This window comes from Ornithodoros turicata, chromosome 1 (genome assembly GCF_037126465.1).
Source record: "Ornithodoros turicata isolate Travis chromosome 1, ASM3712646v1, whole genome shotgun sequence".
NCBI classification, from domain to species: Eukaryota; Metazoa; Arthropoda; class Arachnida; order Ixodida; family Argasidae; genus Ornithodoros; species Ornithodoros turicata.
The window spans coordinates 41,749,950-41,874,210 of NC_088201.1; the positions used below are offsets into that span (position 1 = coordinate 41,749,950).

The 124,261-nt window shown below is 45.5% G+C and overlaps 3 protein-coding genes and 2 long non-coding RNA genes across 5 annotated transcripts; 2 read left to right on the plus strand and 3 right to left on the minus strand.

Moving 5' to 3' along the window:
- Positions 1-3,977: 3,977 nt before the first annotated feature.
- LOC135398517 (uncharacterized) lies at positions 3,978-5,336 on the plus strand. The gene is made up of 2 exons (XR_010424107.1): positions 3,978-4,121; positions 4,895-5,336. It is a non-coding gene; the product is annotated as an uncharacterized LOC135398517 (long non-coding RNA).
- Positions 5,337-8,214: 2,878 nt separating this feature from the next.
- On the minus strand, positions 8,215-37,502 carry LOC135378092 (protein big brother-like). Its single transcript, XM_064610959.1, has 6 exons — positions 37,261-37,502; positions 36,720-36,806; positions 32,878-32,973; positions 16,883-16,999; positions 14,432-14,551; positions 8,215-9,851 (listed from the first exon to the last, which is right to left on the minus strand). Exons 1-6 carry the CDS (start codon positions 37,393-37,395, stop codon positions 9,795-9,797), a joined length of 612 nt encoding a protein of 203 aa, XP_064467029.1. The 5' UTR covers positions 37,396-37,502; the 3' UTR covers positions 8,215-9,794.
- Positions 24,070-43,939, plus strand: LOC135378093 (uncharacterized). The gene is made up of 2 exons (XR_010418266.1): positions 24,070-24,283; positions 43,394-43,939. It is a non-coding gene; the product is annotated as an uncharacterized LOC135378093 (long non-coding RNA).
- Positions 43,940-59,739: 15,800 nt separating this feature from the next.
- Positions 59,740-60,654, minus strand: LOC135387556 (uncharacterized). The gene has a single exon (XM_064616716.1). It carries the CDS (start codon positions 60,652-60,654, stop codon positions 59,740-59,742), a length of 915 nt encoding a protein of 304 aa, XP_064472786.1.
- Positions 60,655-98,157: 37,503 nt separating this feature from the next.
- LOC135378091 (F-box only protein 31-like) lies at positions 98,158-111,283 on the minus strand. Its single transcript, XM_064610958.1, has 9 exons — positions 111,102-111,283; positions 110,358-110,417; positions 106,763-106,839; positions 104,301-104,477; positions 102,660-102,731; positions 102,485-102,594; positions 101,246-101,405; positions 99,756-99,976; positions 98,158-98,485 (listed from the first exon to the last, which is right to left on the minus strand). Exons 1-9 carry the CDS (start codon positions 111,256-111,258, stop codon positions 98,329-98,331), a joined length of 1,191 nt encoding a protein of 396 aa, XP_064467028.1. The 5' UTR covers positions 111,259-111,283; the 3' UTR covers positions 98,158-98,328.
- Between the last annotated feature and the right edge of the window lie 12,978 nt (positions 111,284-124,261).

Here is a 124,261-nt window from a genome sequence, read left to right on the forward strand (position 1 = left end):
TGCTGCTGCATTTATTGTGATGCCACCCATTTCATGTGGAGCCCAACTGTTTGAGTCGGGGATAGAAAGAACGTACAAAACAGCACAAGAGCGCGTTCACCAACATTTTAAACAACAAAATACCACAGACATTTATACCGAACATGTCACAGATCATGAGTGTGTATGGAGCACTTGTCAGTTCAAGCCCCGATGATAAGTAAGAAGTGAACAACATGCGTGGGCGCCGCCAGGATTTTTTTCCAGGAAGGGGGGCCAGGGCAGAATGTTTCGGGTGGTGGTGCGTTAACTGCGCCCGCAACTACGTTGTCTTGGTTCAGAAACCCTACGTTTCTGGAAGCCGGGGGGGGGGGCAACGGCCCCCATTGCCCTCCCCTCGTGACCGCGCCCGTGACTGCCCCCCCCCCCCCATGACGAGCGCCCCTAACAACATGTACAGGTGCAGTGATCGTCAATGTGATCTGGCTACATCCAGTAGTCATGGTTCCAAGATTTGGTGTGTATGGCTTTTATTGCGGTCTTTTGCGGTCTGCGCTTGTTGTACTTTGATTTTCGTTAAAAGTGCCCTCAAAATTTTTGTAACCATGTATTTACTAAACTTGAGACACACACCTTGCCTAGATGGAAATTTCATTCCCGTCTGATACTTCTTCCACGTCAAATAATTTCAAACATTAATTGGCCCTTCGTAGTATTTGATTTCCCAAGAAGTCGTTTAGGGACTCGAACTTCTCACAGCCGGAGAAAACGCGATACATTTCCACACTGCGACACGCTGTATCTGGCCGTATCGGACTGACGATTCATACCTTGAGTTTGACGAGGACCGAAAGGGGGACACAGAGCCGTGTCGTCCTTTCAGTCTTCCTCAAACTCAAGGTATGAACCTTCAGTCCGCGTCACATCAGCTGACTTGCCTTATACTTCTTTCAACTCTACTGTATTGGACGTTGTAAAGGAACCAGTTGTTTCAATTTCTCCCGCACGCGGCGCTGACTCCCACCGACTGCAGCGCCTCCTGGTCCTGGCCGAGAGCTACAGGCCTGCGCCGGTACACGTCACGAGTCACATGCCAAGGGCTAGGCTACGTCACGACGTTCCCTCATTCTCCGATCTTTCCAAGAGTGGAGGATTTTTGAAACTTCCAAAAATCACCGGGTGTGCGGAACAGAGGCCTCGCGCTGCAAGTCACCTGCGGCCGTCGTTGTTTCTCAGGAGCTCATTTTATTCATTACAAAATACGTTGCAGTCAAAAAGATAAAAAAAGGAGGGAGGTCACCTCAGTGCGCCTTCAAACGTGGGGTTTGGCGAGCGCCACAAGACCTCTGCGTCCGAGCCCAAAGCTTTGCATCCAGCGGGGGAAATAGCCAGTCATGCAAGAATGTTAGATTAGCGTTCGGTTGTGCCAATTTTGCAACTCTGAAGATGGCGACTTGCGGGACCACTCGTATTCAGAATGAGAAGCATCACAGTAGAAGCTGAAAAAGGTAAATCCTTGTGGGACGCATATCCTCTGGGACGCAGCAGTTCTGCACAGGGTGTCGAACCGCAAAAAATATGGGTTCGGTTTGGGTTCGGGTTCGCGTTGTTTTGATTTCGTTCCGGTTCGGTTCCGGTTCGGCCACACCAAGAATCGAACCGGTTCGCGAACCGGTTCGCAGCCCCGAACCGGTTCGCGAACCGGTTCAACGCTTCCGTTTTATATGTTTCATAAAACTGCTTTTATCAGGAAATGCGTGGCTAATAGCTTACTGCTGTTGTCTGCATTGACGTCTCTAGCGGTGAGGTAGCCCTTTAGCGAGAGAAATGAGGAATGGATGAACACTTATTGCAAATAGAGTCCACGCTGTTGAAGCGGTGTAGTCCTGCTACTTTCTGTTCCCAAAATCTCTTTTTTCACACGCACAGTGCCAGCAAGATACACTTAAAGGAAGCCTAATAAGATGGACAGCGTAATATAGACGACAGTACTAGCCGGCACACTGCCTTCGCAACGTGAATCGATCTGAAACCGTACTGAAGCATGTCGAAAATAAGCCTGCCAGCCTTACTCTGTCCGAGCTCACAGCAGTGTACTAGTTAATCCACAACACAAAGGCAATATGTCACGACACAACTGCACTACCAATAAGCAGAACTACATTTACTTTTCAAGCCACGACCAATCAAACAGGCACCGTTCTGCGTACGCTCCTTCTCCACTTCTCATGTTTCTGACTTGTTTAATTTGTACTGCTCACGTGTAAAGGGAAATCTTGGGCGCTTATTTGAGCGCATATTCGTCCTGTAGAGCTACATAACTGGCGTACTCCATTCCTGTTTCCTTCGTCCGCGTGGCAGCTCGTCTCTGAAGAGTAGATGCCGCACCGCGTGCGTGGGGCGCTAGCCGCGGCGCTCACGAGGACAACTGCGCTTCAACATGTTAAAAAGACGCTGAAAGTATACTTACTATACGTCGTCATCTCACTGCTAGGTGAAAATTTCTGAAATCCATGATATAGGCGCGTGATGATGATACGAATGTGTCTTCGTTCGGGGATAGAGAGGAACTCTTATGCTGACTTCTTTTATGTCCGAACCGTTTTGTTGCGAACCGGTTACCGCTATTATTTTTTATGGTTCTGTTCCGGTTCGGGTTCAACAGTATCATGAAAATTTCGGTTCGGGTTCGGTTCCGGCAAAAATAACGGTTCGGGTACGGTTTTCGGTTCGGGTTCGGTTCGACACCCTGGTTCTGCATGTAAAAAAGAAAAAAAAGTGAATATAGACAAAATTCAAAAACGCCGTCAAGTCCACGAAGGAGGTAGTCAGAATAAAATTCCAACGGTTAGGAGCATCTAGGTTTAATGGCGAGCTTTGGTGCAGAATCTGCACGTCACCTGAGGAAGTGTAGATTCTGAAGGCTCGTGAAGGCACGAAGGCTCGTCATTAAACCTAGATGCTCCTAACCCTTTGAATTAAAAAAAAGCACTAATTCAATGGTGCAGCATTGCAAACGATCGACGAGAACGTCAGCTTGAGCGGTGCGTTCGCTCCGTGTAATGTGTACTTCATGAAGTCCAATAACGGAACGACATCATAATAAGTCGTGTCGTATGAGAACCCATGCTGTAGTGTGTCGTGCTTGGCTATCAATACGTTGCCATTTACAGTACGCATAGAAAGACTGTAGGATTGGTGAAAACTATACTGACGGCAGGTCGTCCACCCCCACTGTGGAAATTCGACTCGCAGTCGGCCATGGCGTTTTTCAGCAGCGGTGCGGAATGCCAGAGTGGGAAATTTCGAGTGTGAGAAGCTTGGCAGAACGGATTTCCAGATGAGAAGCAGATCGGAAGCCAGCCGTTGGGGAAACCTGCTTTGACCCAAAAGCCGATTGGATTCGAACTTTGCGTACTTCCTCTATTTTCCTCGTCCAGTGGTATCCAACGGAGCCATAAATTTTGGGGTCATCCCGTAGTGGGAATAGTGACACCACAAAGGTGTCATCCGAGGGGTTGGAAAGGTGGTCAGAGCCAAAGAAACTGCCTGTTCTTCTGGAAGTCCATTACTCTCAGCTGATTATGTCATTAATCTCAGGTAGTGAATAGTGATTGTGAGGTGCAGAAAGGAGCATTGGGGGAATCTGTCACCTCAGCGGGCGACAGGGGGCGGGTGCATGTCCCAGCTGCGAGCCCAAGAGCACAATAGGAAGAAGCCTGGAATTAAGCCGCAGGAGGCCCCTCCACACAAAGAGCTGAAGCGGACTATTGTGATCCCCATCACTGGGGCTGGATTCACTCACGGGGACCGTCATCAATGCCTCTAAGGACGAAGTAACCTTTTCAATATATTGCAGACTGAACAAATTTCACGATTTACCGATGGAATGTGCAATGCTCATTCTATTAAGTAAAGAAGTTGACGAAAGGTAAACCCTTGTGATGTGATGTGATAGAACAAGGAGAAGAAGAAGAAAAAAGGGGGGAGGGGTAAGTGCGGTGATCAGAATCTGTTTTTCTTTACGGTCTTATTATGCTAAGGCCTGTGCCCGTCTGAAATGTGACATCCGTGGAAACGAATAGGCGGTTCAGGCAGCCCGAGACGCGCACCAGAAAAGGCCTTTTCGTAAAATCTACTTGGTAAGTTCAGTTCGAGACCGGCTTGCTCAGACCATGTGTGTGGCTGAGACATGCAATACTCGTTCTTTGCAAGAATCTACCCCAACTGCACTTGTCTACCCTGTAAGGTGCCACGGTCCAAGAGTCCGCAACTCATCTTCTGAGGCTCAATGTTCTGTTAGTAGCAGCATCCCTGTTCAAGATCGCGGAGTCACTGGAACACGGAATTGTCTAACTTGTAGAACACCGGAGGGCGCGAAGCACCTGCTGGTGCACTGCAGACACTTCACGTGTAGCCGTCAGTCTCTGAAGCCCTGGCTAGGCTGGGCCGTCGACCACTGAGTATGGAGAAGGTGCTGAGGAACTCGTCAGATCAGAAAAGACAACCCGTACTCTGCGCCCTGCACTCTAAAAACAGACCTTCACTGCAGAACACGTTCCTAGCCAACCATAATTCCGAATAACATCGTTCTCTCCCCCGATTTGTTGAAAACGGGAGGTATACGCATTTTTGTGACACTTATGGCGTATGACCGGCACTCTCCTGAAATCAGAAGCCATAACTATCATTTGGCGCAATGGTTGACGCAGACCCTGTTGTGTGTGTGTGTGCGCGTGTGTGTGTGCGTGCGTGTGTGCGTGCGTGCGTGTGTGTGCGTGCGCGTGCGGGTGTGCGTGTGTGTGTGTGTGTGTACACGGTGTGTAACGCGCGCGCGCGTTCCACAGTTCTGTCAGAGCGGCTATCTAATACACGTACCTAATGGTCTTTACCTTTTACCTTTACCGGTCTTCAGTCGCTGCTGGAACCAGAGTTGCGTGTGAAGGTGCTGAAGGTCTTCAATTTCTGGACAACCGGGCATTGCCAATGCTGTGGCAGTACTTCAGAGAGGCCTCATATGTGTGTCAGTAGGTCGACGATCCATGCCAGAAGTCTCATGTGACGGAGGAGTAGTTTGGTGAGGTGAGCATACGGCACCTTCACTGTCCGACTCAAAGTACTCACCTCAATCCAATCGAGTACCCTCTGGGATGAACTAGGCCATCAAGCACGTGAAAAAAAAAAAAAAAAAAAAAATAAAACACCCGAAACAAGGCTGTTCTAGCAGCCGGTACAAGCAAGGTACAACCGGAACTTTACAGCAAGTTACTGGTGAGAATTCCACGAAGACTGGGTGCCGCCACCAAAGCCGAACAGCAGACAGTACTAGCTATCTTGAAAATAAAGGCTATGTAGTATGTTGTGAGAAAGGTGTCCGGATAATTGCGATGGGACCCTCTACTTCGCTGTTCGACATATAGGTTCCCCACCGGCGGTTGCCCGACACCGCGCGAAGCATCTAGACGGAGAGACACAGTTCTGTTAGCGCCAACTGCCATTTTTACTTTCGGCATCGGAGCGATCTGTCATTGAGAAAAAAGTGCACGTAACTTTACCAAAGCGCATCATTCGGCCGTCATCAATACCCTTCCTCACCAGTGGTGTAGCTTATTAAGTTGGTCGTATCCGTTTGTCGAATACCGTTTATCGTCTTTACCGCACTTCATTGCTCCTATATCAGCGCCTGTTTTATGATCAAACATCTCGCCCTAACGGACTACGTTCCACAGTTCTATCAGAGCGGCTATCTAAAACACCTAACGTAAACAACTGTTGTCTTTACCAGTCTCCAGTCGCTACTGGAACCGGAGCCTAACTATTCGGCTACCGAGTTTGAGTGCACCGCCCTCACGTGGTCTGTAAAAGAAATTTCGTCCCACATTTATGCACGTATTTCGTTGTACTCCTACTCACGATACCTTATGCTGCTTGATAGAGATTAACAACATTTCCGCCCCCTGAGGGCGCTGGGTCTCCGTCTTCAAGAGTTCGACTTTACTATTGCAATCCCGGACGCAAACACCGCGACGCTGACGTCCCTTCCGACCCTGGCCTGCCCCCTACCGGAAATAGCGAGCAACCCTTGCGACGCCGTTATCCTCATTGATATCGGTTTCCATCTACTTGTCTTTGGGAACAACAGCTTAACGGTCCTCTTCTGGTTAGTAATTTGGACACAACACGGACTACACAAGATCCGTGTTCCGTCCCCTGCTCGATTCCCCTTCACGCTGCCCGCATACACCAACTCGCTTGCGTATTGCTTTTATGTTCGACATGCGTTATATGTTCTTGGATCAACTCCCTGGGTTATGTCGCCTTCCATGAATTTGGAAGTACCTTTCGTGTGGAGTCCTTGGAGAAGATGGCGGCGCACTCGAAATAGAAAAAAAGGGCAAGGGAGGGAGGGAGGGAGGGAGGGAGTGAAAGAGAAAAAAATTGAGAAAATTGGCACCATCAACGTGGAAACGGATACCACGTAAGGAACTCTGAACGTATGAACGTATATAGACACTTGGAGTGCAAACACTCAGATACGAAGAGTCACACAAAGTCACAACAGTCAAAAAAGAAAAGGAAAGAAACGCAAACAGAGGTCCAAAAGCCACAACTTATCGTCGGCACCAATTTCACACAGGAGCGAGACCAAGGCACGCAGCGCAAACTGACTTTCATGCGGGGGTCGGGCCCGGGACCCAGAACCGTACATAACCCAAGAGGGCGACTGTCTAGGGCCGCGAGCGAGCGCTGAAGTTTAGACCAGGCATCAGAGTATCGCGTGCACCACACCAGTATATGCTCTGACTCTTCGAGGACACCACAGTCAGAGCAGTTGGGCGAGTCCGCATTCCCTATCTTGTGAAGCAGCCGAGCAGTGTAGGGAACATTCAGGCTGGGCCGGTGGATAATAATGCACTCCATGGAAAGCGGAAGAGACTGAGGGGCGCGGAAACTTAACTCAGGGTCGATGGTAAACAGGCGAAAGGACCGTGCACTGCCAGAAGGCTGTCGAAGGGAACGTAGCATGCATTTCGCATCCGATCGCGAAAAGAACACCTTCCGTGTGGACGCAAGCTGGTGTGCCCGACACGCTGCAGCGTCAGCTGTGTCATTTCCTTGAATTGACTAGGAACCCACTGCAACAAGGTGCCATTCCGGAGGGACTCCATATCATACTCCATAAGCAGGGTAGTGCACCGGATCAAGAGAAAGCGGCACATGGCACAATTTAAGCTCATTCTACAAATCACACGACGGTACAGAGTGGAATGAAGAAGCTTCAAAATTCCCGATTGCAGCACTGACGACAGGAGAATGTAGAGTGGTTGCCACCCTTTCATATTAGCGGTTAGCGCTAGCATGTAAGCATTCTGTTGCACGCCAGAGAAAAGTGCGAAAATAATATGCCAAATACAGCGGGTTTACGAAGGGGCGCATTTAGAAATCAAGAGCTCCGCGAGGAAAATATGAGTCTGAAATATTTATGAACTACCGAATGGCCCCAAAAATCATCTTCTCTACAACCCCTCCACCCTCATCTTTCTTATTATCATCATCCCCACCTTCGCGCGAGCCATGACATTGCACTTGCACGCTAACGTGAGGGGAACTATGGCATGTGCGCAGACGTCGCTATACGGTAGCGATGAAGCCATTATTTTCTTCCTGGTCAATGCCTTGGCTACCAAGAGCAAAAGTACACTCTGTTCCTTGCAGAAACTTGCACTTTGGTTGCTTCCTATACAGAAACACCATCTTGGGATGAAAACATCACCTCCTGAACTAGCAAGTACGGATGGAACTGCTACTCGCACAACGCTGATTTTAAATTATTTTTTTATCACAGAAACTGGGTGTTTTTTAGTGGCCACGTTAATAATCCGCGAAGGTTTTCGAACCAGCTTCGAAGAAAAAGTTTGCTAACCACAGCACTGTTCAGCGTTCGATACTGTGTACAGAAATGTATCTACTTACTACTGGTTCCAAGAGATACAAATATATACGAAGTTTTCTTGTGCTTTTCTCCGCCGTGTGTGATCAAAATTCATATTCAGGCTGGGTCTTTTAGTCATCCCACTGTCATCTTGCACTTTCGTATATGCTACCGCCTTCAACGAACAGACGCCGTACCATTTTTCTTGAGTCGTCATATTGTTTGTTTCTTCTTCATACCGTATGCGTATTTTACTGCGTTCTTATGCGCCCACGAACTCACCAAAAACACAAGAGTCAACGACGTTTTGAAATACCTTTATACAATACGTCTCGTGTACAATCAGGAAATACACGTAGTACCCAGACTAGACTGTGTTCTTCATTGCTTCTCGCTTTTGCACTGTACAGACAAAATCCAACATCCTTTCAAAAAGCAAAAACCGCAAGCAGTTATAATATTCTCTGGCTATAAGAAATAAACCTGCATTGAAATACGTATGAAGCACATCCACCCGCTTTCATGCGGAACGTATGCAGCAAGAAGTAACATATGGAAGCGGGAAACAAATGTAAGGCAGGATTAACCAAAGGTCCAACCTCTCGTTTGCTCGACGTAAGCCGTAAGCTATATTAACAATATCTACATGAGACTTGGATGAGCACATTTGTAATGACGACAGCAGCATATAGGTACAGGGTTGCACCGTCTGATAAATCCCTGACACCACTGAAATTCTTCCTTAACGGAGCGCACGAATGCGGGCTTTCCTTGAACCTACAGGTAAATATCAGTTTGATGCAGAAAATGACAGAAATAATAAATAAGGGTAACACCCGCGTGATTATGTTTCTTACTGAACACTTCCAAGGTGAATAAGGTAAAGAAGTAAACCGAGAGAAAATTCAACCCAATAATGCGATCACCAAGTCCTGAGGGTCAATATAAAGCAGTAGTGGGAGGCGCCCCCACGCACCGAATTAATTCTGTGCAAACAGGCCGTATTGATCCATGGTGAGTGATTAGGTTTTACACACTTGCTCCCGATCGCTAACATGACAGATGCACTCGTGCAACTGAAAAGTTCAGAGAACCTTTTTGTTCTAGAAAAGTTCAGAACAGAAGGACGGCATTTTTAAACGAGAAGAACTGCCACTACATAAATACAGTATGGTACATACACGCCAGCACATTTTCTGCACTGCCCTATCACATCACTGCCGTTTTCAAACTCTTCACATATGCAAAGTAGCCGTCAGCATGTACAACCTTTCTTGAAAATGGTAGAACCTGCAAGCCATGGTAATGTCAAATGGTAATGATTTCTCCCGTGACTTTTTCCTTTCTATCTTTTCTTTTTCTTTTCAGCACGCGTAAACAAAGTTCTCTGGTTATATGTGAGCTTAATGCCAAAAATGCTAACGGTTAAAATGATACATGGGTTTGTAACATGCACGCATAGCACATACAAAATGCCCACATCCGTTCCAAGGTGAAACAAGATCGGCAAACTATAGGTCCGTTGCCGTACATAGGAAAGGCAGGGATGCACGGTGATCATTACCACGCGTTCCAGAGTGATAGAATGTAAGGGAAGATGGTGAATGACTTTAGAATCTGGATAATTATCACAAAAACGTCCGATTCGACAGCAGCAGTATCAAAGGACGAAGTGGGTTCGGACGCCGTCCTCAACATGAGCAGCAGAAGTTGGTGAGCAGTGAGTTCATGCGTCAGCGACGAGGAACCCATTGCGCAGTGATCGAGACAGTAGGTTTGCTGTCGTACTTCTGTCTCCAGCCAGAAAATGGCAGCCCCCACGTGGTAGCGGCACACGGTCACCGATGCTGAAAGATAGGCGGGCTGCGGCGATGGCTCGTGCTCAATTGCTGGCGGATCCAGCGCGGTCCGGACTCAGTTCCTGGTGCTTTCTTCGTGCCTGGAAGGAAGAGAGAAAAAGCCGTGAGCATTAATCTGGAGTACTAATTAGCAACGGAATGAGTGAGCGTAAGTGGTTCTCACTTAGTCAGCGCTATTTCTATAGCATGACATTTCAAATGTTTATCGTAGCTCACGCCTAATGGCATCGGGGAAAAAAAAGGATCCCATGCGTCGCTGGCGGCAGCCATATGGGAGCAGCTATACACAAAAAATGAGAATGTCAGGATTACGCGGCCAATGATCACAATAGGAAGCGGCGGTGACGGCGAATGACAGCGACGGTTGCACGGCTACCCTCCCGGGTTAATCTTATAGGCAACGCTTCGACGCTGCCTGGAACTAACGGGCTTACAGTGCTGGGAAGCCCCGTGTTTGACCCCCTACTCTTTACAAACACCTTTTGCGTGCACTGTAACAAAATATATGTGTCTGAGCTTTGTCGGCCACTGGTATGATTATAAAGGGAAGCGGGGTGAAGACCCGGCGAGTGCCCACTAACAATTCCGTCTACCTCTACACAGCCGTCCATACGTCAGCTCGCTAGGAATGGCAAGTCGGTTCCAACGTGAATAACCGGTGAGCGACATCCGCACTTCTTCATATTATATAGTTCATGTTCGTATCATCCCTGGCAGTATTACTGCGAGTGCGATCGACTTGTTGCTACAGTTACAACGAGACCAGGTTATCTGACGAGGCCTGAAGTATTGTTTTTCCATTTTGTTTCACTGCATCCCATATTAGAGCACCACAAGGCTCTTGGTTCCCACTTGTGCACGCTGTCCTTCTAAATTGCTGTCACAGCTGCTCTACGAAGGGCCACAGGGGTCCCTGACAATGTGGCGAACAGTTAATTGATATTCGCACAACAATAATCTGAAGCAAAAAGTGCTACATATGTTATTCTAGTCTATTACCCCGGATGATATACATATCCACTGCGTATTTACTGTTTACACAAGAAGAAGAAAAAAAAGCGGTCCTCTACTCTCAAAATGGGCTCTGAAATGTGCGTGCTGGTCGAAATTTGAGGAGTTTCGAAAGGGAACCAAATAAGCTGCCACTTTTGTTTACGTGTTTATATTAGCGAAGAGAAGCCGCCCTGGCATCTCTTGTCAGCACACACGTGCCGCACAGACGCCAAGCGAGTCCGAACGGGCGGCCGCGCTCTTCAGAACAACTATCATTCGGGCTTTTCCTGCAATAGAATCGAAACTGGCCTTGAGCCAACGCTCGTGTGAAATGCACGAGTGGGACACGATGTGAAATGCCGAGCAGAAGGGGAGGAAAAAGCTTCGTGAATGGAGAAAAAAGGACGGACCGACGGCATTGTTGCGTGGGTGGCGCTGTTCGGGCTAAATGAGTGGACGTTGGCCATATCAGCTATGTCCAGCACATAACGCAGCACCAATATAATGCACGGGCACAGGACCGGGCAGAGAATAGTACAGGTCCTATAGGAGCAAGTGCCGTGGGAAACTGCATGTGCACCACTATGTCTGACCAACGGCGGCAATTGACTCAGTGGTGTGCACAAAACACTATTATCTTACATTGTGCAAGAAACGCAGGACAATTCACGTCCTGTAATTCCGCTCCATGGACTATATGGACTATGGGCCATATCCTATATGGACTAACCATGGATTTATGGACTATATAGCACTGCTGTAGCGGCATACGCTTCTAGTCGCAGTGGTTATGATGTATGGCACACAAATAACACAATATCTGGCACGGAAGCACGATGTTTTAGCGAGAAGTCCCGTCAGCATTCATCCACAGACAAATTAGACCTTGCTTGCACTCGTATTTTGGTTCCGGATGCGCGCAATAAATCGGCTTCATACGCAAAAAACGCCGGATTATCGCGCAGATAGATACGTTAATCCGACTTTTGTGCAACTTGCCCGGCAACATATGCATCTAACGCCGCCAGGTGGGAAGTGACGGCACACAATAAGGAAACCCTGGGGATCGACGCACGAGCTGGTCCTGTATAGTCCTCGTAGCAACGCTCCCTATATATGTGTTTATGTGGCTTATGCATACGAACATGTAACAGCGCAATATTACAATTAATGCATATGTTGCGCAAATTTGTACTTGAGCAGAAACACGAATGTGCTTCTAAATATAACCGCTGTTTGGATTTGAAGCCCATACACTAATAGAGCAAGGAATGAAAACAATTAAAAGTAGTATACTTATTTGTCAACACGTGCAGTTTAGCCTGCAGAAGCACATTGTGCATCGCTCAACTTCATGTAAGCGTGTTCATAGAAGAAATATGGTAATTTTTATCGCTTTCCGTCATTTCGTTTTGCGTCAGACGTTTTCTCGCATAGCTTTTCGAAGTGAACGGAAGGCAACTTGACGGGTACCTTGTGCAGGTGTTCCGCACGATAATTGTTCAATATGTTCGATCTATTAGAGGAGCTTCGCAGAGGGGCTTCCTGAATAGAAAAGTGCTTTTACCGGATGCGCCGTCCTTTGGCGTGGGGGATATGCGCGAGCAAGTAGTAGACCTTTGGAAAAGGGTCCTCTTAACCTACTTGGAAAAGCTGCGGAATATACTACCTGAAAATCGAAAATGAACGTTCGTATCGGGAACGCTTTAACGTTAAAGGGGCTACGGATTAAAAATCATATTCCTCAGCCGCTCGTGCGGAAGGGATCGGGAGTCGTCGAGATACAAAGGGAACCTTTCAACGAGGCGGTCATATATTTGCCTAGAATCCATCTGCCAAAAATTGAAGCACTTCCGCGGTAATCTCGCAAAACGTAATTCGCATGGTACGAACACGGTGCTTCTACTCGGCAGGGCAAAGTTTCGATCACCGGGACTTATTCCTACTTGTTATGTTAGACTGGCCCCCATCAGTCTTCCTTCTCTTTACATCACACTAGTCCACGTTAACAACAGGCGAATTTCCAGGGCTCTTCTATTCTGTTATCGCGATGTGAGATGAATGTTACGCGGCAGTTTTAATCCGGATCGCCTGTTGCGAGGCATCTGGCGACACAGCCGTTACGTGTCAAAGGGTTCGGATTAGCCATCGAAGATATGGAGATGAGAACGCACGAACATGCGGGGGTGTCTTCTGCCGAAAACGGATCACACGCTGCAGCTGGGAACTGCACGGAACCCTTTTTAGAATGCTGTGGCCAAGTTGTCTCCTGCTGAGGGCTCCACGCTATTCCATCACCGCTATTCGCTCCAATCTCTTACCCTCTTTCATAAAATTAGGACAGAAAAAGAAAGAAAAGAATCTCGAGAAATTTATAGATTTTATGGCTCACTTTGATGCTGGAAAAGAACGGTCCGACGTTACTGGAAATTGTCAGAGACGTCTTTGAATGTGCTCCACTGTCCTAGATTCACTCATGGTATTTCCTTTACGCTGGATAAAGACATCAGTTAGCTCCCAACCTACTAAGGAGGTAACCAGCCCCGACGGAACCACGATGAAGACCTCGAAGGAGGTTTGCATTTTGCTCCGTGTACTTTATTCCGCTTCTGGTGCGTCAAGTGAATAAATAACGCAAATATTCCATTCGAGTATCTCTATTTTCTTAATGATCCCAGTTATGTGCCTATATCCGTTCTGATCGTAGCCCCAGTGCACCTCTTTTGTTGCTCCACCTCAATATACCTCCAATATGGGCGAGTAATATACTGACAGCAGCACATGTCCCAGTAGAACACGATCCGAGCAGAAAACGACAAAAAAGGAGGCCCAGAAGAGCTAGACAAACAAAAGGGGACGTACGTCATCCCCTTTGGATTCGTGCTCGTGCGGAAACAACGAGACCGGGATTTTTGCATGTTTGCTCCGGAATATGGCGCAAGACAGCTGAGAATCCGTCGGGCAGCTGCCATGAAAGAGTGCGATGCCGCGTGAAGCCTCCCCTTTTTTGGATTCGGAAAAAGCGACCCAAAATCGAGCGCATACAAAACACTTTTGCGTGGGGAGCCCAAGGGGTTGGTGAGACGATCAGGTGCGGCCCGAGTGGTCGAACGACAGATGCAAATGCAGCGATGGGTGCCCTGGTCACGTGGCTCGCTCAAAGGGTTGCCATTTCACGCATTTTTTTCCCCAACCACGCAGCATATTTTTTGCTCTCATCGACACACGATTCACGCCGTGCGTTGAATCAGATGGGAAAATTGGAAAAGGATGGCACGCGTTCCTCTGTCGGCGGTGGAAGCTGTTGTTGTTTGCAAGAAGGGTTGGAGAGCCGCGATCCGCACTCGTGAACCAATATGCTGACGACATCACCCTTGTTCGTAATTTGTGATCCGTGTATCCCGAAACCGGGAATCGCTCGATTTGATTGCTGCAGTTACGCATGCCCCCATGCATCGAGCAAGGGCCTTCGCTCTGCAGCATTCAGCATGTGGGTCGATCCCTCAAGAACCTCGATAGGACCACGATAGGTCCTAGGTCACGATAGAACCTCGATAGGTCAACGTGGACCGAAGGCGGTTCGGGACATTTCAATAGCGGCGCACTTGAAAGATTCTTAAGGTTAGGTGCCCCCACCCAAGACGAGTGGTACAACAAAGACACTCACCTCAAGCTCTGCTTCGGCCTGCCGCTCATGACGTGCCCGGAATGCGCGTTGCTTCTCTTCGAAATCTCGAAGCCTCTGATTGTAGCATTCGATCTGGTCTCTAAGCACAGCGTCTTCCAGCTAGAATGAAAATAACCAGACTGTTACGCACGGATATGTTTTATATATTGTGGCTAATTAATCCTAGCCTTGCCCATATAGTAACATGCGAGGCACATCTATTTGTATTGCACGAAATACCGAGGTTAAGAACCAGGTGCGTTGGTTACTACAGGGACAGCATTGAAACTTTTCCGTCACTATTTATTCGCTTCTTGATGAACAAAACAGTTCTAATCAGCTTAGCGAAGTCTGGGTCCCATTTTCCGTAGTTTTTACCGGGATTCGGAAGCCTCAATTCGTCAGGCTCTTCATGCTATATACCTATGGTCCCGAAGTGCATGAGCTCGCATTTCATATCGGGAGGCTCTACATAAAAAAAAGCGAACACAATGGAGGTACCGCTGAAAACCTGCCAGGTATATTCATGAACGATTGAGAACTCTTGGGAACCGTGTCGCATTTGCTTATTTTTGTTATTTCACAGCTGCACTCTAGGATGAGTCCGGCACCCTGTAATTAAGACGGGGACCTGCGTAAGGGTTTGCTGCAGCGCATACTTGACAGCCCTCTCACCATTTTTCCGAATGCCTACCTACGGCGATGTCGGATACAGAGATACGTTCAGACCATAATTAGCAGAACCGGTATGGATATGGAGCTGTGTGGATGCCTATCCTCTTGAATGTGGTTGGAGCGTGTCGTGTACAGATGTGCCGACCACAACTTGAATCATACTTTATGCGATGCGTCAATTTGCTTTTTGTTTTCGTTGTCACTCCATGCGGGTCTTGAAAAGGAGTTATGCGACGATGGGAAAAATACGAGATGGGAAAAGGCGAGGAGGTGCGCTTACTCCGAGATGTTACCGGGCAAATGTATAGCTATAGCCTGGAAAAGACTTCACGTGAGGGTGGTCTATAGACGCAAGAGGAGCAATAGCAAGTGGACATGTTGCACATCCTACACGGCGTTATTTTTTATTGTTATTATTATTATTTCTTTTAGCGTCATTTGCGTCGTTGCGGTCGCCAGCTGATAATCTTTGGTGCACATGCGACTGCACCGCACTGGTAAGCCGTTTCCACAAAAGTGAATCCTGGGCCATATGGACGTGCAGGTGTTGGTGCGGTATACGGATGGAACGGAGCCGTTGACGGACATTCCAGAGCGAAATGAAAAAGTGCACGTCCAGAGCTTCACCGTGTGATTATGGGTATACGTTGAGCTATCCTAGGGGAGGGCGGTACAGCCGATCGCCGTGCCGCCCCTCGTCAATCGAGCGAACAATTAGCCGATTAGTCATATTGCGCAGGTAACAATTAGCCGGCTTGAGCATGAGCTGTGGGAGCTTCGTGGTGCATGGAAGCAACTCGGTATTTCGTGGGATAACGCAGGTTATTATTTTGGTTTTCCTCGAGGTGGATCGTCGTCATTAGAGCACAGGCGCTAAGCAGGGCATCTTTGCGGCGGCCTTAAAAGTAGTGATCGAAAAGGATGGTCTGCCAGGTAGCTGGTAGTTGACGATGGATATTTTTTTTTAATTATTATTTTGTGCTTTGGTGTGCCTCTCCATCGTGTTTTGAGGTGGACGAAATTACTCTTATAGAACGACGGTGATGGCTGCTATTTGAGCCCTTTTGCGGTTTCCCGGTTTACGATAATGACAGTAATCGTATTATTTCTTCCCGTTTTCCGGGCATTAATTGCTTCCTCGAAATCTGCGGAGGTTTTCACCACGCGTTGCTTTTCGCCTTTTCTACAGGAACATTATTGGCGGCCCTCCTTCTACATATTTTTTCTTCGTTATATCTCTCTTTCTTGTATTGTTACCTGGATGATGGGACAAGTCGCAATGCTTGCAAGCGTGCACTGATTTAGAAATAATAGTAATTAATAATTAGGGCTTTACGTCGCGAGACAATTGAGCAATTTAGAAAGTGTAAAGCATTTTGTCCACTGACACGCGACATAGACTGCCGAAATGTAATAACTTTATACATATTATAATGTGTGCATATTATATGAAATATTCAACGAGCTGTACGAATTTATTTTTGTAGTATTTGATATTATTTGGTGCTTCAAGCAATTGTCATCGCCTGGACCATTTTCGTACCTGATGGTCCTGCGTCGCCGCTATGTTTAATCTCGAACGAGCCGAAATCCTGCGAACTGCTCCCGCAAGTGCTTAGCGTACGCGCACGATTCCTGAAGAATAGCGCGCTCGCAAGGCGTCCTTACCAACGCTACCGCTGTGCATACGCAACGGTGGCGAAGCTATAGCGTACGTAAAGCGATAGCGTACGATCCACTAAAATTCTGAAATGTCTTATAAGTGGCATGACTTACGCGTCCTCGCTCTTCGTCGTACTCGAGGCAGCCAACACCGTCAAGCCGATCCAAGTCGATCCAGCCACGGTATCGGACACACACGCCATTCATGATAAAGCTGGACTTGATATGTACCTGCGGAAGAGACAAACACATACCATTATAGCTCGGCATTGCGTCAGTTGTGTATCCTGCACTTTACATCACTTTAACGGAATGTGCTCGAGGTTCTAAGAGGATCGAAGTTCTGAAGTCAACGTACATTTATTGGGTGTCGTTGGTTGTCGGCTATGCTTGTCGAGCATAATACTTTTGTTGGAAGAGTCGAACGCTTACTATACACGCATTGTGTGCGGTTAGCGCAATGCTGACCCCTCGTTATAAAGTTCACTTGCGTTAACTGTTCTCTATTATTTTGACCACTTTTGACCGACACTGTGTGGGCGGAGATTTCCTACGACGACAGGGCCGATAAATCAAAAGCTCGGCTCTGTGCAGGTCGATGGAGCCAGCGAAGATCGCATAACTTTCGGCCGAAATGAGCAAAGGGATCGCCCACACCCTCAGCGGCGAACGGTTTCCCGAAACTGTGCTCGCCCCGATTTTGATGAATGATTTGTCCGGCCTTCGCAGCGGCTCACAACAATGAATGCAGCCACATGGGAGGCTCGGGGTGTCCCAGGACGCGTGTGCAGAGGTAGCAATTTACTCGCACCGGAGGAGGTGTGGTGGGCGCCGGCAAAGGAATGAATCCCTCAGCATGAAGTCGCCGGAAATGGAGCTCTACCTGAGCGTTGTCGGTGGCGCTGGTTGCGATGTCCCCGTGTGTTTATTGTGTGACTTATGTTAGCACGACAGCGCCGGTGTGAGAAGGGCGGGGGTGGGAGTGGCTGGGACAGACCTCTCGCTTACAACTGGAAAATATGCGGTGCACTGAACCATAGCCTCAGGACGCTGCATCATCGTCCGAGCATTGTCCCTGGCAGCGAGAGATTTTTTCCCCGCAGAACGAGAATGTGTCGGAGTCCCATACAATGGAGCCGTCGGCAGGCCAGTTGCGGACGATGTTGACACAGTGGAATTGAGAAAGGCCACGCGTGCTTTTAACATTACACGACACAGTAGTCAAAACGAGCCCCTGCTTCTGACTTAACTTTCCGGTATATTGTGTGGCCGGAATGCCTCTGCGTCGGAGAAATATCTCCACAGTCGCGTTACGCGGGACATTAGAGTTTCTCTATACCTGAATTCACCGGAAAGGTATTAGTGTCAATCATTATCGACAGCGTGTGCTCACAAGTTCATAATGCATACGCGAACCTTCTCCATGTGAGTAAGGCTTTCTACGGGGATCTTGTTCACAAAGGAGCACATATCAATATAAAATAGAGATATTCGAATAATGGATGGCTACTTTTATAACACTTAATGGATGCCATAATCAATGGCTACATGGAAGTTTCTATCCTGGGCGCGTTTCCAAGTTATACGAACGACTAAGTACAATTCAAATGGCAGCAATATATGCTTTAAAGAGATTAAGGTACACGAGGCTTATGTGATCATTTGGACTCCTTTCCGTGTCCACCTTACTCAATGTTATTTAGAAACATCTTCGCTTTAAAAACTTCTCATTTTTCGATTTCTTGAACGACGTTATAAATGAGGACTATGCTAGTGCGGGGCCTATTCAGACGCACTTCTGTGAAGGCGACTGGGAAAGACGTCCGCCATAGTGACGCGGAGGACGCCGACAAGGATCGATAAGAGGCGCCATATTGGATCGATGACTGCTCCATTTGAAAGCCCTCCTTTGTAGTGCAGACGCTCGACGCCCATTGGCCAGAACTCATGAGCAACGAGGGGCTGAGGGCCAATTGGGGAGGCCAAAAATGCACAAAGGAAAACGAGACTCGATATCAGGACAAGTGAACAGCGTGACTAATCCCGCCATTGAACTGCCCTGCTTTTCCCAACATGTCCCTGCCGTCGAATGGGCTTTCTTAATGGCAAAGCGTTACATCACAACCATGTCGAGCATCGACTGAGGCTCTACTTATCAAAGAGAGCACGTTAGCCATCTTACTTTCTCGATCCTTCAGAAGAGCGGAGTTTATGCGGCGTTTTAAATACCATCACGCAACTGGTGCTGACTACCTCGTGTGTGGCAGCCGTCAAAATAATACGAAATGAACAGCCCACACTCGAACTGTCAATCATACGAAGCAAGCATGCGTGCATGCTTCGCTTAGAGGGCCCAATTTTCTTAAAACAATCGAGCATTTAGTGTCGTTGGCAGCGGGCAGCTCGCACTTGGACGTTATCGATGCAGGCTGTCATTGCACTCTCAAGTGCTTCATCCAACGCCTTGCACGTGTGAGCTTATGCGAGCACGAACTGTGGGGGGTCTTAAGCACCAGTTCTTGGGCTTCTCATGAGGGTTCTAAATATTCATACGGAAGGTGTCATCAATCTGTTAGGTCCCACATTTGGCCCGAGGCCTTTCTTCATCGATCACGGGACAGCTTACACACAGCATCACGTTTCAGATAAAAACTACGCTTTAGCTGCACGCACAGAAGTCGAACATGCACTGCTCCAAGGGGAAAGCAGTCACGGTTAATGAGCCTATATCGCTGCATGAATGAAAAATGTCACTTGAAAGCGAATCATCCATCTCGCGTGAGGAGCTCGTTGAGCTATCGCCCGAACTGTTTTTCGTGATACCGTTTAAGGTAAGTACTTCCGAAAACAACACGAAACCTTCGCTCCTACCATTCGGTGTGTATAGTGATGGCGCTTATCGTGATGATGTGACGTCTGCTGTGGAGCTGATGGTGGCTACAGCCAGCTAAACGCTAAAACATGTATGTTCCATCTGGTGAGCTGAAATCGCTATACCAACCAGCATTCTTGCAGTTCCGAGAATCTCTGACCGGTAATCAGAGGGAGCGGGTTCGAACCCCACTGCCGATGCCTCTTCTTCAACTGCCATCATTCATATTTGAATTTTTTTTGTCGACTTGTTTAGCGGCATGAGAAATGCACAGCTGTACTATTGCGAACATTTTTTCGTATCGCTATCCTGCTTCGTGCCTATACCTTTGAAGAATGCAGCGCAGGAATAAAATTTACGTCTATATTTCATTCTTCCGCAAGATGTGTTTCGTCGCATTATAAGGTTTCAGGTGACGAAAACCCGCACTGAGTGGATCGCTGTCGATCGCAAGGCCAAAGTTCTGAATTCATGCTCGCGGATCCTTCTTCGCGCATTTCCGAACTTGGATGATTCGAACTGACGAACTTCCTATATAACTGTATCGTTCGAGTTCTCCGGCAGCGCGCTTTGCAATACGTTGTTGCCCCACAGAGTAAACTACACAGCTTATATAGTGACTGTAGAGTAAACAAGAAAAGAAATCAGGTCAAGATGCGTGTGTCTGCCTTTTCACTTTACTCTGAGCAGCAATGTTGAACCAGTAAGTGCGGCTGTTGGGCTGAACAACGTACATATCCACAAAAACAGAGCCTATCATTAGCCGCCGCACCTCAGGTCCGCTCCCCCGTGGAAATGGCGACCTGTACATTTGGGCTTTCCTCCAGCGTCCACCTCCCGTTTAGAAACATATCGGCCAGCTTCGATGTATATGAAAGATAACAGCGTGTGTGTGTGTGGGTGTTCACCAGACACTCCCTGGATGCTAGAGACGATGTGCAGCCGCTCCGTTGCCTTTTCTTAGAATCGGTAGCTGGCCACAAGCTGCGGGAGCCACCATGAGAGTGTTTGCACCTGTGACGTGACTGCTGTAGCACTGTATACCGTACGGGTGTAAGCTCATCATGTGTCGCTATGGGCAGATGCTTGTCAACAACGGACATTCACGCCATAGATTTGGCTATGACTGTGGTGGTTGTGAGGCAGGGTGTGTAAGTTACTGGAACGTTTGAGTGCTGAAACTTGTACACACCTATCTCAAGCTTCGTACACATGCGACTAAACGTCTGTGGCGTATACGCTGCGCGAACTCTAAGAGACGTGGCTCAGAGAAAATATGTCATTAGAAAAAAAAAAAAAAAAACTTTTGGTGCTCGGTATAGGCCCCAGCGTCTGCGACATCATCAATTTGGCAGAGCTTTGCGATCAACTTCGCATTTCGGAGAGTTTCTTCATCTTGGCGACAGCACGTGCAGAACTACTATATACTCAAAATATCTGCGAAAGTTCTTCGAAATGTCTGCCAGAATACAGGTGCCGCAGAACACAGTTATCATTATCCTGCGGTTCAGAGGGCTCTGTCCTGCATTAGTTGCGAACGATTTCTTTTGAGTTTTGTTTTTTCGTAATCGAGATTCTAACGATTTGCGCCACTGATGCCGCTGACATCCATGCCAGGCATGTGGCGCATTTGAAATGTACAGAATTTTCGCGCCCCGTGGATTGCAGTTTTGCCCTCATATGGTCCCGGCGTAAAGTCGGAAGATTCCTCGCACAGGATCAGCTATTATTTTCCAAAGTCAGGAGAATTTACCGAAAGAACGACTCCGCAATGCAGGCAAACGGTACACTGGTCTGCACAGGCTCGCAAAGACCGTATAGATGCGAATGGCGGTCCTTAATTTGGCCTTGGCCTGGAGCGATGGCCCCACCCTTCGCGAAGACCAACAAGGGCCCCTGACAACATTTACTGCCATCTCTATATGGCAGTTGTGGAATGCTGTTCTGTCCCGTGGGATGGTCCCATAGTGCTCGTCATGTCGCGATGAGAGCATGAATAAAACATGAAAGGAGACGCCCCGAGCGGTTGTCTTTGCATTTGGGGCATCGGAGGCCGTCGGTGGCCAGATGCCCTCAGCAGCCAAGGTTGTACACAACACTGGATGCGCTGCACCTGTGGGGATGTTCCAGCCTCATGTAAGGGCTGGATTCTCTGCATACCGGATCTTGTAGATGTCTATCGTGTACGGTATATACATATATATGCTCCATGTGAACGATCGCCGAGGGATGTTAGCATAATATTCTACCATACGTATAGTAGTTGAAAAAAAGAAGGTTCACGCGAGCTGCATCAGTGTGAAGAAAAATGAAAGGAAAGGGGAAAGGTCAGCCAAACGGAGTGTCGGCTTCCTATTCGGTGAGTAAATCATCAGAAAATAAATTTAAAAAAAAAAGGGGGGGGGGCTCATTCGGCTCATTCTTATTGAGCCGGACAAAAAATATTGTCGTGTTTCAAGTTTCAGTAGCCTTACCACCAGCCCCCGTGGCATAGTGGTTAGGGTGGCCGCTTTCCACGCAGAGACTGGGACGTGACGCGGGTTCGAATCCATACACCGGCTGTGCTGTCTGGGGTTTTCCCTGGGTTTTCCTGTAGACCTTCTAGGCTAATGTCGGCAGAGTTCCCATTAAAGTTGGCCCCGGAAGCACACTAACGCCCCTGTCCCCCCCACTCCTTCCTGCTGTCCTCTCTCCATCTGTACGCCGCTCATACCTTCGCGGTGCTAACACGGAATTTAAAAAATTAATAACCTTACTCGTGCTTGTGCGAAGTTTGATTATTGCGATGTTAAGAGAAAGAGAGAGAAAGAAAATCTAGCCTAAGCTCCATTAGCCACGTGGAGAAAAAATACGAAGCGCATACGATTGTGAGTAAACAAGAAAGAAACTTACTTTTTTACTTAAAGTCGATAACAAAAACCCAGTGCTGGGATAAAGAGAAATGTGAAATAACGGCACACAGACGCTGGCACTGAACTTCAACCAAAATGTTATTACAGAATGCATGCGTTATTATACCCTTTGAAATTTTTACCGGCCCCATGCAGAAATGTAAAGGGTAAAGGAAAAATTTCAAAGTGTATAATAAGACGTGCTTTCTGCAATACGAATCTTGGTTGAAGCTTATAGTGCAAGAGTCTGTGTTTCACCCTTCCATATTTCTTCCACCTTTCCACATTGGGTTTTCTTTATCGATTTTAAGGAAAACGTTCTACCAACCAGTCCAGATTTTACCCTTAATTCAGCAAGCTGTTGATGTAAGGCTACGTAGTTTTTCTTTTTTCTACGAGTGAATGAGTTCGGCTTTAATGTACGCTTGTCATTGAAGCTAAATACTAGGCAATAGTTCTGGTACAATTCATTTGTGAATGGCTAACTTTATAACGCGTACAGTCCCTACGTCCTCAAAACTAAAAAGGAATGAAAACTAAAAACAAAAAATAAAAATAACCCTTGTTAAGGCGAGAAATATGCGTCGGTAGCTAGGGTATATGACTCTGATCTGTATGCACCTTGATGCCTAGGGTAATGGCTATCTAGCTGCACTTCGAATTTTCCGAATCAGATGGTTGCAGAATAGAAATATGAGGTATAAAATAAGCCTGAAAAATGCGACATGTCGATCATTCTTGGCCTCGACGGTGACGCCGACCAACGTTAGGCGCGATAGAACTTTGGGAGGAAGACACGGAGCGTTTCCATAGCAACCGGAGACCGCAGCCCCGACCGTGGATCATGGCGGTTCTCCAGACCCGGCTCTTCGACCCGCGGCAAGATGGCGGCACGCCGCCTCCAGACATCCGCACACCCGCTGACCATGTTATGGGAAGCATTTCTTGTACTGCCTAAATACGACTTTCGTCTTCAACCAGATTATGGAACGTTTGTACACTGAATATTTACACAGAATAAAGGACATACTGAACCCCTGATACGTACTTCTCCTCTACTTCGCCGGCTGAGCTTTTAGGACAGGAACAACAAAGGAATAAACACCACGGCATAGAGATGAGCCAGACCTTCTATACACCGGGAGCACAATAAAATATTGCGTACCAGTTAATAGCGAGTTTTAGTACATCGAAAAACAATACAATAAATGTAGTTACCAAATCCAAGCTTAGCAATGTGACGTCACCAGATTTTTAAAAAAAAAAGGCGATTGGTTTATTATGCTTTCGGAACTGTTATCGTGAAAACATTCCGATCTATTAAACTCGCTAGTAGAGTGTGTTCGTATAGACAATTGATAACGTGGCTTCCGAAGTACCGTATCTACCGCACCCAGCTAACGGATAAGACTGAGTCATGCACGCTGCCATTGGTTCCGGTATGTACGATAACCTCACGGTGATGTTATCAACGAACTCTGTTTTTTCCGGGAGAAACGTGATACACGTGGGGTGGGTAATGTGAGTATGTTCCACGACGCATTCATAACATTGTAACCCGTGCTGTCAGGGCCACAACCCTTTGCAGAGCCCACCTGTGGCGACCTGTCACAACCACCGGTCCGAAGGAAACATTCGCTTCTCGGGGAAACGACGCTCTCTCCGAGGTCCCTTTGTCGCGAATGTAACAGCATCATTTGCAACTTGGACACCAAGAAAGGAACCGACAGGCGCAGCACGGAAAGACAATTCGTGAGTGTTGAATGGGTTTAGGCGACTACAGAATGACTCGCTCCTTCGCTATGAAATGGAAGTCCATGTTCACGCCGCTAACGTGTACAAGCCATGCCTCATGCACGCACGCACCGCACGCGGGATTTTCCTTATTTTCGCAGCTTGCTTCCGATTTCTATTGAACGCGCATTTTACGCGGTACTTTTCTTTGTTATGTTCCTTTACTTTTCGCGGAATGGCGTTTTCCGAAGAGTTTTATATTGGTCGGTGTCAGGTTGAAACGAACAGCCTTTTGACGTGGAAAAGTCGTCATTTCGTTGAACTTGAGGAAGAAGTCCGTACTGTCCACTTCGTCCTATTGTGCTTCCTCAAACTCAAGGAAATGATGGCACGTATTTACCAACTACCCAAGCAGCACAACATGTTGGCCCAATATGGCCAATATCCAGTCAATATTGGGCCAATATGTTGTGCTGCTTTAGCTTGCCCCATTTATAGGTATCTTGCTAAGCGGTCCCAGGAAACGCATATCGCCGTTTGAAGCACACGGACATCTGGATGTCTGCGCAATTGTAGCGTAACATCAACAGGGATTGGACTTGGATTTCCAACAGTCTATATTCTGTTCCTCTTCGAATACAGAGCCTTCGCTCAATATACGAAGTCATTTTCCAAGACTAACGGGCTTTGAGCGCGGCTGACGAACATACTCGAAAAGAAGTGGCCTGTTTTCTGAACTCGTTATTTCGACAATGACTTTTGGATCAGCCCAACGGTACCGCCTGCGAGGCACATATATACGGGGAACGCTTTTGGCCGGCGTTCCGCAACGTCAGTTCTACTGGCTAGGTTGCACTTAACTGCTGGCCGCTATTAGCTCGTCGTTTCCGCCGAGCGCCTCATTTTCGTCTCGCAGCTAACTGCTAATTGCTTCCTTCGCTCCAAGAAGTTCAGGAATACGTGGCTGGTGTGTCGTCGGCCCAGAAAGCTGCGGGGGCGCAATTTACCTGACGCTTCGACTCAGTCGCTGCATCACTTTCCGGGTCTGATGCAATACGTTGGATCATTCTCTACGCCCCGTGAGACACCTGTTCATTGGTATAGTTTTGCCATATTACGTACGTACATGAACATGAAGCCTGTTCTGTGTGTAAGCGTCCTGGGGTAGCCAGTTCGGCTTCGTCGCGACTCACATCCCCATTTTTTTTCTTTATCGTCACCTGTTCCATTTACATGATGCTACCTGCGCAGTTTGCGCGAAGCTTAGCGATACTCACGTTGAGTACACCATAACAGTCAGCATTTACCTTATCTAGTATAACCTATGCGATAGAAACGGATAATTGAAAATGTCACCGTAACTAAAATAGTATATAGTCGTAAGTCGACTGCCTGAGGGTAATGCTATACTATAATAGAGTGTCCAAATTTTGTGTGTCGAGACGCAGACTGTTCTCACGTACATGCGCCATTCTAAAGCCGTATGTCATTTTTGATGGGCAAAGCAAGAAAACGCCGATATTATACGTCAAGGCAAAGAAGCGCTTTCAGCCGTTTTCTAAATTGATGGTTACAAAGCCCCGGAAAATAGCGACGTTCGACGACATGGGAGGGGTAACTGCACCATTTCTGTCTCGCGTTCTGCATCGGTTGCGAGTTCTGCCTTGGATAGCATTTTACGTATGCCTATATACACTGTCAACCTGTTAAAACGGTCGCTTTGATACACTCATTACCTTTTTTTGCTTGTCGCTAATGGTCGTCCGTACACCGCTTCTGAATAGCTTCTTGAACCAGACGAAAGACAATCGCACTCAATGGGGGCTTCTGCAGCTAACATTAAAGGAGTAGACAAAGACGCTTAGCGGGCTCCACCTACTGATCTTGCCAGGAAATGTTCTCTCACAGTTGATGGAGCAATACTGTGTTGTTACCCTTTCCCATAAAAGTATAGTTGCTACTATACATTAAGCGACGCTCTCGGGACAAAAAGCGCATAAAACCTGGAGTTTCTTTTCTTTTCTGTTTTTTTTTTTTTTTTTCGTTTCCCCCTGCTTAGGACAGCAGAGCCGTCCACTGACAGCGAGGAGAGTCTTGTTGCCATATTGAACATGGACGTGAGAAAACATGGTAGAACTGCGTGAACCTTCCGTATCGCGGATGTTGACAATGTAGCGTGGCGTCACAGCGCTTCCTGTTGTGTCTTCCGCGCGCAACACAGCTGCGACGGAATCGTGCATCGCCAACGATAGTCATTCCCACGGTCAGTTCATATATGGTACACATCGGCATTCCTTCGCTCGTTTACGACACGCTATGTTATGATATATACCGCCATGTTCGCGAGTCTCGTCACGTTCTGACAGTTATCTATATAGTCGTGAAGCCCATATAATCCTTCCATATTGTAATTCTCGATGGGGCGCACATGATTACTCTTTTCCGGTTATGTTTTTTGTTTTCGTGCTGTGTTTTTACGTCATGTTTACTATGTATATATAGAGTAGAATAGTGTATGTATAGAGTAGCACACTGTCAGGTCTTCATTGCTTACACAAACCAAACCTCCACCTCACATGCCTCACGTTCTAACGCATTCCGTTCATGCATTCTATACTAATATTCATTTGTATACTATGCGCTATTATACGTGTGACCTTATATACTTTATCCCCCACTTCTTAAGTAATTGCAATTATATTACAACACATTGATTGCAATTGCAATGTAACACCAGTTCTATATTGGGCCTCAGATTCAATGTAATCTTTATACAGCAAGGCATATACACGTGCATATAGGATGAAAAGAACAGATGGGGTATAGTGTACCGTATTCTTGGGGAATGCGATGTTTTCGGCGCCGCTCATCTTTCTTCTGCAAAACATTTTTAACTCCCACATCATTCTACACTAGACCTTTATCCTAGTCCTTGCACTACAGTTGCAATGCAATTAGACTCGCTCCATTAGCTGATCAAGCTATCCCGCAGCTTAGTGTCGTATTGAAAATCTCCTTCCAGATTTCAGTGGATCCGCCTCCGCCTAGGCAACGTCCCTCTCACTCTCACAATTGCTTCCGTTTGAGGAACACGGAGCTACGGATGCAGCAGATTAGCCCGATGGTTCAGCAACCCGCCAACAAAGGGCATTGAACAACAGCCTGCTATGGAGAGTTTTGCTAATAAGTTAAATAAAGTGACGCGCTTTCGGAGCTTCCTTTGGTGCCTCATTTTCCGGAAGACGCCTACGCGTGCACAACAATACCGCGGACGAAAATCGGGCGATTGTTCGCGCGCAACAACGCGTGACTGAGAAAAGTGAGGTGTCGAGATGCCGGCCAACATGCCGTTCTTTTTGCTGAGGAGACGGACGAGTCCGATGGGCGACGTACATTAAAGACCAGCGGGGGGGTATTTGCTGACGCTTTTGTTGCCCCTTTTTCAGATGGACAAACGCCTGTGAACAAACAGTCACCTCATTGGAAAAGGAATGAGGGCCTCGTGGGGCTTCATGTTGACCTTTTTGTTTTGAAAACATTCCCTTTTTGTTGAAGTCTACGCGCGTAACGCTACTACGGAACCTCGTCAATCAGTTGTCAAATGCCTTGTTCATCTTGGAAAGCTTTTCTGTTTCAGTATTCTTCGCCGCAAGATGAAGTGGTTTCTTGTATTGTAGTTTGCTTTTGCAGAGTGTTTTTTTTTATTTATTTTTTTCTTCACGCATGTTACGCTTTGTGAAACTATAAAACTGAGACGGTATTTCAGGAAGCATTTATGTGGCTTCGTTCATGATTCGACTCTGGGGCGCTTTGATGGCTTGACTCCTTGTTTCGGTATACCAATGCGATTTTTGTATCTATCACTTGACATTTTGATGACTGGAGATTGTTCCTTGTACTTAGCTCATTTCACTTCATCCTCATATCTCTCATCTAATGTTACATGTAATGGCGTAGAGTACTGCTGCCCAGCAGTGAAATACCACAGCGTCATATACTCAACCTGTATCTGCTGGTGGTGGTGACTGGAACACGACGTACAGACTACAAAGTTTGCAGTGTGGTTAGAAATCATTTCTCCGATGAAGCGACATACGTACCTGCACCAATATGATTACCATGTTTGCAGTTGTTCTCGGCGAGGTTCTATATAGCATGCATAAGGAACTCCCGCATGGTGCACGTAGTCAAACTCAACTAATGCTACCTTTTAGGACCAAAAGATAACGTATTATAGATAACGTAACAATAGATAACGTGTATTACTATTTTGTGTACTGCATGTTTGAGGTGTTGACCTATAAGTTAATTGTATTTACATTTTAGACCTTTTGGGGAATATAGATGCATTACAAGAAGGTCCCTTTCGGGAGTAAATGCATGGAAGTTTATGCAAAGTTTAGGGACGGTTTGCAATGCTGGGGAACGCTGAAAGGAATCCGCAATGTAATCTAAGAGAGATAATGACGCAGTGCTACAGCTACATGATATAGGATGCGAACCATCGTCAAGGAAAGAGTATATAATGCTGGTGACAACGATACCTGATACTTGAGCATTCTTCCGGAACATGTGGTCCCATAATAGGCGACCCTCGTCCTAATGTGTACTTTGGCGCTAAATATGTGTACAGTATCCAACAAAGGGCACCCCTTTTGAAATGTGACTTCCAAATCCGAAATATCAACACCAGCCAGGTGTTGGCAGGGCTGCCCCACCTGCTCCAAGATAAATACTCTGTGTAATCCTGGTCAAGGGTATAGGAAGGCTTTAAACACTAATCCAGGCTGTGCACACAAGACTGGAGTGTGGGCAATGTGTGCATAAGCACGCTCGCCAATCGGCTTTTACCGTGCTGTCGTGACACTCCGCTACTGTTTGGTACAGGTGACACGGAAGGCTGTAGGTTGCGGTGAAATTGGAGCCGAAGTATTGTGCGATGTACCCTGGTAGGCATATGCCGTGTCATCAGGGGTATGTCACCGTATTCATTTAGAGCGTGCCTGTCGTGTAGCGCGCCGTTGCCATCGATGGCTGCGACCTCTCACTTCACCTCTCCACACATCTGTGGAGTTTTTTTTTTTTTTTTTCACGGGGTTCGTAAATCTTCGAGTGGCTGAACACAACCCTTCACCAAAAAACCATAGAGCACGTAAATAGCGCACACTCGGCGTTTTCTAGAGAGTGCCCCAGTTCCAAATTATAGGCCTGTAAACGGTACGTTGGGGATCGCGCTGTGCCCTAGCAGTTGGAATCCGGAACCGCAAATACCATTCGTAAAAGTCCAAATGCGCTGTTTTGCGCTTTTTCTAAAAAGAATGGTCTAACGGTGGATAATTTTGGGGTGGACCGCGTCTAATGAGTGAGGTGCTCGTCAAACACCACGGAAACTCTCTCTCCTGATTACATGGCACGAAAACTGTGGGGAACCGCCCTTGCTCTGTATGCGGCTTTTATATTTTTCGGAATTCTCCGTTGTTTTCCGCTACATTGCCAAGGGGGTGAAATGACGGTAAACTCACAATGGGAATTGCTACAGGGACTCTCTTTCTGTACCCTGAGGTCACCAACATGTGCTTTGCTAGCGGTATTCAGAAGATGCAACAATGCGCAATAGTCATATTACATGATACAATATTGTACACAACAGCCTACCAGTGATTGATTGCTGTGAGGATTTTGATTCAGAGTGTGCAATAGCAGTTGAGTTGATAAGAAAAAAAAAAAAATGGAGAAATAGGCACTCATTACGAGAGCCGGCTACTCTAGATCACTTAGGAAAACAAAAATGGAAAACAAAGCAAAGGAAAAAAAAAACTACAATAAAACAAAGTTTTACAGTTACAGTTTTTGCGATGGAGCAGGTAGCACCCATGGTGGGTTGCTGAAAGCTCCAAGGTTTACTTTATTTTACTAATTTACTAACTAACTAGCTAAGAGCCTACCTGCCAAACTTTATGATAATGTAGATATATATAGAGCTCTATAGGTGTGGAGTTCAAGGGTACAAACGCTTCTTTTCGTGCATAAGACAATAAGATCTCACTGTGGATTTAACTGTATACGCGTTGTGCGTTGGTTTGCCCGGATTTATATTGCGCTGTATAGCTATAAGAGTTAAAATGTATACCACTACGTTGTTCTCACAGTACATGATGTATACCGTTAATCATGGGATGCGCGACTTTGAACACGCGACACACCCCACCCCCGAAGCCCACGGAATGCGTTTCAGGTGCGATGGAATCGTGTAAACTGCAGTGCTTGAGCAGCCATGCGTCGCTTGCTGCGTGCTCAAGTCCTAAAGCTGCCCTAAAGACAGAAAAAAAATGTTTCGCCGTTCCTTTTTGCTGCTATCAGCACGACAGATGCATTTTTTTACAGCTTCCATATGCGCGTTTATTCTCACTGGCTGACAACCTCTCAAAAGGGGCCTAAACGGCAACAAGGGATATCCCTTTTTCTGCCAGCAATTAGGTACGGCTTGTATACAGGGGTATGGGGGCGACTTGAAACCACTTTAGGACGTGTGGCTTTTCCAGTGCTTTGTGTTCTATTGGTGGGGGGCTAAAAGACGAGAACGGCCGCCGCTTGTTTCCAAACAAGCGCGACAGCGCGAATTTAGAAGGCATTTAAGCGGGACAAAGGCGACAGAGTTCCTCGAGGACACGCTCACAAAGGAAGCAATTCCCTAATCGTCTTCCATTTTCCTTTCGAGCCTCGGGCCGCGCCGCTGACCGCCGCTTCTGAAGCCCACTTTGTAACCCTCCGTGGGGCGCGGCTCTACCTGCAATTAAAAGGGATGGGCTTTGCGTCTGGACCGCGACTTTCAGCGGCTCCAATCTGCCGCCGGGTCAGCCAACGCACTAAAAAGGTCAGGGACGGCACGCGCCCGCCCGCCCGCGTACAGTACTGAGCTCATATAGACCCTCGAGACATATAGACGCGAGCAGACCAAGAATGCGCTTCCAAATCTTTTTTTATCGCTTTGCCGCAAAAGTGTCTGCTTCTAGATCTCGGTAAACTATAACTGATAATGATCGAGAAAATGCTCTGTGGCCTTGGCGAACGTTTTCGTTGCAGTATGAAAGCAAAACATGCTTTGCGCGCGACTACGGATCGAAGCGGGTGTTTTTCCATTTTGGAACCTATTGTGGGGGACCGAAGTAAACGCCGCCTTCTTTATTTGTTGCCACGTAGCTAAGACTGAAAATGTTAAAAAAAATTGCTACAAGAACCAAGTATTCCTTTGACATACTGACCCCATGAAGGGTGCTGCTGTTATTCAGAGTTTCATGCTAAGCCAACATTTCGCGCTTTATAAGAAATGGAGGAATGGTTTTTCTGCATTGGAACTTTAAACGAAACACGAACGTAACTTCCTTACGATTAAATTAGCTCTTTTTCTACACATTTCGATTACTTCCTTGAGGCCTATGACTCAAGCAGTTGACTGGTGCGTGTCTGTCACGGACACTGAATTAATTGGCCCGCCGTCGGTTGCCACCTGGCGTTAATTGAATGAAGCACCGCGTTTCAGTGACGGTAGCCGACCGTAGCCGATTTCCTCTGTTGACCATGTGGACGTACAACCTTCACACGAATGGTAGAGGTGCTCACCATGTGTTGGCATGCACTGGCTGAGATAGACGAAAGGACCTCGCCGTTTAAGCTTAGCGGACCGATAATCACGATTATCCTAAACTATATACATCTGACCTCATAAATGCAGAAATCTCCAGCTTCGTTCGGAACCGTTGTCCTCACATACCCAAGCAGCACAATGTACTGAAAGTCGAGTGCAATAGGGGTGGACGGGTAGGTGGAAGGCCTTGAACAGACTTGTGAAACTAAAGAACATTGATAAGACACATGTCGGCCACCCCTATTGCACTCGACTTTCAGTACATTGTGCTGCCTGGGTACGGAGGTGCTACAACGCAATTGCAATCGCAGTTTTTGAAGCCAACTTGAGTGCGCTGCCTAAAGTGATTAGATAGCGATGTCGGCGAAAATATTTAACCACAATATTGACATTGAAAGGGCTTGTGTGCGCCCCGCTGTTTGCGACACTTCACTAATATACCTCTCACGCTCAAGAGCGTTGCTCCTTTTTGCCCATTCTGATATCTACACGCACTCTGATTATACTGCCACCGATCGCAGCTGCTTCGCACCGGGAAGAGTCGCACTTCTTGGTACGACAACAAAAACATATAGAACTGCGAGACGGGCGAGGAAGGCGTTCGCCTGTATGGAGCAGGATAGGTTCGGCTCATCCCTCACACAGTCACACTCTATACGTGTCGGTTACAAATTACAGCTTTTCGCGTAAACATGGAACGCTGCGACACGCAACAAGAAAACAAACAAAGATGCATGTGGAGCGCGAAGCTTCAGATCTTTCTCTCTAGTGGCACAAATTTCACAGTTGTTACTCATCAACTGTCACATTCACAATGGGACTTAGTACGACAATTGGCGCAATGAAGAGCCAATGGTCATGTATTAAACACACTGTCCTATAAACGACAATTCACATCAACGTACAATTACGTTTACGTAAAAAGGAGAACGATATAGTTTAAATGACATATTAAATATAAGCTTACCTTTCCGTGCTCTTTATCAAAGTCACAGGAATCCACATAGCCATTATGACAAGGGCTGAACACCAACTGAAGGTTTGTCCCCGTTGCAACAAATGCCTGGAAGGAAATTATAGTATTTATGTCTCTATAGATTTCGGCATATAGAGGACGAGCAAGTGTATGTGCATTGTTTTCAGAGGAGGAGCACTAGAAACACATTTTTTTGTTTTTTTTTTCATAAAACGAGGAGCACTAAAATAAGCTGTACAAGCAATATTTAATTGCCAAAACAACTGCATTCGATCAAGTGGACATTTTTTTTACACTTTTTCTAATTTCCTGATTTTTTTTCCTTTTCCTTTATTTTCTTTTTTACTACTTATGAAACGCTATGGAAGATTCTTATAGGCTACGTGTTCGTAACTAATGTACCGCAAACTACGATCAGTACATTCTTCAGAGCGTTCGTTGGGACCAGAATACTACTTCGGGACGTCTCCAAAGTAGAGGGCGAGTCCAAATGGGTATACTCAAATAGTGTTCAGAGACAAGCCGTACATGTTTATTTTTTGCACAACTACCGCAGCACCTTGTTGACGCTCAAGACTGCAGCCGTCAATAGGGAAGTCCTTTGAGCGCTCGTAAGTTGAAATACGAGAAGTTCCGACGTGCATTATGTTGAGAGCACACTCCACAGGGCAAATGAGAAATAGAATAAGAAAGCAAAAACCAAGATCAATTACAGCTGACTGGAATATAAAAAACGACCCTAACAACAAATTAACTACTACAAAAATCTGATCACTTCAGAATTCGTCGACCAAGCTTGATATATGTAGAACCGGGTGTGTGTGACAAAAAAAGAAGAAAAAAGGAGAATGCGTTCTTTCTAACCCTGAATAAAAACGTATGCGTACCCATAGCATGTGCAAGATATGCCAGTGGCAACTACGAAAATAAAACAATTAAAATCATTATATGGACTATCTCTGAGCCATATTTTCTGTTGAGAAACGCCCGCCTCACCTCCATTTTATCTTTACTAATACGAAAACCAGACTGCTTTCAATTAATATCAAAATTAATAGGACATGCTAAATTGGCGCCATCAAACTTGGTTTTGCTAGAAAATATATTACTAACCATGTATATTGCAAAAACCGACGAGTACAATTTTTGACGTGGCATCCGTGACGCCTCACACGTGACGTGCCCGTGACGCCTAACAAGTGGCACAACGCGGGTCACTTTCAATTTGGCATCTCCGAGATACAGCCGTCCCAGGCGAAAGTGGAATGCGGGTGGGCAGTTTAAAACAACGGCAGTCAAAGTCGTGCGGTCCTTGTTTGAAAGTGACTAAAACTAGCTGGCGGCAGGTGTCACCCCTAGAGGGGCTAAAAATGTGCATTTTATGGCGATGTGGGTGTGCTCCAAGGGACGAACTCGAAGCAGTCACTTCAAAGGACGAACGCCGCCTGCATTGAGACGTTGGGAGCCTCCAGCGCTCTGTCCACGTCGAGACAAAGAATCAATTTCTCCAACAGCGTGTTTTAGTTTCTTCGTGCTGTGCGCCACTTGTCACTCGTTGAACATACTTTATGGAAAGTTTATCTTTTATTCGAAGCAATCCATTTTATCTGAGAATTAGTCTTATGACTTTTTTTTTTTACAAAATCATTATGCTTCAAATATGCTTCATGAAGAGTAGTATTTAAAGCACTCTGCAGAGATAGTGTAGTGTGGCGAAGCTCACAAACGCTGCCAAATATGTATATTTTGATTAAATGAATTGACTGCGGTTGGGTATCACAGCAGAAACAGATTTTTGTCAGGGTACTAAACATGCGCTGTGAGCTTTTTCTTGTCGCGCACTTATGAAGTGCACAAACGAAATGCGTGCAACGTCTTTAATGTCGGTACGCGCTCTAGCTGTTCGATGCGCAATCAAAGTTCAAGTGAATGGCGTACGTATAAGCTTAAGTGGAGTTCGTTTTCCTGAGTGTGGGGAGTTATGAACAAAGGACAAACACAAACGGACGAGACTCAATTGACTCGTCCGTTTGTGTTTGTTCTTTGTTCATAACTCCCTAGACTCGGGGAAATATTACCAACTATAACCTACACCAGCTTGCTTGCACTTCGTTTCTTTGTTCTACAACTTTCATATTCGTTCGGAAGTTATCAGTGACTTTTCGCGGGCCATTATATGCTCATCGTACGCCACCGTTGGGGTTCCTGCAACGGATGCGCTTTCCTTTCTATATTAAAGTACACAATAATGTTGCTACGTCGCTGCTATATATATGTCGCACATCCCTCGGGGCAGCAGTTCAGAACTATTGAAATGTAAGAATATGAAGGCTATTGAAATTGTGCGGGGTCCTGCAAACTTCCTGCTGTGTCATATTGGAATTGCGACCTTGTCATAAGTTGAAAATTCATAAAACCGCATAGAAGCTGAAGCAAATGTGAAGACTACCAAATTATAGAGTGACACTCACTATGATGTAAAAAATCTGGGATTATTCTACGGTACTGTGTAACGAGAAGAAACGAGATGAAGCACTCGCGCCTGTGTGTCACATCAGCAGCCCGCACGGCTGGACAGGTGTGGAGAGAACAACTGTGCCTCGCATTCGCCTCGTATATTTGCCCGACCCCAAATTAGAGTCGTAAATCTTTGCGTATGGTGGCTCGCGGACTGTCCATTAGCGAAGCCTAAATTTAGTAAGACGTCGGCGTCATTTCCTATATGAACACAACCGTTCTACAGAGGGGAAAGGAGATCATGGGCCTCTTCTGCGGGTGACATTCGAAGAATGCATTCCGAAGCTGACCGCTTCGGTTTCGTTCTGTATAGGACGCGCGTCCATGAATTATCGGCCAGCAGTCCGTTGGCATTTTTCGCCCTCAGCGGTCGTCTTTTCTTACGAACCTAATTACAGAGGACGGTTCGTGCGTCAACTGAGAGCTGACACTGCTCCTTACTGCAACAGCAATTACATCTGGTCACGGCGAGAAACATGTTGCACTGGTCTTATGCGGGTGCGCATTGGGTTGCCGGAGTGACATATCCAGAGTTGGCCCACGCGAGAAGCACCGATGTGGTATTACTTGATACTGGTATGGTTTGGTGCATGGAAAAATAAGACCTGACACTCAAAAGCATTGTCATCGTGATTCCTTCCAAGAATATTAGATTAAGTATAGCTAAGATTTAAACTATATTTAGACTTCTTACTAATTAGGATTTAGCTACGTTTTAAGAACTTGCACACGTGGTGATTTTGATTGCGAAGACAGCCAAAGTCCTCGAGATGGCATGGGGGTCATGCATGGAAAAGCAAGCGCTGATTTCTTTATAGACTATTTTTGGCTTTAAATAAGTAGGGTTAATTGTCACCTCGTATTTCCACTGACTAAAATCTCAACAGGGATTCAACAGCAATAAAGCTGACTGAGTTGGATGATTCTTGTTGGCATGCTACGTACTTCCCATCGGTAAGCGTGATAAGGATATTACGGGGATTCTGTGATGGCGCTGACGACGTTGAAATTTACTGCGAGCAATGCTGTTCGTCAAGGTCGATGAGCTGGTGAACTGTTGTGAAGCATTATAAAACGCGTTGCCGGTTACGCCTCCTCGAACGTTGTTCCCTGTATATTAGTATACACATTGTAACCGACACCCACGTGAACGTTGAATAAGATGCGTATGTATATGTAACCTCTTTCACATTTTCCTACGATACTTTGCTTCCAGGAATGTTGACGTCAGCAAGGCCAGAATCTGACATCAACCTTCCTGGTGCGCTGGATTTCCATTATTGCTAACAGTCCTATCAAACTCCAAGACTACTTACCACTTCGGTGTGCCCCTCTCGGCACGCATTTTGGAACCTCACTTGCCGTTCCTCCAAGGGCCGATCGCGGTAACCAGTGTAGCGAATCTGCGGGACAAAGATTAGATAGAGATTAGGTAAAGACGTGGACGTGTCATCCTAAGTCCGTGCGCAACAGTCACCACGGTATTTACGACGTCATTTTGCTCTACTGCCGTCACGTGTCAGTCGTAGTATGAGAGCGTTATGAGCCTAACGTTAGTAACGCAAAAAAGGGACGCAAGGGAAGGGAAGCACTTTCGATCTGCTTCAACGTACGTCTTGACTATGTACTTCCCAAGGTGAGCATATACATACGTCTCAGGGCATGGTGAAATACCGATTAAAAGATACGAGGCGGTCACTAAAGCGACAAAACGGGCCTCAATATGTTTCAACGCCATTCACTTAGTGTTTCACAACGTACATCGCAAATGCAGGAAACAAGAAAAGGGCCGCAGAAAATGTCGGGACCGGAGCAGCGGGCGTCACACGTGGTAGGACAAGCATGGAAGATGCTCACCTCGCATTCCCTGCTGAGACGACGGAAGAGCTCGTCCGACTCGAATTTGCCCTTTTGATCGGGCACAACCCTCGGCATCTTGAAGACGAACCGCGGGAGCTGGTCGAAAATGCTGGGCGTCTCGAAGGGCAGCATGTTGGGCTGCAGCAGACACCGGCCTCCTGCCACGATCGCCACTGCGTAAGGGGGGTACGGCCGCCCGGGAACACACGCAGATACGAAACTAGCCTCTTGGCGAACGATTCGAATGTGGCTCCCATCCTGCGGGTCTCCCACAGCGGATCGCTGGTCCCGCCTCACGCAGAGCGCACGCCTTCGCGGGGACGACCCGGCTCGCTATTGGCGGCTCAGTCCCGTACATCTCCGCTCTCATTGGCCACAGCTTGGTCTCGAGCACGGCCATATTGCTTTATAGGTTTTAAATACCTCCCGCATTCGATGCGGCGGCTTCTGTGTTCCTCTCAGATCTCCTCGTCGCCATGTGTTTTAGTGTGACGCACGGTAGAATATTTACCTGCGGATGCCCCGTCTCGTCGTTGCCCCTTAGATCTTGTTTGGCGGATTGCAATTGCAAATGTTGGCAACTACAAAAGAGAAGTTGTTTCGTCCAGATGCATTCTTTCTTATTCGTCCAAACACACACTGATGAGCCGCGAAGAAGGACGAAATCGTTTCTTAGTTGGCCCTGAAAACGAAGTAACCTGTGAGTTACACTGAACAACAGAAAAGGTCACGAAAACTGCCTATATCTTATAATGACTATTAATATCTTATAATGACGTGAACGACAGCTTTTTTTTATTTTTTTATTTTTATTATTTTTTTCAGAGCGAGAGGGGCGACTCGTAAGGAGGGCATCCCGCATAGCCCACCTTGATGTGGTGAAGTTGCCTCTACAGTATGCATCGGAACTTGCTTATTTCGCGTGTAACGTTTGTTAGACCGCCGAAAACTATCCTTGACTCGAGCACGCATTGTTTTCATCTATGCAAAATAAAACCTTACGAGCGCCTTCCTTGCATCATGTATAATTTAGACCCGTTACAAGCAAAATATAGTCTTGATTCTGGAGTAAAAGCGACAATGTATAATGGTCAATGTCTTGGCGGTTATTAGGGCCAGGTTGTAGGTAACAACAAATTGATCGCACTTGAAAAAAAAAAAAAAAAAAAACAGGGTCGCTTACGCGTTACGCCTAACCTACACTGGGCCCCAAATTATTTTTTGTCGAATTTAGAAAATCGAAGTACGCAATATGTTTATGGTAAATTAGTATCGGCTTCATTTACTCTTTTTGTTTTTTTTTCATTACCTTCTGAAACATAGAGCATGCACCCAGTGCTGGAATGGAGTAGCTGGCGTCGACGTCGATGGACGATTCTTTTCCAATTCAATTCAATTCAATGATCACATATCTTATAGAATATTATGCATGTCCCGTATAGCCGTGTCTCCGTCCCCACTACATCATCATTACTTATTTGTTGTTGTCTCCGTTCCACTGATCCCTGTTTTAAGACAAAGTTTGTAAACATATTAATGTATTCACCTACTCCAATCAATAATAGGAAGTGCTTGTCCGTGAAATGGCTGCACTACAAGAAAAAGCTTAACAAGCATCTTCATATGATCCATTGGCATCAATCCTGGTACACAAACGCAGCGAGCACACGCGCAAAAATAATGACCTTCCACCATGACGTCACTCGATTCGCCAGAGGGCTAAGGTGCTCATAGAGACCCGATGAGTGCGGAATAAAGAGACAGGAGGGAGCAAAGTGCCGTCGTGTGTACCAATAAAGTTAAACATTTATATTGTCGCACATTGATCATTATTAAAAATTCGCACATATATACATGACCGAACACAGCATAGCATATAGCATATTAAGCGACGCATTCCATGTTGGTTTGAAAAAGTTCAGAGAATATAATGTATAGAGTATAACATGTGCATCCTGCGTAAGTTGTTTGAGATAGTAACAAATTACGGTGACTTCCATCCACATGTGCATCTCGAAGGAGCAGCAATTACGCGCACGAACATCTGCTCTAATCTCGTATCCCTCTCGCCGGTGAATGGCCGGTTTGAAATGCAGCTATACAACGCAAATCGATTTCGGGTGCACGCGACGATAACAAATCATCTGTCGGACACCATTTCTAAGAATACGCAATTTAAATAAGGACGTTGCATCTTTCTATATTACGCTTCGCTACCGGGTGCAGAAGAATGCTGCATGAGAAGGCATAATCAGACGGCCTCGTAACAAAAAAAATTCTTCGATGAACCCATAACGAAGGAGTTAACAACAACAACAACATATATATTGTGATGATGAAGCGGGGAGGTTTTCGAAGGAGTTAAACGTTGTGCGTTCCCTATACGAAGCAGCTGTTATAGGTGCAAGAAAACGCCAACATGCAGACGATACCAAAAAGGTCCATCAATAGTGATGTCACCCACATCAAAGGAAGAGCGCTCTTGGCTTATGACGTTTCACAACCGTTGTCGTGAACACTTTCCGGTCTTCTTTAACTCGCTATGGTAAATGAAACGTATTAGATAGGGGAAACCCGAACTCTTGCGGTCGCCCGCAAATGGCCTCAGAAGGTCCGCCGAACAAGCATACGCATGCTGGACACCGCAGTTACGATGACAAAGTATAATTAGTTTCTTTCGAAGGGGTCTGTACTCTGTAGCACCTTTTCCTTCATCGAGCTTTCGAGTTGTGAGTGCCATAGCACAGAGAAAAAAAGAGAAAGAAATCAGAATTCACAACGCAATAATTCTTTTGCGTTTTAATATCTAATTTTGAACGTTTGCATTATGCGCTACTGAATACACTTGCACTGCTGTCTCACATGATGATGATGATTACGAGAAGAAGAAAAAAAGGAACGTCAGTATAGCGATGGGGTCGGAGTGGCTACGCCAGCACCGTTACACATATCGATTAGCTTATCCTGGGTTCCATGTATTTTCAATGTTGTCTGTCGGTACTGGCTCTGCGACTGGATTCCAAGCTACAGGGTGGCACGACATTGTTGAGGATCCATATCTCTCACATTTCAGCGTTATAATGTCAGCTTCTTAGAACTTCTATAAATTCGTATCCACACCTCCGCCTGACGTCCGATTTTTGTCAGCGTAACTGCAGTGTACTCTGTGTACCGTGTCTTCCGGCATACAACGGATACCAATGTGTAATGCACACCATGCAGGAGGCCTATATCAGGGCATATCAAGATGCGGCAGGCAGGAAGCTGCTCGACATCTCCTTCCGGAAACAACTTTGACGCTGATGCGTAATTCGCAGCCGCGATATCGTGCAGTGCACTTTTCACCCACCACGTGTAACGCGCGCGTTACACATTGGAAAACACGGTAATTAGAGATTTGTTGTAATAGCAGGTTGCTGACACAAGCGTAGCGAATGGACGCGAACAAAAGGCGTTCAAGCATAGCGCCCCCATGTGTGCTGTCGGGTGCCATGGTAGCAGGTGCGTGCTGGGCCCTGATTGTCAGCGCTGCTCAGCCTACGCATATCGCGCAAGTAAGCGATGAGCCTCCGTCAATATTGATGAGGAGGATTAGGATCATGGAGGGGAGGCCCTCTCATGGAGATCCTCGCTCTCTATATATATGCCTTGACAGTTTGAAAGCACTTCCCCTGTGTCGAGATCCCGTTTTCTTTTTCTTTTTTTGGTGAAGTGAGAAGAAAATCCGAACAAGTATACGAAAGCTGCACACGAAAAATGTCGCCAAGAATGTGGAATGGATCGGAACCCCATTACGGATCCGAATTTTCATCGAAAACAGTCTCTATATTCCAAAATGCTGCGAACGTACCAGATACACTTTTCCAAGTTTAGAAAGTATATATGGTGAATGGGGTTGGACCTCGAACTAAATGCTAACAAATTCCCTCACTCATCGCCGCTATAGATATATGCATTTGTTGTTTATTTTAGATAGGGTACTTTAGCTGACGCAGTCATTTTTCAGCGTAACTCTCTTTTTCGCCTGAACGCCCAAGGCGGTGCTCGTTGTATTTTTCGTCTGTCGCTACCAAACCCTCGTACCAGTGTGTAAACCCTGCGTCGGCTCCGCTGTCTTTCTTTTGTACATATGTTTCAAGCATCGGCTGTCCTCTAGCAAACCGGCTCACTGCGCACTAGCTTGAGCAATTTGCCCCTTGAGCAACTTGCGGTTGTCTATACAGGCAGTGCTGATCGGACTCTGCAAAAGGCTCTGTTTACTGTGTCTTGTAGCGTTAAGAAAATCGCATCCAGGAGTGCTGCTGCGAGTGAGCAGCCAATGTAAAGAAATTCCAGCTGATAAGAAATTAGTCATTGTCCCGTTCAGTAACAACACCCTGATGCCATATAGATAAGAACCACATATTGTATATTACAACAACAACTACATGAATGACGATGAGATGAGGTGACTCACCGCAACAATTGCGGTACCATACCTCAGTGCATGTGGGTTAATTTCAGTACTTTTCTGATGGCGAAATAGCCCGAGTCGACGGCATTCGTGATCTCGGTGTAGTCTTTGATGCGAAGCTTCAATTTCATGAGCATCTGAGAGCAATTCGTTCTGCTGCTCTGCGTATGCTTGGTTTGCTCACCTACAGCTGTAAAATGTTGTCTTCTCACACGGTATTTCTTACTCTCTACAAAGCTTGCGTCCTTCCCCGACTTGAATATGCGTCAGTAGTATGGAATGCTTTATGTGCCACCGATATCAAACGTCTTGAAGCTGTGCAAAAGAGGGCACTTCATATTATTCATTCGCGTTTCTTGCGGAATGTCCCCGCATTTTTATCGTATGACTATGACAAGCTTTTAAATTACCTGCACTTTCTTCCTCTTGTTAACCGCCGCCACATTCATGACATGATGTTTCTTTATAAATGTGTGCACTCAATATTTGATTCCCCTTTTCTGTTAGGCCGCCTAAATTTTTGTCTCCCGCGTGCTACTCAGCGGAACCCCCCAACGTTCTATGTCAACCACTGCTGTCCTAATGACCCCTTTACACATGCCAAATCTTGTGCAGAGTGCAGAAGTGTGAAGAAGTGCAGTATCTTGCACGAAAGTTCTTGTTCAAATAAATCTTAGTTGCTCCTAACCGTTTTTCATGTTACGTGTGTGATTCCCTCTTCGCGGGCTCCTTGACAGTGTTTCTTTTTTTTTTTTGTTGTTGTTGTTGTTCCCCTTTCCGACGTATGCCAAATATTGTTTAACTCGCTCCCTTCATCTTTTGATATTTTTTCAGCATCATGTACTACATCATTTAGGTGACATATCTCTTCTCATTTTTCGGAGATTTATTTTCTTTGACTTTTTCAGATAATTTCCCTTTTGTTGTAGTGCGCTTGCATGTGTTTCTCACATTACAATGTGCGTGTGCTCTTTTCTCGTTTTCAATTCAAGTCATGTATTTTTCTTTTCTTTTCTTCATGTACAATCTCTTTTGTTTTTGTTTTTGTGTCTGTGACCGCGTAGATCGTGTCTTGTTGTTAGTGCATATTGTATTACTGTATTTGTATGTATATTGTGTCTATTTGCAGTGCATTGTATTGTATTTGTGTGCGCCAACATTAGGGTCGTCACGACCGTTCTTGGGCACCAATAACATTATTATTATTATGTGAGTGGGATGACGATGAAAGAGATGAGGCATACACACTCGCACACACACACATGACACACGCAAATGAGATATCACACACGCGGGTGCGTCGTAACTGATGGGGATAGCGGTTGTATATTAGGGCGTTGTCATTGTTCTTACTTTCAGCATACAATAGTATGATCAGATGACGAATAGCCACTCGCTGACAAACCCACAAATCGATGAAATGAAATAATCAAACTGATTTTAGTAAGTGATGCTGATTTTGGCAGCAGTCGCGTACGTCCATTCCGTGGGGGTTTTCTTAGAAGGTAATACAATACGCGCTCGTTTGAACAGATCCGGCTATAAGGAATATCCAGATATAACGTACAATTTGTCTCGTTTTGTTTGATTTACCTACACCGCTACTATATGCAGAACTTGATTGATTGATTTTAAAAGAAAAAAATGGAGAACTATATGCAGAACTTCGTTTTTCAGTAAAGGCGGCCTTTCTTGCACTGATGTCCGACGGCTGAGTTCCACTTCACACGGAACAGAAAGAACCGAGTGTAGCAAGATCCTATGCGTCGAACGGCTTGAAAGTGAATCCAAGAAGCCAAGACAGTGAAGTTCCAAACAGGCCGTTTTGTTTTTATGCCTGCACACTCTAACAACAGAACTTTACCGTATAGCACGCTCTGCATCAACCATTGCCACGCATGATTCGCTTCCGATTCGAGGGGACGGGACGTACGCGTTTTTGTGGCAATTTGGATATATAGTAATTGACACGAAAAGGCGTACGCCCCCCCCCCCCTCCCCCCCCGTCTTCGGAGCGATAACCCTATCATCCGTGGCAATGGTTTGCACACAACATGCTATGCGATGAAGTTCTGTTTTTCGAGTTCCGTTTCTGTTGAGCGGGATGAAAGCCAAGCAGACGTACAACTGGAAGGGCATGGCTCTGTCCAAGCAGACTGTAAGCTATGTGTAGCGAAAGACAAAATGAACGACCTTCTTTATTTTTTGTTTAGATACAGCGTGCTCTGTGTACAGTGGACTTTTCTGTTGTAGCGAGCTTCGACTGTATATACAGTCAATCACTGCGGAAAAATATGCATTTGAAGGATCGGAATCTGACGGCCGGGTTGCGGGCTCTGCTTTACAAAGAGGCTGTCAACGTTAGTGAAGACGCTGATGGTTGCGCAACATTGCGCAGTCAATATGTGCAATTCTCACCATTTTGTGTTTCGTCGCCTTCCACAATAACCAGTAAAAAATAGAGATATGCGTTGCAGCGAAACGTAAGTAACTGCTGCATTATGTTATCCAGATAAACGTTGTCCACTCGTCCACTCTTAAAAATTAACTTCACCGCATGGCACGCTCCTAGCCAACCATCATCTCGAATCATATCGTTATCTGCCCCAATTTGTTGAAAACGGGAGGCGTACACCTTTTTTGTGACACTTACGCTGTTCGTAATTGCCACAGAAAAGGCGTACGCCTCCCGTTTTCAACAAATCAGGGCAGATAATGATATCATTTGAGATGATGGTTGGCTAGGCGCGTGCTGTGCGGTGAAGTTCATTTTTAAGTGTGTATATTAACCCACATGCACTGAGGTATGGTACCGCAATTGTTGCGGTGAATCACCGCATCCCATCGTCATTCAGGTAGTAGTAGTTGTTGTTGTTGTTGTCCATGGAAAGCATAAGCTCGAGGATACGTAAGCAACGCTACGCCAACGAAAAATTAGAACCTAGCAATCAGGGCAATATGTAGTTATTAATTGAGTAAAGACTCGGACACACCACAACAGGCGACCGCTTCAACGGTGCCTCGTAAACACACCTATATTGGGAGAGGAACAAAGTTGCCAAGGGCGCTGCAAACAGGGTTGATGTCCGCTCTTCAGCTCGGCAGTGAGCACTGCGTGCGCGCACGGCACGTTGAAGTCACTGGACAAACCATAAGTGGCTTGTAAATCATAGAAAACAACAGAACGGACACCAACTGTCTCGTCGTTGACAGAAGCAGCGTGGGGGCCGAAGGGGGTGCAATAAACGACGGAACACGCACGATTCAGGTTCGTTATTGTCACCCAAATGGGGCGTAAAAGTGGCTGCATTGTCCTGCAGCTCGGGAGACAGCGACTATTTCTGCGCTGATGTCTAAAAGGTCTCTTGTCGGACATTGAGGGGGGAAAAAAGAGTTCAAAAAGACGCCGCCGCTGCAGTGCCCATTTCGACCGTGCCTGAGGGGAAAAGAATGCGGCACCACTACCGACAAGAACTTCATGCGAGATGTCCCCCGCATTTAGTTGCCTTCGTTTTGTACGTCTGTGCAGCTTCCCTTTTGGAATATGGAGGATGACGACTTTTACGCGCCTGGAAAATACGGTCTCTCAAGCTCGCGTCGCGAGAGAAAAGCTCATAAGGACGATCAATGGATACAGCTCTGCTGCAGTTGCTGAACTTCCGATGGAAAATTACTGTAAAATGAGGCCAAATTCAAAACACCGATATACGATCTGCCTGGTCGCAATTTGCGCTTCTACATTCATGTTTGTCTTCATCTTGGAAATCGATATCGATATATATTGGGGAAGAGCACAGACACGTATAGAAACACAGACACGACACGGACAAAGTCTCAAACACCTGTCTGTGTCGTGTCTGTGTCTTCCCCAATCTCAGGGTTTCAGTTATGGATTATCGCAATCACGAGCCCGCCTGCGTCTTCGCCGGTTTATAAATTGATAGGTTAGTCGAGAGCATCAGCAATATCTTGCGATTAGACTAAACTGTATTTTTTTACACCTTTCGTGACTAAACATTTAAGAGGTAGCACTGTTATGTAACATTTACTCGGGAGTATGCACCTTAATGGTGAAAGAACAGTGTTTTTTATGGCGAATTCGGGTGGTCATTTCGTGGCAACATTTTTTGCCAGATCTCGCATGTTCGCGTGGCACTTTCCGAGCGCCAGGAATTTGCCAGCTAGCACTTTTTCCCCCCGGTCTCGAAGCGACAGCTATGCCCAGCTATATTCGGTGTCGTCACATCCGCATCGCGAAGGTAGCGAGGACTCTCATTGACCCGTACGTCCAAGTTCACATGGATTAGCAGACGACGGAACTCGAAGGCGAGCGACCGCGATGCCCCTATAGCGTGACCCAAGCGACTAAAACCGCTAGATTTCTGACACTAATGTTCGGGTGGCAACGGTCACGTGATCCAGCGCGGGTGCCGACCTAGCAATTTTCGAGTGCTAGGCCGTGTTGCCACGAAATGCCCACCCGAATTACTACACTCTAAGAACAGAACTTCACCCCATAGCAAGATCTGCGCCAACCATGCCACGAATGACAGGGTTCTCGCTTCTGATTCGAAGACAGTGGGACACGTACGCCTTTTTGTGTCAATTTGGATATATGATAATTGACAGAAAAAGGCGTACTCCTCCTTCTCTGTCCGAAACAAAAGCGAAACCCTATCATTCGTGACACGATGGTTGGCGCACAGCGTGCTATGCGGTGAAGTTCTGTTTTTAGAGTGTGGGTGTTTTGCAAACTCCTTTTTCAACACTGTGGTTATACCTTTCAGTTGAGCGAGCCTACGGAATAAAAACGTATGTTTATTTAGAAAAACACCCATCTTGCACGCTGGATGTAAAAAACACGCACAATTTATTGTGTGGCATATATCACACACAGAAAAGTAGAGAACAGAACATAGTGGTCGATCTCATTACATTTACTTGCTAAGCGCTTATACTTCAGGCTAACGTAAACGGGTAACTAATGGCGAATTCGGGTGGTCATTTCGTGGCAACACGGCCTAGCGCTCGGAAATTGCTAGGTCGGCGGCCGAGCTGGATCACGTGACCGTTGTCACCCGAACATGAGTGCTAGGAATGTAGCGGTTTTAGTTACTTGAATCATGCTAGGGGCATCGCGGTCGCCCGTCTTAGAGTTCTGTCGTCTGCTAAACCACGTGATTTCAACGTGTAGGTCAATGAGGGCACTCGCCACCGTTGCAGTGCGGATGTGACGACACCGAATATGGTTTAGCAATCCGCTGTTCGATCGTTTTGAGACCGGGCAAAAAAAAGTGCTAGCTGGCAAATTCCGAGCGCTCGGAAAGCGCCACGCGAACATGCGAGATTGCTTCATTTTGACCAAGCGAACATGACTGCTCGGGATCTGGCAAAAGAAGCTGCTACGAAATGACCACCCGAATTCGTCATAAATGAGTGTTCCGCATTGTTCCAGAAAAGTGTCACGAAGTGCTGGTAGCCACGTAATCTCCTGGAGACTGGTTGCTAAAAGCGACAAGCGTGGGCCAACAACACACCGCACAAGAGCCCGGACTCTCTCTCCTAAAAACGGAGCTTCACCGCATGACACACTCCAACCAACCATCATCGCCAATGTTATCGTTCTCTTCTCTCTTGGTTTGTTGAAAACGGGAGGCGTACGCCTCTTTGTGACAATTCAGTTATGTTAATTGTCACAAAAAGGCGCATGTCATGCACAAATCCGGAGTGATAACAGCATCAACGGTATACGTAATGGTTGGCCTTCAACGTGTTATATGGTGAAGTTCTGCCTTAAGAGTGTATTGGCTCACAGGACAAAGGACAACTGGCGAAATACTCAACTCAACTCAGAGTTGCCCACCGTTTGGTAAGTAGGTGCAGAAATGAATTAGAACTTTCATGTTTTTCTTTCTTTTTTCTTTCATTTTTTTTTCAACTTGTGTTCCTTGTTACTTTTTTTAAAAAACTTGAGCCATACACTCTTAAAAATGAGTTTCACCACATAGCACGCTCCTATCCAATCATCATCCCGAATGACAACATTTTCGTTCGGAATGATTGTTGGCTAGGAGCGTGCTATGGCGGTGAAACTCATTTTTAAGAGTGTAGGTGTGCTCGTACCATCACTCTTAAAGCAGAACTTCACCACATTAACATAGTGAAAGCCAAACATTGACCAGCATGATACCGTTATCATTCCTAATATAGGGTGAAAGCGCGGGGCGTACGCCTTTTTGTGACAATTAACATAACTGCATAAGTGTCACAGAGATGAGTGTGGCTTTCGTTTTCAATAAATCAGGGGAGAGGACGATGATCCGGGATGATGGTTCGCTGGAAGTGTGTCATGCGGTGAAGTGCTGTTGAAGTTACAGTGCAAACGCTAATACGTTGGATGCACTCTAAAAACATAACTTCACCACATAGCACGCTCTTACACTCTTAGAAATGAACTTCACCGCATAGCACGCTCCTAGCCAACCATTATCTCGAATGATATCGTTATCTGCCCTGATTTGTAGAAATCGGGAGGCGTACGCCTTTTTTGTGACAATTATGAACAGCTTAAGTGTCACAAAAGGCGTACGCCTTAAGCGTAAGTGTAGCCTTAGCGCTCTTAGCAAATAGGGAGTGATAAAGATATCATTGTGTGCAATGGTTGGCCTTCACCGTGCTATGTGGCGAAGTTCTGTTTTTAGAGTGTGGTTTACTTCGAAAAATTGACAAGTTACAGTGACTATAAGGAGTACTTTTAGAATTTTCGAGCTTAAAGGTGCTAAAAATTGTCTGCTACGAATTCAATTGGACTATAGTATCGATATTCCGCCTTCTCGAACTGTTGTTGGATGCATTCTATTCGTCTGTTTCCACAAGGGAGCTCAAAATGTTAATTTCACATGCCGAAGATTCCTTCCTGTAAAGCTACTCCTCCGTGGGAACCACCATATTCGCTCGACGATCCCTTTGTTATAATCGGTTACTCCGCAGGGCAGATGACAAGCGCACCTGTAAGTGATAACACAGTTCAGAAGCAGATGACAGTGCATGGCGTGCATAATTGTCGATCGACATTCTGAATAATTACAGGAGAGCTCCCACCACTTAACGCAGCCAGTTTATCAGTGGTAAGGATAATTTATTCGCGTATTATTACTGTGTATCAAGTGTCCTTTATCTGCGGCAACAGACCAGCACTCGACCTGATATACAGCAGCTGCCCAACAATTTGGTCTCGTTGATTAATATAAAAAAAAGTCACAACGATGCTGGCTCTTATCACCATTTCGAAGGAGGAGCGCTTAACAGTCTCAGCAGGTTCCCTGGAGCTGAAAAAGTCGCGTTCTGCCGCAGCGAAGACTTCTTTCCAAGGCTGACCTGCGGTCACCGTCGAAGGCCACGCGGCTGGTGAGCCAACCACATCCTCCTGCCGTTGACGTCGTGCATAGCCCCAAGCTGAGCGTTTTCTCTAAAAGAATTACCACAAAACGGAAAGCAGTAACGGAGAAGGGCGTAAACAAGCACATCTCGCGGCTCAAACACACATGCATGGTTTTATGGGCTGTTTACACTAGCCGGACGTATTTTGTGCACAGATGCGGTTGAAAAGTACAAAACCTCAGCGCGCTTGAGTAGCCACGGCTTGGAATTGCATTTTGCACTTTGTGGCTCCTCAGCGTGGAAGCACAACCTCGAGGGAACTCATTGTCAACAGACCTTTCTTGGTCGTTAGTTCTCAAATGAATCTGTTTTTTGTCGAATAGATCGGCAGTCAGGTACATTGCAGGTCCTATGAAACTTATTTCGACACTGGAGAAGCTCATGCTTTGCGGGGTAGCACAACGATCAATAGATGGTTGATTCTCATTTATTTATTTCTTATGCGAACATGCAACGGTGCACCTCTATATGGTGTGTCCGAGTTGCAGTCTCGAACAAGATAACTAGAAGACTATAAGATAACTATATAACTAGATAACTATAAATCAAATAGCCCAACTACAGTAGGCTATTTGATTAAGGGACAAGCCGAGAACCGCCGATATTTCGAACAGAGACTGTTCTTCATAGTCGGCTATTGTGAGTCATAAGTTACTTAGCATCGCACGTTTGTTACATGGGTTGTTGTGGACATAAAAAAAGGAACCCCTGTTTAGCAAGATGCCCATTGAGATCTCAGTAACTAATAATTTTGAAACCTTTGAAGAAAAACGTGATATCCACGCGCTTCGAAGTGACGAAGTCTTGAAATAGAGAGTTTCCACGATGTCAATATTTCATGTATTGGACGAAACGGCACACTTGGGTAAGAGGTTGTCACTTTAATTCGAGAAGTGGCTTTTATTTAAATGCATATGGACTGATTCAGTTATCTTGAAATTGCAGCCTGCATTTCGGGTGCGCTTTGCATTCCAAGTTACATCTGCAATCTCTACTGCATTTGGCTTGTTTGCAACCTGTATTTGGTCGTAACTGAATAGGACCACATGACAGTGCAACTTTATGCAGCCCCAGTCCTACGGGCCCACAACGGACCTGCATTGTGGATGATGAAACGGATCTGCTTATTTTAGAGTGCACGCTTCGTGCAACTCAATCACGCGCGCCACACGATTTTGCATCGGAGAGGAATCTGCATGTCCGCCTATCATTTTTGCAAAATATTCGTCGTTCATATCGGGCACAACCTCAGCTAGACATTCGCATATCAGCCATCAATTTTGTACTTGAATGTTTCATCTATGTAGTGCGTATTCTAACAAACCGATTTGTTATGAAATATATCGCATTTGATAACATGGCGTTTGTGCAGACGATAGCTGATGGAAAAACTGCATACTAATAAAAACCTGCGTATATGGGCACACACAACACAATCGAGTCGATTGCGTTGTGTCGCGTTCTCTGTGTGTCCACACCCGGGGTTTTATCAGTGTTTAGCGCGTTTCGTGTGCACGTTCCTCTCTGCCGGAACAGATATTAATCAATTTTTTGCCTCTGATACAGCATTCTGTCTTCGAAATGGAAAAATCGGGGCAATCGTACACTGAGAAGTTCCCTACAGGAACATGTAAAGTAAACGAAGGGTGAGGCGAAGCAAGGTGAGGGTAAAGTTTACTATGAGTATCATTAACCGAAACAATTTAACCACGCGACTCAATAACAATTAGTATAGGATACAGCATTTCGACAATGTTCGCTCTCGCTCTTTCTCTAGTGAGAAAAAGATACGCTGCGCTTTTGTCTGTTTACCACGCCTCTCCTCTTTCTTCTTTAAACACTTTCTCGCGTGAAGTACGGAACTTCGACATAACGATCGAGTACAGCATACATTTATTGCATCTGGCACATCCGGAACAGGTTGCATCATTGAAGTAGAATAACAAAGGACCATGCGAAATTCTGTCTCTCCGCTTCGATCCCAGAGCAGTCAAAGCTGCGCGGTCCATATGGCACTGCTGTCCCCACATCGCGCGCCTTCAAATCAGAGAGACAGTGTTTTGCTTCGTCGCATAACACACGACTCCGGAAGTTATCGGCGCCACTCGAAAAACGAATGAAAGGAAGCACAGCAGGTCGGTTGCCGTTACTTCTGGCGTTTTCCTATTTGCATTCGAAGTATTTTGTCGGTCGAATTGTCACACAGTGTGGTGTGCGTCTATACAGAAGGGCAACCATTTTTGGTGGCCCCAATAATCATCCCATAACCCAAAAGCCCTTCCAATGTTGCTTTTGTGTGACACATTCTTCGTGAGCACTGTTGTCGAAATTACAAAAAACATTTGCTATTCTGAGCCTCCAAAGGCGTGAGCGTATTTTAACTCTACATATCCCCCTATACAAAAGGTCAGTGCCTTAGTTTCTGTTTACGAAACAAATATGTATCTTTCGTACGACTTCTGAGCGCAATGTCGATTTATAGCCGCTTATGCAGACTATAGGCAGCCCGACGTCTTTCTCCACGGTCCAACGAGAGAGTAAACTTTGCTCTGCAGCTTGGCCGATGTATAGTCTGCTTCAACTATTGCTCAAGGCAGTCCCGATTAACAAATACCCCTTGAGCTTTACGACTGTTTCCCACGGAATTATGAAACTTTTTTGGAACTCTTATGGAACAGAAATTGACATTTACCCTATGTTACACACGCAACCATCTTCTCATCACAGGGGTGATTCGACTAAGACTGGTATTCGAGCTACCACCATATTAATCGAAATGCCGTGCAGCAAAATCTGAAGCTGGTGAGATTGATAAGGAGGTGTGGTAGATACCTGTTTTGTGAATGTCGCACGGAGGTAATGTTTTCTCACGTCATCTGGGTTCTGGACACAGGAAACACGGCGAAGGCCGAGATTGCCAGTACACATTTCTTTTTTTTTTTTTCTTTTTCTTCTGACTCTCGCCCTGCTCATAGTATTGAAACTCCCTGTACATATTCTTCCAAAGCTCACTTTCTCGTTTCCTCCCTTTTGATGGGCGCTCCTTTCTTGGTGCACATAAACACCCGGGACCCATGCACCATCTGCGCATTATTCTCGCTAACTGTAGCGCCCAGTAAAGGGAATAAAAGCCGGCGCTACAATGAGAAGCCCTTCGGAAATAATGATGACGTAAGTGGAATAAAAACGGGGTGGAGCCTACATTTTGTGGAATGACGCGTAAAAGAACGGGAGGAACCTAAAGCATCCAATCAAATGGTAGAGGGCAAGGGGATAAGTAACGATTACCAAGTGGTGGGGGCCACGGGGGAAAGCCGATTTCCCAGATAAAGAGCGAAAAGGTCGGAGGGGTCTACTGCACAAGAATAGCGTGTACACAGAAGCGTGTAACTGCATGTGATATCAGAGTCGTGACTTGACGTCCCCCCGCCGGGAACAAGGCACCCTCTCCACCTCGTTCAGAAATATGTACTATAGGCAAGTCAGCTTCACTGTTCTGAAAGAGCTGCAATGCTCCATTACTTCCAAGTGGCCGTTTGGTCAATGCGCTGCGTCAGGTTTGTTGCCTTTGGAGCTCCTCCAAACTAATAGGGATCGCGCTATAGTGTACTAGCGAGAGCATATTATGCCGTGATAAAGAGCTACTGGCCAGAGAATAGAATATTGGTTCAGATACAGATTCGGATTCGGAAAATATATATAGGATGGCGAAATTTAATGTCTTCTTGCCTGATTGATTTATGTCAGACGAAGGACATCGTGGATGTGCTTTTCTGCATATTACGAGGGGGTTTCAGTAGGTAGCCTAAATAACTTATTGACGAACAAATGGAAATGAATGTTCTAGGAAGCAATGTATCATTTTTTCTACGTGCTTTTCAAGGCTTGCGCGCCATCGTTTGGGAAATGCCTGTATTCCATAAAAAAGTCTTTGGATCGTTTTTTTAAAATTTACTTATCAACTTATCTTTGGGTCGGGTGCGTAGCCATTCATCCACCGCTTGCTTGGCGTCTTCATCGGAACCAAATCTTCTGGCTCCCCCCTGTCCCCCTCTCCTTTCTGCTGTCCTGTCCACATCTGTACGCCACTCTAGCCACAGTTGCTTCGCGGCGCTGACACGGAATAAAAAAAAAATTCTGGCCTCCAAGATCCTCTTTGAGATCGCCGAATATGTGATAGCCGGACGACGCGAGGTCAGACGAATATGGCCGATGTGGAAGACACTGAAATCGAAGATCACGCATGCTTAAAGTACAGTCGTATATGTGACGCATGCGACTGGGCATCGTCCTGTTGGCGCTTTGCGGGCAGTCCACGACGTTCTGATGGAGTGCCTCAAACATGCCGCCAGGAGAAGCATGCAAACATGCTGCAATGATATGCAGCCACTGTGCCTTCATGCGACGGTGGATATCAATGGGTTTTACACTTTCGCACATAAGGAAGCGGATGATTGACCGTTGCTCCTCCCTGGTACAAACCTGAAGCGGGGCAGCCATTTTTAATCAGTTGTCGCGTGCTTGAACGTGCTACGCGAATATCGCAAAACACGCAACACAGAATAGAAGGCCTAGAGCAAAAATATCAAGTATGCGATAGGGCTCGGAATTTGAATTAATGTTGTACGGTTATTTATTGAACCACCCTCGTGTATTAGGAAGATACCACCAAGCTCAAGTTTTGATTTCTCCCAAATTCAATGTAACCCCAATAGAAGAGAAATTGCTCGCAATTAAATCATAAAATGCAGTTGGTAAATGACACAACAACATACATGGCTACTGTGGAAGTATATTTGTGCAGAAGAGGTGAGTGCAGTTTACCTGGCATGTGTTGTACTATTGAACGCCGTAGCGCCCAAAAGAGACTGCATGTACGTGGCAAACACACAGGGACGGAAATCTGTGGAACTCCCGTCTTCGCCAGCGAAATCGCAGGTTTCAGTTATTGTAATTCGTCGCTTCTGTATTTTATGCCTGCGACAATAAACATAATCCCCCATTATAGCAACACTGCTGTCCGTAAGTACTCGCTGATGCTCTTGTTGATGTTCAAGAAGTTGTGTAAGTAGGTATTCTGTTCACGACGCCAACATCTATCGAAAACTTCAAGAGTTGAAAACGTTATCCTCGTACAAAACACTTGACACTGATATTGGCATATTACGTGTGAGTATACGAAATCAAAACTACGCTTGCTTTCTCATACAACTAATACCCAAACGACGCACCTTATCTATGGTTTCATAGATGTACAACATCGTGTTCGCCAACGCTGTTACCTTTTGCGCTGCCGTTGCGTTTCCTGGGCTGGCTTCTTTTTTTTATTTATCAGTTTTCATTTGTTACCTATGGTCCCTGCTTTACACGTGCCTTCAAGTAGCTCTGGTAACACTGGGCGACTTTCAATGTCCCATCCCTCATCTCATTCTTTTTGGCTGTATATAGTATCTTTCTCATATCTCTCTGGTTACGAGCAACGGGAAAACTATGACGACACGTTGGGCAATAGAGACCCGACAGGGAACCTGGCCGGGGTTTCGGTTTTGGTATAGCACCTTTTCTTTTTTTTTTTTTTTTTCCACTACTAAGCAGCCTGGACTGCCAAACCAAATCTGCTCGCACTTCCTGGAGCACTCACCGAGTTAACAACAACAACTACTTTATTTGAATGATGATGATTGGCGAAGCTCGCCGAGTTAACTTTCACAATCAGCACGGAAAGTTCGTATTGACCCAGATCCTCCCTTAAAAGTGGGAAAAGTTTCGTGAGAGGAAATCGAACGCCGTTAGGATGACGCGTCAAGCAGCAGCACAGCCCAGCAGTCAACGTCTGCCACGATGACGTCACCTAGAGACACTTTCACGCGTTACTTTTTGTGTGTGTCCTGATCCGGAGCGGGTGCACGCGTAGCGATTTGTTTCCGATAAGTGTGGATCGCGGACGGGAAAGTTGCGCACGTTGCCACCCCGCGCAATTATGGAATTTTTAGTCGCGCAAACGTGTCGCGATGGAGACATAATCTTGTCAAGCCGTGACGACAGGCAACGGGGAAAAGGAAAGACAGAGGGTGCCCGCTCGTTAGCAAGAATTAAGGGCTGCCGCACCCTCCAGTGGCACAGCGCGAGAAAACGGTCCATTGTTGCTCACTGAAAATTATAATCGACGGGAAAAAGCATTGACGCTGGAGACTGGGCGAGCATTTTTCATAGTGCCGAAGCATTTTCACTGTCATGAGCACATGTATCGTGGTTAGGTTAGCTTAGCTTAGCTTAGCTTAGCTTAGGTCATAGCGTATAACCAGGAATAAAACCAGAATGAAGCAGGAATAGAACTTCACTTTCTCGGAAACACTTTGGGAATATTCGGAAGACATCAATTCAAAATTCTTACGAATATAATTTTATCCGATTAATGAGGTCTTTTGGGATATTAGGTTTGGAAAGGAGGGTTAACGCTGGTTAATTCAAAGTACGGAACAACACTCTGGAATATATTCCCAGAATTGAGGGACGCCTCGTCTTAAAGTTGGCTTCACCTGTCACGTTCCCATTGGCGCAATCAGGGACGGATCCAGGATTTCTCTAAAAAAAAGGGGGGGGGGAGGGGCAGCCTTGTACAGCATGCTACATGCACCACCTGGTGTCAATTGAAGCAGTATGTTTTGAAGACTGCCCTGCATCAAAAGGGGCTAGGAGCGAATACTCTACTCGACTCTAGTATGTGAAGAGAGAAATTGAGAGGGGGGTCAGGACATCCGGACCCCCCCATACATCAACGCCTGCACTCTTAAAAATGAACTTCGTCGCATAGCACGCTCCTAGCCAACCATTATCTCGAATGATATCATTATCTGCCCTGATTTGTTGAAGACAGGAGGCGCACGCCTCTTTTGTGACAATTATGAACAGCATAAGTGTCACAAAAGCGTACGCCTCCAGGTTTCAACAAATCAAGGCAGATTCATTCGAGATGATGGTTGGATAGGAGCGTGCTATGTGGTGAAGTTCATTTTTAAGATTGTGGGCGCAATGCATTTCATCCAGTTTCCCTCAAATATCAGATGATAGTAAGGGTTACAAAGAAGTGTCCATAACCCAGAAGTGAGGACTGTACCTTGCCTAACAGTTTGAAAGAAGAATCACAAGGGTAGAACGTCACAATTTCCTCTTTTTTTTTTTTTTTTTCCTGGTGGGCTTAATCCCGCCGGGTTGACACTATGGCGAAACCCCTAGGCGTTATGTTTCGCTTGATTACTGCATAAACTATATAAGCTCCCCCCAAAGTGTCCAGACGAACCTTTTTGTCACGCTTTGCGGCTTAAGGGGGTGCAACACCCTCCTGGCCCAATGGCATTCCTCATGCATTCTTCAAACCGCATACACACACACACACACAAATAGAGATACGATGATGAGATGGGGCTGATGCCGGCCAGCAGGCTGGGCGCTGCCCCGCATAACTCCGCAAGGAATTGCTCAATTTGCATAAAATAAGTCTTGAATGGAAGATCTCAATGGGTTCTAGTACTTAATGGTGCAAGAAATTCATCTTTTATGTTGGAAATGTTTCCGCAGACGTCAGAAATTGCGTTTCGCGCTACCTTCAATTTTGTTGGCCGGTCACAAAATAAATAGACCTAAGGTGAGAATTTTAATCCCATTAAGTACTAAAAAAATGTCTAAAACCGATATGTCCCCAAAGATTTTGTTTATGTCGAAGCATAGAGTTGCTACACGGATTCTCGTGAGCAATGGTTAGCCGATGCTGACCCGCTGGGATTTTTGCTGTGCGCGGTGGTGCCATCTGCCTGCATGCCACAGAAATATGCACAAATGGAAAAAACCGGATAAACGCTCTCATCTCGGAATCCTTCATTCCGTGGTTGTGCTGTACCTCGACAGTCACGGTTTTTCGCCATAGCAGGAAACCTATCCTCGGAAAACGGATGAGACGCAAAGAACAAGCCTTGAGCTTCTACAAGAGAAGGCATCTGGATAATCTTTCAGTAGCATCAGACTCTCGCGAATCATGCGATCGAGAGCTAGCAGAAGCGACAGTACGCAAGACGTGTCTGCAGGAACGTCCGGAAACTGACCCTGTGTTGTTGACGGGCGAAGCATTGTGGGCTATGTGCACTTGTTCAACAGATTTCAAGCGCTGGGAATTCACAGTCCGTTCAACTGCACACTTGCAGATATGGAGATAACGTAAGAATAGAGAAATGGATTGCGGAACGAAATTCCAAAGTGTGCTTGCTGAAGGCCGTTGTAGATACAGAGGGCCCACCAGATAGCATGTCAGATTGTATGGACGTGAACGCAGAAGCTGTTTCCGGGGTGCTATCCATGGGGCTGGGTATACCTTGAGCGGTTCTATGACGACTAGCTGCTTCCAGAGCTCGTTGACCCACGCGTGCTACGCGGTATTCCCATCAGGGACCCTGACTACAAGAAGAAATACAACACGCGTGAGAGGTCTTCGTAGTGCAACCCTTTCGCCAGACTGTGTATTCATACTGCAGTGGTACATGTACTATAATTCCCTTTTCCTCACACAGCTGTCCTTTGCTGTGCTTGCAGTTGACCCCAATGGGGCTATTCCGATCTCAACATACGTTTGTTGCAAAACACACGTTTAATGGGACAGCTTAAACCGACGTAAGCATACATAGACGTACATGTGATTATATCCAGCTATGCAATATGATGCACGATGCGATGCAATGCTTTGCAACGCGGTAAAAAGACTGTAGCATTCGGAAGCGACTTACTGCCACGCCTCACAAAACACAACTGAAATTCTTGCACCTTACACCTCGTAAGGGGCGCCCGGGACGGGGTCCAAAAGGTGGCTCCAGTTACGGTGGAGCATGCCGATGAAGGCACCTTACACCTCGGAGAGGCACCGCCTAAAGGGCGGCCGAGACGGAGTTCAAATAGTAGCTCTGGTTACAGTGGGATACATAGCCACGAAGGCAGGACACTCCACATCTGGTATCGCAGGATACCACCACACATACAATGTTCACAGTAAAAAATGTTCACTGGTTTTCCGTAGGAAGTAAGAGGGAAATTTCCCTTATTGGTCGCTGGAACACCTTCGGCGCACCGTTCTTGTAGATCTTGACGTCCACTTTCCGAACACGCCCGTCAGAGCTAGCTAGCGTCTTAATAACACGACCCATTGGCCATTCATTGCGCTCCGTGTCTTTATCCCTGAGAAGTACAATGTCTCCCTCGTGGATATCTCGTTGACGTGTCTGCCACATGCGACGACCGTCGAGTGTTGGAAGATACTCTCTCTTCCAACGGTTCCAGAAAGCGTTTGCCATGGCTTGTACTTGCTTCCATTGCCTCCGATAGATGTCACCTGCATTGAAATCTCCAGCAGGTGGATGGTGTTTACCCGTCTTTTGTGTCAGTATCATGTTTGGGGTCAGAACCGCGGGGTTCTCCGGGTCCGTTGATACAGGGATGAGCGGTCTGTTGTTTACGATCGCTGTAACCTCCGCCATGAACGTTGCTAACATTTCGTGCGACAGCTTTGACCTGTCGGTTCCCATGAGCATCGAATCAAGGATGCGGCGGACCACACCTATCATGCGCTCCCAAGCGCCGCCCATGTGAGAGGTTGAAGATCCATGTGCAGTCTTGGTCTTGCAGAAATCTGTCTGTCAGTGTTTCCACCTGAGGTCGTATTGATCTTCAGTTCCTTGCATGCACCGACGAAGTTAGTTCCACAGTCTGATCGCAGCTGCTTGACGGGACCTCTGACGGACATGAAGCGCCTCAGAGCATTTATGAAGCTCGAAGAATCCATGGACTCGACGATCTCAATGTGCACTGCTCGTATGGACATGCAGGTAAAGATGACGGCCCACCTTTTGCTGGCTGCGAGTCCTCCTCTCGTTCTCCGCGATCGCACTGTCCAGGGACCAAACACATCAAGGCCCACGTAGGTGAATGGGGGTTCCGTACTCAGCCTATCTTGCGGGGTGATCAGCCATGATCTGCTCTTGAGGTCTGCCACTCAATTTGCGACATCTAACGCAGTGGTAGATCACTGAACAAACGCAGTTTTTGGCTCCCACGATCCACAGCCCAGCAGCTCGGATTGCTCCTTCGGTAAAATGACGACCTTGGTGAGCCACACTTTCGTGATGGTGACGGGTCACTAGCGTTCCGATGTGATGTCGACCCGGTATGATGATAGGGTGCCGCTGATTTTGATCTAATGTCGAGTTGCTAAGCCGTCCACCGATTCTCAGAAGGCCATCTTCGTCGATGTAGGGATTCAGCCTCCGAAGAGGACTGTTCTTTGGTACATCTTGCTTGTTCTCGATGCAGTAAATCTCCTTCGAGAAAGTTTCGTTTTGCACTGTTTTGAAGACAAACTTCTCCGCAGCGGAGAGTTCTTCGTTCGTGCGTAGCCTGCTGCACAGATGCCAGTGATTGCAAGACGCTGACACGGCATCATCCGAGGAGTGGAAGCAGCGTGCGATATGTTGCAGATTTGCTATAGCTTTAACCAGCCTTGTCCACCTTGAAAAGTGTTCAAACCTATGAGCTCCAAGCTGTGTTCACGTCGACACGTTGGTGGCAAGGCTAGTCACAACAGGACGGATTTCCGCGTCTGCTTCTGGGCTCATCAGCGCGAATCCTTGATGTTCCTTCTCTGCACTTGCGACGTCAGTCCTGCTTAGGAATTCAGGACCAGTTAACCAGGCCGTCTTAGCTAGGCGATCCGCTGGGACCATACGGGTGGCAATGTCGGCAGGGTTCTGTTCAGAAAACACGTAGTTCCACTGTTCAGGTTGACTTCCTGATGCGTTCGACTCTGTTGGCCACATATACGTAGAATCTCCTGAACTCATTGTATATGTAGCCGAGAACGACCTTGCTGTCAGTGTCGCAGCTTGCGGCGTGGAAGTCAACGTCCAGTTCGCTGAGAACAATATCGGCCAGTTCAACGGCAAGAACGGCCCCGCATAATTCCAGTCTCGGGATAGTCTGCTCGCGTTTCGGAGCGAGTTTCGCCTTTCCAATGATGAATCCGATGTGGTTCCTGCCCTGACTGGAGTTAGTTTTAGGTAGGCCACTGCTGCAATAGCCTTAGTCGATGCATCTGAAAATACGCAGAGCTCCTTGCGGCACCCATTGCTGAGAGTATTGCTGGTGTACGTGCGAGGTATTTGGATTTCTTTGAGAGCTGGCAGAGAATTCCTCCAAATTTCCCATTCACTGCTTGGTGGAAGCTCAGCATCCCAGTCCTCAGTCAAGGAAGACAGTTCCCTCAGTAAGAGCCGGCCATGTATCGCGACGGGAGCGGCGAAACCCAGAGGGTCGTACAAACTGTTAACTGTTAACGGAGGAGTGTCAGTTCCCAGGACAAGGTCCTTCAGGTCCGGCGCGTACTCATCCGATGGGAACGCTTCTATCACAGCTACGCTGTTGGGGACTATTTTGTGAAGCGTTAAGTTCGCTGTTGCCAACATCGCCTTGGTTTTTTGAAGTAGCTCAATGGCCCTTTTTCTGTAGGGAGGGACTTTAGCCCGTCATCTACGTAGAAGTCCCTTTCCACGAACCTCCTTGCGTCATTTCCGTACTCTGTTTCCCCCTCTAGTGCCGTTCGTCTTAGTCCGTATGTTGCGACCGCTGGCGATGGGCTGTTTCCAAACACGTGAACACGCATTCTATACTCTGCAATCTCCTGATTCGGGTCGTTGTGATGGAACCAAAAGAATCTTAGGTAATCTCTGTCCTCTTCGCGCGATGAAGCAGTAGAACATTTGTTGAATATCTGCAGTGATAGCGAATGGTTCTTTTCTGAAGCGAAGCAGGACACCTAAGAGACTGTTCGTGAGATTAGGACTGGTGAGGAGCACGTAATTCAAAGACACTCCTTGGCACTTCGCGCTCGAGTCGAAGACAACACGTATTTGTCCTGGTTTCTTCGGATGATACACACCGAAGATGGGAAGGTACCAACATTCGTTCCCTTCCTCCCTTTGTGGGGCTAGCTCGGCATGGCCGTTTTTGAAGATATTACTCATGAACTTCAGAAAATGTCCTTTCGTTTCGGGCTTCTTTTGTAAGGCGCGACCAAGCGAAGAGAATCGATTGAGCGTTTGTTCTCTGTTGTCGGGTAGCTCACATCTCCGTGTGCGAAAAGGAAGTGGTGCACTCCAGCTGTTGTTTTCACCTTTAGCGAATCCCTTGTTCTTAATTTCGAGGAAACGTTTGTCTTCAGTCAATAGAGCAAACATGCTATCATGCTTCGAAGTCTCGAAGATGGGATCCACTAACTCCTCAGTGCGCGAGGCGATGTCGTTCAGTCCCGTGACGTGTGTCGACGTGGTGACTGTCTGTCCGTCCTGTAGAATCTTTTCCTTGATGTGAATGTGACTTGGGCACGGAATGAATGTGCTTGCCCTGCCGTTTTCAAGCAGTGTGGTGGTGAAGGTACTGACGTTATTCGGCTTTCGGACTCCACTGATGATTTCGGACTCCATCACCTACTATCACCCAGCCGAGATCCAGTCGCTGAGCATAGGGAGCGTTGTTTGGACCGTTCACCTGTTGACGTACCTTGTGTACCTGCAGGATGTCTCTACCGAGAAGCAGTATATCGGCGTTCTCGTCCAAGGGCGGGATTAAGCCTGCTATCTTCCTCAAGTGCGCATGGTTCTGCGCCACCTGCGGTGTTGGAATTTCGTTCCTGTCATCAGGCATCTGAGTGCACTCAATGAGTGTTGGGAGTGGAACACGTATGCGTCCGTCGAGAGACTCAACCACATAACCGTTTGCACGTCGCCCTGTTGTCTCAGTTATGCCTGCGCATGTCTTGATCGTGTATGGCGATTGGTCCGCATGAACACCGAACATGTCGAAGAACCTTGGCTTTGCAAGTGACCTGTTGCTCTCTTCGTCCAGAACAGCGTACATCCTGAATGACAAGTCTGGTTGACCCTTTGGATGCACGTTGACCAAGCATATCTTCGAACAAGATGTACTCCTTGAGCTGTTCCCGCACACGTTCGTGCAACTTGACGTTACGTTGGGTTTCTCAGGCTGAGTGTTGTCCTCCCCGCCGTGCCCGGTATCTCCTGTAAACAGGAGTTGGTCTGGACCAAGAGACTCTGGGTGAAGGGCAGAACAGTGTCTGTCGCTGCCGCACACCATGCACTTTATCACTTCACCGCAGTCTCTGGACAGGTGACCTGATGTCAAGCAACATCTGAAGCAGATTCCTAACTCTCTCAGCAAGGCTCTTCGTTCAGCCAGAGGCTTTCCCCGGAAGCCTCGGCATTTATTTAGTGGATGTGGCTTGCGATGAAGAGGGCAGTCTTTGCCAGGGTCTTTGGTTCTCTTAGCTCCAGCTGCAGCGAATTCAGGGTTAGCTGTCGTTGACTGAACTTCTGTTTTGTTGACAGCTACTGACGTTTTGTTGCCAGGGTTCCTGGACGTGGGTCTGTCGTCACTTGAACGGAATGTACGAGAGGGCGCAAGGACGAACCTTGGGTCGTTTTTGGTCTTGGCTATGTCCCGTACAAACTTTGAGAAAACGGCAAATAGAGAAAAGGTCACCTCATTTTCTTCCTTGTATCTTGACCCGTGTGTGATCCATTTCTCTTGAAGGCTGTACGGTAGCTTCTCCACGATCGGGTTCACACCACGAGCAGTGTCCAGGTAACTTGAGTCCTTTCAAGCGAGGATCTATCTTTGCCGATTCTAGTTCCAAATGTACGAGGGTGGTTCCATAAGTTTCCGGCCCGAGATAGAAAATGCGCGCGAATTTGAAAATGCGATTAAGGACGCGTGGCGCCATCTGTTGGAGGGCCGGAGCACCACCCTCAACCCTCTCCATGCTTTTGTCAGTTGGAGAGCGGCATTTAAAATAGTCAGGGTGCACTCTTCAGTTAAAATGGGAAAAAATCGAGTACCGCGCTGTGATAAAATTCTTGACAAAAGAGGGACTTTCGCCTAAAGAAATTAAAGCGCGACTGGATAACGTGTACAGGGAAGCCTCTCCGTCGTACACAACCGTAAAAGACTGGGCTAAGCAGTTTCGATTGGGGCGAGAGTTCATTGAAGATGATCCACGCGATGGTCGTCCGGTGGAAGTGGTGACAAAAGAAAATTTGTCTCTTGTCGAGGAGGAAGTGCTGAGCGACAGGCGTCTGAAGGTGAAGGAAATCTCTGAAAGTCTGGGGCTTTCCAAAACAACCGTTTTTCGCATCATCGGCGAGGGCCTTCACATGAAAAAGGTCAGTGCGAGATGGGTGCCACGACTCCTGTCGTCAGTTCAAAAGCAACAGTGCGTCGTCTGTGCCAAAGAGTTTTTGGAGCGCTGTCAAGAGAACGAATAAGAAATATTGAAGTCAATTGTCACAGGGGATGAGACTATGGTGCTCTACTATGATCCCCTTTCGAAAAAGGAGTCGATGGAATGGCGCAAACCAGGAGAAGCACCCCCAAGAAAAGCCAAGGCCACACAATCCACAAAGAAGATCATGGCAACAATATTTTGGGATTGTCACGAGATCCTCCTCATCGACTTCAAAGAGAGGAACACCACAGTGAATGCGACTTATTATGCTTCACTCCTGCACTGACTGCGAGACGCCATCAAGGAAAAGAGGCACGGCAGCTTGGGTCGAGGTGTCCGGTTGCTCCAGGACAATGCCCCTGTCCACACGGCTTCTGTTGCCAAGGTTGCACTGAAGGAGTGCGGCTTCGAAGAAATCCACCACCCACCCTACAGTCCAGACTTGGCACCGAGTGACTACTTCCTGTTCTCAAACTTGAAGAGGGATCTCAGAGGACGGAGGTTTCAAAACGATAGTGAGGTGCAAGAGGCAGTTTTCCAGCATTTTGCGGACAAAACTTCGGACTATTTTTTCAAGGGTATAAGAATGCTGGTTCAAAGGTGTCAAAAGTGCATCGAAGTTAAGGGTGACTATGTCGAAAAGTGATACACTTGTTTCGTCTCTATGACTATGAAAAGTTGGTCGGACCGAAAACTTATGGAACCACCCTCGTAGGTCACCAAGTTCTCGTAGCTTGCGATGGTCACTGTTTGGAATCCTTGGGAAACCCTCAAGTCTCTTCAGTAGAGCGTTCTCGATGGCTTCGGGACTTCCGTAGCACTCATCAAGTCTTTGCCATGCCATGTCGAGGCCAGCAGGAGGGTTGCTCACATGTATACCGATCTCAGTCGCTTGACGTGTTTCGAGGATTCATTTCCCAGCCATTTCACTAGGAGATCAAGTTCTTCGGTTGCTGTGACGTCCAGGTTGTCGATAGCGTTCTTGAAGGAAGATTTCCATGACATGTAGTTCTCAGGAGAATCGTCGAATTTGGTGAGACCGCTGTTCACCAGTTCTCGGCGGACGAGAAACTTGGCCAAGTCTGTCATTGTTCTGTCGACAGTTCCTGTGGGCGCAGCTGTCCGGCGAACAGGGTCGTAGCAAGTACTAGTCGTTTCAGATTCTTGGCATTGAGCACGTGAAGTGGCGCGTGGAGGACTCCGTTTTAGCTGTTGTCCCGCGGGGGCGAAGCTAGGGGCAAGGGGATGGGGGAGAGCAGGAGAGCCCACTTCGAGCCATTGTGTGACAGCATCGGGCGCACTTGGGTAACGAGCCTGTTGCACAGTCTCCGCTTGCCGACTTGCGTGTGGATAACTGCGTAGACCTGATCCCGTGTAAGCTTGAGCTCGATGTGTGTGTTTGCGCTCGGCATCTTGGGCTTCGTGGAGCTGCTCACCCTGCGTTTTAAGTGAGGCTTGTCCGTCCAGCGTTGAAGCACCGTGAACCGTTTTCGGCAGGTGCCGACTTGAGTCTTCGACTGCTTCGGTAGGGACTTCCGTATCCTCCCCAAAGTTCACAGCGTCGGTGCTGGTGTCTGCAGCTGCCTCTAGTGACCTTGCTTGCGCCTCAGCTGCATTGGCTTCCTTAGGCTTGCTTACAATTCTGCTTTCTTTCGTCTCGCGATAGCGGCTACCACCTGTTCTTCCTCTTCAATTTGAGCTCTACGAAGCTTCATTTCTGCCTCCTTTTTGCTATAAGCAGATCTGATCTTCGCAGCTTCTGCATCAGCTCTTGCCCTTGCTGCTGACGCACTTACCGACGGGGCGCTCGACTGTACAGACATTCTAGATTGTCTCGACGATACGGAGTGTCGGGAGGCGTTAGAATGAACCGAAGCGGTTTCCAGAAGAACCTCCAGGCGTTGCCTTGCTTCAGTAGTTGCCTTCTCCACTAAACCTTCGCGTGCTTCGTCAATAGACTTCTGTACACCTCGTTCTTGCAGGCTCGCCTCCGTGCGAATCCGCGTGAGAAAGGTGAAATATCTTTCAGAGACAAGACGGTACTTGTTGAAGCTTTACCCAAGTTCATCTAGAGTTCGTTGTATGACGTCAGAAGACGTAGCCGCAGAAACACGCGACAAGCAGAGCTCCGTTTCGCTCCATGCATTGTCCAGCTTGTCTACGAAATCTTCCTTCACTTTCAAACCTTTCCAAAGCTTTCAACGACAAGCTCACCTTGCGTTTCGGACGAGCGTCTTGCAGGTTCATCAAGAACGATGTCACCAACAGGTTTATCCAGGACGTTGTCGTTGGAGCCGTGTTCCATGATACGATGGCTTAATCCTCGCAGAGCAGCCGCCGTGGAGAAGCGCCGTGGGAATGCAGTCTTTTTACTATTCCGATCTCAACACACGTTTGTTGCAAAACACACGTTTAATTGGATAGCTTAAACCGACGCAAGCATACATAGACGTACATGTGATTATATCCAGCTATGCAATATGATGCACGATGCGATGCAATGCTTTGCAACGCGGTAAAAAGACTGTAGCATTCGGAAGCGACTTACTGCCACGCCTCACAAAACACAACTGAAATTCTTGCACCTTACACCTCGGAGAGGCACCGCGTAAGGGGCGGCCGAGACGGAGTTCAAATAGTAGCTCTGGTTACAGTGGGATACATAGCCACGAAGGCAGAACAGGGGCTTTCATCATCTAATTCAAGTTATCGGACCAAGTGGCCGAAGCTTCTGCTCCGCCTGCGGTGTCATGAGGAACATGAGCACATTCCCGTGGAGCGTGGACTGCGTCACACAGGGGGACACTGTACTATAGCTGGCTTATCACAAGAAGCCTGATTCCTGTATGTTTGTGTGCCCGTGGCGTTTCTGCTAGTGTCCATTGGGTATATTGTGGAAGCTTATCTCTTGTATTCACCTTTTCGACTGTTTTTCATATACTAGTTTTTTATATACACATATTTGAGCTCTTCTTAGGACTATCCTTGACTTTGCTGACCAAGAGCGCGGAGCCTCCAAATGGCGCGCCAATAGGAGGACTCAAGGATAGGAGGAGTCAAGGATAGTCCTTCTTAGTCGGTATGCCGCTTAACTGAAATATGCGCATCCTGCACAACGCTGTAGTTGGTCAACTTATTGCCCAATCACATTTGTGTGCGGCAGTCGCATCCTGTTATAGACAACACGCAAACGTTACGTTGTCTTGAACTGTCTTTGTGGATTAGGACGTGCTGTATGAGGGATGCGTGAGTTTCAATGAAATAACACAGCGTTCACATGCCTGCTTAGTTTTCTTTTCATGGGGTAAAATACTACAGGGAACGGTAACACTAATGTGTCACAGGTGACAGTTGACAGCTCTATACAATTTCGATGTTCTGCATTCTGTGTACTAAAACATCTGGCAGCGAACAGTTTGGCTGACAGTTAAAACATTGGTGTGGAACGTGGCGTATAGAACTTCGCGTGCGCCAGATCACCCTTCTCCAGGTGAGGGAACGGAGGGACTTGTTGCAAGCACGGCCGGTGGCCGATGGTGAGCGTCCGCGTCTCATTGGTCACAATTTGTGCACTGAGTTCGCCTTCGAAATTCCAGTGCACAGCTGTTGATGCATGCCACCTCGTTACAAAAGCATGTGGCTATCAAGTTGTCCGGTTGTTACAGCCTACCCTTGCTGCCCACCGATGGCGACCAGCAACCTGTCCGACGCCCCCGCACGCTGTACAATCCACCACAAGCACTGTACCGCTGGCACTGTGCTCGTGAAGATAACTGCCGCCGCTGTCATATGCAGCTTCATTCCCGTCTTTTTAGATTGTGTGTACAAATATGAGTGTCGAAGTTGTGGCGTCGGCGTAAATGAGTCGACAACAGCAGTGTCAACTATACTGAGACACCCATCACTGTTCAGGTGATCAGATGCCGTCAAAACTGAGAATTAACGCCATCTAAGACCGCACTGCCGAGTACACAACTTGGCTCGTCTTTACCGATCACACTGAACCAAAAATACAGCTCCAGATGTGCCAGTGCCGGCTCGGTCATGATTCCACTACCACCGTTACAGTGCCCATAGAAAGTGCGGTGCCGAGGGACTGAGACCATGCACTGGCGCTGGACGCAATGAATAAGGCGTACAGTGGGTTGACAAGTCATAGTCCACATGAAAAGTGTCAGGGCGACTTCTGAATTTCCTAAAAAATTGTCATAAATTTCACAACATACACGTTCGATACACGAAAAATGCGGTACCTCTTTCGGATTAGCTGCGTAGCTGCTGTCTATGAAAGCTTACCGACAGCTCGAACAGCTTTATTTTGCAAACGCTGAAGTGAAAGGTTCGTAGGTGGCACTAGAACCCTAAACCAACGTGCAATAAAATAACTTATAATAAATAAGGGCGTAGTAAATGACGAGCTTGACGAATACAAGCATATGCAGTTCGCGCTCTGTTGAACAGCCCCGTTGTCTTCGCTAGGCTATTCTAATATGACATTTCAAAGACTGTGCTCATAAAAAAATAACGCCCAGAACTTAAAGTATTTAACACGACCCACAGGATTATCATTGAAGGTATATTATTAGGCTCAAAGGGAACCCGTTTGCCTCGTGAGCTTAACAACATATATTTCGTTTTACTTATATTTAGGCGCACTCCATTAGCCTCTAACCGAAGACTTAAGTCACGTAAGAGTGCGATTTACTCTGAGCTCAATCAATTCTAAGGTTTCACTACAGAAAAATACGTTAGTGTCATCCGCATACAGAGTAAAGTTAACGCCCCTGACAATGCTTACAATGTCATTAATAAATACAAGAAAAAGTGTATAGGACCCAGAATGGGATCCCTGAGGGGGACACCAGAGGCAATTGACATCACGTCAGAACAAACACTTTCAACGACAACGTACTGCAGATGTCCACTCAAGTAGCTGGTAAACAGCTTATGCGGAATACCCCTAGCTACGTAGAATTTCTCCAGGGAAACCTGGTGGCTTAAGGAGTCGAAAGCTTTTGCTATATCTAGAAATAACCCTGCGACAACAGTTTGTTGAAAACAGGAGGAGGCGCCTATATCTGGAACACATTATGCATGTCCATGATAGGCGTTTTCAACAAATCAGGGGACAGAGTGATATCATTCGGAATGAAATGAGTGTTGGCTAGGAGCGTGTTATGTGGTGAAGTTGGTGTCAGGACATTGCCACGCGCTTCTACAACATCTGGCCGTTTTCTCGAACTGGAGCACTGAGGCACAGCCAACCTCAGCAGGGGATAAAAAAAGAGAGGAAGTTAGGAAAAATGGCGGTACTTTGGTCATACCTGACAAAATCGTCTTGCGAGGAGCGACCCTTAAGCTCTTTGGGATCAGGGACAGCGTTGAGGAGTACCCACATCACACACCTGTGTTTCTTCTCTTCGCGGGTGGTGGGTCATGTGCGGACGGGATTTTGAAAAAAGTGCGGGTTGCGGGTCGGATGCGGGTCAAACAATTCCGACCCGCACAGAATGCCGTCACCACATATGGCGCATGCGCCTTACACGGTTCCTGTGGCGGCCCTAGCAGGTGGTGCTCCATGCATTTGGAGTGAACTAAAATGAGAAAGTGAAGCACATGCAGTCACCGAATATTTGTCTCGAGTGCCTAGCCAGTCCTCCTCAGGTACCCGAGGATACGGCTGTAGAATATCTACCACTGCGCCAATCTACAACGTTGCAAGCTCATTGGCCCAGAGTGTGCGTGCTCCGATTGGTCGACAATGTTTTGAAATCGCATTTTGTACGCGCGCATGTGCGTGCAGCGTCCCGACGGCCGTTTCAGCATGGTTTCGAAATAGCACGTATCGGCAGGCACGGCGTCCTCTTGTGTTCCGTATTTCGGTGGTATCCATCGGCAGTACAATTTGTAGAAGTATGTTCGCTCGTTTATTTATGCGTCAATGTGATTCTACGCGTGTTGTGCTGTTCCTGGACACTACTATTATCCCACGAACAGACTATGAACTCCGGAACTGGAATGGTGAGTGAACTTGGAGAGTGAAGAACACGTTCGGGCGCCGTCGGGTTTCGAGGGCTGACAACACAGACAGGATTACGTGCTACACAAGCGCTTTCCGCTCTGCAAGCAGAGAAAGAAGATGCTCATCATAAAATGGTACGCACTCATAAAGCTGCCTCGGTATTAAGAAATGAACGGTGTGTTCGTTTTGCTTCAAGTTCGAACTTGGTTACAGTGTGTCAACAACGCAGTGGACTTTGTATTCACAGTGCACCCATGTATCAGATCTTTGAATCAGTGCTTTGTGTCAAATAATTTTTTCTTTTAGCCAAAAGAAGCTTGAGTTATTTTGAATATCTGGTAACGGCGGCAAGCATGAAATCGGGTAGAAGTCGATGGTAGCCAGAACCGGCCGAAAGGTCAGCCAAAGGTTAAGGATCCTGATTGGCCGACTGGCTATGCATAATTTCTACAACGTTGCACTCTCATTGGTCGTGTGCCCAGTGTTGTGTGAATTATCTCAAACTATGCTCTGCTCTGCTCTGCCCTGCCCCTGCCCTCGCCTTCTTTCGCCATTTTTCCACGGCGAAAGAAGTCGGCCCAGGCTGAAAAATACGTTACGATAAGCGCACGCGCAGCCCTCCGGCCACGCGCCACCCACCGGTAAGCGCGCGAGCAGCCCTCCACCCGGGCGTCGCCTGTCGCGCACTGGAAAAAATCGCGAAAAAAGTCGGCGCAGACGCGTTTGGCCGTTGCTAGGGGCCTGGGGGGCCGTTACTAGGAACGTACTGAACACGACCTATTACTACTGATGGGTTGTGAGGGTGATGTCGAATGATGGGTTATGATGTGATGGGCTGTGATGCTGATGTGATGTTATGTGTTGTGGGAAATGCCGGACAAGATGTGGTGTTGACTGAATTTTTCGGGAAATTCCGACCTATGGAGACCAATACCACTGAGATGCCGCACGCCCCCACCTCTACTGACACCGCGGACCATGACCCCATAGGGAGCAGCCTGAAGTAGCCTTCCCCCTGCCGCCCCCAGAGGACACCTCCACCTGGTGCCCTCCGGAGGTGACGGACTTCTTGTCAAGTGCGTGGAGTTTGAAGGGTCGGGCGGAGAGGTGACGTCTCCCTAAGGGCAGGGCCCATCACATCATCAATCATCCCATTATGATCATCCCATCACATCATCAATCATCCCATCATGATCATCCCATCACATCATCATCCCATCATTCAACATCAACATCACAGCTCATGAACCCATCATTCAACATCACAGCTCATGAACCCATCATTCGACATCAACATCAACATCACAGCTCATCAACCCATCATTCGAAATCAACATCATAACTCATCAACCCATCATTCGACATCAACATCACAACTCATCAGCCCATCATTCGACATCAACATCACAGCTCATCAACCCATCATTCGACATCAACATCACAACTCATCAACCCATCATTCGACATCAACGTCACAGCTCATCAACCCCTCATTCGAGATCAACGTCACAGCTCATCAACCCATCATTCGACATCAACGTCACAGCTCATCAACCCATCATTCGACATCAACGTCACAGCTCATCAACCCATCATTCGACATCAACATCACAGCTCATCAACCCATCATTCGACATCAACATCACAACTCATCAACCCATCATTCGACATCAACGTCACAGCTCATCAACCCCTCATTCGAGATCAACGTCACAGCTCATCAACCCATCATTCGACATCAACGTCACAGCTCATCAACCCATCATTCGACATCAACGTCACAGCTCATCAACCCATCATTCGACATCAACTTCACAGCTCATCAACCCATCATTCGACATCAACATCACAGCTCATCAACCCATCATTCGACATCAACATCACAGCTCATCAACCCATCATTCGACATCAATATCACAACTCATCACAGCTCATCAACCCATCATTCGACATCAAGATCACAACTCATCATTACCCGTCATTCGACATCACAGCCCATCACATCATTACCCGTCATTCGACATCACAGCCCATCACATCATTATTCATCATTTGACATCACAGCCCATCATATCATTATTCATCATTTGACATCACAGCCCATCATATCATAGGTCAGAATTCAACTTCAGAACGCGTTCTGAATCCAACTTCATTTTGAAGATGGACTTTGAAGCTAAACACCAGGGACCGATTATGAGACCGAAGGCGTTGGATACTGTGCAGCATAGCTGCGTTCGGCGACGACTTGGCTTTTGCGACCGTGCGCTGGCACCTGGGCAGATTTCATCTTTGATTAGGGTGGCAGCCGTTTACGGTGACGTTCGTAAATTGAACGCGCGTTGTGTTGTGGTGGTGTCGTATGGTAGGGGCGGTCGCCCGCCCACTTCTCGGAGCGAGTCTTGGCGGGGCGGGTGGATGTAATGCTGTAGTGAAAACGTGTATGTAAACGCGGGGTGCGTGCAATAGGGAGGACTGGCTACAGTGGCGACTGGTATGCCGCCGCCCAGTGTTCGGATTGTTGCGCAACGCGTCGATCGAGTGTGTTACAGCCAATAACAGATATCGGCTTCTGGTGGCTTTATGGTATCAACTTTCTTGACGCTGCGCTACTGCTTGTACGGCTAGCACGTTTTCGTCTTCCGCTACGTATGTGGAAGCATGGTGGTTGTGGCGGTGATGAAACCAGAGCGTCGAACCGAACCGAAACCGGAATTAACCGTTATTTTTAGCTGGAACTGAACCGTAATTACTAGCGCCATCTTGGAGCTGAACCGAACCGATTTAAAAACTTCGGTTACCGGTTCGGGATATACCGGTTCGGTTCGTTCGGGTTGGTGTGTGCCGCCTGTTATCTATCCCATCGTGGTGGCGACATCCGTTTTATGTGACATAATACTTGAGATCCTGCGGTCCATTCGGTAGCGCGGGAGCGGGACATACAAGGCCAAGGGTGAAGGAAGTTGTCCTCTCGCTGCCGCTTATAGAAGAAACATGTTTTGTCATTCCTACCTTCGAAAGTTTGCAGTAGCAGTGCATTGTAACAACATCATGTGGAACATTAAAAACGTAGCCAAAGAACCACTATGTTCAATAAGGCTGCACTGCACTGCTGCTGCACGTGTGCCGCGACTCGCCTGTCACAGCAGTTCAGTCCTTCCATTTGCAACTTGGAAGTGCCCTGGCGCCGACAGCGGCGGCTGCGGCGTGGCGTACTTCTATAGATTCGATTTTAGAGGTGTAGACGCTGGCCGAAGTTGTGCCAGTCTGTCAGAACGCAGACGCAAAGAAGGCGAAAGGAAGTACACAGAGGTGAATGCAAGTTTCGGTGAGTGAAGTCCCTTCAACTATATAAAGGGTCTTAACCTATAAAAGTCTACCCCCGCCGGCATGCCGTGCTCGGTAATTACTCAATGCAGGGGGCACATTGTGTGGTCTACATATAAAGCTCATAAGGACATTCAATCATGGTAAATTTCGAAGCGATTAAGCAACGCAGCGCGAAGTTATAACGCAAAACGTGCAATTCCCGTAGTCAAAACAATCAAGATGGCGGTGTTGCGAAGAGGAGTTGACATGCTGCTCCCCAGATGGAGACGTGTCGCATATCCTGCCATTCGGGTGGAACTGCGGTTTTCAATTCGCTTTCGCGTAACTGTCGTACGTATTTTGCTTCTCAGGGGAGCAACGTGAGTAACGAAATTGCCAACGTAGTTAGCAGACGACAACCAAAAAGGGATGTCGTCTGCTTATGCAGAAAGGCAGTGAAATAACATTACGCGGCAACGCCTCTGCATGCCAAAGCGACACGTCGCCGTCTGGGGAGCTGCGTCACAACTGCGCTTCGCAACTCCGCCATCTTGGCTGTTTTGACTATGGGAGTCACACATTTTGCGCTATAACTTTGTGTTGCGGTGCTCAATCACTTCGATATTTACCATGATTGAATGTCCTCATGAGTTTTATACGTAGGCAACACAATGTGACACCTTCATTGAGTAATTGGCGAGCACGGCATGCCGGCCTGGGTAGACTTTTATAGGGTAAGACCCTGTATACAGGGTGTCCCAGAAAACGTGTCATTGAATTATAATAAAAAAACTACGCCACCTAGAATGATGGGGTCAACAGCATTTGTTCTTATTAGGTTTTTGCCACCTCCTAATGTGAATGTCATGTACTCCAAGTTTAATTATGTAAATATTTGCGAACTGAACTCGGAAATTTGCCTAGTAAAGGTCACTTTTTTACCCCACCAATATGAAGAGCGTGCCGAATTCACTCAAATTCATGATAATTCACAGTGATATTCACGAGCTATCCCATCGGAAAAAATAGCCGAATATCATGCTTTTCGGAGCACCGGACCATAGCGCGCGATGACTTTTTGAGCGCAATCGCTCTCAGTGCGACAAAAGGAGGTTCCGAAGCCAGCCCACAGAGTGATAGTAGAAAAAGTAACAGTTCCTGAAATTGGGAGAGGGAAAGCATTATCCCAGCGAAAGTCGGACGTGATAAGCCGTGCCTGTTTTATCTCTTTCTGCGATGTCGGGGAGGGCTGGGTTTCCAACCTCCTTTCGTCGGACTGACAAAGATTGCGCTGAAAAATTCACCGTGCGCTATTCTGTGCGACCTCCGTAGAGCATGATGTTCGGCTATTTTTTCCGATGGAATAGCTCCTGAATATCCCTGTCAATTATCATTAATTTGACTAAATTAGACACGCTCTTGACATTGGTGGGGAAAAAAGTAACCTTTACTAGGCAAATTTCGGACTTAAGCTCGCAAAAATTTACATAATTAAACTTACGTTACACGACATTCACACGAGGAGGTGGCAAAAACCTAGTAAGAACAAGTGCGGTTGACCGCATGACTCTAGGAGGTGCAGTTTTTTTATTATAATTCAATGACACGTTTTCTGGGACACCCTGTATGTTAGTGCATATGTTAGGCAGATCTCGGCCCTCTGTGACGTTTGCGAAGTGGTTGCGGACACATCGCACCTCCTGCTGACCTGCCCCAAGTACACCAACCATCGCGCTACCCTTTTCCGCTGCCTCGAACGTCTCGGGGCAACACCAACTGACGCTGGGCGCACATCTTGGCCCTGTGCCTCAGCACCAACAGTGGGCCGTCACAACTGCCTTACTGCAAATTCTGAAGTGCACTGGCCTGGCCTCTAAGCTCTGAGCTGCGCGCTACAGGAGTCTCACCTTCTTTTTCCCTTTCTTTTTTCACTTTCTTCGTTCTTCGTTGCTTTCTTTTTCTTTTTCCCTTCTTTCTTTCCTTTTTTGTTTTTCTTCGTTTTTTATGGAGTCTCACCTTTTTCATCTTCTTTCTTTTCTTTCTATTTATTCTTCGTTTTTTTAATGGAATAGCATGCCGACCTTGGTCTGGCAGACCTTTCCATTCAATAAATATACTGTATATCCCCCCCCCCCCCCACCCCAGAAAGGCAAGTCTTGAGACTTCGATGGGGCGTTGGAAGTTCATTTGAGCAACAGTGATTAGTTCATTTGCCATATGAAGATGCTACATAAAAAAATGCGTTCCACTTCCAGATGAAGTGTTACCGCTACAATCGAGGCATATCGTTTTATTTTTTGTTTTTCGCAATTTAAATCATATCCTGGGGGGGGGGGGGGATTCGAGCCGTCTGCTTGCCTAGATTGGCGGCACGTTGCTCGGGGAAGGGATGAAAGGGGGTCCTGTTGGTCGAAAAACAGAAATAAATGCATAGGAAACGCAACTAAGAGATCTTGTATCATTTTTAGTGGCTACCTATAATTTTGTAGCATATTAGAACCTCGAACCGGTTCCGAACCGGTTTATAGCCTCTGAACCGGTTAATCGAACCGATATATGTGAACTCCGGAGCTGAACCGGAACCGAACCTTTATAGCCGAACCCGAACCCGAAACAAACCGAAAAACGTTTTGGTTCGACGCTCTGGATGAAACTGCTCGCCGGTAGTCTGCCACGCTCAGAGCTAGCTCTGCTTGCACTGGCACACGGTTGAGGCAATGACCGGGATCCCATGGTTGACGGATGCATGTCGGCATGTGCCAGTAGAGGGAGAGGGGGAACAACAACAACTTTATTTTGGCTTTGGAGAGTGGGGAGGTTCATCGCACCAGGCGATACTCTACCCCATTGCTGGTGGGGATGTGGGGAATAAAATAACGAGCCCCTTCACAATAACGATCGAAGTCCTATGGTGTCCAGAAATGTCAAGAGCTTTGAGCGCAGAGCGTTGCTGGGCTGGATTAGGCCAGGGACCAAGCAATTTCGATAGGGAGAAGGGGCGAGAGTCCAGCTAACGAAGAGACTCGGAGAGTGTGGTTCGGGAAGGTTGGTAGTGGGAGCAATGAAGAATATGCTCCAGATCCTCAAGAACACCACAGTGGCAGCAGGTGAGAGAGTCAGCTTGTCTCAAGCGGTAACGCCACTGAGCTGTAAAGGCCACATCGAGGCGCATTCTGTGGATTAATGCAGCATCTTGACGAGAGGTGTTTCGTGGCATGCGGAAAGCGAGCGTTGGATCAACTCTGCTCAACATAGAGGGGAGAAGAATGTCGGTTGTCCATTGGCGGGAAGCCAGGGGTGTCACTAGGCGTCGCAGAATTGAACGGCGGTCTCCTCTCAGCAAAACAATACTGGTCCGTTTCCGATACGAGAGTGCTGCTTCTGCGGCGCTGTCGGCCTGGTCGTTGCCCACGACACCACAATGGGCTGGAACCCACTGGAGAACTAGCCTATGGCCTGCTGCGTAGATAGTGTGGTAAGCCATTAGCACATCTGTGACTAGGGGTGCGGATGGGCCTCGTATGCCCGAATTTTCAATTGCTTGAAGTGCAGATTTGGAGCGGTGAAGATAATTGGAGTAGGTGCCGCTCAGCTGGCCAGATAAGCCTCCGTCGGCGTGGGTGATGCGCTTCTCAGGCGCGCTTTTTCGGTTTCGGCTCATTTGCATACCAAAATTCGGGGATGGATATTTTAGCGCACGTGCGTGTTTCAGGATTTTTTAAACGTGGAATTGTGTTCAACGAGGATAGTCTATCAATCTGCTATCTCGCTTTTGCCCGAAATCCCCTAATTAAAAAGTTAATTAATGAATTTTAGGTAATTAGTCATCTTGTAGTTGCACACTTCCTTCGAGAGGATGTCCGTCTGGCCGTAGAACTCAACTGCAAAAACATCTATGCTGCTCTCATAGGGTTTTCATAAAAATTCTGGTCAGTCTTACGTGACGCACCCTGTATAGCAGATAATTTATCTTCATCTGTACAATGGATACCATCAACAATCATTCTTATATGTGTATTCTGTATTGAATTGTGTTTTGTGTTTGTGGCTACATGGCTCAATAAAAAGTTGTGTGAAAAAAAAAAGAAGTGTTAGCTTAGCTCAATTGGTAGAGCCCTGGGGAGCTATTCTCGTTAAAGTAAGCTACCTGCTTACTTTCTTTGCAAGGAGGTTATTAGTCGCCAAATAAAGAAGGCGTGAACGATGGGAATGTCATTGGGAATGGTTTTCACGCGTCGTGAGCCAATAGTCGAGCATTTGATCGTCCAGCCTTGTTGCTGTGTCGGTGTTTTCACGACACGATCATCACGATACCGCCCTTCCCGCCCCTAGATTGTCTCGCCGGAAACGGAAGACTACAACTTGTAAGAGAATGTTCGAGGAATGCGGAGAAAAGTAGTCATGACAAGTTCACTTGCTTGATAGTAATATCTAAAAAACTTCCACGGGGTTAAAATAGGAAAACAATCTTGTGTAGCGATTGGGTTGTGAGCGAGATAGCGAACCAGTGGACAATGGGGTGGCGCTCGTACGTGCCCAAGATTTTGAACAGGCGGAGTGGCGCGAAAAGATTACTATTTGTCGTACAGTTTCTTATGTCATTTCTTGTTTAAGCTCGACGCAATTTGTTATGAAGTGAAACTGATTTCGTTATCTTCGCCTTGCATCCATATTTTTCATTGTCCTCAACCCCGATAAGGCCCCCACCCACCCCAATGTAATGAGTCGTGTGAGACAGGAGCATGGAACGACCACTACATTATTTTTAATTTTGTCCGTGTAAGGGACCGACTGTTACTAGTTTAATGATAGATGTCATCGCTTTAATCGCCGATATGACGAACGACTCTGCATCGGAGAGCGGTGCATTGTGGTGAAGCACGAACCACGGCAATGAGCATATCTCGTCCGATCATTGTTCCAACGAAATGCCAATATTTATGCACTATGCGCCATTTCCGCCGTCGTGAAAACGTATTTGGATTCAAAAACAAGTCATAGTCCTAGGCATGTACGCCATTCTCATCGTTACCGCCGTCTCCGTTCAAAGTAATCACCCTCTTTTCGGTGCTTACTTTTCACCGCAAAAAGTAAGATACTACGTCACTGCCTACGTCAAAATGACGTACTTCTTAACATGATCCCGTGAGCTAGGGAAAATATAGGGACACTGACACACAACTCCAAAGAGCAATGATCTTCATAGAAGAACGGGATTGAGTGTGGCGCCACTTTTTGACAGTAAAAAAAGACAGTGGCGGCGGCAGCCCGCCGCCAAGCATGTCAAGCCAAAATTGCCAGAGCTTCCGTTCATGACAGATATTCTATAACAGCTATAATATCATGACGTCATAATTATTCCGGCCTGCACGTTTAAACCTATGTACTTTTGTTTCTCCTTTTTTCCCATACAACCTATTTAAATCCGGTACACAGCGCCACTGTAGATCTAAGCTGTGATGCTCTACAAGCTGTGTATGCGCTGGGGATAAATGTCCCTAGAAATGGGCGGAGCGTTCAGGCGGAGCTTGTCGCGGTGGCTCAGCCCGACAGCTCGTGACGTGTAAAGTAAGCAGGTAGCTTACTTTGACGAGAATAGCTCCCCTGGGCCGCTAATTCAGTAGATGTGGGTTCGAATCCTACAGCTGGCTAACCTTTTCAGTGACTTCCTTCTTTCATGATTTTCTCGCTCGTACGCGGACTACGATGCAACTAGACAGTGTCAGCAAACGTGAATTGGAGTTCGCTGTGTAAACTCACGTTGAAGCAAAAAATTCAGTAGATTTAAGCGCGTTTTGATCTTTTTTCAGTATTTCAGTAGACAGACTCGAAGTCCAGTAGGTCTACTGAAATTTCAGTAGACCTGGCAACATTGACCACAACTGCACTGCCGAGAGCCGACGCCCGAGCCCGACGCGCCTTCTCCTTCCCTCTCCACTCACCGTGCATGCGCGCCGCGCCGTGGCTACAGACAGACCACGCCGCGATTCTTGCGTAGCGAGGACTGTAATGCTCACGCAATAAAAAAATCAATATGGTTTCACACAACAGGAGCTCAACAGAATTCCAAGAGGTGGCGGCCAATTTTCAGCACCTGTCACTGAGGTACACACCTGTCACTGAAGTAAAGCTTCAAGTGAGTGAAGTGTTTCCGGTGGTATAAATCGACGATAGAAGTTTACCAATCCGAGGAATTGTCGGAGCTGCGTGGCTGATGTTGGTTGCGGAAATAACAATGACAAAGGAAATCCAGCTCTGAGACGCCAAATTCGCTTATGCTCAAGTAAGATGCTCAGCGCGTGTGTTTCAAGATCGGGGCTACGAGGATATCGTCGATATATGCGTAGTCCAGGGGTCGGGAACCTTTGCAATCCTAAGGGCCACATCTCATCCCCCCTCGTCGATTTTTTTCCAGGGGCCGCAGAACATATTTGAAACCATTTCAAAGGAAGTCGTAGCCTGCCGCAATTATTAAGCGGTCGAACAAGCTGAAAATTCCTTTAACTATTACTTTTTAAGCGTAATGTAGTGAAAGGTCGCATTTTCCATGGCTTGTTGCATTCACAAAGTTATGGCACGGCCACTTGCGCGCGTCGATTATCTCCTCGACGCGCGCAAGTGGCCGTGTTTATGGTAAGAGAGTATACAACAAGCGAGAGCGAGAAAGGCAACACAGAGCGCGCGCTTTTGCCTGAAGAATTCGCTCGCCGTGCCGCACCCTCTGCCAAGCCAGCCCAGCCCAGCCCAGCATAGCCTTGGATAACCTCTCCTCAAGCCCATAACCAACAACAACTCCTCAGCACCGGAATTTTTGTCGCGCGCTTGGTCTGCGCTGGGCCGCAAGCGGCCTGCGGGTTCCCGACCTCTGATGTAGACGGTAGTTTACGATGTCCTTTTACGATGGAGTCGATAATGTTTGTTCTCTGAAATGTTTGCGCCGCGTTACACAAACCGAAAGGCATGCGCAAAAACTCGAATAGTCCGAATTGGAGTTACTTTTGCGGTTCTTGGTATACTTCTTCAGCCATAGGAATCTGATGGTAGGTGCGCACCAAGGGAATTTTTGAGACTACAGTGGCTCCTTCGACGTTGGTCGCAAAATCGAGGATGTTGCGGACAGGGTACCGGTCTGGTGCGGTTGCACGGTTCAGAGCACGGTAGTCTCCGCGTGGACGCCAGCCTCCCGTTTTCTTGGAGTGGTGAGGCCCAGTTGATGGATGGTGGTCTAATGATTCCCAGTTCGAGTTTGTGCTTGAATTCTGCCTTCGCGATGGAAAACTCTTCAGGTGCTCGTCGACGAGCACGGAAATGGATGGGAGGGCCATGAAACACCATCGAAAATCTCTACGAAGACGAAAATTCAAAGTGAGGGATTGCTGGCAATATACAGGGGCGGTGGTGCGTTGACAGCTTTCAACGTGGAAACTGGGTTGGCGAGAACGATGGTGGAGTCTGTTGGTCGGAATGACGCTGACTTCAGCTCCAGTATCCACCAGATACAGCCTGCTGTCGACATGGTCGACAGTATAGAAGAGGCGACTGTTACTGAAGGTCATGTCCACCTGCCGCCATTAGTGGCTGGCCGGAGCATTTCCCGGCATTGAGCAGCACGGCTGTAGGCAGTGATGAGCGTCCAGTGGTGGATCCAGGGAAGGAGGGGGACGGTTGGGTGATCGCCCCTTCCAAAGCATTAGGTTCCCCCCCCCCAAGTGAGGGTCTGGATCCGCTTCTGTGAGCGATTGCACCGAATCGTTTCACTTTGAACGACGGGCTGAGCCAAAAGGTGATCGTCTATGCTAACGACGAGCGCTTGGAGACCAACTGCCTGTGGTGAGGGCTGCGACAACTTGAGTGCTGGGCTAAACCGTCGATGTTGTACTGGCGTGGTGAGGATTCCTCTGCAAGGACGTTGTAGGTTCATGCACTTACAGAGGCCATTACAGCATCGGCAAGAAAGGCTTGTTCTTCAGTGGAGACGTTCGATGAGGTGGCTAAAACCATCGTTTCGTGGAAGCTGTTGTATAACGAGCTCCCACAGGAAACCGTCGCCAGCAGGTGTAGCACCGTCGCCAAGCAACTGCTTCATACGACGTAACAGCTTTGCGGGACGTCGGTCTCCGAGTTCCTCTGTGGAGAGAAGTTGGAGCCGCGAACGATCAGAACGAGCTGTTCGCTTGGGAAGGGCAGACCTTGTGGTCGTATGGTTTTTCGACAGAAGGGTTGGCGATGACATTGTAGACTTCTTCGGCAACGGATGGAAAAAGTGCCGATATAATGCAGTAGAATTTTGTCTGTCGGGAGGTTATATAACCTCCCGACAGATAGGTAAAACTGGGCCTCGTTCTGAATGAACCCCGGTCCCAAAACAGTGACAACTTAACGGCAATAGCGCTGACGGCTGAACCGGAAGAATGATCAACAGGAGCAGTGCTGTCGCCACCAGACATAACTGTTTCGGGGGGCGGACAATGGAACGTTCGAGTCACCACTTGTTGGATTGACATAAGAAGCAATGAGCTGAGGACTGTTCTGGTTGTGAGCCTGTTTCCAACTAGTGCGACGAAGATAGGAGTAAAAAGAGAACTGTTAAAGCCCTACGGACTAAAAAATATTTATTTTGTATTAATCAACCTCGCTCAAAAATTCAGTACGCAAAAGTATGAATGCCGTTTCGGGCTTTACGTCGCTAGACAACTACGAGCGACTCATGAGCGACTCTACGGGTCGGTCTGTGGATTAATTTTGCCCACCTGAGGGTTCTTTACGAGGAGTGTCGTTGGGAGGAACCCGAGAGGTCTGCCTGCCTGATTAGGCGGCATGTTTCTCGGGAAGGGAAAGGTGGTGGAGAGGAGGAGAGGAAAGGGTGAAGTGGAAGACCGAGCGGATTCCGCTCGGGGGGAGGATAGCTGCGTCCATGGGCCGACTTCAGGGGAACTGTGCCGGCATACGCCTATTACGCATCTGAGGGAAACCGACGCGCACGCGTTACCGCTGCGCCACCGGAGCTGGTAGGGTTCTTTACGTGCTCTGAAAGCTCTGCATTTACCGTCCCTTCCGAAAGACGGCGTGTCCAAGCAACTTGTACCCTGCCACCAAGTTGCTGGTGTCTTCGGCTGGGATCGAACCGGTAACCTTGGGATCAGAAGGCGGACATGCCAACTGATCCACCAAGGCCGGTACGAATTTTCGAAAGAAGCCGCAAAACTCCATAGATTCACATTATCCAAGAGTAAGTGACGTCACTGTTAGTTGGCGTCTCTCTCCTAGCAGCAGCGCGGGCGTCTCCGCTCTTCACCCAACGTTGGAAGTCTACCAGCAACTATGGTGAACAGACGGAAATCGACCTTCAGTGAGCAATACTGCAGACGCACTGCGAACCCTTATGATGTCACACTTCTCAAAACTAGAAATTAATTTTATGATACTTCCACTTCACACAGAGAAACAATATTTCGGGAGAATACAGTTTGGCAAGGTTCTGAAGACAGGAGATTTGGTCCATAGTGGCACTTTAAAGGAGTAGTTTTCTCTCCAAGCATCAATTCGTAGATATCTGTTTCCACAGGTAGTCTATTCTCTAATTTACAAAATCCCTGCCTCACTTTTCGCCTACTCGAGCTCTATAAGTTATTCTCGGCATTATAAATCATTGGAATCCACATGGTGTGAAACTCATGCGCAGAAAGCCGCACGTGCAACATCAGGGTAAGGAAATGTGGGGGCGGCCTTCGCGAGTTACGAATCAGTGAGGAGGAGGCATTGGAAGGGATACTGACACATCAAGGAAATGTCATGAGAGCAGATGAGAAGGTTCTCCCGCTTGCTCCTCCCCGTAGTTGCAGGTCTACTGCCGACTGTCACGACAAAATATCAACTACTCTGGAAATACGCTGATTTCGAGCAAGAGGGCTTGTAGGAGTGTTGTTTCGAGTCAAGTGCTTATTTATACCTATATTTTTTTCAACGATGACGTGGAGCGAACCTTCCCTTTGAGACGCGCACCCTCTACTGCAATGCTGCATGCCTGTCGGCTTTTTGCCTATATAAGTGAGTGTATTTCCATCACACATAAACACGATTACATCAATTATTTATTTCCTGCAATTCTCATACATATTCTATGTGATACATAAATTGTGGCTATCCCTTTAGTTCACATTGGGTTTTCTTTACCACCACCATAGCAACTCCAGGTCTCCCACTTTATCTTCAGACATTTAGCATACTACATTGACAGGCTACAGATGATAAGACAAAATTATCACAACACTAGTCTGTCATATACTTCACACTGCACTCGCAAACTCTTTATTGTATACAACCTTAAATAATTTCTATACATGGCATAGTACTCTTCTTCTTTGTGACCAATCTTACATCAATTGACACAATCTTCTCACTAGAATATCACATCTTCAAATCAGTCATGATATTATGTACTGAATATGCAGATTGTTAGCAGGCTACTGAAATGGAACAACAAAATATTTGCTCCCACAATAATACAAGACTGCTGCACTGCTTCAGCCCCCTTCAGCCCCTACAACAACAATAAAAATAATGAACAGCAAATAATTGGAAAATCTTCAGTTCCAAAAAGTATAAAGAGAAATATCTCAATTCCTAGTTCGGTCTTCCCTCAACTGGCTCTCACCAGCACTCACAAAGACTAGAACCGTATTCAATAAAACTTAATACGTGGCAAGCTGAGGGATCTGTAAACAACTGAGCTGTCGAAATTAAAGTGAATGATGAATATTCAAATTTAAGCAATTTGAACTTCTGAGCACTACATACATTTTGTTATCTTCATTAGACGCTTCACCTAGGGACAAAATTTTGAAAACTTTATTTATTAGTAATTTATTACACGAGTCAATGAGATGATGTGATTTGCTGTCAATAATTGAATTGAATTGTGATTTTAAAAAAGTCACACGAAAAAACACTGCCTTTAGAAAGAGGGATAACACCAGGTTCCGTGTATCTGAACTAATGTCAACACTGAACAACTCAGAACACTACCAGTTAAATTACCAATCTTCCATATAATACTACCTCTAAATGAAACGTTGGACAATTTTGATGAAAACATCAATGACGAACACCTTTACATGACACTGCTGTCACTCGCCACGAGAGTTGTGTGCACTTGGAGTAACAATAATGATGGTTAGTCAGACTGATATGAGGTTCCTAGTAATACACAAGGCTCTACAATGTCAGTGGTCCTGTCCTTTGAAAACCTACTTGTCGCCGACCGATTTTTTGGACTCCAAAAGTTCGAACATTTCAATATTTCAGACAAAAATATTGGCATTGTCAAACACTCCATACCATACAGCCAATGTATTTCTGCTTCCAATATTTTTTACCGTTTCTCACATGGACAGCTCGATTTTTTGTACGCATTTCCGCTTAAGCATGCTCGGTTTTCCGGAGCGCACTATCTCCTGAAAACTCATGGCACTACAAAACTCTGCTTGATATTTCAGATTGCTTGGTTTCAAACTCTGTGGTCACAGAGGACAGGTATCTGCCCTGCTATTTCTTTTTCTTTTTTTTTTTCCGCTTTTTTTGGGGGGGCAGGGGGGGAGAGCCTAGTAGAAAAGAGCGTAAGATGTCGATGGCACCACTGTGTCGCCTTTAGCTGAAAACCTAACGACAACTCATGCTTGTGCAGCGGAACAGATACGCATAGACAGTTTTCTATACCAATCTGGATATAAGGACTTTGGAGCAAAAGTCAATTTTTCCCGTTGATGAAAAATTCCTGACTGATTCTATGGCTTCTAGAAGTCCAAAAAACCGGTCAGAGACTGTACCATCAAACAATTCTTCTATGCCTCACCTTTATCATGCACCAAGTGCTACGCCAAAGGAAAAGTCTCAGATCGAAAGCCGCCAATGTTCTGAGCAGAGACTGCTCTACTGACACTGCAGAAGAACAGCCCCTGTTTGAGATATTGGCGGATCCTCAATTTGAGGCTTCTTCTTCACTGGATCGCTGGATATTCCATTTTTCAACAATCCGTAGAGTTACTGGTATATCTCTGCCACTCAATAACGTCCTGACACAAGGTGGAGCAAGTGTTTTCTTCGTTTCACAGTGAACATGTATGATTTATCATGCCCTCGTTCTTTCCTTTTCCTTCCTGATGTGTCACAAACTACCTACAGACGACTGTGCGTTTCTCCATCTGATCATATTATAATAGGTAATGAGACCTCCATACAGCGCGGCAACAAAAGAACACTTTGTGGATAGACGGCTGCCAACTTTGGCAACTTTCAGTGAGCATGGCAGCGTTGCTGAAAAAATGCATGTTCACATCTTATTTGCATTCTTCACACAGGCTAGTAACAATCACACTCAAAGAAAGGAAAAGTTTCATGCATTAGTAGCACTGCATGCCCACACACGTCTTGCAATTACGACCAATTGTTTCACTGTACTTTTTAGCAGTTCGCCTTGTCTGGCAATGTTAAGAGGCCACACCAGTCGGGAAGCAACTCCGATTCACGATTTTCTCGATTCTAGATGGCGCCACGCTCGCCGTCCTTATCACGCCGTTTGCCTCCGACTCCGAAATAATCCCCATTGTGCATGGTTGACGTCGCGAGTTTAAGGAGGCACGAACCCTCTGCGCTGTTTGTCTAGAGGTAAAGTGTCGGACTTTGACACGAAAGGTCCGCAGTCCGATTCGAGACATTCACGTCTTTTTGCTTGTCTCCTATTGCTATATGAGTACTTTATTTTTATTTTGTTGTTATATATTTATGCTACAATTATTGTTTTCACAAGTCACTGGCGTCTGTACTGACTGATTATGGAATTTTTAGTTGCTCTTCGTATTGTTTTACTAGTGCATACTTACTGTATGCCGATGTATAAGTGTGATCGGATAGTACGGATGGCAATATGGGTAGTACACACACAGATGGTATTATAAACGAATGTTGCCAGCAGTGAGTCTGAGCACAAGGCGATTGCCAATTAAGAAATCAGGAAATGGCCAAGGAATGGTAACTTCATATGCTATCAAAGCTCACCCGAGATGTCGGTATCTCGGAGGCTCTCAACTGGATGTACCAGCGGCTGTAAATTAGGCTGTAAACATTGCCTGCACACAGCGCTTACAATACCAGTCTGGAAAATCTAGTGCTCGAAACAGTATTTCCTTTTTTTCTGCACTTGCTTACATGCAATTTACCTTGATAATAACTCTATTATTCATGCAAAAATGACATTTTGGTACGTATATTTCTGGTAAGTAAGCATTATCGAATATCTGAATTAATTTACAAGGCGTTGGTGCAAAATACTTTTCGAAATTTCCGTCGCAAAATAGACTTCTTATTATTACCCGGAAACTTCAGTAACATGTTTGAAAGACTCCTTTTCCCCCATGTTCTCCCTTCTTTTTCTTTCACATTAAATCGGCTCAGAAAAATGATGTCAGTCGACAACCCCCAGTGACAGAGGACTCCCTTTCTTCTCGACTTGGTGTGCAAGTTTGCAAGACCATATAAAGGAGGTGAAGGGTGATAAAGGCTTCGGGTCTACCCACAGGAAGCCAACCAAGGAAGACATGGAAACGTCGAGCGGCGAGGCCGCGCAGCGGGAGTCGCGATATTCCCAACACAGACTTTTTTTTCCTGGACGCCAAGAGGAACGATTCGACAAAAAATAAAAGGACACAGAGTAGAAAAATAATAACAATGGTCACCTGACAACATAATGGTTTCTGCAACGTCAAGATGGATATGAATGCCACAGCTTGCGTGCTCCGTATGAAAGTTTATAGGCGACACGATGTTCTTTTCGGCGGAACATGCTGTTATGATGTTTCTTGCTCATGTTTGTACTGTTATCAATTACTTTTCTTCAAATAACAGCTTAGGATTTCGGAATATCCAGTTATAATGTGATAAGGACGATGCAATGGACTGTGGACGGTGGACTGTCAAAAACAAGCCTAAACTAACCCGGGCGCGGACAATTGCTCAGTGGACAATTGCTCAGTGGACAATTGCTCAGTGGACAATTGCTCAGTGGACAATTGCGCAGTGGACAATTGCTCACTCGACAACTGCTCACTGGACAACTGCTCACTGGACAACTGCTCACTGGACAGTTGCTCACCGGACAGTTGCTCACCAGACAATTGATCACCAAAAAAAACAGAGTTCGAGGTAACTCGTTATTGTAACTAAGTTCCTGTTTTTGGTAACTTAACTCGGTACTTTTGCGCCGTGGTAACTTTCAGAGGAACTCGTTCCTTTTTCAGGTAACTTTGCCAAAGTAACTTAAGTTAAGTTCCAAGTTACTTTTAACTCGCTTTTCACTCACATCCACATATTTTCTTGCTTTCTCTCCGGTTCTTTCATGGCACTTTTTCTCATAAAACGTGATATTCAATCAATGACAGCATTTTATTCAGGAAGTAAGAACCGCTGCCATTGAGATTAAGCTGAACCATTGTGCGCATACTGGGGTAAGGTGCAAAGCGTTCGAATAGACCTCTACCAGAGAAATGTCATCATGACATTGGTAGACAGACTGAAACCGAAACAAATCAGAAGGAGGGCTGGGTTCCACGAACGGGCACTTGTTCGCTTACTCCCATTGAAAGCAACTGAAAGAAAAGTAGGACTGAGGGTCACGTCCCTTGAAGGGACCATGTCGTAACCCCTTCAAGACCGTGGCTTTCGGGCGCGACCTTGTTCACCTCTAGTTTCGAGCGTAGTTCAATTCTACCAAATTTTGGCGCTGTCGAACACTATGACGTCATTTGTTTACGAACAGGGAGAGGTCTACTGTTGGACATAAACGAAAACGATCTAAGCGTGTTGCACCTGCGTAATGCTATTTTGTGTCAGGAGTAACTTGGAAGTAACTCGTTCTTTTTTTAAGTAACTCAGTAACTGCGAGTTACATTTCATGCTGAAGAACTTCGTTATTAACTTAGTTACATTTTGCACACGGTAACTTAACTTGTAACGAGTTCTTTTTGACGGGTAACTTCTCAATCTATGCAAAAAACTGCTGAGGCCAGACAATTGCTCACCACAGAACCGTTGAGGCCAGACAATATTACTCACCGCCTCTTTCACCACACTTATACTGTGATTTTATTTCGTGTTTATGGCGCTTGATTTTTTTATGCTATAGCTGAACTTCTTTTTTAGTTGTCTAAGTTGCTTCAAATAGATCTAGGAAATCCACCAGCGAACAGGGTGAGGCGAGAGGTCGTCCACTTGCAGGCACGCATGAAGCGTCTTTGTCAGAACCTGCGTCCATGGGGCGCTCATATAGGATTTTTTTCCAAGGGGGGACAGCAAAGTGCTTCCAGTGGGGCAAAGCGTGCAACCACCTCACCTCACCGTCCCTGGGGACGGACGCTGCGGACTGTGCGGGTGTTCACAGGTTCACATTATTATGACGTATGAGAAAAAAAGAAATAGTGCACAGTTTTCACAAGTGACCGTGTGCCCCTCTGCGTCACCAAGACAAAAGCCACGGGAGATTTAAAAACACATCACTATTTAAGCACTAAAGTTCACGAATTTTCTCTGTCTGTCCAAGTCTGTTTAGCGAACGAACGCCACATTTTAGCGCTGTTAGGCCTAGCAAGGCGGACACGAGTGAACAGCATGTTGGTTTGTTTATTATTAGGTTAGTCTAAGTTTGCTGTTGGCAGTTTCCCACGCGCGACTGTGCATTTTATAGTCAGATAACATTTATTTACAGTAGTTTATTTTGCAACGGGGATTTCGGTCGGAGGTACACCTAAGTTCAGCTAACATAAAAAAGTCAAGTATATGAGCGCCATAAACGAGAAATAAAATCACATCACATAAGAATGCGAAATAACATTACATATAAGTGCGGTGAAAGAGGCGGTGAGCAATTGTCCGGCTTCAGCGGTTCTGTGGTGTGCAATTGTCCGGTGAGCAACTGTCCGGTGAGGAATTGTCCTGGATCCAAACTAACCTAACTTCTGAAAACTAACCTAGGACCTGGTTCTAACCTAGGTTCCCACCGGGGACGATTTCTCCGGGGATGATTTTTCCGTATCCCGGAAATTACAGGAGCGCCGTTGTGAACAGCTGAGGAAACGGATCATAGCCAATCAAGTGCCACATTATTTGTTTAAATTGGGAGACGGGATTTTTTAAATTAACATTCATGCTAATGCAATGTGCCGATTACATCTGTTCTTTCTGTTCCTCTCTCGCAAAGTTTGCTGAGTACAGACAACACGGTAAGATTAGGAAGTGATTCTCCAACAACAAATAAATCTTGACTATGACACGAGGTGATTCATCACTCGTGATTTTCCAAGGTCCTGCTACCTTCTACGTATTTCTGGCAGATATGTTGGAAAGATGGTAGCCGCGTTCTTTTATAAAGGGGAGTACTACAGAATACTGAGCGCAATGACACATTCCCTTCTGTATTCATACCAATGAAATGAAACGCCCACTATCCTGAGGCTCTGACTTCACGCTCGCTGAACGTGGGTATCGTCAGACGTAGTTCCCAACTCAACCGGAATACTAGTATTTTCATATATAGTTATTTTTTGTTTGTGGTGGTAGTCAGACAATGATGTTGTAGTTGTTCTCTAATACTTTCTATGTTGATGAACCGTATTTTCAGCAGAAGCGGAGTTGTACGGGCAATGAAACAACTGAATAAGTGGGTGTAGAGCTTTTGTAACCCATAAACATCGGCACAGAAAAAGATGTAAGGACAACTGTAAAACCTGTGTCTGAACGACAGTAGAGAAATACTAGCATCCAGCGAACGATATCGCTAGCGAACTAATGCAGCGAACTATATCCATTTTATGTTGCTCGTTGAATGGAATGTAGATTTAATTATTAACACGTGAAAAAAAGAAAAAAAAAACCTATGTCTCCCAATTTCAACAAATCCGCAAAGCGAACGATAACACTCGATCGGCTGTGATGTGCTTCATCGGCTATCTAGATTGCAGTTCTTACTTGCATCTATATTTCAGGGGCTTTTAGTGCACAATTATCTGCACTTTACCCACCACACACTTTCTTTTCGTAGTAAACATGATGCAGATTATTGTTTTTCATCTTCGCTGGCTAGTCTATTTGCGAGCACCAAATGCCATGCATTCCAGTTATTTGATTTCTAATACAATAGCCACAAAACTTTTTCATAATCTACACCATTCCATTCAGTGGTCATTCACTGGAGTCCTGTGTCTCTTTGGCCTTTCCATTTTCAGCCTTCTGATTTCCGGCCTTCTGACAGTTCGGCGTTATGATTTTCAGCCTCTTGATAGGCTCAATACACTCAGTCAGCCTAAATAAATGCATTGCATTTAGCAACAGCTATTAAAAAAAAAAAAGAAAAAAAAAAGGAGAAGAAGGCAGCTTCTAGAACTCCTTGAACTCAGCCTTTATGTATAAATGAACAAGATAATGTGAAAGGAACTTGACGCGCGAGGAGGTCTCGGAGCACAAGTTCCGTCTCATAATGCGCTGATTATTACCCTGAAACTTCAGCACTATATTTTTAGACACTCCTTGGTTTTCACAGGGTACTTCACATTACACCAGACCTTTCGTTCAGCGTAGAGTCACTAGTTCAGCGGAGAATCCCCAGTGACCCGGAGCTTTTCCTTATCTCCCTCAGAAGGCCTCCCTTTGTTCGCGGTGCAAAGACAGACGGGTACAAGTTTTGGGTCATCCAACGTGCAACCAGCAAAGAGTGTCGAAAGATGGAAAATCCAGGGAACCGGTATAGAAAAATTAGGCGTATCTCAAAATAACGTGATCGAAGTCCTCGTTGAAAAATAAACAACATGAACATGAAAATACAAACACCGAACTTTTACTAACCTAATAATCAACTAACTAACGTGCTGTTCCGCCCCGCTAGGCCTAAGCCTACAAAAATGTGGATTTCGTTCGCTAAAATGACTTGGACAGACATCGAAATTTGTTGAGTTTGTGGGGTAAATAGTGATGTCAGACTTTTAACCACGGCATATCATTGTACGAAGCAATCAAGCATTGTCCTTGGTTTTCCTTGTTTTGCGAACGTGAATTTGGGTTCCGGAAAAGATGGTTGCTCATTGCGTGGGTGGAAATAATTGTGTAGCGGTCGCTTGATTGATTTTTCTTATTGGTTCACGAGGAGCGTTGATGAAAAAAAAAGGAAAATAATAAAGATAGAAATAAAAATAAATCGATCAATAAACGAAAGAAAGAGAAGAACAAAGAAAGCTAATGCCGTTATCCTGAGGAACATTTATCTGTGTGTAATCCGCTTGCTCGCTGTTTCAACATTACTAACATTACAGGGCAGTCCTGTTGAACGTTACTGGAATGTTTGTAAAGTCGGCCTTCCACTAACCGTAAATACAAGATATTCTCGTTAGCCTTATGAGACAGTTGACAGAGTAAGCACAAACCCGAAACGGCAAAATCGGGCAAACTGATGTTTCATGTGAAGCTAATAAACTCTCTCACTTCTCTATACGCGCACCGAAAAAAGAAGAGGGTTGTTGGTCTCGGTGTGCTTTTTCTGTACATTACACGGGCCATAATCCCTTTACGAGCAGCTAAGTAAGCTCTTGTTCTGGTCTCCAAGGCCATGCCCTAAGTCAGCGATCCATGAAAGTAAAGAGGAGAGAGGAGCCAGCAGTACTGTGTGCATGCGCACCGCTTGCTCGGCGGGAGGATACGGTCCGCGCGGTTTTCCTTTCGCGTCGCCAGATGGCAACACAGAATGACGTGTTTCACTGGGCTTTCAGTCTGTGTTTATGCGCACTCACGTTTCATGCTTTTTTATAAAAACGAAAAGTGGTAGACATATAAATTTGGTGTCTATCGATTCCGGAAATATTTCGAGAGAAAGTAAATGGGAAGTTTTTTTCGAAATGGCTATAGAAGTGTAATAAAAACCTGTTCAAAAAGGGAGGAGAAAAATTGTGCATTTTTTTTCACATTCGTGACGTCGCCGTAAAATACATACGACATGTATCAGAAATGTATTAATGTTATCCGATTCATCTAGTCTTCCTCTTTATGGTGAAACCAGCCACGTTAAAATCTGTCCGATGGTTACCAAGAAGCATAAAATATGTTCCATAGGAAATACATTGGGACGGAGAGCTGGTATGCCCTCTTAAAATGGATCCAGAGACAAAGAGTGCTGCCAATCTATTGATATTTGTAATGCTATAATCTTGTGCATTTCCTGACGTGGTGTAATCATGTGGCAGAAAGCATAGCTGCATAAGGAAGAAAAGCATGCCACGTTACCCCATTCTGTGACATGACAAGTATGCATGCAAAGCCTAGTGTGAATGGTGAAGATTGCAGGTGTGGGGGAGGACTTTACTAGGTATTTTTATCACACATATTAGAAAACAAATATTCAAATTTCCTTATAGATCAGCAGTATGTTGCCAGCATAATGTTATACATTGCAGTATAATATTAACAAGGCTAAGTATCACAGAGTAAAAAAATAACACAATCTGAAGTGAAATACCTTCATCCAAAATATTTGCTACTCCACACGAAGGGAGGTCTGTACCTTCAGGAGAAAATTTAAGCAGGCACTGCATGCAAGACAATTATCTGGAAAATGCTGAATCTGCCACAGCCGTTTCAGATACAACAGTAAAAACCAATATTACCAAAGCCAAACTTATGCAAACACAGTCACTCTTTATTTACTTTGAAACCAAATTATTTAAAACTGGAGATAAACTGATGTTCTGAGGCTGGAACAACATAGAAGGGACAGATACAAACAAAGCCTCAAATTGCCTAAGAAATCAACGATGAAAGATGAAAGTCACTGAAAAGGTTAGCCAGCTGTAGGGATCGAACCCACATCTTCTGGATTGCCGGTCCAGGGCTCTACCAATTGAGCTAAGCTAACACGCCTCACCAGCGACTTTCGGGGTGCGTCATCTGAAGGGACGACAAACCAGCCACTCACTCTCACTCAGTGACTTTCATCTTTCATCGTTGATTTCTTAGGCAATTTGAGGCTTTGTTTGTATCTGTCCCTTCTATGTTGTTCCAGCCTCAGAACATCAGTTTATCTCTTGTTCAACAGGTGCCGCTTGCGTCGATTTCCGTCGTATGAATGTGTGTATGAGTGAGCAAAAATGTAAGAGTGAAAGGAGGGTGAGTGAGAGTGAGTGGCTGATTTAAAACTGGCTTTGCCCAAATTAATTAACTTAATTAATGAGTGACTTGAGAGCCAAAGTGTCAATGGACAGGTTGTAGAGTAAGTGGACATTTTTGAATAAGAAGTCCTCAACGAGGTACTCTCCACGGGTTTCTTTCTTCCTGCTAAAAAATGAAGCACACGAAAATTAAGAGTACCATATGACTGCCTGCTCGCGAATCTGGCGCACTTCGCTCTTGGAACGCCTTTGCACGTTTGCTAGAGCAACGCAATCCATCTTATCTATGCTCTGCCAGACAGTGTTTGTTCTCCATTTTAACCTCGGGATCAACAGGGGTCAATGAAGCATCGTGGAAAGAGCGCGGCCAACCGGTTCTCCGAGCAATAATAAAGAGTTGTAGTTGGGTACATAAGTTACTGTGCGATAACTTCCCAGTAAACCACAAACGTCTATTACACATGCCAGAAACATCCAAACATATAAGACATTTGGGATGTGTAGTAGATATCCAGATACGTCCACATTACATTCCATGGATGTTCCATGGATCGTCCAGAGGACATGCATTTATACAGTTATGGACGAGCTTCTGACGATCCATGGAACATCTATGGAATGTAACGTAGACATATCTGGATATCTACTAGACATCCCAAATGTCCACTCTGTACCATCCTCTGGATGTCCATTAGACGTTTTTGATTTACTGGATTGTGCAACCGGCCAACGGAAGGTGGGTCAGTGCCATACAAATAAACTGTCACAAGGAACGGTTAACACATTCAGAATCTTATCTGGTGCCACAACTAAGATTTGGCAAGCGATTCATTCATATAATTCATTCTAATAAACTACAAGAATTCGATTCTCGAACAAGGAGAAAGCTGACATTGTTCTTGCCCTGTGAGTGGCATGGGGATATATCAAACATAACACACAGGGACTCGACCAAACCCGGCGACAATTGTTAAGGTATATGAGACGTTGAGAGAAACAAGAACCTTCACAGAGATGTGGCGAAGAACACTGTCTCTGAAACAGGACGTGCGCACAAACGTATTGGCGTTCATGGCTGCGAACCCACCATGCTAGCGTGAGGGACGTGAGTGCTGAGGCAGCAACATCAAAATTAACTGTGTGGGGGGTTATGAAAGATGCTAAGTACCACCATTATCACTAAGGCCCTCGGTTTTCCGCGATTCCGCGAAATTTCGCGGAATTCGGAACTAATCACGGAATCCTTCGTTTTGCACTGTTTCCCATGGAATCCCTTATCCTTAGGGGTGTGCGGATATTAGAGTAGTCGAATTCGAATCTAATACCAATTACTCGAAGTATTTGATTCGCGAATCGAATACTCAATATTCGGGTTTTCGGATATTCGACTATTCGCCGAATACGAACGACGCCTCCCGAAAGTGGGCTTCACCTGACGCTTCCCTCCATTAGGTGAAGCCTGCTCTACAGCATTGAAGCCTGCTTTATGAAATTGTCCATGCTGCAGGACAAACACAGACAGATTGTGGTTTAGCTTAAGATAACGTTAGCCCAAGTTTATTGTGCATACTTCGCCCGAAGACGGGGCGGCGTCCCTCCCGTGTGCAGTTTAGCGGTGGCAGTGGGGGATTCTGATTTGATGTCTGGGAGGCACACTTCAAAATGTTAAGGCACTTAAATAATGTCTATAGCCCAGGAAAAAATGTATTGTAAAGTCCTTCCTATAAAGTTTCTATAAACTCTGTAGATCTGATGCGGTCTGTTGCCTGCAATCATTTTATAATGATTGTATAATGATAGCAGGCGAAACACCGCATCAGAGGAGAAAACAAGATACCATGTATGGAATGCTGAGCCACAACAGTGCTTTAAATTTGTAATTTTATAAAATATTTGTTGTTCCCACATTATCCAAGAAAATAAAGTGTTTCAAGCAGCCGTGGACTGCTCGCCCCGGAAAATCGCGGAATTGACCAGTCGGTGCCGCGGAATTTTGAATTTGCCGCAGCAGAAAACCAGAGGCCTTAGTTATCACTTACCACCATTAGCACTTATATGCAACTTCACCAAATCTTGGAAGCCAGAGACCACCAGATGCTGGTAGATTTTGCAAATTGGATTTTGATACAAAATGAGGAGGCAGCTGATTTTATCAACAACATGCTCTGGACCGATTAGGCAAACTTTTCCTGCAACGCACAAGTAAACCTTCACAACGCCCATTATTGGAGCACAACAAACCCGTACTGGACGTGCACTAGACGTACGAACAGGCAATCACGTGGTACTCTTTTAAATCGTGCTGGCTTTCTTTTTTGGCAGAAAAAACGAAACCCATAAAGGGTACTACGGACACCTTATTCGAAAATGTCTCAACTTACTCTACAACCTGTCCATTGACACTTTGGCTCTCAAATCACCAATTAAGAAGATAATTAATTTTAATTATTTAGCTAAATTAAAAATACTAGCTATCAGCTTCTGTGACTCTTAACAACATGCACTTGGTTTCATCCACAAAAATAGCTTTGTTTTTGTTTTGTTTTTTAAGGTTGGCGACCTTACGTTACGTTACGTGGGACACCATGCATGTAATCATGATACTTGTTGGGACTATCTCCGATTTTCTTAGTGTTACTGAATTCAGTGATTTACAGTGATTGGTGCAAGTGGTAAAGTAATGCATAACAACAATCAGAATGTAACAGCATGCGCTCAAGATATGCATGAAACAAAACACAAAAAAAGCATTTTGAATAGCAAGTAAGCAAAACAGTTGGATAAAATATCTACAATTGTTATAGTTAAATGCATGTTTAACAAGCCATGCTTGACTTAACTCAACCCAACCAGCAAGAAGGATTTTCTTCTCATCAGGCACACTTTCTGAAAACGTAAAAAGAGGTATGCAAGAAACGTGGCGTCACGAGGGTCATCTATAAGCCTCGCTCTGAATGAGACCTAAGCAGCTGTATTGAAAAACGCAGTCATTAAAGCTGTATTTACACAGCTCTAACATGCATCAGCTAATAATTTGCCAATGCCCACAACTCTGCAGAATTGTGCCAGGCTTGCCGTCGCATAGTACCCACACCCCAACTTCCAGGTCGACTTCATAAGGGGGTATGTAAAAATAAAGAAAATATACATTCAGTTGCATGGCACACAGAAATGTATTTAGTGCCCACACAGCTGTCTCAGGCCTATAGATTAAAGGCAAAACCTTTGTGAACCATAAGGCAATAAATTGGTACGCCGATACCTAGTACATCGCGAGGGTTATAATTCAAAATTGCTGGCAAAATTAATTGCAAGCATGCCCACATTATGCTCAAAGTATTTAGCCTCTTCAATGGCGAGTAAACAAGACTTTGCTGTTGCAAGGCCTGTCTTTGGAAAATTTGGTGATTTAGTTCTCCTGTTTCTGTGCCATTTTTATTGGACAGCAGTTCCCCTGGTGCACCCAATCATATGTCCTGGCTCAACTGACCTCTTACTGATCTGCACTGTAAACAAAGGGTTGCCCACATTTTTTTGGCACTCAGTATCATGTGTCACAAGAAGGGAACCAGCTGCAGTGGGCCCAATGAAGAACCCTATATGTTTGATATTCGCACACCCTGGATAAGAGTACAGCCTTCTTTAAACATGTGAGGGTGTGTGCACAACAGTGGGTTCCATTTCAGTTTTGAAGTCTACTACATATGGTGAATTGTCGGTTCAACCGGTTTCGGGCTTGTTGCTTCACACCCTGACTGATGCTGTATATGCTCATAAGCATTCCTTAGCAAATGCACTGAACATGGTTTTTCAGTCAAAAACAAAAACCTCCACAACTTCACAATAATGTTTCTCAAACTCTGCACAAAATGCAACAACCAATGCTATTTTACGTCACTATTTCTGCTTTGTTCACACAGTTTGTTCTTGTTTTCCATTTTCTTTGTGAATAAGACTACTATTTTGCGAACACATTTTGAAGCTATATTAATAAATGCATAATCTGGTAGTAGAGGGAACCAACATGAGTCATACAGTAGACTCCCTTTCTGACATAGAGGAACACGGCTCAAGGTCTTGTACCATACCAATCAGTAATATAATTACTATCCCAGAATTGAGCAAGTAAGTGTAATTATGTAGCCTTTGGCTCCTAAAAACACAAGTTTGAAGGTGATTCCTCTGACTTACAGTTACTGCATATGAGTCATATGCAGGAATATACATAGTTAGAACGTGGATGTATTGTTTGAATATCTGATTGATAAAACTTGGATTGACATGTGATGGCTGGACGCAGTGATGTGGTATCATAATGTCTCTGTGCGCTTTCAACAAGGCTTCTTGCAGAACTTGTCGGGTTTTCGTTATTTTTCACTTAAAGAGAGATGCCAGATTTTGTCATGTCTGCTGTGCATTACTAAATACACCCACAAAACAAAACGTAGCTAAGAAAACTGCAAAATTTCACAACTTTGTGTCTTTGATGTTGTTACTACATACATGTACTAATTTTGAGCTCAGCAGTTTGTCATTACAAAATTTTGCATTTTCTGGTGTTTGGGTATTCGTTTTTTTTCCTTTTCTTTCATTCAAGTCTGCACAGCTAAAAGCATTTTGTTCATGTGGTTCAAGTTTGTCATAAAAGTATACCGTGTTTGCTTATACAAATTCCTCCTACAGATGATATGCTAAAAACACTGAAGGTGGTCACGACAATGGCAAGACTTCAAGAAATTATGTATGTATGCTCTAATGTACCTCTGCCACATTGCTAAACTTAAAAAATACTTGAACCAGTTCACAAAATGCAAGATTTTCTGCTTCTCATTTGTGGTTTGTAACCACAATTGTTCAAATTTTGTCACATTTCTTAATTTCATATCAGCACATAGCACTTGTCTCAATAACCGGAATTGTCAGCAGAAGCAGACTTCGTTTTTCACTATGTCCTGTATTGTCGGATATTTTTGCTATTGATCAGAGTCTCACGGGTGATTGAAGGTAGGCGTGCATGGTTCAGGTGTTCAGTCTTATTGCTGTTCACCGCAACCACCAGATGGAATCCTCTGTGCAATACAACATAATAACGGTCTGTCTACAATGCTGCTACAGATGTCCACAATGTGACAAGAAAACCAACGGTGCGTAAATACATTTTACTAGCGTCGAAACTCCAGCACAAGCAATGCTTAAAACACAAAGTGTGATTGAGAGATAGGTGCAAAGATGAATACATTGCACAATGTTTGGCACTGATGCTCCTGCTCACGTACCAAAGAACAGAGGAAAGCCCTCATCCCACACAATTCACTTAGCTCAAACTTTCCGTGACCCGATGATACACGCTGAGTGAAAGTAGCTCCAGCCACAAGAATCCAAACAAGTTCTCGTTAAAGACAATCCAGTGGCCCCGAGAGAAGGAAGGGTTCGTGAATCCATGACCAGCAACCTGTCCCAGACCATGGTACCTGCGTGTTGGAGGAGAGAAAATTATGCTTAAGAGTACATGCTATTGTTGAAGTAGACAATATGCAACTCTAAAAGCCCTTTGGTGCTTGCTGCCTCAAACAGGGCACCTAAGTTATGTAGGAAAACATATGACACAATGGCCTACGAAAAGTTTGAAAGCAGTTTTAATTTTACAGTCCAGATGTTTCCGCCTTTTCAACATCCCAATTACAACTGTCATGTCTGGTTGTTACTGCCAGTTCTCCTCAGGTAACCGAGGATGCGGCTGATGAGAGGGTGAAAGAGCACACTGTCGCCTCTTGCGTCTTGGAAAAAGATTAACAGAAAAATGCAACACAAGATAAGAGATAAGGGCAGTTCATAGCGTCACCCGATACATGTGTTTTTGTTTTGTTTCCGCAAGTTAGTTTCCAAAAGTTAGTCTTCTACGCATGAGGCGGCACTGTGGTGGCATCTTCGACGCATGAGGCTCCTCCACCATCTCACATTGGGGGTGAAGGAAAGGCGCGTCTCCGAAGATGCGCAATGAACAAAATAAAGAAAAAATGGCGTTCCTTCACAGATTTTTTGTTTTTGCGGACGATCTACCGAACGGATTTTTGTTCTGAAAATGGCTACGATATCAGGTCACCGTGAGGAACAGATGTTCTCATTGGGACAACTTCATAGCTTTTATAATTAAAATGTTAATTAATGACTTTGAGGTAATTAGTCATTTGATGGTCGAGCAACATATGGCCAAGAACGTCCGCCGGCCCAGAGATGATAGAAGTGAAAACAGCATGTTTATGGCCCTTATAGTTTTTTTATGAAAAATCTGTATCGCCTAAAAAAAAGACACCCTGTATATGATTTTTTTAGGGGTGCAACTAATACAACGGTGCAACTAATAGTCCGGAAAATACGGTATGTTTGAATTAACCGAAAGTACAAAGTATCGGGGTATGAATTAATGTGAGTCTACTGTACGTATCTCATTATTTTTACTTTTCATGCAAGATGGATATGTTCAAATGCACAGGACTTATTGCTGCTTTTATTCTGGATTATATGCTCTCTATACGGAACTACGAAAATCAAAACAATGTGAGTCATGCACTCTAAAGCAACTTTTTGAAATCATCAGCTCCCCCCACTTTATGGTTCTCAACAATGAACTTCATGCACAACATGTTTCACTAATGGTGTATTGTGCTTTATAGGCAATGTACTAACAACAAATGCTCTATAGAAATGTCCGCAATGGTCACGTATATTCTTGAAAGATACCTTGCCAGACAAGTCCTTGGTATTTCTTGAAAGCGCAGATGGCAATCCATAGGAACATAAAAGGGCTGTGAACGACTCAGATTTGGATGGTTATCTTCTGCCGCTACCACCTCTATGGAATCCAAGTCTGCAATGGATACCTGTTGCTCTGCTGTGAGAGTCATCCAGTACTGCAGCACGACCTCAAATGTCACCTGTCCTGATGGCACATTGGGGTCTCCCTACATGAGTTAAAAAAGACAAATAACTTAATTTTAGAAGCATACTAGACAAGACAATCACCCAACAGCAGAAAAGCTTCACTCCATACAAGAAAACCATTGTTGTGCCCCTCATACAAGTGGACATGGCTAACATTCTGAAACGTGCAATGGTTGCTCACTGCTTCAGAACTTAGTTGCTGTGAAGAACACCATTTTTTGCAGCATTCTTTTATAGCTCCCGTTCATAATTTCTCGAGTGTCCACAGGAAAAATATCAAAACAGGATTTCTTTGCTGCTACATTGTAGCATTTATTAAGCACATACATAAGTTTCAATGCATTCAAGTTAGCATGAAGAATTCAAGAAATTTTTTCTCACATTACTTTTACAAACTCAAATTCTTTCCCAAGTTGCCATCCTTGTGTGTGTCCTAAAAGTTGTTCACCCTAGTCTTGAGGGCCAGCATTTGGATTTTTCTATCTGCATGCCCTGACCTTTTAAGTACAGCTTGGGACAAAAGTTTACGGAACATGGCATTGGCATATATGTCCATCGGAGTGGCCCCCTGCTAGCTGTCTGGTGACAGCTAGCACGTGAAAGAAACAGGTGATTGGCTATTCTATACATCTCTCAGTATGTGTGTCCGCTCCTGTTTGCTGCTAGGGTGTCGCTCCAATGGAGAAATGCGACACCCAGTGTTCCGTAAATTTTTGACCCAAGCTGTACAATACCATTGATGAATGCAGTGCCTAGTGGAAACGTCTTTTCTTCAAAATACCAGCAGATAATACCTGATGATTTTTCCTCCAGACTTGCTTTAATTGCTTCAGCTTTAGCTACCGCTTGCGACACACTCGTCCGATATGTTTGATCAAAGGTACAGTAGCCCACCTTGGCTTAGCCACCCCTGAATGGGCTGTATACAATGTGTTTGAGGGTGAGCAGTATGGCCGTAGAAGTCTATATTAGTCAGAAGAAACAATCTTCCAGCACCTGGAAGTTCCAGACAGGATAAACTGCAAGCTGCCGATTTCAGACAAGTACTATATGTCGCAAGCAGCACTACATGAATGCTTCCTGACACAACACTACCAGTCGTGTACTCTGTCCCTGCTCATGCCTCACGCATACTCTGGCTATAGAAATTACATGGGCCTCATGCTCATGTCTGCACAGAAAAAAATGTGTTTAAAAAAAAAAAGCAAGTTATATCACCATAAAGTCTAAGCTAAATTTACTAACCCCTGCAAATATGTTCAAAAGAAAGTGATCGAAATATGGCTCACAGAGAGCTTTGAGGCCCGTAGCTTTGTGCAGTGGTCAACATATTCCAACTGAATCAGCTCAAGGCCATGTGTTCCATAGGTGCCCTTGAAAATCCCTGGCTGTAGTGGTACATTGGGAAGCGGTGCTTGGAGCTGAACCCTTTGATACTGAAATGAGTAGCTGAAAAGGAACATCTAATTCACACAGTTTCAATAATAAGTCCAAAAACTATTGTGGTCACAATAACAGGCCCACTGGTCTGCTTAGCTCTCTCCTTACCGTGCCCATAGAGCGTCAATCACCGGTGATCGACGGTTTGCGAACCGCACTATGTGGCCTCCTGAGCACATATGGACAAGCGGTGACATTTGGTGGACACTACAGGCACTGCAGGTTCAGTCACGCTTTCCTTTTTAGCTTATCCTCGTTGTAGTGATTTGTGAAACTGGGTCTGCACCAACGAGGCAGTGTGGAGATTTTCCCTTGAACGTGCCATCGTCTTCCCGCAGCGCACCTCTTTCACAAGTGCGCCAATACTCGCATTTGAAGCGTATTTGAGGTCGATTAGTTTATTAGAACACAAATAATGATTCTGAACATGTTGGATAAACAGACCCTTGTCCTGAATATAAGGATATGTAAAACTTGCACTGTTGCTGTTCTTCCTGCCTCAAAACCAACCAGGAGGAAAGGAAAAGCGGTGAAGTAGCAAAATGTGGTATGAGAACAGGAAAGCTGAACATGTAACTAATGTTTTCTGCAGAAATTATGATGCTAATTTCTGTTTTACTCCTTCAAGGAACTCAGTCACTCAATGGCATGTACAGCATGAGTGTCAACCTTATTTTCCACAACTCAAAAACTTCTTGACCTAGAGTGTTGATATTTACAGATATTACTTCAGACAAAGTTTGCCACATTTTGTATATTTTGGAATTTCTAGGTTGATAATATCATCGATATACAGGCGTACCTTCACAAGTTTTCTGTTGTTTACACAGATTCTTGTGTCTTCCAAAATTAATTTTGGAAATACATGAATAGCTTCTTTTTAAAAACCTATATAAATCAATGGGCGCTCAATACTGTTTCCTCTAATAGCAACCTATTGTAATGTGATACTGAGAGACACAAAAACTATACCTGTCGAACCACCCAAAAATGGTCGTTTATGCCGCGGCAAGGAAAGAGTTAAGCTGTACTAGACATGCCAGAATGCTACAGATCATTACAGCACAGTAACTTTTATGAGCACTTACTCATACTGCCTCAAGATAAGAAACTTCATAAGCAACAACTCGTGGCTTTGCGGGAATTGCTGCATGTCAAGTGACACTGATGCTTCCTCGTGCAGCCAGTCCCTTAGTTCCTGAGCAAACATCACGCTGTGTTGGTACCTTATACACATGGAGAATTTTGTTTCCAATTTCTGACCTGGTGTTTTCCGTTTGGATGTTTGTGGCACTCAGTGACGCAGCACTTGAACGCAAACTCATCTCTGGAGATCTGTAATGTTAAAATAATGACTTTTTGAACTTGAGGATGCATACCAGCACAAAAATTTACTCCTTGACATTCTTCATATATCATGTATAGATGTACCAGGTTCCCAATCTAATTTTAATTCATGGATCAAGGATCAGACTTTATCGATGGCACTGTCAACTACTTCCAGCATGTGCCCAAGCAGGAGCCTTGGCCCTCAAAGGGAGTTGGAAACAAGGCTCAGCAGCATGGGCATACATATAGACGATGGATGTCCTTCACTAACCAACTAACTAACTAATGCTTTCTGGAAGTTAGTTGAGCTTTACATTATCGCAGTTGTGTTATAACAGCTTCACATGTCACTGTCAACATGTATCTAAAGTTGAAATGACAACGACCCGCTGTAGGGGTTGCACAGAAAAGAAAGTGCGAGGGTGTCTGCAAACATTTGGTGGGGTGTGAGGCGTGCAGGGTCTGGATAAATCAGTCCAAGCTCCCACAGTAATACACCTAGTAATGTGTGCTAAGTAAGCCCATACGAAGAACAGAATACATTTTGTCATGTGCAATGGTGTCAGCAAACAAAGAATCACTATAATGAGGCTCGTGCAGATGACGTTACGCGCAGCCTTTGAACACCTTGGAGCCACGTGACATAGGAAAACATGGGGATGCGTCACAGGCTGAATGAGGGAGCAGCGTGTGTTTTTACAATGTCCTCTCGTAATTGCACGCATACAGCAACAACTCACGGCATGCCCTCCTGCTGTGTCTCCGGTGCGGCGATATGTTTTCCAGTGTCACGCGTGACATCACTGCATAAGCCTCATTGAAAACATGTTTCCCTTGAGTTTATGGTGCTGACAGCAAGATACTGTCTTACACACAGAACAAAATTAGTTGTGCGCAGGGATGAACCCCATGCAAGTTTTTACACATCCAGTGGAACTGCTGGAGAGGTTTTTTGGGTGGGTTTAGCCCTACTCGACTTTCCTTATGCTTCTGAAAATGTGGAAAGTTTCTTAGACTAAAAGAGAGGCTCACGTAAAAGTGTTTATTTCCTGAAAACAAATAGAGAGATAAGAATAATGAAATCATAGTTCTAGAAGTGAGAAGCAGGCAGGCAGGCAGGCAGGCAGAGAGAGAGAGACAGAGAACACAACGGTGCTTGTCATTTTTAGAACTATGATCCATTAACAAAGTGTTTTAAAAGTATAATGAAAGATAACATTTTGTGTGGCAAATGTCTGCTAACTTGGCTCTGACAGAAGGCTCTCACACCCAAAGTCTATGTGATGCCACATGATCCGCCATCAATGCAAACATCTGGTATCATCCCTGCACACAAACTACTTCAATTTCCTGCTTGCTGCACTAGTCAAAGTCTTGCAACGAGTGCCCACAATGTTTTGTCTAATACAATGTAAAATCATTTTAACCAGACCAATGATGAGAGAGACCAACCACAATTTGATGCTTAAGTTATTATAATTATTTCTATTTTTTTTTACAGGTTGTCCAGGCACTATTTTCTAATTCAGTTGTGCTACAAGGCTACGAGAAGCGTGTAATAGACTGCAAACTCACCTCTTGAAGAACTGCAGCATGAGGTCCATTATATCCGCCAACACACCTGACTTGTGCCCTACGCCTCTGGCATAGGACAATAGAGAAAAGAACTTTCTTTCTTAGAGGATCTGTAATATAAGGGTCTCTGGGGGGCAACAGCTCACGACCGACAATAGAAGCCGATGAAGGGTCGAACTGGAACCAACAGAAATGTAATTATAATTTCAGTTCCTGGAAACATGCAGTGTTCCTCCAGAAACACTACAGCTGCATCAGCATGTCATGTTGTATCTTTGTTCATTTTACTGGTGAAACTAGCATGGCAGTGCATTTTGTTCTACCATCCAGGCAGCTGCAGCATACAGCACTGCACGGGCCCGGGCTTAAACGAAAGCCCGAGCCCTGCCCGGCCTGTGGGCCGGGCCGGGCCGGGCCGGGCGTTTTTTAGGCGGGCCTGTGCCGGGCTCGGGTTTCAGCCACTGGGCTTGGACCGGGTACGGGCTTGACAACGCCAGACATGGTCGGGCATATATGTGAACATATTTCACGAGACTGGACAGCTGCATTTTCACGTTACTTTTTTTTCCCCATTGCGTATGGGATATCAAGTATTCTCATCTGAGAACTATCACTTTTTTACATGTGATCATGCTTATTTCGTGAATAGGTCTGGATTTCACGCATGCACTCACACACATTTGGGGACGACTGGTGTGGTGGGCGCGCTGAGGGTCCTGCACGAGCATCAGTTAGGTTAGGTGTTGAGACATATTTCGGTCTCGTGAGGGTCCGGCATGAGGGTCAGTGAGGTTAAGCGTTCTGACATATTTCGTTTTTATTAGTGTCCGGCAACAGGGTCAGTTAGGTTAGGTGTTCTGACATATATTTTGTTCGCGTGAGAGTTCAAGAAAGAGGAACTAACACCGGAGCATGTGCAATAGAGCGGCGATGAGTCTCTCTTTAACCACAATGTACATACGCCCACGCGCCGCTGCGTTCCCAAGCAAGCAAGCACCAAGCACAGAGCGGCTTGCCGGCAGAGAAACACAGCCGCTGCTGCATTCGAGTGTACCTCCTGACTCTCCACCAATTAGCTGCGTCCTTTTCCTTGCTGCGCTGTGCCTCTTTAGTAAATATAAATACGCCTCCGAACCTCGAGAACAGATAGAGCAGAGGCAGGCTGGGACCGGGCCTGAGCATGGAAACAGTCGGGTACGGGCCTGGTCAGGGAATATATAGAAGACGTCGGGCCGTAGCAGCCGGGCCTGGGCCGGGCACGGGCCTGAAAATTAGGCCCGTGCAGTGTTCTACTGCAGCAGCGAAATTTTCGTGAAAGCATCCCCCTCTGGGTTACCACTGCCAACGGCTGCCCTAACACTGAGTGAAAGTATCCCTTCGTGGAATATAATACAAGTATAATCACAGAAGTTCAGTGATAGATGCATTGTTATAGAAATACCTCACAAACTGTGTGCCCATGAAGGTTTCTCGCCCTGTGCAGTACAAGGCACACACTAGCACCGTTTCACGAATATGGCAGATATGGGGTTTTTACCAGCTTACCAGCTTAAGGATTTCTTTATGAATTTAAAAGAAGCTCTTCTAAATGCATCGCATTCAGAAAAGAATTTATTTGGCGATAACATGCGAAAGAGACGGCCACCAAACTGTCAGTTCATTGTACCAACATTTCCAGCACAAAAGGAAAGCTGAGGTACAATGAGGTGAACAAAGCAAGAGAACTCAGTGATAAACAACTTTCACCTAATAAAAGTACAATACACAAAAGCAAACAGGTGTGTAGATACACACTGAAGATCAGAAGAATCAGCAGCACTTCTACGGCACACACTTTATCAAAGGTATTTATAATAACAATGCGCAGAGCTCAGAATTTTAATTGCATAGTGTCATACTTGAAAGGAGCATCAGTGGTAGTTCATCTGTGAAGTCAATGGAAGCACATGTGCACTGTTCCCCCAGTGAGAGGTTCATAAACCTAGAGCTGCAGCAGCATGAGTAATATTGCTGTGTTTTATAAGGTATACTGCATGTAAAGCATGTATATACCCACTATGCCATGTCCAGAGTATTTTTATTACAGCAATAGCTTCTCTACTATTGACCAATTCTTCTGGATCAAGCAGAACTGTAGCATGCAATGTTGGTCACACATACATTGAGTTCTGGTGCCTTGCTGAGAAATTCTACTGTTGTACTCCTTATATATTTGAAACTGATGGAAAATTATACCAGTTTTTCTCCCACTCAAATTCAATAATTGCAAGACTTGACATTATATTCTAAAATATTACAAAATATGCTAGGCAATTACATATAACCTAATTGCTGATATAGCTGATGAGCAAAGTTTCTGAGCAACATTAAGAAGTCAAATGCCAATGTAGTTGTGTGGTAAGAAGATATCTCTATAGTGATTTCTTACAATGCAGAATAAACAGTGCATAATGCATACTAACAGTGACTTGGAACAGGCCTCCATAGGAGGAAACTTGAGGTTGCCAAAGTCCAAGAAAAAATCTGTACTTATGCAGCACTGCAACATGGAAAAGTTGAACCTCATTTCATTATAATTTATATAAAATATTACTTCGTGCCATCTGTATGAGGAACCAGTGATTCATCCAGACCCTCCCCCTAACATCCCTCAAATGTTTGGCAACTCCCTCCTTCCTTTCTCTCCTGTACACCCCCTGCAGGGTTTGTTTGTTTTGGTTTTTTAGGGCACAAGGCCCCCCTGCAGGGGGGCCTTTGTTATTTTAGATTCAGATACATGTAAGCAATGATACATAAATAGACCCCGGATTCCTAGGCAAATGCCTGTGTGGTTCGTGTGGTTCTATTAGTGTCTTTTCAATACAGGAGCACGAACTGGGTGCTGGAGAAACTCCTGTATAGATTTGATAGTGCCTATAAATGCCTATTCCGATGTTAGTGCCTATGTTGGCGTAGCTGCCTAAAACTCGGATTAAACATAGAAAAACGCCTATAATAGCCCAAGGGGTGGCGAAACTCCGTTGTCCAGACGAAATTGACGGCAGTCACGTCCTTTTGAAACCATCGATCGCTTGAAAGAAGCCAGTATCCTAAAGGCGCTGGAATGCTGAGAATTGAAAATCAGTTACTCGGTACATTTGCTTACTCGTTCTTTCTCTCCCTTGCAGCATTGTGTTGTTTGGTGGGTCATTATAGAATATAGGCACATTTCGTAACAGTTTTGTCACAATCTAGAATTCACAGCGCGATTTCCTGTTTACATCTAGAAGAGCCCCAGAAGCTTTTAATTTCTTCTTTGTTTCTTTTTTTTACAATGAATCTGACACATGGTAAAATGCTGAGGAGGGGGCATTGTTCTTGAAGGTGGAACTGATTTATTCACTTTGTTCTTGTACTTTAAGAACTACAGATGAAAAAAATCAACTATTTATAGTACCTATAATCAGGGTGTCGAACCGAACCAGAACCCGAACCGAAAACCGTACCGTTATTTTTGCCGGAACAGAACCTGAACCCGAACCAAAGTTTTCATGACACTGTTGAACCCGAACTGGACCAGAACCGTAAAAAATAATAGCAGTAACTGGTTCGCAACAAAACGGTTCGGTCATAAAAGAAGTCAGCATGAGAGTTCCTCTCAATCCGCGAACGAAGACACGTTGGTATCATCATCACGCATCCATATCATGGATTTCAGAAATTGTCACCTAGCAGTCAGACGAGGACGTATAGTAAGTACACTTTCAGCGTCTTTTTAACACGTTGAAGCGCAGCTGTCCTCGTGAGCGCCGAGGCTAGCGCCCCGTGCGCACGCGCTGCGGCGTCTACTCTTCAGAGACGAGGCGCCACGCGGACGAATGAAACAGGAATGGAGTAGGCCAGTTATGTAGCTCTATAGGACAAATATGTGATTAAGTAAGCGCCCAACATTTCCCTTTACATGTGAGCAGTAAAAATTAAACAAGTCAGAAACATGAGAAGTGGAGAAGGAGCGTACGCAGAACGGTGCCTGTTTGATTGGTCGTGGTTCGAAAAGTAAATGCAGTTCTGCTTATTGGTAGTGCAATTGTGCACGCACATTGCCTTTGTGTTGTGGATTAACTAGTACACTGCTGTGAGCTCGGACAGAGTATGGCAGGCTTATTTTCGACATGCTCCAGTACGGTTTCAGATCGATTCACGCTGCAAAAGCAGTGTGCCAGCAAGTACCGTCGTCAACGCTGTCCATCTTATTAGGCTTCCTTTAAATGTATCTTGCTGGCACCGTGCGTGTGAAAAAAGAGATTTTGGGAAGAGAAAGTAGTAGGACTACACCGCTTCATCAGCGTGGACTCTATTTGCAATAAGTGTTCATCCATTTCTCCTTTCTCTCGTTAAAGGGAGTACCTGACCGCTAAAAACATCAATGCAGACAACAGCATTAAGCTATTAGCCACGCATTTCCTGATAAAAGCAGTTTTATGGAACATATAAAATAGAAGCGTTGAACCGGTTCGCGAACCAGTTCAGGGCTGCGAACCGGTTCGATTTTTGGTGTGGTCGAACCGGAACGAAATCAAAGCAACGCGAACCCGAACCGAACCCGTATTTTTTGCGGTTCCACACCCTGCCTATAATGCCACTTTTAGTGCCTAAATCAGGATTTTTAGTGCCTCTCACAGGCGCTTAAAAGATTTTCTCGTGCCCAAAAATCCGGGTTCTATACATAAAGCTGTTACACATAGCTGTAATAATTAACCCCCCTGTGCTTGTGATTCTGGATAAATCACTGTGAGGAACCCTACTTAACCTAGGCTTAGCATAATGTAAACCACCATTATAATGAACAGGTAAGAAACATCAAAACAGTTGAAAAAGCAAAGTAGCAATATACACTAAAGCAATACCTGTACGGAATGATGTAATACAAAGGGTGCCCAACAAACATACACCAAGATTTTAAACAGTATTCTGTGTGACTGAAGAATGAAACAAACAGAATGTTGTTAGCAGTCGTGTATCATAGTTGTCAGCCTTTTCTTTTTTTCCTGTGCCTACTCAATCAGTTACATAAGACTAATTGGCTAACTGTTGTTACCCGGCCAAAGCAGTCCAACCTGCCGTAAGCGTGGAAGAATGGGATTGCGAGCAAATTAACAAGTAGCTGAGAAGCTTTTATGAAGTTGCACTCCAAGTGAGTAACAATGACATTATTTGCTTTGGGAGGCATATAGAATCATAGCAATTCAGGATCTCCTCTCTATAAAACCTCTCTAACTTGTAAGCTATGTGAAACCTCAATGCATTTCATTTTGCATTCTATCGCTTCAGTACAAGGACTGAAGCCCTGCTTTGCGAGTTAGTACAGACAATAGCCAGCAAGCTGACCTTGTTAGTTGTTTCGTTTCAATAAGACCAAGACACGTGAAAAAAAGAAATGGCACAGCATATGGAGCGTCATATTTGTGCAGTGCTTACATGTGTGACAAATATGCAGAGCCACATGCAGTCAATGACAAAATTTCCAATCTGCTCTCTATTTTTCAATGGCGAGAATGTGAGACTGTGACTTGAATAATCAAAATACTTAAACAAAATAAGAAGGCTACGCTAAAACATACACATATAATAAAACAACTGCATGATATTTCCACAATTTTCGGTGCTATCTTTCATTCCCCTTGAGCTGTTGTCGTGAAAACAACAGGGACTGGGCTTGCTTGACTCGGCCAGTAACCGAATGACAGCTAATAACTAGCCCAATCATCCCTGATTCTTTCAGTAAAAACATATGTCATGGAAACACACAAGTATAGCGGAGCTTTTAATGGTTTCACTTCGTGTTGATGGAACAGGCACAATCAACACATTTGCAATCACTCCTTCTCTAAAAAAAAGTTAAATAAGACTGCAATATAACAGGTCAGACATGCAAATGCATACAACCTGACACCTCCTCAGACAGAAATAGATCCCGGATACAAGCAAACTGTCACAAAACATGTATCATTACCATAGGCACTGTAGTATAAATGGCTGAGCAAACATGCATTGGAGAAAGAACTGGCGAAATCTTACGTTTTGAATAAACGTCTCGGAAGGAGAAGTTGTTTATGCTCTTTGATTTCACTGAGAACTCTGAAATACAAAAGTTGAAATATTGCAATACAAGGAAACAATGCAAAGACGAAATTCTTTTTGATTTTCATTTTTACATTGTGCAAAAATCTGTCAGCGTTTGTCAAAAAGGGAGCTTAATTTGTATTAAAAATGATTAATGCAAGAAATTTATTAATTCTGTGGACTCGATACAGCCGAACATGGGTTAGACATGTGTGTGTCGCCACAAAAGGAAGTCATTGCTATGTTGTTCAAAGTATAACAGAACAATACGTATGCACACATACATCAGTAGCAATGTTTTCAATGAACTACAAGCAACAAACTGAGCACGCACCCAATGCCGTGTAAGCGAGAACTCGAAAGCTGCATTGTTTACCTATGGTCAATGATAACAGGTTGCTTTATTCCAATGAACACGGGCATTATAGCTCACTAGCAGCATGGAGACCGCAATACAACGTATCTCCTCTCCCAAACGCAGTTCGTTGAAGGCCGGGCTTTCGAGATACAAACAGGCGGAATCGCAGCTTTATGCAGTTATGACGACATGACTGCATTATTATGCGCCAATGGCGAAATATGACATCAACCAAGTTGGCAACGGACATAATAACACACTCAAAATTGCTGATTACCATTCACGAACAGAAGGTAACATTTGACAGCTGATTCAAACATCACACATCGCATTGAGTTTACCTTTGTCACAGCGCGTTCGCCAAACTTTCTCAATTTGACTGGCTTCATAGAATGATCTGCAAACTTGTGATGCATGTGCGATGTCAGGCCCATACAAAAAACTTAAAATTTTTGCCAAAACTTCCAAGGGTAAGTTCTCCATAGCCTGCTGCTCCATTACGACGCCATTACACAACGATGCTTATCGCGATGCAAGATAACTCCTTGAATAACTTTCGACCAATTCCAAGCAAGCTGCAAAGATCATAACGTCTAGGAAGGTAATAAAATTGGGTGTATATCAATTTCTCAGGCTTTGTCATTTTTTAAAGAAAAATTGAACTACAAATACCACAAATATTTCTTCGATTCTTCTCTCATGGAACAGAACATCAGTTTCGGTTTGACGTGCGCACCCAGGTGCACCAGTGAGGTGCACCCACTGATCTCGATTGTAAAAGGCCTTTATACATAGAGATCAGTGGGTGCACCCAACTGCAAACATTTTCCACCTGGGCAAGAAAGGAAGATGATAGCTTACAATTTCTTCAGTTTTATGCAAGCATTCGCTGCTAAATGTTGTGATATACGGAGGATGGTTCCATAAGTTTCCGGCCCGACCAATTTTAATAGCCATAGAGTCGAAACAAGTGCATCACTTTTCGACATAGTCACCCAACTTCGATGCACTTTTGACACCTTTCAAGCAGCATTCTTATACCCTTGAAAAAATAGTCCGAAGTTTTGTCCGCAAAATGCTAGAAAACTGCCTCTTGCACACTATCGTTTTGAAATCTCCGTCCTCTGAGATCCCTCTTCAAGTTTAGTCACTCGGTGCCAAGTCTGGACTGTAGGGTGGGTGGTGGATTTCTTCGAAGCCACACTCCTTCAGTGCAGCCTTGGCAACAGAAGCCGTGTGGACAGGAAGAACCGGACACCTCGACTCAACCTGCCGCGCCTCTTTTCCTTGATGCCCTAGTAACACAAAATGTTGCCGGAACATTGTTGCAATGTTGCCCCCAAACGTTGTCAAAATGTGGCTAATGTCCTTTTGAAGCCACATCCTAGTAATGTTACATGCGAACATTGCCACAATGTTTAAATTAGCTATGCAACGTTGCTGCAATGATACTGCCACATAATGACAGCATGTTTTCAACATTGTTCCAATGTTGCTGCGACATGACAACTGCAACATTCCACATAAGGGCAATGTTATGACAACATTTAGGTAATTGTTGGTAGGAGGTAAGGGCAACGTTGTTGTTAGGTGATACAAAAGGTTGGCGGAGGTATTTGTGCGCTATTTATTTCTTCTTTCTTTTTTGCGTCGGATCACAGATGCATGCTGACTGCAAACACTTGCACGCCACTGGCAGCTGACTTGAGTTCCGCATATCCCCGCTTCACTTACTGGGGTGGGTCTAGGGGAGACCGCTTGGGTATCCCGTTTGGATATAGAGGTACTGTCATCAACCAATAGCCTCTATTTACGAACAGGATGGAGCATATACTAAAATGCGAAGTGTTGGGGCATGCTCATTAAGTGTAGCAGTGCGTACAACTTTTGCAACGGTGACCAGGATGCGTCCTTCAAGTTAGCCCTTGCATCTGCCACACTCAAGTGTACTCAACAACATTTTTGGCATCCCTCCCTGTCATATAGTGTGTTTTTAATTCAAGCTTTCTTTTGTAACATGATTACCTACTTTTTGGAGCTGTAAAACCGGTAGGTTTCCTCTGTGGGTAAGACTGTTACGCAGTGTAATGTTACTGGAAAGCCAATACACAACGTTCAGGAAACGTAGAGCCACAATGTTCCTCCAACGTTGCTCTGCAATGTTGCATGAACATTGCTGAGTGTCAAGTAACGTTGGTCCACTTTTGATAATGTTACAGGGACGTTGCAAAATGTTGATAAATGTTGCCCCACATTGGACAACATTTGCTGCAACGTCGAGGCCACAAAATGTGCTACTAGGGATATTGCATCAGGGAAACATCGATCTTGAGTTTGAGGAGTAAGCACAGGGACACAGACCAGGGGAACACGGAAAAATACGAAGGAGCAGTCGTCTGCTGAAGAGAACAGTTGCAACTGTCTTTCACGCTGTACACCTACTGTGTGAGGATCTAGTGGCGTAGCCAGAAAACTGAAGAAGAAAAAAAGAAAAAAAAAGGGCCTCCGAAATGGTGCCTTTGGTAGTGCATTTGGTAGTGCATTTGGGAGCGGGAAAACGAGGGTGAAATCCTCTCCCTCATGTAAAGTTCCCGTAGAACCCTCCCGAAATATTTTTCTAGCTACACTGCTAGATGAAAATAACTAAACAAGGCTATTGGAAATCAATGGAAAAGATAGCAAATGTCAGCTGTCTTTTACTGATGTGCTCTTGGAATACTCCCCCAGAATGTTCAAGACATGCTATTTGGACATGAACGCAAAAGATGAGTATTATTGGGCAAATATTCAATAGTGTAGTACTTAAATAGGAAATAAAAATGCACGTTAAGCAAACATGTGACAGAAAATACTCTACGGTACGTGGCTGCAGGTAACTCACAGGTGTAAGAAGATATAGTGTGTGTTGGTTGCTGTGGAACAGGTCGAAGTAAAGCGAAAAAGTTATCCTCTCCATCCTAGTCTTTTTTGCATTTCTTCAACATGTGCCTTTGGCTTGCTACTGCCATGAGCCCTTGTGAATCAGAGGATGTTTTGTTCGTTGGTCTTCGTAGTTTGTTTATATTTACAGTTTAGTTCTAATGTGATGATCGTACACTGTCATTTTCTGAACGTCTTTTTTACATTCAAATAATATTATAATTGCTGTGAAAGATACAAATACTTATAATTCGAGCACATAATTGTTTTATGCTATACAATCTTTTTGTTTTGCATACAAGAGGTACAGGGTATTTACAATTTTCCTTATTTATTTTTCTGGGATGTCTGCTGACATGAGCTCATGAAGTAAAAGTGTACGTTTGATATTGTCACAATACCCCCTATCAGCTTTTACAGTCACTGCCTGTGTGGCATACTTGTGCCCTTCAGAGCATTAGTTGCATACGTAGGTTAGACTGAAGAACGTATCATCAGTTTATTATGCTGCAAATGAGTACATGCTTGCAATGTCTACCTCATTCTTGGGTTATATTACTCATAATAACAATGACAGTAAAAAGCATAGGGTACGCTTCGTGGTTAACTGAAAAGCTTGCTTGAGCTGCTAAGCTTTATCAAATTGTAGGCACGAGGTGCAGGGTTTTGTGGTTACTTATTTTCTAACAACATGCCATACATTTTCATGACTGGCACATTGATTCTTATCAGGTTGACCTGTTGTCAAGTTCACCAAAGCTCAGGCTTCATCTTCAATGGATTTCATCTACGAATTTGCCTTCTTACAAGCTGAAAGTGCAATTTAGCCTCGCAGGCTTTCATTCAAATTGAGAGGAACTCAATAAGTAGGAATCATGATGTGGCAGACCCTAGCCATGTTTGAACCTTACAAAAGTAGCTGTACCTCACTGCTGGCTGTGTAATCAAAGCCTGCCAGGTGAACTCAAAAAAGCAGAAGAACTTGCACAGAGGAACAATACTGAAAAGATCCACTTGTCAGTATCATTTGGAGAGGCACCACAAAGATAATTTTTGTCCATGTTGTTACAAAAATTTGTTTTGTTAACATGAAAGAAATGGACTTGAGCAAAAAGGGGGAAGGAATGGACAAAAGGGACGGATGTGGTGGAATATTAGGTTTTATGCATGTAATGCATATGGGCTTTTGGGTCGAGTAACCCAAAATCTGCATTGACTGGGTTGTTCGTATCTGCACTATAACACGATAATCTGCAGAGATTTATATATGACAACATGGTGATGATATGACAACATATGACAACATGGTGATTTCAGCTGAAGGATAAGACCCCCTCATCAAAAGAAAATGTGTGGGACCTGATAGGTGGTGGTGATGAAGGCAGATGTTTCGTGATATGGTCACTCAGATTGGAGCATTGGCTAGACTCCAAATCCTTGAGGAGGGCTCACTGCTGCCTTGATTTAAGACATAAGACGGACCATTTGAGTCTGCTGGTGGTTGGTTGTTGCAACAGAAACAGGTACGCAAAGAGTTCGACACACAGGCACACATTGGAGCTATGTGCTTGTCGTAACTCATTTGGTGTCTAGAAGGTGTAGAGCGGGTTGGTTAAAACTTGAAACAATGGAACGCACAGAACAACGCTGGCCGTGTCCGTCTGTGTCTTCCATCATGTCAAATCCAAAATCACTTGATGTCGGTAGTTATTTCTCCCAGAGAGTCGAACCGAAACGTTTAACGGTCCGGTTCGGGTTTAGGTTCGGCGATAAGGGTTCGGTCCCGGTTCAGCTCCAGAAAGCAATTATAATGGTTCAAACCAGTTCTTTCCAAACGGTTCGGTTCCCGAACCGGTTCAGGGGCGACGGGTGCGAATGAAGCACAACAGGCAGGTTAAAATAAGCTTCCGTATGTGTGTTACGGTGCTTGAAGTGGACAGGAAAGTGTCAGTAGTCGTTCAGGATTTTGAAAGACTTTGTGCGATATGAAAGACAAGATTTAGCGGTTACAAGAGGAGCATAGCCATGAATTACTCGTTTGGGTTGAGTTTCCCCTCACGTATAGCTCAGGTCGCGGAGGTTAACTCACCCACTGGATTGTTCGTAGAATCTCACCAGGAATAACAGTCAACCAAACCTCCTACCTTGGCCTAAGTCATTTAAGTAATTGAAATTATTCGCTACCAGTCAGAATCGCGATTACACGTTAATCAGATAACGACGCTTCATGGTATGTAAGTGGATAGGAATGGTGCGATCGTGAGCTCCGGGATATTACGTGTACTAAAGGGCACGTTATTGTGTCAGCATTGACCGCCGCCGTGCTCGGCGTTAGAGTGAAGTGTCTGTGGAACAAAGACAAAGCAAGTGCAAACAGACACTTCGGCTCATTTTAGACCCACTGGCGATTTTTAGATACTGTATCAGTATGGTCGTTTTTGCTTCTTTTATTTTAAATCCACAAAGAAAGGCAACTTGGCATGTTCTTTTCATTCTGACCAGCGTGAGTGTGGCCGGTGCTTTACTTTCTAGTACGCTATAGGCACGCCCGGGCTAACTTCATAAACGAAATGACAGTAACTTCACCTCCTGACCAACCAGCATCCCGAATGACACCGTTTTTTCAACACGCCCCTGCTTTCAACAAGCCAGGAGAGAACGACGCCACACAAGATGATAGTTGGTGAGGAGGTGAACTTACCGGCATTCCGTTTCATTAAGTTTACAGTGTGGCTAGCGTATAAGGGGCTTATGTAAGTTCACACGCGCACACGTTGGGAATTATGCTGCAGCGGTTGTACACATGAATGCGTGCTAGAGCTGAGCTCAGGTAGTTTGCTTTCGCAATGCACTACGTACAAGAGAACAGAAGAAGAAAAAGGAAGGGGAGAATATTTGAGAGACCGAAGGTCGCACAGCCGACGACATATACGTCGGTTGGTCCGCGTATTCGCATTTATCAGGATGCCTGCGATAACGGTAGAGATGATCTCGAAGACATAGCGCTGTCAAAGAAAAACTGACAGGTTTGTGTTACAAACGGACTGATCCTAAGTGCAGTGCCTGTTTCTGACGCAAACGTCACAGGATAGTGTCAGTTTCCCATTGACGGTTCTATGTACCACCGGTCATTTCTGCTGCTAGGGTGGACACCCTGTGTACAGCTGACTCTGATTAGTATATCATTATAATATGTCACTTATTGACTGCTACCCAAAAATGTCCCCCATTTCCTGTTGATATCTAATTCTTATATATATTTATGTGTATGTCTTTAGACGTTAGTAGTCCTAGCAGTTTTAAGTTACTATCTGTTGCTATTTCGTGACTCGAGAAGATCCAAATCATTGTTGGGAGGGCACGACTTTTTCGGCAAGCAAGAGGATGTCTACGAACCTAATAAATGAAGAAAAAATACGAAAAATAGTTTTTGTGTTCATGCACAACATCCAAAGTTTCGCACTTAATTCCGTGTGAACCCTTATTTGAACCGGAAACCGGTATTTTTTTTACCGGTTTAGTTCCGGTTCAGCTCCAAGATGGTGTCGACTCTTTCGGTTCAGTTCAGTTCCGGTTCGGCCAAAAATAACGGTTAATAACGGTTTTCGGTTCGGGTTCGGGTTCGGTTCGACTCTCTGGTTTCTCCTGCGTTACAAATAACTGTATTCAAGATGTTGCAGATGCATGTGCAGTCTATTTTTAAAGAGATACACAGGCACTAGAGATTTTGGGTAAAGGTATGGTATTCTCATGCACAATCATGTATGATATGCACCCTCATACATAATTAATAATCATACGCCTGTGGGAATTTCCTTTCTTGTTGCAAGTAAAATTTTGCCTGTGTCGGCATATTTTGTCTGGATTTGCTTGTCAGCATGTACCTTTACCTAATAAATAGTTTGGGAGGCAGACATGGTGGGGTGCTCTAAGAGAGAGAGAGACTGGAAAGGGGAAGAGGAGATGAAGAGGATAAAGGAACTGACCAAGCATGACCTTTAAAAGATCATTTCCCAATGCGCAGGGAGGAATCTAGAGTTTGAGTTCGACAATGTACTGTCTGGTTCAGCTCTATATCAATGTTTGAAGTTTAAATCGCTAAAACCAGTGCTAAAAACACTAAGAACGAAACAGGACGGATGCACTGCTTGTTTCGTTCCTAGTGTTTTTAGCACTGGTTTTTGGCGATTTTATCATGTGTGACCAACAGGCCCAAATTTACACTTTATTGTTTTAAGTTTAAGCCTGTGTGTAGTGCAAAGGTCGGCACTTGTGGTTCCTGCTCACTCATCTCTCCCTCAGCTCCTTGTTGCTCACTCACCTCCCGCTCATATCTTTGTTTCCTCTGCTCACTCATGTTCAGCTCATTTGCCACACTGAACATGTGTAAGCATGCCCACGAGTGATTTTTGCCGAGGTATGGTATAGTGCGCATGCAGGCAGTCCTGCTATGTTGTGTTCCAGGTACTACATCCAGTCTCATCTTCTGAGCAGTGAGTGCTACCAGGCAGTCTTGGGTGCGGGACAGGAAGTGGAGACCAGACACGGGTTTGATCTTCTCTTTTTTTTAACTGACGGGACAGTTAGATAATGGTGGAAATCATACAGTTGCTTCCATGTTCCTCATTCATCGTCTGCTTGCAAGGTTATTTCTCCTGGTCTGTACCTTCTGTAAACGTCGAATGATCTGACGGCTCTCAAGGTACTCCTAAGCAGGTACGGAGATAGATATAGCTCCATGCCCAAGCTGCACAATGTACTAGAAGTGCGAGCACAAAGGGGTGGACGGGTAAATCAAGGTTGTTTTCTTCCTGGGCAGCTCCGCGAAATAAAGCACCGCACTAATAAGGATGGGACACCTGCCAGCAACTCCCCGTGTAAGTAAGGACATTGTGCTGCTTGGGTAGTAGCATAGAAAACTTCTTAAGATATCTATGAATAGTACTGCCAGACTGCGCCCGTAAAAAAATGCTGATGAACCCTGATCACAGTCACGCTGCACCTCTTTGACCACGTAATTTATCACCAAAATGGCGTGTGGACTTATTGAAAAGCAGGGGTGCGATATGCAAGCACTGTCCCAAATTACAGAGCACAGGCACGGTTAATATTTCGTACTGGTTGTGATGTAATTACTAATTACGAAGGTTGTAGGTGTAAACGCAGCGCATATCGTCACGTCGTCACCGTCACGCCCCCCGAACCGCCTGGAGCGAGAGTTGACAAGAGCGGACGAGAGTTCGTCAGTTCAATGGTGTGCGCATGCGCGAGTGTACGAAGGTGGTGCATGTAATTTTTGCTCAACATGCAAAAGACAGGTAAGCTGTCACATACAGTTTGTTTTGCCCGTTGGTTGTTCGAGGAGGACAGCTTGTACCATATGTCTCGCTCTTTCATTGCGTTTGCTGAAAAAGCACTGAAAGAGCGCAACAAAATGTATCTCAGACTTCGACTAGGCTTAGCGTGGTGTGTTATCCAACGGAAAGGTGCACGGACAGTGCCGGATATCCCGTAAATTTTGCGCATTAAACCGATACATGGGGGTGATATATGGTCTTTAACAGGTCATGCCTCACAATAGTGCTTGACTTAACCATTGAATACATTGATATTGATCTGTATTGCTCAAAATGCGCATGAGTCGCCAGGATTCAACGTTGAGACAATCCATGTAGCAGTCACGCTTTATTTGGTATAAGCGTTCTTGGTGTAAAATGTTCCGTATCGTAGGATATTTTTTTTTGTAGCCCTGTCGAGCACCATTGTAATTTATTCCATAGCTGTTCCAGAACTTAGTAGTCAGTTCCGTCATCCGTTCAGTCATGTTTTCCCGCGTAATCTTGATGGGATTCCTACATCATACAGGTGGCTTTACAAAGATCGAATACATGTTATAAAACGTACTGTTGTGTGTTTTGTACCATGTGCTTTGAAATGGGCTCCAATCAGTTTGTGAAGAAAAACATTCTTTTTCGCTCACGGGCTCGGCGCGCCGGAGAGCCGGATGCATATGGCAGGATGTGGGTTGTTATAGTTGATACCAACGATTCCTTTGCCCGAATCGAGCCCGCCGTATGTAGGCTTGTGCAGAGAATTGCTCAAAGGATGTTGTGTAGGTTAGAAGAAAGTTCCTGAAGCGCTTCGGAGCTCGGGGACTTTCCTCGTTGCCATGGTAACGAGGCTCTATGATTCATTCTTCTCTGATGGAGCAAAACAAGAGCAATCGCAGGGCGGCTTGTTGAAGCGCTTATTGTATATATATATACATTTTTTTTTTCTTGGCGAGTCTGCTCACGGGTTGCGGATTCGACCCGGCCGAGGATGCCAGCAGTCTCGTTAAATGGTATAAACCACTGGCGTAGCTAGATGGGGGTTCTGGGTGTTGAATTCCCCCCCAAATGCTACCTTTGGTGGTGCATTCGGGAGAGGGAAACGAGGGAAATCCTCCTCTCCCATGTAAGTCCCCATAGAACCCCTCCCAAAATATTTTTCTGGCTATGCCGCTGGTATAAACTGCTTGAACACGTCTTCTGCAAAAAACGTGTGCTCAGTGCATGTTACAGAGCCCTGGGAACAGTGGTGTCGCCCATGATCATAGTTGTCCCCAGGTGTAAAATGCCGAAAGGGAAACTGTCAAAGACAATCTTAAGGATGTTTCAGTTTAGAAATAATATGATGTGTGTTGTGTGTCACTATGTGCTGGTCTAAAAAAATGTAACTAATTTGTTATATCAATTTGCATTTGCTTGAATTTCCAAATTTGTTTTAACAAATGAAAATATTTAGGAATACCCCAACTATACATGATATCCTCACACCTTCTGGTATTCCCTGATTTTGTGGCTACAAAACACATCTGACTTCAAAACACATCTGACTTCAAATTGTCATTCACACGGTTTCGGCGTGGCTCAATAGTTCAAGGAGTGCAACCCTATCGCATTCTTTTTGTCATACACCTCACGTGTACTTAAGTACTGGAGCATCACGAGTGCGGAACTTTTTTTTTTTCAAAAAGAATGCACCTACTGCTTCCTGCTTTGTAAGCCGGTATTGGTTTCCTGAGGACAATCACTGGTGAATCGTCATTATTCTTGGAGCCCCTGTACACACCCCTAAGCACCCAGATTGGATGCCGAGCATCTTCGCTCATTAGGATGCTGGAGTATACGCAATGTATGAGAATGATCGTTAACAAACTGTAAGTGCAAGGGCACGAAAAGGACAGCAACAACTCACACATTGTCCTTTTCGTGCCCCCGCATTACGTTTTTTACTGTTTTTTAACGATTTCAATATGAGACACCAAATAGCCAAATTTTAATCACTTTTCAACGTGGGAAAGATGCTCTCCAGCGATAACAATGCACTCTGATCATTGTGAGAAAAACTTCTAAAATAGCTGATTGTCATTATCTGTGAAAACGATGAGCAGCAAGCACCGCAATTAAAGTGAATTACGGCAAGTAACGGATGGACCGGAAGCCTTTGTGGAACCGGAAGTTGTTGCGGGGTTTTATGTATATTTTCCCGTGAACAGGGTGTATACTTTGGCGGTGGTCTTTCTCATCGACATTGTTGCATGTTGGGATAATCTCCAGAATGCATGTTTACTCGAGGTAAAATTACGCATCTGCACGATGTCTTCAATTTACAAATTAGAAGCAAAATTTAAAAACAGTTGTTGATGATGCTACCAAAATCAACTGGCACACATACACAGCCAAATTGCTATCTCCTTTGACCGGATTTGAACTTAATGTGACAAGAACATTTTATGTGCCAGAGGGGTTTTGGACTTGGCATCACTTAACAAGGGGAGCTACAAACAATATTGACTGATGTTGACAGCAATATCATATCAGCTGGCTTGAAGGGGGGTATGTTGTCTTGTGTTCATACTGGCTGACAGTCATAGCCATCAACATGATCTCCCTCTCACACATAAAAGCTAAAGACGACAAAGGACACATTCACCATTGAACCACTGAGGCTGGTAAAGCAGAAGGAGGGAAAAAATATGAGACAAGTTCAATCTTTGAATACACGTGAAAATTTAGAAGCATGCTGTCTTAATGATCTGCTTAACATGCCCAAAAATATGTTTTCGGTTTTTATATTTGCTGCAGCATAGAGTCTTAGACAAAGTAACTTAAATATTTAAGAATGGTGTGGCACATTCCAGCATGAGAAAGAAGGCCGATAGAAATGATGTTGCCTGCAGCCACTGGTGGCTACACATTTCTCTTCTTTCTTTTATCATATCCCAATCCTTAACTGACCCGTATCTCTGCATTCCAAGCGCACAAGCATGTACCTGTCCGGCACGGAAGTGTGAGTCATGTTAGATGTTAAAGTACAGTGAGCCTCGTGACTAATGGGGCTCACTATGTAACGGTAAATAGCTATGTCTGCCGTATTCTCACTCGCGCATGCCACATGTATCATTGTTAACTTTACTCGCAAATTGTTTGCTTTGCCGAAGCCCTTCAGTTCCATCCTCAAGCTCAGGGCAGTTTTGTGTTAGAAATAATTGGAGAATGTGACTGCAGTATAGTTTGATGCAAACTAACGTGATACATTCTTTGGTGGCATTATTTGTAATATGAGAATATTTATTTCACTTCTACTAATGGTCTATTGAATGGTATCAACTGGCCACTGATTGGGCAATAGTGCCTGATTGTTAGCTGTTGGCATATTGCTATGCAAGATAGTGACTCAGTAACAGCCAGGAAATTCAGTAATGCACGTACAGAGCCACATCCATTTCTACAATATGATTAAGGCCCTGGGTTTTCCGCGAAATTTCGCGGAATCCTTCGTTTGGCACGAAATTTCGCGGAAATCGATTGGGTCGAAGGACGCGATTGGCGCGATGGACGAGCGATACGAGCTTCTACGACGTACAGCGTCCCAGCACATACAGCACGCCCCCAACTGCTCCAGGGTGCGCATGAAGCTTCGACATACTGTATTTACTCGTATATTTTGCGCCATCGCATGATTTGCGCACCCCCTAGTTTAGCACTAAAAATGACAAGAAAACAACAAATTTAAGTTATTAAGTAATAACAAAATCAGGCAATATGCGCACCCGCGTTTTCGCGCGCGGATATTTCGCACGCGCGTCTCAGCGACCGTGGTGATTGCTTTTAGCAACGCCGTCAGTGCTACCGAAGTTATTGCGGTGCTTTAGTTTGATTTTGCGCACACTTTCAGGTGATGGTCCACTGACGCGATGGACGATACTGTCACTCGAACTACAAAACGCGGAAAGAAACGTTGGACAAACACCCTATGACGAACCTTACAGCACAACATGACAAAGTTGGCGAACATAGTGTGCTTTCGGTTGTCAAGTGCGACTAGCGGCGTCTTCCAGCAGCGTCCCGACGTATTTCTTCGATATATGAGCGGTAGTGGGCCGGCGTTTTGCCTCCACACCGTCGGCGGTTGCGCCGTATTTGGGTACTTCTTTCGCGCTGGCGCAATGCAGTGATAACGTCAATATCGGCTCTACCGAGAGCGTCATTTGAATATCGTAACGATCGTCCACGCACAGTTTGCGCACCACCAACTTTTCCGACTTTTTTTTTTTCTTCTAGAAGTGCGCAAATTATGCGAGTAAATACGGTAATTGGGGGTTTGGAATGGAACATAGGTGGGGAGTAACGCCTTACAAAGTAGTGCGTTACCGGTAACGCGTTACATTCGAGTAGTGAAATATGGTAACGCATTATATTTGGGGGAAAAGTAATGAGTAACGTAACGTCATTACATTTTTACTAACTAACGCGTAACGGCGTTATGCGTTACTGCGTGTTTGGGAACATTGCTTCATCGTCTAAACTTGAAAGCTTGAGCGAGGACCGTGCCTGTAGAATCCGGGAAAATCCCCGATTTTTTCTATTCATCTTCAACAATGACAAGAAGGTCACATCGGCACCCGCGAAGAACGCAAAAGGACTATTGACCTACCCTGGTTGAGATGTCACCTGTGTTTACCACCTCTATTTTTCACTCCCTCTGGTATTTTTCGGACGAATGGGGTAAAAGCAACAGAACAATATCCTCTACCGTCTGAACAAGTAACAAAGTACCAAGGGATTCGCGTTTGGATTAGTACTGTGTGAGATAAAAGGTCACCGTCTCTGTCAACCTTGACAAGCAGCACGCACTTGTCATTAGAAGTCTGCTCAGCCACACAGATGAAAATTTTGAGCGTCAACTACTTCTGCGTTGCAATAAATCATACATGTAAGCTTTGTTCATGCGTGACCCTTGTTTGTGCACAACATTACGTGTATTGATCTGCGGAACACACTTGTGTGAGTCAACCAAAAATGGTACATATTATAAGGACAACTGGCGAAGTAATGCAAAAGTAACGGCATTACTTATCAGAAGTAACGGCATTAGTCACGCGTTGCCTACTATCGCAACAGTAACGAATAACGTAACGTGTTACTTTTTGAAAAGGTAGTGAGTAACGGTAGTGCACGACAAAATAAAAGTAACTTCCCCACCTATGGAATGGAATGAGGGTGCTTGCTTCGAATTTAGCGTCTATTGCAATCAA

Bases quoted from the DNA above. Each gene is read 5' to 3' on its own strand.
- LOC135378092 (XM_064610959.1), bottom strand. From the start codon at position 37,395: ATGCTGCCCTTCGAGACGCCCAGCATTTTCGACCAGCTCCCGCGGTTC. The intron at 36,807-37,260 runs GTGAGCATCTTC...TTTGTCCCGCAG, and splicing joins GTCTCAGCAGGGAATGCGAG to ATTCGCTACACTGGTTACCG. The intron at 17,000-32,877 runs GTAAGCTTATAT...TCTCTTCCGCAG, and splicing joins TTGATAAAGAGCACGGAAAG to GTACATATCAAGTCCAGCTT.
- LOC135387556 (XM_064616716.1), bottom strand. From the start codon at position 60,654: ATGTTGGCAACAGCGAACTTAACGCTTCACAAAATAGTCCCCAACAGC.
- LOC135378091 (XM_064610958.1), bottom strand. From the start codon at position 111,258: ATGGAGCAGCAGGCTATGGAGAACTTACCCTTGGAAGTTTTGGCAAAA. The intron at 106,840-110,357 runs GTAAGATTTCGC...TCCATGTTGCAG, and splicing joins CCGAGACGTTTATTCAAAAC to TGCTGCATAAGTACAGATTT. The intron at 104,478-106,762 runs GTTAGTATGCAT...TGTTGGTTCCAG, and splicing joins GAGGCCTGTTCCAAGTCACT to TTCGACCCTTCATCGGCTTC.